Source organism: Hemitrygon akajei, chromosome 20 (genome assembly GCF_048418815.1).
Source record: "Hemitrygon akajei chromosome 20, sHemAka1.3, whole genome shotgun sequence".
NCBI classification, from domain to species: domain Eukaryota; kingdom Metazoa; phylum Chordata; class Chondrichthyes; order Myliobatiformes; family Dasyatidae; genus Hemitrygon; species Hemitrygon akajei.
The window spans coordinates 41,640,078-41,784,256 of NC_133143.1; the positions used below are offsets into that span (position 1 = coordinate 41,640,078).

At 41.0% G+C, this 144,179-nt stretch overlaps 2 protein-coding genes across 8 annotated transcripts in view; one reads left to right on the top strand and one right to left on the bottom strand.

Annotated features, from left to right (window-relative positions):
* Window positions 1–748: 748 nt before the first annotated feature.
* On the bottom strand, window positions 749–69,755 carry LOC140713755 (regulation of nuclear pre-mRNA domain-containing protein 1A-like). Of its 7 annotated transcripts, none has more exons than XR_012095725.1 (8): window positions 69,470–69,752; window positions 53,285–53,414; window positions 46,844–46,950; window positions 46,648–46,745; window positions 35,476–35,602; window positions 35,188–35,363; window positions 2,816–3,056; window positions 749–1,181 (listed from the first exon to the last, which is right to left on the bottom strand). XR_012095725.1 is itself a non-coding variant. In XM_073024239.1 (8 exons), the coding sequence occupies exons 1-7, from the start codon at window positions 69,618–69,620 to the stop codon at window positions 2,907–2,909; spliced, it is 939 nt and encodes a 312-aa protein (XP_072880340.1). In that variant the 5' UTR covers window positions 69,621–69,752; the 3' UTR covers window positions 749–1,181; window positions 2,860–2,906. The 7 variants fall into 7 exon arrangements, 6 of the variants coding, with proteins under 6 accessions (XP_072880340.1, XP_072880339.1, XP_072880342.1 ...); XM_073024239.1 differs by having other exon boundaries at window positions 2,860–3,056; XM_073024241.1 differs by lacking the exons at window positions 749–1,181; window positions 2,816–3,056 and adding exons at window positions 33,654–34,479; window positions 34,962–35,061.
* Window positions 69,756–91,537: 21,782 nt separating this feature from the next.
* Window positions 91,538–144,179, top strand: part of glb1 (galactosidase, beta 1) — a 71,260-nt gene continuing 18,618 nt past the window's right edge. Inside the window, exons 1-14 of the mRNA XM_073024243.1 lie at window positions 91,538–91,697; window positions 94,069–94,235; window positions 95,296–95,446; window positions 95,534–95,594; window positions 99,451–99,545; window positions 109,007–109,187; window positions 110,839–110,897; window positions 113,294–113,415; window positions 113,513–113,553; window positions 114,583–114,695; window positions 117,022–117,096; window positions 118,365–118,451; window positions 124,621–124,734; window positions 132,762–132,893. Of these exons, the coding sequence (XP_072880344.1) occupies window positions 91,644–91,697; window positions 94,069–94,235; window positions 95,296–95,446; window positions 95,534–95,594; window positions 99,451–99,545; window positions 109,007–109,187; window positions 110,839–110,897; window positions 113,294–113,415; window positions 113,513–113,553; window positions 114,583–114,695; window positions 117,022–117,096; window positions 118,365–118,451; window positions 124,621–124,734; window positions 132,762–132,893 (1,452 nt within the window). The 5' untranslated portion in view covers window positions 91,538–91,643. The remainder of the gene's footprint in view (window positions 91,698–94,068; window positions 94,236–95,295; window positions 95,447–95,533; window positions 95,595–99,450; window positions 99,546–109,006; window positions 109,188–110,838; window positions 110,898–113,293; window positions 113,416–113,512; window positions 113,554–114,582; window positions 114,696–117,021; window positions 117,097–118,364; window positions 118,452–124,620; window positions 124,735–132,761; window positions 132,894–144,179) is intronic.

The following is a 144,179-nucleotide window of genomic DNA, read 5'->3' on the forward strand; positions in this document are numbered from 1 at the left end:
ATGAAATGCAAGGAACACCAGAAAAATATGTCATTTACAAAGGAATTCTGAATATGGCCCTGAGGTTGGATAGGCTAGGTTCATTCTCACTGGAATGTTGGAGGCTGAGGGGTGATCTTATTAAGATGTACAAAATTAGGATGGCATTGCTAGGGTAGATAGTTAAGAGTCTTTTTCAGAACTCGGAACTGGAGGGCGCTGGTCTAAGCTAAGCAGAGAGAAATATAAGGTGAGAGTTACATTTTTCACATATTGGATGGTGCTTACCTGGGAAGAGCTGCCACAGGAGGTGGGAAAGAAGGAAGCAATTGCGATATTTGAAAGGCATATGGACATGCACTTGGATAGGAAAGGCAAAGAGTAATATGCACCTAATGCAGGCAAGTGGGATTATTGTAGATAAGCAGGGCAGTTGGCATAGATAAGGAGGGCAAAAAGGGCCCATGTCTATGCTGTATAGTTTTTACTATTTATTGAGATACAGCGCAAAATAGGCCCTTCGAGTCATGCCACCCAGCAATCCCCCGATTTAATCCTAGCCTAATCACAGGACTATTTGTGATTCTATAAAAATGCATATTGTCTAAATGGTGAGACATTAGGAACCTCTGACCCAAGACCACTCAAAAGTGACAATACAGCATTTGGGATAGTGTTGTGAAGCCCAGGACTGTGAAGTTGTGTGTTTGTCTGTGAACGTACATTCTTTACAAAGTATTGCATTAAAATCAGTCATACGTTTATAGAGTTTCACTTGTAAGATATTTTTTATTTTAAAAGTTTATTGATAGAATACTATAAATAAAATCATTTGTAGTTCTACCACTCTATAAATATTATACATTGCAGAACAGTTTGAAATGCATGGAAATGCACCAGTAAATAAATCTTAATAAAATGTGAGTGGCTATATACGCAGAGCAAGTGGCCCACCCTATCCATCGATCACTTTTGCGTTCCTCCTTCTTGCCCTGGACAAGCCATTTGGACTGTAGCAACATAGTTTCTGGAAGCTGATTTTGTTACCAAAACAATTCTTTAATGTGCTTTTGTCTCCTTTGCTGCTAGGAATTCTTCGCTCACACATTTCTTGACTGAAAGGTGCACTCACACACTTTGTTTATGCTTCCATCAGAAATATATCGCATTAGAAAAGTCTGATGTTACATTTCACAACATACCTATATTTTGAGAGATGCAAAAGAAATTCAGCTTACAAAAGATTAAAACATCATGTTTACAGGACTTGGAATAGATGTTTGTAACACAAAGTTGACAAATTTCCAAAAACTGCAATCTAAAGTGAATATATACAAATATTTTACAGATCTCTCACTTATTGAAAGGGGAAGTTTAGAGAGCAATAAAATAAACTATGAGATAAAAGCACATGGACACTGTGATGTTTGTCTGAACTTACTCTCTTCATTATTTACATAGATGCATTTTAATATATTTAAATTAGGTGGGATAATACCTAAAACAAAAAGCAGCAGGAAATTCTAATCAAGCATTTTAAGCATTCATTTATTACCACCCCACAGTATTTGATTAAGTATGGAGAGGTACTCCTGAGATTAAAATACTTGCCTCATGTATAGAGTGACCTTTTAGTCCAGAAGTGTTTCTTAAAGGCTTTAATTTCAATATCAAAATACAAATGCAGGTGAGACATTATTACACTCACCCTCACCCCATCTAAAAGCAGCCATGTGCATCATTTGAGGAACTACATTCTGGCTGTGAGATCCAACAAGGGTTTTCCCTCTCACTAACAAAACTTCAGGTATTTTTGAATAGTCTAGCCGATTAATTTACACCAAAGTTACTTAAATTCCGGCCCAGTGTCATTACACTTTACGTAAACAAAATAGAAAAATCAAACGGCTAAGAAATAAGAATATACGCACATTCACAATAATTATACTTCAGGACTCATAATATTGCATTCAAATATCACTAATCATATTTTGTTTTAATATTTTCACAAATGGTAATCACATTAAAATGCAAATAAAGCAACTTCATTACATTTCCTTAACTAAATAACTGAGAAGGAAGAAAACTAATTCTTCCTAGAGCAAACTGGCATTGTTAACCCAAACTCTGCTTCATGTACTTAATAAAGATCAGTTGTGCTGTAAATAAATAGCACAGAAGCAAAGTACACCAATTCCAACTAAACTTAGGAAGCAGCATGCGACACAAGCTGGCCCAATGTATTAAACATTAAATGGGTTTGGTGTATGGGTATCACATCCAATCCATTGAGTTTGCCCTTCACAGAAGTCCACTTTGTTGCTTTGCATTAGGTTAGCACAACCCCTACAGGGTCAGTTTTCAACTACTGGAATCCAGCAATAATTTTGTAGATGCTTAATTTCTTTCATTTGTAATGGAGCAGGGATGAAGGTTGTTTGGGTGAAGGTTAAAACGTGAGAAAATGTTCAGAAATGTAACATTACATTTGCTTAATATGCATCCCTGGACATGATGGATTTATTTTGTATGAAATAAATGATAACTACCTGGCTACAATACTTTCAGGGTATCTACATGCTAACCAGCCTATTTACGTGGTCCCTATGATCAAAATCAAAGTGAAGTATTTCAGATCTCTGTAATACTGTTGTATTTATCAATTACATTTACTCATCAAATGAACAGTCACAAATAGGCTTAATCTGTGCACAGGTCAGTTTCCTCTTGATCAAACAGTAGATCTCTATTTAATCTTTACTTTTATTCATATTTTGCTAGCATCACAACCCTGTAGACATACAAAAATATCACCGCAGCAAAATAATTTTCTGACCTTTTAAAACAAGAAAAAATATGGGGGCTCTGAAAACTGCTCACTTCTTCCTTGATGCTCTTTAAAAGTCTTTTAAACAGAAGAATCTGTATCAATCAGTTGAAAAGAGATCCCCTGCAGAGGGCAGGGGGGCCAAGCCACCTGTCACATTGGGAAGCTGAGACAGATCTGGTAGGCTTTGGATATGAGATTTAAGCTCCTTCCGCACTTGAGTCACCTTGGCCAGTTTGCGCTTGTACTCCTGTAAAACACAGAAAGTTGCAAGTGGTCATTCAATGGAAGTATTTGCATTTTGTTAGTTAGGTTGAATCTCCTGACCAAAAAGGGCCAGGGATGGAAAATAAAACATTTCGGAGCAAGTGTTCACATACCATCAAATCATCGCTGGCAATGTCTCTAGCTTGAATAAAAATTATCAACAAAAATGTTAAGTTGGCCCTAACCAACCACCAAGCTAGAGAAAATCTTGCAGTAGAGGACTGACCCTACACCCAGTAGATTAAAGAACTCACACTACATAGGATCTATCACATTGCCACGACATGCCATAGTATATGGCAGCAATGGTGACAGGAATTGTAGTCACCATTCTTTTGCTATGGATAGCATTAAGCCAAATGACCAATTACAATCTTTGCTAAAGATTAACTGCTTGCAAGGATGCTGGAAGTGCCTGCTCTTTCCTGTGCCAAAGCAACAGAATGTGTTATATTTTATTTTAATAGATTAGTTTAAAATCCCCTAAAATGTGACTCTTTCTGCAAAGTAGCACTCCTTCATAACACGTTACTTGGCCCAGATCTGTAGTAGGCCCTTCATGAACAGCATTCTTATTCAGATGCACAAGCTCTTCCACTGGCATTACCAACATCAGATCTAGGTTGCTACTGGCAACAGTAAAGGGATGCCCCCATATAGACTAATCCAAAGGCAAATAAATAGCAGTCTAATCTACATGAAATAAAAAAATTATCATAAATATTGCATTTGAGCTTGCAACCCCATATTCGAGGACATCTTTAAAAGATGGTGCCTTAAGAAGGTGGCTTCCATCATTAAAGTCTCTCACCATCTGGGACATGCCCTCTTCTCACTACTAGCAACAGGGCGGAAGTATAGGAGCCTGAAGGCTCATACCCAGCGTATCAAGAACAGCTTCTTCCCATCTGCCATTAGATTTCTGAACAGTCTATGAATACTACAACAATATTCTTCTTTTGCACTATACTTATTTTTGCGACTTTCTATATACTTTTCTATGTCTTGTTCTCCACTGCTGTCAGTCAACACACAAATTTCACGGCATATGTCAATGATAATAAACCTGATTCTGAGAGTTGAGTAGACTGTTCTGTGACCAATGAATACACCACACCAAAATAAAAGTGGTATGCATAAATGGCTCTTTCATATCAAATAAATGCTTGGGACAGTGGGAAGTGGGAAGAGAGGATCCAGAAACAAAAGTGTTTGCATTTCCTCTATCTGCTTTATGATAGGATACTTGAAGAATGGACCAGTGTTGCAGATAGAATGATACCTTTAAAAATGCTAAAATGGGAGGTGTCAGGATCATTGTAGATATACTGCATTGATGGAAGATAATTCCTAATCTGAATGCTAGTTAGCTGGAATGAGAATAAGACAAATTGCTCCCATAAAAGTATAAAATATTAAAGATTCTAGCTACAGGAGATTAAAAGTAAATTCATTAAAACTGTATGCAGCACACACAAAATGCTGGAGGAACTCAGTAGGCCAGGCAGCATCAAATGTGTGTGTGTGTGTTGCTTGGATTAATGGCATCTGCAGATTTTCTTTTCTTTGTCATTAAATCTGCATTATGCTTTCCTAATAGAGTTAAATAATCCGGTAGACCTTTGAATGAAAACTTTGCTTTCTAGACTTTCCTTTACAATCCGATCCATGAGCAAAGTGATTCCTAATTCTACTTATTAAATCATCTGTATTCTTTCTATTTTATACCATACTAATTTACTGAAAAAAAGTCCTAGTATATTATATACAGAAGTGGCTCTGTGAAGCAGGTGATATCTGGATTCCATACCAAGAAGAAAGTATATGTCTCCTAACTGGACTTCACCTATCAATATCAACTTTAAACACATCTTTTGATCATCATTTGTCTTTACTGATTAATGGAGCCTTATAGGCATTTAGGCTCCAGTTTCTAACTTACAACTTAGTTTGAAACCTAGTGTCTGTTTTCAAAACTGAAGCTAATGTGAAATTTGATGCAGCATGAAACCCCAGCATGTTGAAAAGAGGGTCCTTTGACAAAATACAATAGTGCTCATTTGGCAGAAGGTGATAAAAGAAAAAGATTTAACCAAGGTAGTTCAATTGTCTTGTTTCAGCAGACAATTGCCATTGCTTCCATTGTTACTAACATCAATACTTCACCCAGAATTTTTGTGATGCTACTAAAACTTAATGTCATAATATTCACATAGGCAGAAATAAACAAACGGCTCAGACGTGGAAGCATCTTTCTGAAATATTAAATTTTTAAGTGGTAAGGCAACTTCTTCGAAATTTCCCTACAATCCTGTTGCGTTAATAATTGATCCTACTTGTCATTTGGCATATGCATTTCTAAGAAAACTAAGTGGTTAATATTTAAATTGTAAGCTTAATATACAACCACGTTAGTAGAAATATCTGACTATTTGACAAAATCACAGACAGCAGGGAGGGCAGGAAATTAGACCTCTTTGCAGCTATTTTTCTGAGTGGAAGATGTAGACAGGTTCAGTTAATGGAGGCAGAATTTTATTTACAGATACAGGACGGTATCATGCCTTTTCAGCCCAGTGAGACTGTGCTGCCCAATTACACCCATGAGACCAATTATTAATCAGTACTTCTTTGGAATGTTTGCAGGAAATGGTGTACCCAGAGGAACCCACAGTCATGGGAAGTAGCTCTGGGACAGCTTCTTCCACCAGGCCATCAGGCTGCTTAATTCATGCTGACGCAACTGTATTTCTATGTTATATTAATTATCCTGTTGTACATAATCTTTATTATAAATTACTATAATTGCACATTTAGACAGAGACGTAACGTAAAGATTTTTACTCTTCATGTACAGTGGCATGCAAAAGTTTGGGCACCCCGGTCAAAATTTCTGTTGCTGTGAATAGCTAAGCAAGTAAAAGATGGCCTGATTTCCAAAAGGCATAAAGATGACACATTTCTTTAATATTTTAAGCAAGATTACTTTTTTATTTCCATCTTTTACAGTTTCAAAATAATAAAAAAGGGCCCGAAGCAAAAGTCTGGGCACCCTGCCTGGTCAGTACTTAGTAACACCCCCTTTGGCAAGTATCACAGCTTGTAAACGCTTTTTGTAGCCAGCTAAGAGTCATTCAATTCTTGTTTGGGGGATTTTCACCCATTCTTCCTTGCAAAAGGCTTCTAGTTCTGTGAGATTCTTGGGCCGTCTCGCATGCACTGCTCTTTTGAGGTCTATCCACAGATTTTCGATGACCAGTCAGGCGACTGTGAGGGCCATGGCAAAACCTTCAGCTTGTGCCTCTTGAGGTAGTCCATTGTGGATTTTGAGGTGTGTTTAGGATCATTATCCTGTTGTAGAAGCCATCTTTTTATCTTCAGCTTTTTTTTTTTTTACAGACGGTGTGATGTTCGCTTCCAGAATTTGCTGGTATTTAATTGAATTCATTCTTCCCTCTACGAGTGAAATGATCCCAGTGCCACTGGCACTGCCCAAAGCATGATCGATCCACCCCCATGCAGTTGGAGAGGTGTTCTTTTCATGAAATTCTGCAGCCTTCTTTCTCCAAACATACCTTTGCTCATCGCAGCCAAAAAGTTCTATTTTAACTTCATCAGTCCACAGGACTTGTTTCCAAAATGCATCAGGCTTGTTTAGATTTTCCTTTGCAGACTTCTGACACTGAATTTGGTGGTGAGGACACAGGAAAGGTTTTCTTCTGATGACTCTTCCATGAAGGTCATATTTGTGCAGGTGTTGCTGCATAGTAGAACAGTGCACCACCACCCCAGAGTCTGCTAAATCTTCCTGAAGGTCTTTTGCAGTCAAACGGGGGTTTTGATTTGCCTTTCTAGCAATCCTACGAGCAGTTCTCTTGAAAAGTTTTCTTGGTCTTCCAGACCTCAACTTGACCTCCACCGTTCCTGTTAACTGCCATTTTTTAATTACCTTACGAACTGAGGAAACGGCTACCTAAAAACATTTTGCTATCTTGTTATAGCCTTCTCCTGCTTTGTGGGCATCATTTATTTTAATTTTCAGAGTGCTAGGCAGCTGCTTAGATGAGCCCATGGCTGCTGATTGTTGGGACAAGGTTTGAAGAGTGAGGGTTTGAGGTAATTTGCATCACCTGGCCTTTCCTAATGATGACTGTGAACAAGCCATAGCCCTAACAAGCTAATTAAGGTCTGAGAACTTGGTAAAAGTTATTTGAGAGCTCAAATCTCTTGGGGTGCCAAAACTTTTGCATGGTGTCCCTTTCCTTTTTTTTCCACTCTAAAATTGTACAAAACAAAAATAATACACTCATCTTGCTTAAAATGTTGAAAAGAATGTTTCATCTTTAACTTCATGACTTTTGGAGATCTGTTCATCTTCTACTCACTTAACTATTCACAGTAACAGAAATTTTGACCAGGGGTGCCCAAACGTTTGCATGCCACTGTATATGAAAGATGCAAGTAATAAAGTAAATTCAATTCACAAATATATAAACTCCTTAGACAGCAGCAGGAATTATACATAGGTTGTTGGGACTGTAATACAATTACACTAACCCCTATGTTACTGTGCTGTCCCAAATTATTTTTATAAATTCCATTAAACATAAAGGAGAGAATAGCAAGCTTAGATCAGTCAACTGTGGTCATCAGCCTTTTATAATCTTTAGGCTCCTTGAACATGTTGTAAGGAACCTCGTACATCACCCCTCTCCCAACGTGATCAATGACTAAGATTTGATGTGCACAAGCCTTGACCATTGTGTGCAGTTTGACAGTCCTCATCAACAGTTGTTAACAACAATAAAAAAGGTATATTTTATGCTTACATGAATGCACCTTGTGCAATTGCATTAAGGTAAGCTCAAGATTATTTTGTGCAGTATACAACACTATAAGCTACAGGCAACTCTTCCCCTCCAAATTTTAAAGCCCCTATCACCTGGCCCAGATCCTTATTGATAACAGTTGATGGTCAACACTTTCTTCTAAGCAGCATGCAACTGTAGCTTAAGAGTTAGGTTTCTCATTGCCTAGTAGTTCCAATTTTGCAGAAGATGCCAAAATCAGCAAATGGTCAACTGGAGAAACATGATCAGGAGTACAGAGAAACCAATTCAGAACGTTCTCGAAAGCTCTATTTATTGTGAAACTTCCCTAGCAACCAGTGGGAATCTCTGGCTTTTATCTGTTCAATATTAAGAACATTAAGGACAGCATTAGAACCTTAAATGCCTTCACTGGAAGCACAAAATAAACTGTGTGAAAACAGTAAGTATGCACCATCTCCCATACAACTCACCTACCCAATTAAACACTTTCATTGTGCTTGTGGCCGAGTCTCTAGACCCCACCTTTGCTTCAACAACCATCTCAGGACTGAAGAAGAAGCAAATCATCCTCAATCCTAAGGAATGCCCAAGAAAGTAAGATGCAACTTTACAAAACACTAGTCAGGCCACCAGTTCTAATCACAACATTATTGGAAGGATATGGCTGCTTTAGACAGGATGCACGAGAGATTCATCACAAAATTAAGTGGATTGGAACATGATAATTATAAGGAGAGATTGGATAGCCTGCATTTCTTTTCCCTGGAGTTGAGGGGGATGAGGGGTGATCTGATAGATTTGGAATTATGACAGGCACAGATAGGGTAGGTAGCAAGATCTTTTTCCCATTGTTAAAGTATCAAAAATAAGCTTATCATGTGAGGACAGAGTTTTAAAGGGGATAAGAAGGGCAAGCTTTCTTTATGTATTAAATTTCTGCCAACTATTTCCTACCATCTTTAAAACTACATCTTCCAAAGCCCCTAGTTGCCTTTCTCTCTGCTTAAGTTGCTCTCTTAAAGTGTTCACCCCTGTTCTCTCCATGTACCCAATCTAATCCTGTTTCCTGTCTACTTATTTCCATCTAGGCTCCATTCACTCAGTTGTCACCTTTTGATATCTTCTCCACTGATATCCAATCCCAAGAAATATTACTGATTAAGGTCAATCTCTATCCTCTTTCTCCTATTTTTCCACTTTTCAGAACTCCTAGGATTTCATCCTTCCATTAACTTTGAGGCATCCTGTTCTCTGAAACCTCATTTCTTTCCCCAGCTCTCAATTTCACCATTTGCTGATTTTAGTCCCATCTTTCTTCTGGTAGCAGCCAACCATTGCTTTCTACCACTCTGTGCTGCAAATCCCAATTCCTGTTCACCATTCAACTCTACATAGGATCTCTTCCCTTCTCATCTTTTCCTTTTCCTACTTGGTATCTTTGATGGTATTCTTTCAACTCAGTCCAGCAACCTGTGACACCACAATGGTGACATTAAGGCAAAGTGTCAACTGCAGCACAATCTGGTAATGTTACAGAGCAAGGGTTCACTGGTACATCACGAATTATTCAGAGGTTTTGAGTCTGGTAGTAATCCAAACAGATTTGTCCCTGGACAGCTCTGGGAAATCCAGGACTGGCACCATTTGCCTATCATGCAGAAATTGTACATACAAATTACAATTAGGTCTTGCACTTAAGATGCATTCTAATTAACATTTTGAAACAGACCATCTTGTTTTGGAGAGCGTGTTCAGCATCTATTTTAGCATCCTAGTGAAAACTCAATCAGACAGGTCTCAGATTAAAAAAAATGATAACTTTTTTCCCCTCAGCATTTGTTTTGCAGGTGAATAGAAGACTGTTAACAGTGAGAACTTACATTAGGTAAAACAAATTTTATCTGCACGAGGCACTTCCCCCCATCATGCTGACTTCCATAAATTCAGAATAGATTTTAAGTTCCAGCAAGGTACTTTTCCCCCCAATCAAAAATCTGGCACAAAGGCAGAGAATCATAAAAAAAAACACAGGGAAACATTTAATCCAGATGCTACTAGTTTGAAGGTCCAATGTACACGACTGGAAAAAGCTGCAGAGTGTTGTAAACTCAGCTAGTTCAATCATGACACTAGCCTCCCCACTATCAAAAGGTGTTACCTCACGCAATATCCATTATGAAGGACCCTCGCCTCCCAGAACATGCCCTCTTCTCAGTGCTACCATCAAGAAGGAAGTATAGGATCCTAAAGACACACCCTCAACATTTTAGGAACAGCTTCATCCTCTCCGTCATTAGATTTCTGAATGGTCCATGAACACTGCCTAAATTTTCTCTCTTTTTGCACTGTTTATTTTGTCCACATATGATTATTACAACTTTCTATGTATCGCACCATACTACTGCTGCAGAACACCAATTTCATGACCTATGTCAGCGATAAATCTGATTCTAATTCTTCAATATTTTGATTACATGGTTCACAAGAAGCAGTTGTCTTGGAGAAAGTGATGTGTTTCTAGAATTTAGAGCCAAGTTCAATCAACTTATAAGGTGGGAAAACATGCTGTCTGACAAGATACAACACTCGAGGTGCATGTCTTGGGATCTCTTCAGAAGTACAGTGCACAGTTGAGGCATTGTGACAGCAACAAAAAACATAGTTAACTGAAAAAACCTTCAGTAAATTGGAACCAACCTTTATCTTACATTTACATAAATGAATCTTCATGTCAGTGCAATTATACTCTAAAATATATTGCCAGATAGAGTAGTTACTGGGTTTGTGAATGAATAAATTGCAAAGGTATGAAATGATTTTAAGAAGCAACCCTAATTACTTCAGACTTTGAAAAACATCTGTGCAATTAAATTTCATCACTTCAGTAGAGGCTAATCATACATTTGATAAAGCAACAAAAGCAGCACGAAATTACAGGTATATCATGTCCAAATTATTTTTCAGTAAGATTAAATATACAATTCTCAGAGCAGAGGATCATTTTGAATATCAATTTGATTATATTCTTAATGGCAAAAATACAGTAAAGGCATTCTTACATGGTGATTATGTATTGGTCAGCTTCAATGAGAGTAGAATGATTGGGTAAGTGAAATATAAAAATATCAGGAGGTGCTAAAAATACACCATAAAATTGAAAATGTTGGAAGAATATCAGCTCATCAGGCAACAGGTGTAAAAGAGTGAGAATAATTACCTGCTACTTTCCCTCATAAATTGTGATCATAATTATTTTGCTGGAATACCAACAAAATAAATTAGAAAAAATTAAACAATAAAGGGATTGGAGGGGGAGGGAAGCTCAACCCATCATGGGGTATTAGAAATTTTTAGTTTGTCTTTTAGTTCTACTATCAGGAACTGTGATTTAATCAACAATAGTATTAAATATTGTATCATAAGATTTTCAAAAGAAACATCAAAAACAATAATGCAATCAACATTATTCTGCAACAAATCTCTCTGTAATAAAATTGCATAGTGTCTGTTGATGTTAAGAAACTCACTCAAGTTACGAGTGTTTCATTGGTGAACTGTCATACTAGGGCACTATCTCAGTGCATTAAACAAGTTTCGAAAGTTTTGCAAATGGAAGTAATTTTTCACAATTTTGCAGGAATTCATACAGAGGCTGGGGATTTTTATTTCTCTTCTGTTCCTTTCATCAGTGTGGCTGGTAATTAAAACCACGGTGGAATTATAATAAATTCTGAAATTCTGAAAAATCAGCAAATTGAGCAGCATCTATGGAAAGAGAGACAATGACTGTTTCAGACTGAAGAGCCTAAAGGGTCCTTACTCTGGAATGTTAACTTGGTTTCTCATTCCGCACATGCTGAGTATTTCCAGCAACTGCAATTTTTAAACTTTTATAATTATGGTGGAGTTTTGCACTAAAAGGCATTTGGAATTCAGTCTCTTGAAGTTATGTTCCCAGGCAAGGTAAAGCAATGAGTCTTGTCACAATGATTGCCAATGTGAACAGAATTAAATAATTTTTTTCATCATTTAAAAACTTTTAATTATAACCAGAAAATGGAGTTTGCTGCAGTTAGGTAAAACAAATATACATTTACAAATAATGCTGATATCACTATTTAATTTACAACAGTAATAAACAGTAAGATTTTGCTTTTGATTAACTGAGGCATTCTGGAGACAGCGTAGCTCACAGTTCATGGTTGGAAAGCACAATTTCAAAGGAAGTTGCATACTGCAAACACTGGAGACTTTATCAAATGCTGAATGTGAGGCACAAAAGGCGAATTGAGAACCCATGCATTAGTATTTGATTTTCTGATTGGTGAATACATAATAGCATCTTCATTGTGTAAGATTCTGTACTCTCATTTGAACAATGTCTACATAAACACTTTGGATACATTTATGGTAAAATGATAGGACTAAAATCAAGTGAGCACTTTACTTCTTCACTGCTCTTTGGTAGATATCAGCTAATATATATGTATCATAAATCTCAAGCATATGCAGAGAGGATGTTCCCCATTAACATCTGTATTCATAGCCAAATGAGTTCTATAACCACACTTATGCCTTATCACCTATTTATTTTAACAAAAGTGCTGTAGAGAGAAGCTGATGCAAAGTATCCTACATTTAAGAAGTTATTACTCCACCTGCTGGGAAGATTCTAAGAGCAATGTCATCATTATGTGGGCAGTGTTAACCCATATTTAGAATCTTTCTACAGCAAATCCATCCCAAAACCAGCAATTGATACTAGGTCAATTGTTAATTTTAAATGAGAGATTGCTAGAATTTTGTTAACTAAGGGTATTTAAGGAAATTGAGAAAAGGCTGTGCAGTTTTAGTTCAACATTATCTTATGGCGAGCTGAATAGGCCTGAGAGGCTAAATGGGTTCTTCATGTTGCTATGTTTATATCAAACAACATAAGTTTTTACATAAAAGAGATTATACCTGCCTAACGTGCCATTCGATGTAGAATGTCAGAAGTAACAGGGTTTGTTCTCCTCAGCAAAGAAGATACAATATTATTCAAAATGAAGGATAAAGAGTAGATATGGCAGAAGCACTTCTACCCAAAGACAAAAGATTCTTTAAAAAAAACAACAAACAAGCCAGAGATTCAATGGGACGGATCTTAGGACGAGATCCACTGAAACCACCACCAGATGATGTCAGAACTGGACTATTCCAAGCACAGTTAAGACAACCTTGTTCAGCAGAATGCATGTGGCAAGACATTTGCACTGCATTGGTGTATTCCACAAGATGCAACACTAACATCTGTTGATTCTCCTCCTGTGGGCAATTTTCCTACTGAGGTATTAAATGAATTAACTCCCAGGAAAAAGGCAAGTACAGCTTTTTAATCTGATTAACTTATTTTAATTTTGTTTAAATCTTATTTTTTTTTGGAAAAAAAACATAATTCAATCAATTAAAAACAACATCCAGGTGATTCAATTAGTTATTTCATCAGTGCAGGTAATCATTATTCTGGAGACTCAGTTCTATGTGACGGATGGTCTCTGGGGACCTTTTCCCAAAACTAAGACAACCTTAAGGGCACTAAAGGCTAAATTAAGTTGATTCAAAAGACTAAGAACGATCCATTGGTCCTCCAGGTTGGGGGTTGGGCACAGGGCTAACAACCCAGTCCCGGAAAAAGACTTTTGTTAGGGAAACAGCAGCAGAAGGAACCAAAACTACTAGGTGTGAAGGGCTTCCAGTCATCGGTAGATACTTGTATGAATGACAGTGGTGAAAAGCCGAAAGGAAGTCACTGACAGGAAGTCAGAAATTCTGAACACCAAATGCAGGACCAAGATAGGATTTTGGAATGTGCGAACAATGTATGACATAGGAAAACATGCAGTTTTGGAATAAGTAGATGGACAGCATCAGGGAGAATGAAGACCGGTACTGTGATGGAGTAGCCATCATCCTAAAGAAAGGAGCAGAGAGAAGTTTAACAGAGTGGAAACCTGTCAATAGCAGAATCATCAAAATTAGAATGAAGGGGAAACAGATTAACACAACTATCATCCAATGCTATGCTCCAACAAACAACAGTGACGCCAAAGATGAGTTCTATAAACAATTACAAGCTGAGTTGGAAAACACACCAAGACATGATTTGAAGATTGTGATGGGAGATATGAATGCAAAGGTTGGAAATGACAATACAAACTATGACAGGGCGATGGGGACAGAAGGCTGTGGCACCATGAATAAAAATGGAGAGAGACTGCTAGAATTTTGTAGCACCTACGACCTCGTTATTGGAGGGACCCTCTTTCCACACAGAGACATTCATAAGCTGACTTGGTACTCCCCTAATGGAAGAGGCAGAAACCAGATACACCACCTGATGATAAATTACACCTGGAGACGTTCACTATTCGATGGCAGGGCAAAGAGGGGAGCTGATGTCAGCAGTGACCTCCATCTTGTGTTAGCAGTATTCAAAGTGAAACTGAGGAAAAAGTGTAATAGAAAGATGAGAAGGCAACAGTTTGATGTTGAGAGACCACAGAACCCCAAAGTGAAGAGTATTTTTGTGATGCAGCTGAAGAACAGTTTTCAGGCACTGGCAAATATTGAAGGCTATACACAGCCGGACACACACAAAGTCAACACCAAGTGGGAACATGATAAGACAACCTACCTGAAAAACAGTGAAACCTGCCTGGGAATTAAGCAAAAGAAAAGGAAGGAATGGATAACAGCGGATACATGGCAAGCTATTAAAAAAAAAAGAGAGCCCTAAAGAATCAGGTCATGGAAGCAAGATCTAATAGGCTGAAAGAAAGGTACAAATCGCAGTACCAGGAAGTGAACTAAAAAGTGAAGAGGAAGACAAGAGCAGACAAACAGGCATTCATTGAAAACCTTGCAAATCATGCAGAAGATACAGCTAATAAAGGGGAGCAAGGAAAGGTGTACAAGGTCACCAAGATAGTCTGTGGCAAGTACCGAGGTACCACTGATGCACTGATCACAGACAAGCAGGAGCAGCTTCTAACAACAGAAGCAGAACAAGAAGCTCAATGGGCAGAGCACTTCAGTGAAGTATTGAACAGACCACTGCCAACAATAGAGGCTGACATCCAAGAGGCAGAGGTTGTTCTTGACATTAGTTTTGAACCACCAACCAAAGAAGAAATCATTGCAGCCATTCGATCTCTCAGAAATGGAAAAGCCCCTGGCCAAGATAACCTCAGTGCAGAACTGTTCAAGGGAGGCCCAGAACTTGCAGCCAAAATACTCCTGCCACTCTTTATAGCCATATGGGAAAGAAAGAAGATACCAGATGACTGGTCAGAGGGAGTCATGGTGAAGAATCCAAAGAAAGGCACCGTGAGAAATTGTAGCAACTGGCGTGGTATCACACTTTTGTCAATTCCAAGCAAGATCTTGGCAAAGATCATCATTCAACATATGTCAGACGCAGTAGATCAACAACTCAAAGGAACAGACAGGATTTCAGAAAGGTAGGGGATGCACTGACCAGATATTTGCACTGCGTAACATCACGATCAGCGTACAGAATGGCAGAGACAGCTCTACATCAACTTTGTGGATTTCGAGAAAGCCTTCGATAGCATCCACAGAAATAGCCTTTGGCATATACTGCGCATGTATGGGATCCCGCAACAGGTAGTGTTTCTCATTGAGTTTTTATGCCAATTTTAAATGTAGAGTTGGAAACAGTGATTATAGCTTTGAAGTGAAGACAGGAGTGAGACAAGGATGTGTGATGTCAGCACTCCTCTTTAATGCTGCCATTGACTGGGTGATGCGGCAAACAACTGAAGATCAGACAAGAGGCATACGATGAACCCTCTTCTCAGCATTGGAAGACCTCGACTTTGCTGATGAGCTGGTTCTGGTCTCCCACACTCGTCAACACATGCATGAGAAAACATCCCGCCTCAGTGATTTTGCTCAGCAGACTGGCCTGAAGATTAGTCTGAAGAAAACGGAGGTGATGACTTTGAACATCTCAAACCCCTAAACAATCCAAGTGAATGGAGAAGACCTTTCTACAACAGAGGAGTTCACCTACCTGGGCAGCACTGTCAGACATGATAGAGGAGCAGGCAACGACATCAAGAACCGTCTAAGAAAGGCCAGAAATGCCTTCAGAATGCTCAGCAACATATGGAGGTCCCAACAGTACATCAAGACCAAGCTAAAATTGCATCAGAGCTGTGTTCTTTCTACTCTCCTCTATGGATCAGAATGCTGGAGAATGACAGGAAGCGACCTCACTAAGTTGTCAGTCTTCCACACAAAGAACCTGAGAAGAATCTTAAGAATATTCTGGCCAAACATCATCTCAAATGACGAACTACTTGCTCAATCCCATCAAGAGAGCATTGAAACCATCCTCATGAGAAGGCAATGGAGCTGGGTCAGGCATGTGCTTAGAAGGGAATCTGATAACACCACACATATAGCTCTCCAATGGACACCAGAAGGAAAGTGGAAAAGAGGAAGACCCAAGAATACCTGGCATTGAACTGTACAGGGAGAGCTGAAGACCCTTAACTACACTTGGGGTACCATTCAGAAGCTAGCCCAGAACACACAGGAGTGGAGGACCTTCGTTGCTGCCCTACATGCCACTAGGCATAATGGGCAGTAAGTAGTAGTAGACTTAAACATGATGTAAGTGAAAATAAGCAATGTTTATTCAAATCTTTCTCCAAGAGCAAGTTCCAAGTCCTTGCTTTATTGGAACTGCACAAGAATGTGTCAATGTTGATTAATCTCATCTTTTTGGAAACATCACTTAGCTTCAATTAGACATTGGCACAAATGCACTAGACAACCTCCCTACCCCCACCAGAAACCCCTATTATACTCCAATAACAAACACCTAATCAAAGCTAATGCTTCTGTACTGTACTGAAGGATTGCAGTTCTGACAGTTCACCACGTTTCAGCTGGAATGTTAAAAGCATGGACTCTCCTAAGCTGATTTAAAAAAATCCTCACAAGACTCTGAGTCTAAGTTCTTCTCGCATTTTGTTCACACGTAATCAAGTAAAATTATTATAACACATTACTTGATATTTATTTTATTATTGTTAATGGGACTTTGTAATATGTACACAATTTTATAACAGATTACATTACAAATGTAATTTGTTGACTGAAGACCCCAAAACTGGAGATATATGCAACTTAAATCAAATATGGAATTTAAAACTGAAAGGGCAGTTTTATCTAAATAGGTCATAAATTATAAATACTGGAAATCTGAAATCAAAAACAAAGTGGAGAAAAAATTCAGCAATCTTCTATCTGAAATGTCACTTCTACTTCTCTTTTCATAGCTGCTGCCTGATCTGCTGACCTAATTATGTCGCAGAGTACTACTCAGCCTATGGGATCTGAATTATTCTATACACCTTGCAAGAATGGTATTGATTAGTATCACATGAAATTCAAAAAACCTGGAGATCTGAGATAAATATAGATAAATGTTGCAAGTACTCAGCTGCTAAGGCAGCATCTGTGGAAAAAGAAACAATGAACAGTTCAAGCTAGAAAACCTTTGTTGTAAATGGAAAAGACAACTTTGGGTGTGGAGGTGCAGAAAAGATAGGACAAAAGGAATACCAAAGAAAGGGCAAGTCCAAAGCAGATTAATTATGCAGCAGTTAAGATGAGGATGATTATAGTTCTTTGCCTATGTTATGGCACTGCCGACTGCAAGCAGTACTCAAGGAGAGAAATAAACAAGCCACACGTTGGATGACTTAGAGCAAAAATTACCAGCTCTGATACATACAAAAAGTTTAAAAAAATTTGAGAGTTCAAGGTGTACCCAGAAGGCTGCAATCTGCTCAAATTGCTTAACAGCAATATCATCAGTTCTATAGTAGTTAAATTATAACAGCGTATCTGACAAAATATCACATGCAAAACTCAATTCAAAATACAGTACGATAGAAATCAGACTCATAATTAAACTTACTTTACGGATTTCACACTGTTAATCTATGGAATCCGAGTAGGAATACACTCCCACTGACTTTTTTGACAAAAAAAATGTACTAGGAGTTCCATTTCATGAATTTTGGGCAGTAGAAGTTGAGCAGCAATTACTAAAATGAATATAATTATCTATAATGTAGATAAAATTGCAGGATGGAATTAATTTCTGAAGTGTTTGGGGAGTATACGTCAGGTTTTGTTTCCAAGAGAAATTCCATTTAATGTCGCAGTATTATTTATACTCATTGGTGTTGCTACAAGAAGCTAACACTAAGTTAAATACTTAAACCTGTATTTGTCAAATGCATGACTAGTATTGTATTCTGACTCCCACAAACAGTGCAGAGTTGTACTGCAGGATCTCTTCAGAAAATGTTAGGCTATATTAACGGCACCACAATTAGGATTAAATCTCCTGTTATAGGCCATCCTTACACAAAGTTCCAATTGTACAGCCACCTATGCAAATTGAGATTTCTTCATTCTCTCTACAGTGACTCTATTTCCTATGTCAACCCCATGTTTGATGTTTTACCGAGATTTGATGTTTTACTCCATCAACATTGTCCTGCTCCACCTCAAGCTCTTTAGCTTCTCAACACCAACTTCGAACCTCATATTCATGCACAGAAAAAAACTGGACCATGGAAGGCCACAAGGAGAAACTCACATGTACTATGATTTAAAAGCAAGTCCCTCCCTGAACTTCAGCCCTTGAAAGCAAGAGTTGCTTACAAAGAGATCTTCTCTCCTTTTCAATAGTTCCACATTAACTAATTCCTTGCTTGTTCTTTTATCCGCATTCACTCATCCCCCGTCCTTGTTATCGTTGCTGTGGTAAAATCCAACCACTTTTTCACCAATGCCTGTTGTGTAATGTAACAGGCATTAAACTTATTTTTTTTAAAAGTCTATTGGTACATAATATTTCAATTGTTTCACTGAGGATTCAATATCCAAGTTGGATTTAAGACCCAAATGAGAAACTTGAGCACATAATCTCTGCCAGCATTTGCTCTGCACTATTAAAAGTTGCTACAACCAGAGTTGCTTAGCTAAATTAAATGAAGACCTTGCATCTCTTTACAGATGGGGACATAAAAACTATAACGATTCTGAAAAGCAGGGGAGTTTCCCAACTTGTCCATCATTTCATTTCTCAAATAGATTACCTGGTGATACTATATTGTGATCTTGCTTTATTCAGAATAGGTCATTTAGTTTCCTGTAATTGCTCAAAAAGCAATTTTGTATAGCTATTAAGTGTAATGAAACATCAGAAGGTTGTAAAGAATTTACATGAATGTCGTTATTTACATGATCACAACTGCCAAAGCAATTGTTATCAATGATAATTATTTAGAATCCCATTTCTTTCCCTCTCCATTCTCCTTCTTATCCTCCCAGGCACTTAATCTCTAAGAGCGTGATTGCCTACCTAACTTCTGCCCTTCAGCCTCTCCTGAACTACTGATCATCCTGATTATCTACTTCAGCCCCGTCAAGTTCCAGCAGCTACACTATCTGATATTTGCAGCCTCCATTACTCCCTCAGGAAATATTGAGCAACCCCGAAGATGCTTGTCCAATATTACTTGATGATGGGAGCGGGGTTGAGTGGAGCTATGATAAAGGAATAATGCAGAGGATGGTTTAAGGAAATGAGCAAAAGTGTGATTTTGTGTGTCCATATTTTCAGTGTCCACGTTTATGCATTTGGATGATTTGCATTTATTATCAGCTCTGATACATACAGAAAAAATGTTAAAAATGTTGGAGAACTTAAAATGTACCCAGAAGGCTGCAATCTGCTCAAATTGCTAACAGCAATATCATTAGTTCTATAGTTAAATTATTGCAGCATATCTGACAAAAATATCACAATGCAAAACTCCCCAATTCAAAATACAGTATGACAGAAATTAGACTCATAATTAAACTTATGTTATGGTTTTCACACTTTTAATCTATGGAATCTGAGCAGGAATACACTCTCACTGACCAAAATGTACTAAGAGTTCCATTTCATAAATTTTGGGCAGTAGAAGTTGAGCAGCAATTACTAAAATGAATATAAATTATCTATAAATATTGCAGGATGGAATTCATTTCTTAAGTGTTTGGGGAGTATATGTCAGGTTTTGTTTCCAAGAGAAATTCCATTTAATGTCACAGTATTATTTATACTCATAGGTGGTACTACAAGAAGCTAACACTAATTACTTAAAACTTTATTTGTCAAATGCATGACTAATATTATATTTAGACTCCCACAAACAGTGCAGAGTTGTGCTGCAGGATCTCTTAAGAAAATGTTAGGCTATATTAACGGAACCACAATTAGGATTAAATCTCTTTTCGTAAACCATTCTTACACAAAGTTCCAATTGTACAGCCACCTACGCAAACTGAGATTTCTGTATACTCTCTACAGTGACTATTTCCGATGTCAAATACATGTTTGATGTTTTACGGAAGTTTGAGGTTTGATAGTTTACTCCATCAACATTGTCCTGCTCCACCTCAAGTTCAAATACATCTTTAGCTTCTCAACACCAACTTCCAACCTCATTCATGCACAGAAAAAAATTGGACCATGGAAGGCCACAAGGAGATACTCGCATGTACAATGATTTAAAAGGAAGTCCCTCCCCGAACTTCAGCCCTTGAAAGCAAGAGCTGCTTACAAAGAGACCCTTCTCTCCTTTTCAATAGTTCCACATTAACTAATTCCTTGGTTGTTCTTTTATCCGCATTCACTCATCCTCCGTCCTTGTTATTGTTGCTGTGGTAAAATCCAACCATTTTATCACCAATGCCTGTTGTGTAATGTAACAGGCATTAAACTTATTTTTTAAAAAAAAATCTATTGGTACATTATATTTCAATTGTTTCACTGGTAGGATTCAATATCCAAGTTGGATTTAAGACCCAATTTGAGAAACTTGAGCACATAATCTCAGCCAGCATTTGCTCTGCATTATTAAAAGTTGCTACAACCAGAGATGCTCAGCTAAATTAAATGAAGACCTTGTTTTTCTTTACAGATGGGGACATAAAAACCATCATGATTCTGAAAAGCAGGGGAGTTCCCCAACTTGTCCATCATTTCATTTCTCAAACAGATTACCTGGCTATATTATATTGTTATTTTTGTGATCTTGCTTTATTCAGAATTGGTCATCGAGTTTCCTGTAATTGCTCAAAAAGCAATTTTGTATAGCTATTAAGTGTAATGAGACATCAGAGGGTTGTAAAGAATTTTCATGATCACAACTGCCAATCAAAGCAATTGTTATCAGTAATAATCATCTACAATCCAAATTTCTTTCTCTCTCCATTATCAACACTTTAAAAAAAACCCTACAAATGTCTTGGTCTCTGTGGAGCAGATGGAATATAAAGGATCTTTTCAAATTTGGCTGCTCACAGAAATCCATCACTATCCACCATCTGCTCCATAATGACAAAAATGTAATCCTCAGCACTAGCTCCAACTTTGACCCAAATACACTGCAGCCTGGAGCCAAGCAAGGATGAACTATTGCATTAACCCTTTTCACAATCTTTGTTGCTACAATATTTTACCTCCAACAGGCTTCCCACTATTGCTGAGTTAATCTATAAAGTCAGAAATAAACTGTTGCAACTTTTTTTTACCTCCAGTCTAGAACAAAGAATCATGCCAGCTTCTTTCATTGAGATACAGTATGCAGACAATACCTATCTATGTGCACATTTGGAGTCAGATTTTCAAATCATTCTCAATTTCTTCAATGAAGTATACAAAAGGATGGATCTCATACTAATCACCTAAATTGACAAGTCTTCAGCAACCTACATACATAACATTACTTCCCAGAATGTACAATCTATATGATGTTGGTCAAAAGGCTGACAACAAGGAAATCTACTAGAGCCTCTAATGTTCCAAATCTTCAAACTATGTGCCAAGATCATGGTCTTTTCACTTAAAGTGGTCCGCTGTCCTGTTTGTGTCAAAGAAATAGGCTAATTACAGCACTGATATCATACAATGGAACTGCTGCTACAAAAGCCTCTATGTTACTGGGGTGAGAGAAGCAAGTCAACACCAGGTCAACATTCCCAGCTATCCAATGAGGAGGCAACGCAAATGAATTTCAACCAGTTTTGATAGGTGGGCCACATTTTATGAATGGCTAACATCACTCTTGAAACAAACATTATTCTGTACTCTATTGTAAGCAACCTCCAGGATGACAAAGAAAATGCTTCAGTTTTAAAAAAAAGAATTAGAACTTGAATATGTAGCTTGTATTAAAGTCCCATTTGTCATTAATGAAGTATTAGCAAGATCTAGATAGGCGCTAAGCATGTCGAATCTTTATATGGTGCAAAAGAAAAACCCAATCAACCAATTCACCTGCTTCTCCTGTGCTAGTCTGAAAATCACATGCTGTTCCTCAAGAGCAATGAATCCACTAAACTGTGGCTTAAATCCAGTTATTTTTTCACTCTAAGTACTGCATAAGAATAATGGTTAGGTGTTAAGTGATGTGTTAACAATTTTCAATGTTGCAAGTGACACTAGACTCAAAGTGACATTAAACTCAAAGAGCAGTATGTGATAAGTCAATCAGTATACAAGGTATCCAAATTTATTTCAGAGAACTGAGAACTCAAATGAATTTCAATAATATTTTTAACTCAAAGAGGTTACAATACTGTGAATGCTCACCTCGTCTTTCCTATATATTTGAAGCACATCAGCTTGTCTCTTCTAAGTATTTGATTATTTAATCACCATCTCTCATTTCTTTCAATTACCACATTAGCCAGCATTAATGCATGGTGTTAATGGTGTAGAGAAGAACCCAACTGTGCAACTGGCATTTTACTTCTTCCTCTGAAAATCTAGGCAGCCACTCCCATGGAGTTCTGAGGAAGTGCTGCACTGTTGCCTATAGCTTGCTCCCCCACCCAAAGCAGAATAACAAACCAAAGTTCAAGTAGAAATAAAAGATACTACAGTACAGTTGCAAAGAGCTTAAATCCTTCATTTAGTATTTCAACATTTCTAAAATAGGTTTCCTGATCATTATCCTGATTATTAGTTGTGATGTTTCTGGCACTCAACCTGGCTTCTGCACTTCTATCATTAAAACAATAACCACAACTTTTCATGTCTATGAAACATTTTTACACATTCTGAAAGATATATGAAAAGCACCAAATATTTTTTGCTAGTCAATAAAAGCTAATAATGACTGCCTCCATTAGCTCTTGAAAAAATAGTAACCTAATATAATTGTTGGAGTGACAGGTGATCTTTCACGTAGATTATGTTTCTAATCCCAGCTGGACCAACAGGATGAACATACATGCCCTCCTTTAGGTGAAATTACAAGGAATTTGTCAATACTACTCTATAGCTATCATTCCACCCTCCCCTCCCCCCCCCCCCCCCCCCCCCATTGAGTGAATACCCCCGGCATACCCAAGTGTCAGAGATCCACCTAGAAGCCTTGGACAAAGATAGCTGTTGCTGTCGTTTTTTTAAAAAACAGAACTTAAAGGACATGTAGGAAAAAAAAATGTACTGAATTTTGAGAGAGAATTTCAAATTTCAATACCCTAACAGCACAGAGTCAAACTCTGGGTGAAGGAAATCATTTATTTGAAAATTTGAAATTCGTTTAAAAACTAATTAAGTTTTAATTAGCCAGAATTAAAACTTAAAATGCTGGATGGCGATAGAACTGCAGAGAGAAGTAATTGCTGTAACTTAAATGGACTTTATGATGCTAGAAATAGTTTTATTTGAAAGCATCTTTTCAAGGCTGATAGATGGAAAGCCAAGTCGTTGCTGAATTATGAATCATCTTACATGACCAAAGATATTGATGAGTGGTGTAGTCAGTAACAGCAGCAATTAGAATAAAAGAACATGTAATGTTTCCATCTTGCCCAAAGACGATAATGAATTTCGAAAGAGATTTTTGTTTGGGTAAAAACTATTTCACTTTGAATAGTTAAAACTTTATTTCGTACAAAAGTACACCATTGGTTCAAGCTTTTGCTCTTGAATTTCTCCGTCATGGTAAAGACTCTTCCTTGCTGCATGAGGGATCATTTAATAATCTATGACAAGGAATTAGAGAAGCTGAGAGCCATGACTCCATTTAATTCAACAACTTTTAACACATTATGAATCAAAATCTGTCTTTAGTGACAGAATGGCTTATAAAACTAAGAGGGTTAGATAGTTACACATTTCTTCATGACGAGGATGTCAAAGATGTGAGCATAGTTTCAGGTGAATAATAGGATGTTTAGGAGGGATGTGAGGGGTTTTTCCCTCACACTGCAGATGGTTGGCGCCTGAAGAGGTGGTGGAGGCAGATATTAATACTTGAGCAGCATTTAGACAAGAACCTGAATCACCAAGGCAAAGAAGGGCACAAATATAACACTGATGAGTGTAAAAACAAAAACACAAAACGCTGGCAGAACTCAGCAGGCCAGACAGCATCTATGGGAGGAGGTAGTGACGACGTTTCCGGCTGAAACCCTTCATCAGGAGTGAAGTAACATGGGATGGTTGAGGGGGGATAAGAAGTGGGGGGAGGGATGAAGTAGAGAGCTGGGGAGGGATGAAGTAGAGAGCTGGGAAGTGATAGGCTGAAGGGAAATGGACTAGGGGGAAGGTGGAGAATTATGGGAAATAAAAGAGAAAGAAAGGTAGGGCTGGGGGGAGATTATAGTGAGGGGGGGAAAAGAGAGAGAAAGAGAACCAGACTAGAATTATAGATAGGGATGGGGTAAGGGGGGGGGCAGGGGTATCAACGGAGGTCTGTGAGTTGAATGAGGTCTGATGAGTGTATGTAGATCAAATGGGCGGCATGGGTATGATGAAGAGCCTGTTTCTGTGCTGTACTTGCTATATTACTCTTAAACAAGGTGCAGCAAAACCTGCAAACTTCCAATGTATCAATGAGTCTGTTTTTTTCTAGAAAAGGAAACAAAAAGATAAGTAACAAAAAATGCAGATAGTCAGTAAAAATTGATTTTCCCAACAAACACCAGTGGTAATGGCGACACGTATTTCTTTCCAGTAGTGAATCTTGACCAGAATATTGAATCAGCAATATTAAAGCTCATATGAATAAACTGACTTTTACTTCAAGTGCTAAAGATGGCAGGATAGTACCACTATCCCATAGTACTTAAGAGACATAAATCTATTTGTAAAGCAAAATATCTAGGTGGTCATGGACAATTGATTTTAACCTGCTTTGAATTAATATACTCTGGGAAACCAGAATTAAGCTGCACTAATACTTTCTGACAGAAATTGACATTGGCACATATATGTAGAAATGCATGTGGAATTCAACATTCAAACTAATGCTATTAGAAGATGCATCGAAGCCTATCACTGAAAATTGGAAAGCTGGTATTTAAAATTATCAACATGCATTTGACAGTTTACATGTGTAATTAGAACTTTTACTGTACCAGAAGGTATAATACATGCACAAAATGAGAGATCTATACACTCAGTGGCCACTTTATTCGATACACCTGTACCTCTGCTCATTAATGCAAATGCTTAATCAGCCAACCATGTTCCAGCAAATCAATGCATAAAAGCATGCAGACTTGGTCAGGAAGCTCAGTTGTTGCTCAAACCGAATATCAGAGAGGGAAAGAAGTGTGGTCCAAGTGATTTGGACAATGAAATGATTGTTGATGCCTGATGCAGTGACCTGAGCATCTCAACAGTCTCTAGAGTTTACAGAGAATGGTGCGAAAATCAAGAAAACATCCAGTGAGCGGTAGTCCTGTAGGCGAAAATGCCTTGCTTTTGAGAGAAGACAGAAGAATGGCCAGGCTGGTTCAAGCTGACAGGAAGCTAACAGCAACTCAAGTGACTACACACTACAACAATGGTGTGCAGAACAGTGTGTTTCTGATTGCACAACACATTAAACTTTAAAGTGGATGGGCTACAGCAGCAGAAGACTATGAAGGTTTCCACTCCTGTATCAAATAGAGTAGCCACTGTGCATTATGCAAGCATAGGTGTTCAAGCTCTGTTGAACATCAAATTACTAGGCAATACGAAGTAGGAAGAACATAATCAGCAAGCGGGGCACTTAAACAGTGGTATTTTAAAGATTTTAAAAAATTGGCTAAGATGCAGTACAGAGCAAAAGTCTTAGTCACATATACATAGCTAGGGTGTCTAAGACTTTTGCATAGTACTGTAGTCATTTTATGTATTGCACTGTACTGCTGCCTTAAAAAAAATTCATGATATACATGACTGATGATAAATCTGATTCTGATATGGGTCTCTTTTGTGGACTGTCAGTGGGAAGTGGCGGGGGGGGGGAGAGAGAATCATGATTGGGAAAAGGGGAAGGAAAAAGGAAGCACCAGAGAGACATTGTGTAATGATTAATAAACCAATTGTTTGTAATCAAATGACCTTGCCTTGAGTTTCAGGGCTGGGTGTGTCTACACCCACACCATCTCTCAGACCTGGCACTCCTCCCCTGGCATTTGTCCCACGCCCCTCACCATTCCCAACATTCTTTGCTCCTGCCAGATTTACAACCTCACTCTCTTCTCCATATTGACAAATACAGTACAGTGCCGAAGTCTTAGTCATCCTAGCTATATATATGTGTCTAAAACTTTTGCACAGAACTCCCAAGTGTTGGAACAACCTTGGTATCAGAAAAGGAATTGTACAATATCATTTTGTCCAAGGTAAAAAAAATTCTAAGACTTGATTACAAACTAGTTACCTGTGCTGGTATACATTGGGCAATTGAGAAATGACGTTTCAGTCATACTCTTGCCGGAGTTGCATGGCCATCTGGTACTTGAGTTTAAATTTACAGCTGAAATCAGTTAAATTGAGTGAAGTGAATTGTTGCATAATTAGAATACTACCAAACAAGTGAAATGTGGAGATGTAAACAAAAAAAAACAAATCCAAATACTTTCCAAAGTGATGTGCTCTTTACAACCTACACCAGAAATGTTGTTGACAGTTATAAGAATAGTGTGTTTACATAATGCCTTCCATGACCACAAGATATTCAAAATCTTTAGAGCCAAGGACTCCAGGTGACATAAGAAGAGTAGATGTTGGGAATCCATAGCAACACATAAAATGCTGAAGGAACTCAGCCAGTAAGGCAACATCTATGGAGTCAAAATTTTGGGCCAAGACCCTTTATCAAGATGGGAAAGAAAGAGCAGAAGCCAAAATAAAGGTTGACGAGGGGGAGTAGGTGTGAAAGGTGAATCCAGGTGGGGGGGTGGGTAAAGTAGAAAGGTGGGGAAGGGGTTAGGAATTATTTGAGAAGCCGGCAGGTGATAAGATGCAAGAGGCAAAGGGCTGAAGGACAAGACCTTGGAGTAAGGGAAGGAGGTGAGGAAGTGGGTGGTGGGGGGGGGGGGGAGGTGTTGGTGATGGGCAAATCATGAAGGTGGAGGAGAGGAAAAAGGGGTATAGGACACTTTAGGTGTTGTCATTGTAATATTGTGGGAAATGCGGTCACATTCCCACATCGTTGTGATTATGATCAGATAATCAGTTTCAATAGCTGAATAATAAACACTGGCCAGAACACACAATTTCTCCACTCCTCTTTGAATATTGCAATGGGATAAGACCATAAGACATAGGAGCAGAATTAGGCCAGTCAGCCCATTGACTCTGCTCTGCCATTTCATCATGGCTGATCCTGGATCCCATTCAACCCTACTACATTGATTTCGCGCCAAAACTTTTGATGCCCTGACCAATCAGGAAACTACCAATTCTCACTTTAACCATACCCACTGTCTTGGCGGCAGAGCATCCCACAGATGCAATGCTCTTTGGTTTAAAAAAAATCCTCCTTACCTCTGTTCTAGAGGATTGTCCCTCATTTTTCAGGCTGTGCCCTCCAGTTCTGGGCACCCCACCATAGGAAACATCCTCTCCACATCCACACTATCTAGTCCTTTCAGCATTAGGTAGGTTTCAATGAGAGTCCCCTGCATTCTTCTAAATTTCTGTGAGTACAGGCTCAAAGCCGACAAATGCTACTCGTATGTTAACCCCTTCTTTCCCAGAATCATACCTGTGAACCTCCAATGAGAGCAGATCCTTTCTGAGATATAGGGCCCAAAACTGTTGACAATACTCCAATTGCGGCCTGACTAGTGTCTTATAAATCATAAAGCATTATCTCCTTGCTTTATATTCTACTCCCCGAGAAAAGAATGCTACATCGCATTTGCCTTTTTTTTACCAGATTCAACCTGTAAATTAATCTTCTGGGAGTCTTGCACGCGGACTCCTAAGTCCCTTTGCAACTCTGATTTTTGAATTTTCTCCCCATTTAGATAATTGTCCGCACTACTGTTCTTTTTACCAAAATGCATTATCATACATTTCCCAACACTGTATTCCATCAGCCAATTTTTTTGTCCATTCCTCCAATTTGTCTAAGTCCTTCTGCAATCACATTGTTTCCTCAGCACTACCTACCCCTCAACCTATCTTCCTATCATCTACAAACTTTTGTCACAAAGCCATCAATTCTATTATCTAAATCACTGACAAACGTGAAAAGCAGCAGTCCTAATACTGACCCCTGAGGAACACCACTAGTCACTTCTCATTGGCTGCCAAAGGCCCCTTTATCCCACTTGCTGCCCGTCTGTCAACCATTCTTCCATCCATGCCAGTATCTTTCCTATAACGCCATGGGATTTTATCTTGTTAAGCAGCCTCATGTGTGGCACCTCATCAAATGTCTTCTGAAAATCCAAGTAAATGACATTCACTGCCTCTCCTTTGTCCACCCTGCTTGTTACTTCCTTGAAGAACTAACAGATTTAACAGGCAACATTTCCTTTCACAGAAACCATGCTGACTTAGTCTTATTTTATCATTAGTCTCCAAGTACCCCAAAACCTCATCCTTAATAATGGACTTCAATTCTTTCCCAACCAGTAGGTTAGGCTAACTGGTCTATAAATTTCCTTTCTTTTTCCTTCCTCCCCCTCTTAAAAAGTGGATGATATTTACAATTTTCCAATCCTCCAGAAAAATGCCAGAATCAAATGATTCTTGGAAGATCATAACCAATGCATCTGTAATCTAGTATTAGTCCATCTGGTCCATGTGACTTATCCACCTCAAGACATTTCAATTTGCCTAGCTCTTTTTCCTTTGCAATAACAACGGCACTCACTCCTGCTCCCTGACACTCACAGAACTCAAGGAACACTGCTAGTGTCTTCCACAGTGAAGACTGATGATGCAAAGAACTTACGTTCATTTGCCATTTCTTTGTCCCCCATTACTACCTCACCAGTATCATTTTCTAGTGGTCCAATATCAACTCTCAACTCCCTTTTACTCCATATAACTGAAAAAAACTTTTAGTACCCTGCTATCTATTATTGGCTAGTTTGCCCTTATATTTAATTTCTTCCCTTCTTACGGCTTTTTTTAGTTGCCTTTCGTTGGATTTTTAAATCTTCCCACTCACTTTTGCTAATTTTATGCCCTTCCCCATAACATTTATTCTGTCCTCAACTTCCCTTGTCAGCCAGGGTTGCCTAGTCCTGTCATTTGAGAATGCTTTTGTTGGACATAACTATCTTGTGCCTTATGAACTATTCCCAGAAGCTTCAGCTACCTCTGCTCTGCTATCATCCCCGCTGCTATCTCCCTCCAATGAACCTGGGCAAGCAACTTTCTCATGCCTCTGTAATTCCCTTTACTCCATTGTGACACTGATACATTTGACTTACGCTTCTCCTTCTTAAATTGCAGTATGAATTCAATCATATTATGGTCACTGTCTCCCAAGGGTCCTTTACCTTAAGCTCCCTAATAAAATCTGGATTATGCAACACTCAACCTAAGATAGCCTTTCCCTGCATAGGCTCAAGCACAAGCTAGTCTTAAAAACCACCTTGTAGGCATCCAACAAATACGCTCTCTCGCCATCCAAAACCAATCTGATTTTCCCAAACCTCTTGCATACTGAAGTCCCCCATTACAATTGTGACATTAATGTTATTACATGCCCTCTCCAGGTCCCTTTGCAATCTCAACCCCACATCTTGGCTACTATTTGGAGGCCAACGATCTCCAATGATTTTTTATTTACTCTCGCAGTTTCTTAACTCCACCCACAAAGATTCAACAATGCCCTTTCTAAAGATGCAATTCCATCTCTTACCAACAGACCCACACCACCGCCTATGCCTTCCTGCCTGTCCTTTTGATACAAAGTATGTCCTTTGATATTAAGCTCCCAACTATGACCTTCTTTTAGCCAAAACTCAGTGATACCCACGTCATACCAACCAATCTCTAACTGCACCATGAATTCATCCTCCTTATTCTGAATACTACATGCTTTTAATTACAGCACCTTCAGTCCTGCATTCTTCACCCTTTTGAATTTTGCCTCTTTGGTACAATTTATCTCCTTGCACTGTCTGAATTTGTACCCAATCATAAGAACATAAGAAATATGAGGTGGAGTAGTCCATCTGGCCAATCGAGCCTGCTCCATCATTCTATAAGATCATGGCTGATCTGGCATGGACTCATCCCCACCTACCTGCCTTTTCCCCAAAACCTTCAATTCCCCTACTATGCAAAAATCTATCCAATCTTGACTTAAATGTATTTACTGAGGTAGCTTCCACTTTGGAAGAACAGATTCTCCATATCTTCTGCAATTTGCTTTTTCATTCAATTTAGTTTCATCAGCACACTTAGATACACTATACTCGGTCCCCTCTTCCAGATCAGTAATGTATATTGTGAACAGTTGCAGGCCCAGCACCACTCACTAGATTGCCAACCAGAGTAACACCCATGTATCTCAACTCTGTTTTCTATTAGTTAACCAATCCTCTATTCATGCTAATACATCACCCCCAACTCTATGCATCCTTATCTTATGGATAAGTCTTTTATGTAGCACCTTATTGAACGCCTTATGGAAATCCAAGTAATTAATGTCCATCTGTTCCCCTCCATCCACTGTGCTCATATTATACCCCCAAAGAACTCCAGGACCTGCTTTTGCTGAATCCATGCTGCATCTGCCTGAAGGATCCATTTCTTTCCAGAGGCCTCACTATTTCTTCTTTGATGATAGCTTCAAGCATTTTCCACAACTACAGGATGTAACTGGCCTATAGTTACCTGCCTTTTGCCTACATCTTTTTTTTTGAAAAGTGGCATGACATTCGCCATCTTCCAATCCACTGGGACTTGCCAAGAGTCCAGAGAATTTTGGTAAATTTTCCACCAAAGGTTCTACTATAACTTCTGCCATTTCTTTCAGTGCCCTGGGATGCTTTCCATTAGGACCAGGAGACTTGTCTTTTCCGTAGATGGAAAAGACAATCATTGGCTTGTCTTTCCTTACATTCATATTATACCCACCATCTTACTTATAAACTGGCTGGCTCATCCTCACATGATCATACTGGTTCCCATCCCCGCTATATTAGTTTAAACCACTCCCGACAGCTCTAGGATCTTTTACATCCTCTGAAGTTTTAAAGGATATTGGCTTTAATGCATTGTCTAAAAAGGAACACTTCATAATGTTGCATACCCAGTAATAAACTCGAGAATCAGCCTATCTAGTATAAACACATCTTATGAACTCAACCCTGTGTTTACTATACAGCAAGTCATTCTTTATAATTTTTTGAGAAGAACTATCCCTTTAGTATTTTCCAAAATCCTTTGTCAAAGGTATCAATAAATGTTGCACTACTTACAGATTTTAGATCATGGTGCCATGCTGTAAACTTGTTCATAAATCCCATGCCCTTTTGCCAATTATCTCCACTGTATGCCCTCTAGCTGATAAATTTCTTTACAGTTGCTCTAATCCCCTTCCTAGCTATGTGAAAATTTCAAACCCAAGTCAGAATCCAAGGAACATGCTACTACTATCTACTTAAAAAGTGCTGTAAAATAAAATTATCATCGTTTGGCAATGGTAATAAATTTTCAAACATGGACATGAATTTGAAGTTGAATAGTGACCATGTTTTTAAGATCTGAACTTTAAACTTCCAGAAGTATATGTTGCTGTTTCGCAGTTATTTTGCTGACTCACTGCCAGATTTACTTTCCCCAAAGGTTATGAAAAATTCAGATATGGACAAAATGTCTTCATAGCTAGGTCTTGAATTGAATCTGACATGCAGTAGTGAACTAGTTATAAGTACTATTTTGTAGAAATGAATTAAGACAATTGCTTCATCATGCCTTCAAGCTAAAACCAACTGCATGAGGAAAAAAAAAGATACAAACTACCTACCGCTGCTGTGAAACTGGAAGATAGGCAGAATTACAAATGGAACAAAAGGTGAGGAAACAACCCAAACAACACACAAAAAATGCTGGGGGAACTCAGCAGGCCAGGTAGCATCTATGGAAATGAGTAAACAGTCAACGTTTTGGGACGAGACCCTTCATAAGAACAGGAAAAAAAGCGATGAAGTAAAGAGCTGGGAAGTTGATTGGTAAAAAAGGGCTGGAGAAGGGGGAATCTGATAGAGGATGGAAGCCCATGGAAGAAAGAGAAGGGAGGAGATGGGCAGGTAATGCGATAAGGTGAGAGAAGAAACAGAAATGGGGAAATGGTGGTGGTGGTGGTGGGGGCAATTACTGGAAGTTCGAGAAATCAATGTTCATGTTATCAGGTTGGAGTTCATCCAGATGGAATACAAGGTGTTGCTCCTCCAACCTAAGTGTAGCTCCTGCACAGCAGTAGAGGATGCCATGGATTGACATGTCGGAATGGGAAGTAGAATTGAACTGGGTGGTCTGTGGGAGATCTTGCTTTTTCTGGCGGACAAAGCTTAGATGCCTGTCTAAGTGGTCTCCCAATCTACGTCGGGTCCTACTGATTTATAGGAGGCCATACTGGGTGCACCAGAAAAAGACTCACAAATGGTGTCGCCTCACCTAGGAGGACAGTTTGGGGCCCTGAATGGTAGTGAGAGAGGAGATGAAGGGGTAGTTACTCTGCTTGCAAGGATAAATACCAGGAGGGAGAGGGAAAGATGTGCTTGGTGGTAGGATCCCATTGGAGATGGCAGAAGTTACAGAGAATTGTGCTGGATGTGGAAGCTAGTGGAGTGGTAGGTGAGGACAAGAGGAACTCTATCCTTATCCCTTTGGTGCTCCTCCCCCTTCCATTTCTTTGATGGTCTTTTACCCTTTCCTATTAGATTCCCTTTTTCCAGCCCTTCATCTCTTTCACCAATCAACTTCCCATCTCTTTACTCCATCCCTACCCCTCCATTTCACCTAACACCTTGTACTTCTTCCTCCACTCTCTCCACCTTCCTGCTCTGACTTCTCATCATTTTCCCCCCATCCTGAATAATGGCCTTAGACAGAAATATCCTCTGTTTACTCTTTTACTTAGATGCTGCCTGGCCTGCTGAGTTCCTCCAGCACTTTGGGTGTATTGCTTGGATTTCCAGCAACTGCTAATTTTCTCATGTCCGGATATACCAAACTCATCAAACATATGGAATTACTTTAAGGAGAAGTGGTCATTTTTGAAATCAAAAATCAACTTTGGTGGTACTGAAAGAGGAAGAAATATTGGCCAAAACTTTGGGAAGATTCAGTTTTCTGAACAATACATGGTAATTTCAATGCTCATTTAATGGGTGGGCAACATGTTGGCTTAACATCAAACAGTAGGGACTTCCTGTATAATCAAGCGCTTACAAATACCACTGTGCATATACAGGATACAATTCTAATGCTTTAAAAGCAATAACAAAATTAACACAAAGCACTCAGGTTAAAAAAATGTTATTTTGTATCATTTCCACTGCTGCAAGGGAGTTATTAAGATTTCAGAAACTGCATCACTTGAAGAATGAAGCTACGAACAGAAATTCTTTAAGAAAGCCAATTATCTACCATGCAACCATATTTTAAGTTTGAGTTATGTTTACTTGCACTTATAGAAATTGTATAACAAGACTATTGAATGGAGATTTATACTTTTCTCTCAAGTTTATTTTCCTTCCTCTAGTCATTGATCCATTTACTGGAATATCCATTAATAGCAGTCCTCTGGCATCTCTTTCAAATGGTTACTATTCACACGAGCCTGGATGGTGGGCGTTGACAAGCCAGCTGAGTGTAGAAAAGCATCACTGCCAATCTCAATTAAGATCGCACCCGGTATCCGTGTTCAGCAGAAGTGGGGGGAAAAAAAATCAGGAAGCGGAACTTGACTGTCTGCAGGTTGCTTAACCCAGAGGTATCAAGATTGTCTGCAAGTCCCCTGTCACTGCCCTGGCTAACATTAGTCAATTGACATTAAAACTAGGAAGTTCAAGTCTTTTTGACACCTTTCAGACTTTTTCATCTTTGCCTTTGCCAATGCATGTGAACAGTCCGGGTAAAGAACTTGAAGACTCAATGAAAAACAGATTCTGCACTGAGATTTCCTACTTATATGAAGATGATCCCGACATCAATAATTTCTACATAAAACAAGGAGACAAAATGCAAATATAAACATGCAGACGAGGATAGGCCATTTAGTTCTTTAAACCTGTTTCATTTTTCTACTGGCCCATTGTTGATCTGCATCTGAATACCACTGATCTGACCTGACTCCAACCACCCCTGCAACCCCAGAATTAAAACAAAGCAGTTGCCAAAAAAACAAAAATACCTATCCAACTCATTTCCTAAGTAATTTTGCTGAATAATTGGAATATTTTGAGAAAAAAACTGACTGTGTGCAAAAATTAAGATTAAATTTAAAACCTTTCCAATGTAAAAATGTTATGGTCAAGAAAAGGTTTTCCTGACTCTTTAGGAACTAGTTTCTTGAAGGGGCACTTAGAACTACAAAGTTCACTTTCCTCTGGCTCTAACTGTTTTTGGCTTGAAGTGTGTTTATTATAACAATGGGGTCTGTTCTGAGCTATCCTGCTCAAAATGAGAACACAACACATACTGTTTCTTTGTGGTTTGTTTATTTCTTTAATCAGAAGACTCTCAAGAGACTGAAGGCCAGCAATGAATGGCATATCCACGCCCACCATCTGCAACAGAAGCTGTGGATAGTTAATAAAGTCAACTATGAAGGGTAAACACAAAATAGTAACATTTAAGTACTTACCAACGTCCTAAAAATATGAATGGTTTTAAAATAAAATAGAAAGTTAAAAGAATTTACGCACTTCCAGTTTACGCTCTTTCTCTGCTAGGATCTCGTTTTGACTACGGATGTAATCAGCCAGCATACGTGCCAACTGCTTCCGATCTTCCAGTTCTGCAGCAAGTCTGCCATTGTAGTCTGCCAAGAGCATGCAGGCTTCATCCACTGTTTTTGAAAGTCTGTCTGCAGACTCTTTGTCTAAATTAGAATCACAAATCAAATTATATTCATGAGAAACCAGAACAACTAGTCCTTCATTTAAACAATATGAAGAAAGTACATTGATATTCTTTATAATTTCTCCGCATACCTGTTATTTTGTCTAAGAGAGAAACGTCTTGAACTTCTGGTGGCAAAGATGCAATTTTCTGACGAACAGTTGCATCACCAGAGGCTGCGTTTTCCAGCTCTTGTAATGATTTAATAAGATCCTCGGTCTGATACATGAAACAAAAACAATAATGAGATAAAAAGATGGTCTTGCGAGGAATGAAGTTAATAGCTGGGAAGTTGATTGGCAAAAGGGATAGAAGACTGGAGAAGGAGGCGTATCATAGGAAGGAAGGCCTTGGAAGCAAGAAAGGGGGAGGGGAGCACCAGAGGAAGATGGAGAACAGGCAAGAAGTTATTGTGAGAGGGAAAGAGAGAAAATAAATAAATAAATAGATTGCAAATTAGGGATGGGGTAAGAAGGGGAGGAGGGGCATAAATGGAAGTTAGAGAAATCAATGTTCATGCCATCAGGTTGGAGGCTACCCAGAAGGAATATAAGGTGTTGTTTCTCCAACCTGAATATGGCTTCATCTCGACAGTAGAGGAGGCCATGGATTGACATATCAGAATGGGAATGGGATGTGGAATTAAAATATGTGGCCACTGGGAGATCCTGCTTCCTATGGCGGACAGAGCATAGGTGTTCAGCGAAATGGTCTCCCAGTCTGCGTTGGGTCTCACCAATATATAGAAGGCCACACCGGGAGCACCGAACACAGTATATCACACCAGCCGACTCACAGGTAAAGTGTCGCCTCACCTGGAAGGATTGTCTGGGGCCCTGAATGGTGGTAAGGGAGGAAGTGTAAGGGCAGGTGTAGCTCTTGTTCCACTTACAAGGATAAGTGCCAGGAGGGAGATCAGTGGGAAGGGATGTGGGGGGAACGAATGGACAAGGGAGTCACGTAGGGAGCGATCCCTGCGGAAAATCACTCAGACTGCATCTTTACAGAGCTAATGAGCACCTTTCCTAAATAATGCAAGAAAAACCGCAGTTGCTAGAATGGAACAACATACAAAGAATGCTGGATGAACTCAGTAGGTCACACATCTATGGAGGGAAATGAACAATCAAATTGTCAGATGAGACTCTTCATCAGTGCTGGAAAGAGCAAAAGCCAGAATAAAAGGATGGGGTGGGGGGGTATGGAAGGGCATGAGCTGGCAGGTGATAGGTTAATACAGGTGAGGGCTGGTAGATAGGTAAGTGGATGGTGTGGGAATGAGTTGAGAAGCTGCAGTGATAGATGGAAGAGGCAAAAGGTTGAAAAGGATGGAATCAAATTAGAGGACAGTGGACTATGGAATGAAGGAATGAGATAGAGAACAAGAAAGAGGAAGGTGTGGACTGGCAGTTTATGAGGGTAGGGAGGGGGAAGGGGTAAGGGGGCCAGAGGGATAAGGGAAAACAAGGGGCCAGGTGGCGGTGGAGTGGTTACTGGAAGTTAGAAATATTGATGTTCCCGCTGACAGGTTGGGGACCAAGACAGAATATGAGGTGCTGCCCTTTAATATGTAAATGGTCTCCAACTGGTAGTAGAGGCAGTTGTGCTCCGACATGTTAGTGTGGGAACAAGAAGTGGAATTAAAATGGCTGGCCATTGGGAGATCTTCCAAAATATTAATTCAGTGAACAAAAATAGCATGTGTCATCATTAAACTTAATTCAAACATGACACACGAGTATTTTCATTTTGTCACTGAGTGTCTCTGAATATCTGATTGTGTCAGCCAAATTAAAATTGCTCAACAATGAACCTTACAAATTGAAGACATTTACGTATCAATTAGAAATGGACAATACCCACATAATTGATGATAAAATATGATGAGACTTAATCTTTAAAATTGTAACAGGACATTTGCTAACATCAAGTTTGATTAATATTGGCAAATAATAAACAGAATATTTTATACTAAAATACTGACATTAACCTAATGTACAAAGTACAAATTGTCTTCAACACATTTTAGTGCAGATGTATATTATCCTTTATAGCTCTCTTAAGGTAATATTATAAAATCACTGTAAAGGGAATAATAGATGTATGAAAGTATTTGGAAGGTAACGTCACACATTACTCTATGATTACAAACTGCTGAACTTTACTTCCATAGCATCATCTAAATCTGAGGTATGATTAGGACTTTAGAATTCTTTCAAAAATTATTACTCTGTGGTTTTAGTCAATATTTGCCACATTTGCAAACTCACAGAAGTTGACTGCATTAATATTCATTATATTGTGATGATTGACATAATCATATTATAGGACAAAATTGATAAAGCATCAGTTGTCAAGAAATAACTTGCAGTACATCATTGGGAAATTCTGTGGCCAGGAAATGGTGCTTGATAGCATTTATCTTTGATGCCAATATTTTAATCTACTGGGGAAACTATTCAAAAAATTCAATTTTTCTCATTTTTTAAAAATCTAAAATATTTAGTGTGAAGAAAATCTAGAGATAGTCATTCCTAATTTCTAATAACCAACACTGTAAAACTGCTTTAAATATGCTATTTCACACAAAACAAATACAATTAATTTATCTGTGAATAATTAACAATATGCACTTCATTTTGAATACAGTGGTCTTCAAGGGAAGTAATTATTTAGAAAGTTCTAGTTTAAAATTTAAAAAATTTAAAATTTTAAAAAATCATGCAAATACATTACAGAATGCACCATATATGAACTAAACTATTACAGATAATACCAACCTTCTGAGACATAATACATGTGGAGCACCAAAATTAACTATAAAATTGTAGGTCAGTTAATGTTTGTCATAAATTATGCTTTTGCATGGAGTTAACCAACCACAAGAAGTTCGTAGCATGAGCTTGAAACGAGAAAGTTAGCATATTTTGGAATTTATGATTATAATCATGTCCAATTCATGATTTTTGAATATATAAACAGTGATTTTTTTTTGGTCTGAAATCGTCTTATACCACACGTTGCTACTGTCTGCTGAGGTCTGCTTCCCTGACAGGGTCACTTGAAAACCAGAACTCAAGCATGCTCTGCAAAAGCTGAAAAACAGGACCTCCAGGGTAGTAACCTGGATTGCTGCTGGTGTCACGTGCCAGTGAGGGCAAGAAATCCGATGATTTGGCTGATAAATGTGTGGCTAAAGAATGAATGCAGGGGTAAGGTTTCAGATTTCTGGATCATTGGGATCTTTTCTGGGGAAGGCATACCTCAACAAAAGAGAACAGGTTACATGTGAATCCAAGGAAGAACTATTATCCTTGACAGCAGATTTGCTAGAACTGTTGGGGAGAATTTAAACAAATTTGGCAGGGAATGGGAACTAGAGTGAATGTGCTGAGAACAGGATAGTTGAATGCAACTAGATGCAGTCTGTAATGAGACTGAGGAAGGAAAGGCAGATGATAAAACAAAACTGCAGTGGGATGAGTTAAAGTGTAACAAGGGGCCAAAATTTTTAAAAAGGTGAAGAATACAGGACTGAAGGTGTTATAGTTGAGTGCACGCAGTATACAGAATAAGTTAGAAGACCTTATAGCACAGTTGGATTGGCAGTGAAGGTGTTGTGGGCATATGTGTCATGGCGAAAGAAGATTATAGTTGTGAGTTAACATCCAAGGATATACACTGGACCAAAAGGACATGCAGGTAGACAGAGAACGTGGGGTGGCTCCATTGGTAAAAATTAAATCAAATCCTTAGAAAGAGGTGACATAGGATTGGAAGATGTAGAATCCTTGTGAGTAGAGTTAAGAAATTGCAATGGTAAAAAGACACTGATGGGAGTTATTTAAAGGTCTCCGAACAGTGGCCAGGATGTGGTCTATAAGTTACAACAGGAAACTGGAAAGGCATATAAAAAGGACAAAGTTGCGATAATCATGGGGGATTTCAACATGTACATAGACTGGGAAAAGCCAGTAATTGCTGGATCCCAAGAGAGGACATTTGTAGACTGCCTACAAGATTGCTTTTTAGAGCAGCTTGTGATTGAGCCCAATAGGGGAACAGCAATTCTGGATTGGATGTTATGTAATGACTAGATTTGATTAGTGAACTTAAGGTAAAGGAATCCTTAATAGGCAGTGATCAAATGATAGAATTCACCCTGCAGTTTGAGAAGGAGAAACTAAAATTGGATGCATCAGTATTACAGTGAAGGGGATTACAGAGGCATGAGAGAGAAGGCTGATCACAAGTTCTTTTGAAAGGAATACTAAAAAGATAACAACAGAACAGCAGTGGCTGGTGTTTCTGGGGGAATTTTGGAAGGTACAGGACAGCAACGTTCCAAAGATGAAGTAGCATTATAAAGGGAGGATGAAGCAACCATGGTTAACAAGGGAAGTCAAAGACAGCATAAAAGCCAAGAGATGGCATATAATATAGCAAAAATTAGTGGGAAGGTAGAGGACTGGGAAGCTTTTAAAAACCAACAGAAGGCAACTAAAAAGCCATAAAGACAGAAAAGATTGAATGAAGGGAAGTTAGTCAATAATATAAAAGAGGATACACAAAGTTCTTTTTCCAGATATATAAAAAGCAAGAGAGGCAAGAGTGGATATCAGACCGCTGTAAAATGATGCTGGAGAGGTAGTAATGGGGGTCAAAGAAATGGCAGACAATCTGAATAAGTATTTTGTATCAGTACTTTGGCAGAAGGAATAAAGGTATGAACAATCTTGTAAATGGAGAAAACATTAGAAAAATCAGAGGTGCAGGGGGATTTGGGAGTTTTGTTCAGGATTCCCTAAAGGTTAACTTGCAGATTGAGTTGGTGGCAAGGAATATATATGCAATATTAGCATTCATTTCAAGAAGACTAGAATACAAAAGCAAGAATGTGATGCTGAGGCTTTATAAGGCAATGGTAAGACTGGACTTGGGAATTACTGAGAGTAGTTTTGGACCCCTTATCTAAAAGATGTGCTGACATTGGAGAGGATCCAGAGAAGGTTCACGAGAATGATTCCAGGAATGAAAGGGCTAACACATGAGGAGCGTTTGATGGCTCTGGGCCTTTACTCGCTGGAGTTTTCGAAGAATGGGGGGGGGGGGGGGGGGGGGGGAGATCTCATTGAAACCTATTGAATATTCAAAGGCCTAGATTAGGAATTTCTGTCTGGGGTCCACAGACCCCCTGGCTTAATGGTATTGGTCCATGGCATATATATTAAAAAAAAGGTTGAAAGGTTCATGGCCTAGACAGAATGGATGAGGAAAGGATGGCTCCTGTAATAGTGGAGTCTAGGACCAGCGGGGAAAGGCTCAAAATTGAGGGATGTCTATTTAGAATGGAGATGAGGCAAAATATATTTGGCTAGAAGGTGATGAATCTGCAGAATTCATTGCCTCAATTGGCTGTGCAGATCAAGTCATTGGGTATATTTAAGGCGGAAGTTGATACGTAATTAACTTTTCAGGGCATCAAAGGTTACAGGGAGAAGGCAGGAGAATGGGGTTGAGACGGATAATAAATCAGCCATGATGGAACTGCAGAGCAGACTCGATGGGTCAAATGGCCTAATTCTACTCCTGTCATAGTCTTAACTCATGTCCATTTAGATCCCATAAGGCAAAGCCTAATAATAGCACTAATGGGTGTGAAGCTTCACTCCATGATGAGCTCAACAGCTTTTATGCTTGCTTTGAAAGGGAGAATAAAACCCCACGTGTGTAAACCTCCACAGCATCTCATGATCCTGAGAACTGTCTCAGAGACCAACATCAGAACATCCTTCAAGAAGTTGAACCTTTGGAAGGCGTCAGTCCCCTATCGTGTATCAGGCAGGATACTCAAAACCTGTGCCAACCAAATGGCTGGAGTATTCAAGGATATCTTTTTTAAAATTTATAGAAATACATTGTGGAATAAGCTCTTCCAGCCCTCGGAGCTACACCACCCAGCGACCACCAAAATTAATCCTAGCCGAATCACAGGGTAATTTACAACCACAAACTAACTGACCAAACGGTATGTCTTTGGATTGGGGGAGGAAACTGGAGCACCCAGATAAACCCAGACAGTCACAGGGAAAATGTACAAACTCCCCACAGGCAGCAGCAGGAAATGAACCCGGACTGTCGGTACTGTAAGAAGTGTTCAATTTCTCACTGCTGCAGCTGAAGAATGTTGAGATTCAGGTTGTACTCACAGCACTTGACAAACCCTTCTACCTCCTCTCTGCATGCCAACTCATCATTGTTATTGATGAGGCCAACTATTGTTGTACTATCAGCAAACTTGATGTGGTTTGAGCTGGATCTGGCGTGCAGTCCTAAGTCAGCAGCATGACCAAACAACGGACTGAGCACATAGTCCTGGAGGGTTGTCTGCTCCTAATAATGGAACTTGAAATGCTGCTGCCAACTTGCACTGACTGGGGTCTTTCTATCAAGGAGTCCAAGATCCAGTTACAGAGAGGGGTGTTGAATCCCAATGAGGACAATTTACCCACCAGCATCTGAAGGATGATCGTGTTAAACGCTGAGCTGAAGTTGATGTACAACATCCTGGTGTGTGAGGCATCGCTTTCTAGGTGGGACAGGATGAAGTGGAGGGCCAAAGCTTTGGCACCATCAGTGGACCGGCCTGAGAGGTAGTCTCTGGAGGCATAGCAAAGTAATGATGGTGCTAAACGGTGACTCCTTTGCTTGCATCTTCGGAAACAGCTCCATTTCCATTCAGTATCTTTATTTTTCCTTTTCAGGGTTCTCTTGAAGACCCTGACCTGGAGTTACACGCCGACTTCGGTTCTTTGTGGGAATGGGACCCGCTCTCGGGGTTTCATAACTGGCCGTTGTTTGGCATGTCTAACAGTCTGGCTTGGATTTGGAAGCCTAGGATCTCGGGGCTCTGGAGATGGGCGGATTGAGGGTCGGTGTCATGGCAGGAGACCCATGTGTCGTCGGGGAGTCAAAACATCTACTGTTGTGTGCCTGGAGACCCGAGATCTTTGAGATTTCCAGGCACAGAGCTGGGAAAAAGCGAAGTAACAGACTTTTAACATTACAAACCAGCAAGTTGTTTGTTATGCCTCTCTGCTCGCTGGGAAAACAGAGACACCTCCTTCTCCCTTAATAGGGAGAGAAAGCGCCTGCGGTATGTCGTATACCAGGTGAAAAGCTCAGTCTTTGGGGTAACTGCAAGTCTGTGCCTTTGCTATTGCTTTGTTCATGCTTGAGTGGTCGGTGGCGGTGCTGATGCTTTTTGTTGCTGGTGGGGGGAGGTGGGGATTGTTGCTTGCTGCCACTTATGTATGGGAGAGAGGGGAGCTGGGGGGGGGGACTTTGGGGTTCTAACATTTAACTGTTGTTCATTCTTTGGGGCACTCCTCAGTTTTCATGGATAGTTGTGAAGAGGAAGCATTTCAGGATGTATATTGTATACATTTCTCTGACATTAAATTGAAAGGTTCCAGTGTAGCAGGAAGGAGGGATTTTATACAATCAAAGCACTTAATGATTGCTGGGCGTTAATTATTTAGACCAGTTACCACTGCTCTTTTGAGCATTGGAATGATGTCCATTAAACCTCTGTTAGTTGGGCCGCACAAACCCTCAGCATTTGACCGGGGATTCTGTCTCACCCCACAAGCCAAAATCCTCCTTACATTAGCTGTGCCAGACAGTGTGCTGATCCTCAGGGGGCAGAGGGGGTTTTCCCTCGATGTCACGTTGTGTCAAATTGTGCATAGAAGGCATTCAGCTTATCAGGAAAGGAGGCAAGATTGTCATCAATGTGGCAAGGTGGACTTGCAATCGTGTTATGGTTTGCATACCCTGCTATCTGCATTATGTTCCTAGTTCCTGATGGTTCTTGCTGACCTTAGAGTCAGTCTATCCCCCAACCCTTAAGCAGTGCATGAACTTCTGCAGCAAGCCATGGTTTCAGGTTTACCCTGGCAGTGTTGTGTTTAATCACAGTAATCTCAACGCATTTTCTTATGCCTTCTGGCACATGCCCCAGTCTGCACTTTCAAAACAGCACTGATGTGGCAACTTTGAGTCGGGTCCTGATCTCTCAAAGAACTGGTTTGCCTCATTTAACCAATGGTCTATATGCAGGGATTAGTAAAATGGATATGTGGTCTAGTATTCGTAGTGAGGTCACCTTGAAGGCTCCATGAACATCAGTATAAACCAGATCTAATATTCTATCCTCTGGATGCAATGTTGACATGCTGGTAGAACTTTGGCAGAACTGAAGTAATCATCAACAATGATAACACCATCGAGGTAAGTCGCTTCGAGGTTGCAGATGGCATGATAGAGATGCCTGCAGCACTTTCCCAGCAGCAGATATGAATTGTAACAAGTCACAATGGCAGTGAACTCCCTTGGGGCTGCACTTCACCATTAAAGACCATCTGTGGTGTTAAGTGGGTCAGTTCTACTGAGATATTCACACACCAGTTTTTACTGACAGACACACAGACCTCCAGCGCAGGTCTTCCCAGAGGTCACAACATTCCTGCCTAGCTGAAAGAAGATTAGGCCTTCTAGCTGGATGGCCGGTTCTGGAATGCAGTTTTTCTTAAGTTTGCGAAGTTTTGGCATGCTATTTAAAACTTTGACAAACTTCTATAGATGTGTGGTGGAGAGTATATTGACTGGCTGCATTATGGCCTGCTATGGAAACACCAGTGCCCTTGAACTGAAGTAGTGAATTTGGCCCAGTCTATCACTGGTAAAGCCCTCCCCACTACTGGGCACATCTATCTGGAGTGCTGTCACAGGAAAGCAGCATCTATCAAGGACCTCCACCCTCCCACCATACAGGTTATGCTCACTTCTTGCTGCTGCCAGGTGGTACTGTAGTCTTAGAACCCACACCACCAGCCTCAGGAAAAGTTATTACCCCTTCATCATCAGGCTCTTGAACCAAAGGGAATAAGTAAACTCACTCCATCACTGAACCATCCCCATGTGGACTCACTGTGAGGACTCCATCTCAGGTTCTCAATATTTATTTGTTATTTTTTAAAATTTGCATTTTGTCTTTTGCACATTGGTTGCTTGTTCATCTTGTTGGGGGAGGTCTTTTATTGATTCTATTATGTTTCCTACATTTTCTGTGTATGTCAACAGGAAAATAAATGTCAGGGTTGTATATGATGACATACAAGTACTTTCATAATAAATTGACTTTCGACTTTGGAGCCACGTTTCTGTCAGGATGAGTGTGGAGCAGTCCTTCATCTCCTGCTGGTTCAGACACAGGTGCAGGTAATTCATTTTATTTTCACGTGATCAGATGTTAGTGAATAGAATTGTCGGGAATGTGGGCCTGCAGGGAACCGCTTTAAATCTTGCTCAAATACAGCACTTCTGTGCTCTTGCATACCGCTTCTGACATTCACTTCCCTGAGTAGCTGCAGATCAGAGCAAGAGCCTGCATCATGTGTTACACCGTAACTGCACAACATGCTCGTCATTCCGCTCACTGGCAAGATAGACTTGCAGCTTTTACAGTTCTTTATGATCAGCTGTGTTTTTCGATCATAGATGAAAAGAACAAGAAATGTCACCATTGATTGGAGCTGGAGATGCTGCTGCTACTATCAAGTAAACTGCAATAAGAATATTGCTTGGCCCCAGTCAAGAATGCCTCCAGCAACTTGCAGTGTTCTAGCCAAGACAAGCTAAAGACAAATTCAATGAACTATCTGCATTTTCCCCCACCCCCCACAAGAATTGTTACAAACTTTTCATCAATCAACCAAAAACTAGTTATCATTGTAACAGTTTTCAATAAATTGCACAAGCTCTGGATAATTTTCAAAATACATAAAAACACACCCATTGAAGAACAGATGATCATGCTTCACTACTTAAAGCAAACATCAGCAGCATGTTTGGAAATAGACTAATCAAACTATCAAAGCAAGGCTGTGATATTTAGCTCTGCTGCATTGCAGGGCTTTGGAGAACATAATAATAGCAACAGAAAGGCACATACTTGTGTTGTTGTTCAGTCGATCCTAACTATACCTCCCTTTAACTTATATCCTTTGATTCCTAAGATAGCCTGTTCCCCAGTTGATCCCAAGGCACTTTGTTCAGAAAATTGCTTCAAATGAACGACAAACTGGTTCTCAAACTACTTTTTCCAACATAATTTTCCCAGTTTTATATGAAATTTAAGGTCCATCATAATTATTGGTTCACCTTCGCTACAATTCTTATTTCTTGATTAGTTTTCTCTGTAACTGTATTTCTGCTGTTAGGAACCATATAAACTATTATAAGCAATTGATTGCTTTCTCATCCTCACTTTCTATTCAGGAACAAAACCATTCCTCATTACCACCACCACTTTGCCCCACAATTCCTCTCCCCAAACACATTTATTAACAATCACCAATTTATCATCCAAGGTCTAAGATGGGATTTCATTAACTCTCATCTCAAGTTTCCATCACAAATGCACAGAATAATATCTGTACTCCAACTTAATTGCCCTCTATCATTATGGAGTTAAAAGCACTTAATTTTGGCAGCTCGATGAAAGTACTCCTCACAGGTCCTCTCTGATGCCGTAATAATTTAAACTCTGATGCCACTTTTGGGATCCCATTTCACTAGTATTCAAAGAAGTTCCAATTTTAAACAAAAACAATTGCTTTCATTTTGATATCCTTACTCAATCCTACTGCTTTCTCTTAAATCTCTTCGGTATCTTCTCCAGTGAAAACTGATCTTTTCTGTAATGAGGTTACCAGAATTATATGCAGTACTAAGCTATGGCCTAACTACCTAGTACGGGCAAACCATTACAGAAGTAAACCCTCAAATGAAAATCTCCTAAAAAAGTTCAGTTGCCCGATAAATATTAGTTCACTTATTTAATCCAGGTACTGTTGGACACAGAATTTCCTAATGACGACCAGTAAATTATTTTATGACAAACCTCTAGTCATGACATCACAACTGGCAACCCTCTCCTGCGAGGAAGTCATCCTGCAACGATACAAAAAGCATCTTCACCAGCATCCACAGCTTACAGCGAAACAAACTCAAAACAATAAAACCTCCAAAGTAACAAATGAATTACTTCAACTTAAATTGGTCTAGTCCATTTGCAAGAATGACTGCAGCATTTAACTTGAGTTCAGATGAAACCTACTTTGAACTTTTTAAATCAGGTATCCATAACTGCACGTAATTTGTCTAATGGATATTTTATTCTTTCTTAAAATGTTTATTACCTCTGGTGGTTCTTTAGGTGTACTGTTAGAAAGATAGTCATCATCTTCTTCCTCCTGTATTTGTTCATAGGTACGTTTCTTGGCCTTTTTGTCTGTTGCTTAATAGTTAGCAAAAGAAAAATAATACTTAATAAACACCGAGTTAATAAAACACAGTTGATCTTGATGGCCAATGGTGCTATGTATTTATACGTACAAAGAATCTGCTTAAGTTGGTCAATAAAATTGTTCTCATAAACCATCCTCTCTTGCCAAATTGCTAATACTCTTTCCAAGTGCTTCTTGCAATTCTCATCAGATTCACTGTCAAGCAAGAAAAGAAATGATAAATTAGAGTAAACTTAATCCCAAGGATGCCAATCTATGTCTATTTTACCAAAATACCCTTCAACGTGCCCATTTCAAAGGATATGACCAAATTTGGAATTCAAATAGTAATAGTGCTATTTCAATTGTGGACTGTTAAAGTAGTCTGTAGACTTGGTGTTTAAATTAAGCAAATTTTTTCTTTGTTTTCATTAGAAAACAATTAAAATGTCAATGATCATTTTATTCAGAATATACAAATACAAATGACTCCCACATTGAGTGATTTTATAAAGATAATGTACAATTATGTTCATACAGAAACAAGTCACACGTTTTACACCAATATATCATGCATAGTTTACGTGGACTTTGCAATCTCTACATGAGCGAAGGTTTGCTTGGTTCTGGTTAGTAGTGAGAATGCAAAAGAGATGAGAGGAAGTTTTAGATCTGCCGGTTAGAATTGTAACTATTTATGGATATGGGTAAGTTGTACTGAGCAGACTGTTGCATTGAATGAACCTTGAAGAACCACAATTCAAAAGTATTTTACTAGCTATAAGGAACATTTGAATGTTTTGAAGCCACCGTTGTGTTATTTATTCATTTCCAGATGTAGACTCATTGCTCTACACCTTGTTGAGGGTGGGGCTGTATTTAACCACAGTACAGAAAATTGCAATCTGTTTGCTTACAATTCAAGAATGCTTTTTTCAGAAGGTACTTGCAGCATTGATGGCTCTGGCCTTTACTTACTGGAGTTTCGTAGGATGGTGTGGGGGGGGGGGGGGGCGGTGAATCTTACTGAAAGCCACCAAATATCCAAAGGCCTTGAGAGAGTGGAGATAGCCATTTCAGCAGTGGTTAACCTAGGACAGGAGGGCACAGCCTCAGAATTAAGGATGTCCCTTATAACACAGATGAGGAAAAATTTCTTTAGCCAGAGTGGTGAAGATGTGGAATTCATAGCCATAAATGGCTGAGGAGGACAAGTCACTGGGAATATGTAGAGTGGTTCTTCATTAATAAAGGCATCGAAGGTTATGTGGAAAAAGTAGTGAATGGGGTTGGGGTTGAGAGGGAATAATAATCCAGTTGTGAAGTAGACTCAATGGGCTGAGTGGCTTAATGGGCACCTATGTCTTATGGTCTTGTTCTTGCAGTGGAATAAACATACAGTTGCAAGAAAAAGTTGGTGAATTCTTTGCAATAACCTACATTAATTACTTATAAAATGTGGTCTGATCTTCATCCAAGTCACAATAATGGACAAACACAATCTGCCCAAACTAATAACACAAACAATTGTACAACTTCATCAATACTGAGTAAAGCATTTAAACAATCTTAGTCTAGGTTCAAAACATCAGGGGTAATGCCTTCTACAAAAGCTATTTGGAGTCAGGTGCTCCAATCAATGAGATGAGATTGGAGGTTTGTGTTGTAGAGGTGCCCTGCCCTATTTAAAAAAGACACACAAAATAATGTTACTGGCTATTTATGTCCACCATTTTCAGAGGACCTTAGAAGGACTGTAGAGATGCATGAAGCTGGAAAAGGCATAAAAAGCATTCCTAAAGACCAATGTGTTCATTAATCTGCAGTAGAGAAATTGTTTACAAACCGAGGAAATTTAGTGGTGTTACTACTTTCCCTAGGAGTGGGCATCTTGCAAAGATTACACCAAGAGTACAATGTGCAATGCTGAAGGAGATGGAAAAAAAGCTAAGTATAAAAGCAAAAGACCTGCAGAAATCTTTAGAACTTGAACAGAGACTTTAACATGTGCCCACTACAAGAAAAACACTGAACAAGAATGGCGTTCATGGAAGGATACCACGGAGGAAACCACTGCCCTCCAAAAAAAAAAAACCATTACTGCACCTCTCAAGTTTGCAAAAGACCACCTGGATGTTCCACAGCACTTCTGGGACAATGCTATGTTTACAGATGAGACAAAAATTGAACTATTTGGCAGAAATGCACACTGCCATGTTTGGAGAAAAAAGGCACTGCACGTCAACACCTAAACCTCATCCCAACTATGAAGCATGGTGGAAAGAGCATTATGGTTTGAGGCTGTTTTGCTGCCTCAGGACCTGGACAGCTTGCAACCGTTGAGGGAACAATGAACTCAAAATTGTATCATGACATTTTACGGGAAAAGTCAGGGTAGCAATCTGTCACCTGAAGCTTAACAGAAGTTGGATGATGCAACAAGACAATGATCTGAAATACAAGAGTAAATCAATAAAAGTTTAAAAAGATTTGTGTTTTGGAATGGCCAGTCAGACCAGACCTTAACCTAATCGAGAAGCTGCCGCATGACCTGAAGAGGGCTGTTCATGCAAGGTAAACCAGAAATATTGATCAACTGTAATAGTTTTGTATGGAGGAATGGTCTGAACTTCCTCCTCACTGTTGTGCAAATCTGACCAGCAGCTAGAGGAAACATTTGGTGGAGGTTACTGCTGCTAAAGGAGCTTCTACATACAACAAGGGTTCACATACTTGAACTGTGAATGATTAAACAATGTGTTCAATAAAGACATGAAAAGTACAATTATTGGTGTGCTGTTAGTTTAGGCAGATTGTGTTTGTCTACTATTGTGAGGAAGATCAAACCACATTTTATGAGTAATTAATGCAGAAAACCAGGTAAATGCAAAGGATTCACAAACTTCTTGTAACTGTACAATCTTATTTCTCATCAGTGCATTAAGTGTAGAGGTATAATAAGAAAGCTAGGCGTAATACCAAGACTTGGTGACAAAGGAGAGCTGGATAAGATGCCATACTGCACAACAGGAACTTGCAATATTTTATGATCAACATGACAAGTATCAAGCTTTGTACTGTAAAACTCTTAACTTAGCACACTTGGGACTAGTATTGAATTACCAGGTTTTCTTGATCAGATCTCTCAATAATGCAATGCACATTTAATTCAAAGTTTTAGATGTCACACGGGAGAATAATAAATTTTCTAGTGAACTGGAGTGTGGAAATTGGGGCCCCCAGAAGTTTCAAGGAAGTGTGGGAACTGCAGTCCTGGCTGTATTATTAGGATTTCTGAGCAACTGGAAAGCAAGATTATTAGAGCTTTACTGCAGATTTCATTAATTTAGAGGATTCCCCAGAAATAGCTTGTAACAGATATTTATTGGTAACTGGCACATGGTTCCGTTCTCTACAGACATTCTCATCAATAGCATCCACCTATCCTAGCAAGTTTAGGAAACTGCTGACTGACTAAATTGACCACCATAACTGAAATGCACAGCGTGTTCTGTGCAGCACATTTCACCAGTTTGCAATAGTTGGACCTCAAAGCTGCTAGAAGGCCCTGGCAGCCAAGTCTACAAGGAACACTGAAACTGTTCAATTGGATTCAATAAAAAGTTACACCTAATTAAAATACATTTAATGCTAAACTACCTCTCACTCTTCCATAGAGGGCAGATGCTATGTCAGGTGGCAAGCACATCTGACCCCTCAGCTTAGCCAATCATTTCTCTGCTGTTCTCTGATGAGCACAGCAAGAGGCAAAATGGGTAGATGTCCAAAATGAACTGACTTTAGTCATTGATTTCACACACTGAATAAGCTGGAAGCAAATGCCGAGGGTGGGCATGCTATTGCAGATGAGTGTAGCTGTGAAGTCTAATTGAGAGTTGGTGCCATCCCCAGGTAATGATTATATTCAGATTACACAAATGTATGCAGTTGGTTTTGTCCGTAAGTCATAAAATACACATAATTCCCTTGATATGGTAACCATTCTTCATAAATAGCATCAAAATCATCTATCACTTATTAGAAAGAACAAGTACTATAAGTGGAGAGATCAAGGAAACTGGTTCTATCATTTAAAGGAATGATTATATGCATATTTGACTTTTGAATTTAATATTATGGGAGTGAACTGGTAGTAAATTGGGTTAGGCGTTGGCTTTGCAGGAGAAGCCAGACAGTGGTAGTAGAGGGCTGCCTCTCTGACTGGAAGTCAGTAGTGTGCCCCAGAGATCAGTGCTGGATCCTGCTGTTGTTTGTCTTCTGTGTAAAGGAGGTTTCTTCTTTTTCTTTGTTACTGCATATGTTAATCAAAATGGCTTCTTGGATTTGTTAAAAGTAGGAATGCTTCTTTGTTGCGAGAGTGTGCTGGAAGCTTGCTTGGGCTAAAATTTACTGATAATGAGAATTGTATTCCTTTGTAAACCAATTGGGATTAATGTTGTTCTTTCTTCTGAGTCTGTAAGCTATTGTTGGCGGGCTTTTGGGGAGATCGGGGTGAGGGGGTGAGAGAGAGGACGTGATGCTGTAAACTGGGTGAGGAACGGACCCCAAGCAGGGGTCTGAGGCCAGGAGGTACCCTGAGGAAAGGAGACGAAGATAGATGTGCTTGGTTGACCACTTCGGGTGGTCCTGAGCTGCGAGTTGAGGATTTTGGAGGGGATTGAATGATGGCCAGAAGACTTCAGTAATTGTGCTCCAACGGTTGTGCACGATGTGGTTTGGACTTTGATAAGTTTGGCGCCTTTTCTTTATTTTCTTTTCCTTCATATATATTGTATCGTTATTAATCACTTAGTTATAAATTGTCTTTATTAATTGTAATCATTTAATCACATATGGTGTCCTGTCTGTTTTTTTGGCGAGGCGGGGACATCACACAGCATCCACACAAGCTGATTACCCAGTTTGGTGGGGCCGAAGGCTGCACCCCCTAGACGAGAACGAGCTGAGCGAGCCTGAGGTGACCCAGGGGGGTACATCTATATCAGTGATCTGGATGATAATGTGGTCAATTGGATCAGCCAATTTGCAGATGATACTTAGATTGGGATGCAGTAGACAGTGAGGAAAGTTATCATGGCTTGCAGAGAGATCTGCGCTGGAAAAAAAACAGATGGAATTTAATGCAGACAAGTGCGAGGTTTAGCAGTTTAGTAGGATCAACAAGGGTAGGTCTTACACTGTGAATGGTAGGGTACTGAGCAGTGTAGTAGAACAAAGAATTCATTGAAAGTGGCATCACAGGTAGATAAGGTTGTAAAGAAAGCTTTTGGCAAATTTGGTCCTGGTGCAGGTCAATGATTTCAACATGGACTAGATGGGCCAAAAGGCCTGTTTCTGTGCTCTACTTCTCTATGACTAAGGCATGCAAGGGATTTTCTTAAATTAGGCATTCATAACCCTGGGCTGCCTGTATGCAAAATATATGACATTCTTCTTTTATTTGACTAAAATGTTTTCTTTTGCGTTCTTCTGTATGAATTGGTGGGTCAGCTTTGGTTTGATTCCTTTGACTACTAGGAACTGAATTAACACTTACCTGGCTCTTTGCTGCTACAGCACTGGTCAAGTCTCCTTAATACTGGGCTCTCGACGTCGGATGATCTTTATGATTGGAAGCAGTGATGGGTGGATGGTGATGGAAAGAGAATGTTGTCTTTCAGGCAATTGGATTTTCTTTTGAGGTAACTTTAGATATAGAATGGTACCACTTTATATTCTTAAAACTATAACCTGAAGGAGTGGTGCATTTCTTTTGTCTCGATTAGTTCACCTTTACTGTCATTTCACTGTATTTAGTGCAGAGTTGTGTATTAGTTCAATGATCATGGCATGATTATTCATCTCCCTTAACTCTAATTCCCATGTCCCATCTTTCCTCTCTCCCAATTGGTGCATGTTCCAGTGAGGTTTAACAGTGCCAAAAAAGGCAATCAGGATTGCACTGCTCATTGGAGCTAAAAAGTGGAAGAATGATGTGAGAGGCTGAACCAAACAGCATCAATATTCCAGAATTCTACACACATACTTTGTACCCATCCAAGAGTACTATGGTTAATTAGCTGGGAAGGATATGTACTTAACAGCACAGGATGCCTTGGACAACAATGTAGTGGAACTCTAGGGTAAGAAAATAAAATAAATTTGTTTATGATTATGTACAAGTGAAAGAGCCTATACTTACCTCAAAACATTAAATAAAATGCTTTCCAATACAAGGCAAAATTCTGAACTGAAATTTAGAGTGGGCAATTGAATTTCAGCAGGCATTTCCCAAATATAACTTAGGTTATAACATTCAATTAAGATGCCCATTACTTCACAATATTTATGTTTAAAGTGCATTTGAGAGAATGAAATCACAAAAAGGTCCTTAAGAGATTACATCAGTTATTATACAAAGGGAAAAAGAGGGCAGCTCAATTCAATAAAAGCTATAAATCTTACATTTCTATTATTAAAAAAATTCCAGAATTTACAATGTAAATATGGCAAGTGTAAATCAGTCACATTTTTAATGAACACAGTGTACCTTGAAACATGTGAAAATGCATCCAACAAAACTGGCGCAAAGTCCTTGGTAAATTCTGGCCCCTTTTTCTTGCTATTCTGGATCACATCATTTGCCAGATAAAGGAAAGTCAGTTTTCTACTTGGTTTAGCTGTAGACAAAAAGAAATTGATAAAAGAATATAAGTTCTAACAATCAATTATGCTGGCTTTTTTTTGCCAGTTATCAAAATGAATCAACACTAACACAAAAGTGCACAAACTGCAACAATAATTAAACATATTCTTTTGCATTTAGTGTTTTAATCTGTTTAGAATTGTAGTGAAACAGCATACAGAGCAATAAGAGCCTGAAATAAATTTGGCTACCAGCTGGAAACCAGGGCCATTATGGTGAATGATGTTTTCCCAGAATGGAGGGAAGTATTGTCTCCTGACCCTTTCACATAGGTAGCGCTTATGAGGTCTCCCGTTGGTTGGAGTAGACCATGGATATTGCGTCCTAGTCTACATGATATAGAACCCAGAAGCAGTATGATATGGAGTGTAAGCTGTTGCCCGTGCAACAGGTGTCCCCTCTCCTCACAGCTGATGAATACAAAGGAACAGCAGAGACCGATACAATTTGCACCAGTGGCAATACAGATACCAGTCAGCACTGAACTTAGGGACTTCAGCTCCAGAATTTTCCCTCAGGGCTTCCTCCTGAAGCTTTCCTCATGAGTGGGTATACAAGGCAGTGACAGTTTGAGCTCAGAGTTTTCCTTCTCCTAGATGAGCTGCCAACCACAGCTGACAAACCCCAACTACCCAAAGCGACTGGCTTTAAACCACCATAACCTGCCTTTGTCCCTTCTATCAGTAGAGATGGTTCAGCTGGTCTTAGTAGCTAAGCCAAGTATGACTTGGTTATTATCAGAGGCTATTTGAAATGCATGCCATCAAAAGCATTTAATAGGTAGTGGGAACTTATCCCATGATCTCTCCCCAGCGATGACGACCTTAAGGAAGCACTTAGACATGCCTCAAATAAAAATCAAGAACATATTGGCATACTTGGCAATTTTTAAAAACCTATAAATTAAACTTTGAAATATAGTAGGCAGTAAGGAAATTAACAGACTAACAGCCAGACTGATGAAATGAGCAGACATATGGCAGATGGAATTTAATGGTAAAGTGTGGAGCAACACATTTGCAAAGAATGAAAGAAAAATTAACGGGTATAATTTTAAAGAGACAACAACAAAAATACCACGAGTTCACATTTACGATTTTTTGATCATGGGGGGTCAACACAAGAAATAGTGAAAAGCAGTCAGGCTCTACCATTAAGTAAGATCATGGCTGATGGTCGAGCAGAGCACAACATTCCTGCACTGTCCACATTCCTAAATATGAATCTAAACATAACTTTCAATTTCTATACTGACTATATTCAACCAGAGAAACTGTCTCATTTAGAGAACTCCAAATATTCGTTATTTGCTTAGCAAAGATATTTCTTCTCATCTGCTGAACAACAGACACTTTCTCTCGAGACACATTCTGTTTCCAAACACTTCCTCCCTGATGGACTTGGAATTAATCTACTGAACCCTTGGAGCATTGCTGATCACAACTACATCCTTCCTTTGATATGGTGACCAGGATCAGAGTCTTTTCCAGCTAGTGCTTTTTACTTAGGCCCAACAGAAATGAAACCTTAACTCTAGCATTCAAACCTTCCTGAAATAAAAAACCCAACAGTTTATCTTCCTGAATGCTTGTTCTTCCTGCTCTTCCAGTCTTTTTAAAAAAAAACAAGGTTACTCAGGTCCTTTAGGACACTAAAAGCTTTTAATTTCTCACCAAATAGGAGATACTCTGTAATTGTGCCTCAGTGATAAACTTGTATTTTTCAACATTAAATTATATCCTGCTCATAAGCCATAGAGACATCAGCTATGCACCTTTAACAATCTGGATACATTAAACTATCCTTGACCAAAAAACTGATGAAGATTATGAGTAGCTGAAACACCAGTGCTGATACCTGGAGAAGCACAGTCATGCAACCTGGACTTAAAAATTCATTTTCACTCTTGTTTCTGTTAACCAATTCCATGCCATTATATTACTCACAATCATGAATGCTCTACTTTGGCTTAATAACCTCAGCAGCATTTTATCGAGGGCCTACCAAAGTCCAGAAACACAACATCTGCTTTACACTCACCTATTCCTTTAAATACAATTTAAGTTCTCAGTCAGCACTTCCTTAATAAATAACTCTAGCATTTCCTCTACTTCTCATACGAGACCAACTAGTCAGTCACTTCTTAGTTTCTGTTCTTTGAAGTAAATATATTTATATACTTTTGCTCCTTTTTAAATAGGAGATCTGGTCTAGAACTAATTGGATTTTGAAAGATAACCATTTCCATAGCAATTTCTTTCAAAACTTTGCGTTAACCCAAGTATTTATCAACTTTCAGTGACATTTACTCCTTTATGGTAACTTTTCAATTATGTTCCATTAGCTTGTTTGCTTGTGCCTTCTTCATTCAATTTTGATGGCATTTTCCAATTTCTTTTGAATCAGTCTACAAAGGGCAACTTAAAGATTTCTGTCAATCATTTCCTCCAAGCCTTTGTAATACTTTTGTTTCTGATTATTCTCATATTCCACTTTCCTTAACATCTTGGAGCTGTTATGTTGAATTCTGGTATTTTCACAATTCTCAATGTGTGTAGTTTTTTCACACAACAGCCTTTTCCTATAATACAACATAGTTTTGTTAGTTACCATTAGTTCACTTTACTCTTGAGATTTGACATATTAAGTGCACATATGCTGGTTGTAAACTACTTATTCTTTCAACTTTAGCTACTGATTTGTTCACTGTTGTATCTTTTAATGCAATTTTCTCTATCTCCCACAGACATCATGTACTTTATACCTTAATTGTTTGCTATTACATTCCAAACCCGGGTTTCAGATGGAACTAACAAACGATCTCTTTTATGTAAATTCTTCGTAAATGATTATTCTTCCCTAAAGACCTCTAACTACCCAACAATATAAACTATACAATTATTAACATTTACACTGTACAAAAACAAATTAAAAATAACTTATCCCTTCAGCGGTTCCACCGTATTTAGACCTAGAAAATAATTTTTGTTCACTAGTAATATCTCCTTCACAATTACTCTAACCCAATTTGATCAGTATATTTGTAGATTAAAGTCTACTATTACACAAGCCTCTAATTTATATTATCATAAATTTGTGGAGAGTTGCAGTCTCTCACCAATGTTTTCTGCTCTTTGCTCATTAAGATTTCATCTGAGACTTCAATTGTCTTTATACCATTCTTTATTGGGGTACCCTTTTCCATTCAATTGCATTTTCCTGAAAAAGTCTCTCAGAATACTTACTTCCACATAATCTCTGCAATAATATTCTTGTCTATTAAGTCATCAATATCGTGGGCTTCAGATAATGAAACTTCAATTTTAATTTACTTAACTATTTAATGGCCGCATCCCTTCACTCAATTACATGGTGAAGAGTTGTAACCATTAAATAAGCAGGTAACACACAGAGAATGCTGGAGGAACTCAGCAGACTTGATGAACGGCCTCGACCCGAAACCTCAACTGCACTCTCTGCCATAGATGGTGCCTGGCCTGCTGAGTTTCTCTTGCATATTGTGTGCGTTGCTTGGATTTCTAGCATCTGCAGGTTTTCTCATTTGTAGTAGGCAGGTAGGTTAAAATCCTGCTTTTATCCATTGTCTTTACTAACTTCCTCACTTTTGTTGGTCTTCAGCCTGGAACTGATTCTCTTTCCACAGATGCTGCTTGACTCGCTGAGTTCTCTTTTCAGGATTTTGTCTTTTTCGCCATTTCCCCCTGCCCTGACTCAATTGGAGGCATTTACTATACTACATTTTTTTACTGTAGTGAAATTGGTAATGGTAACCAGGGACTATTCCAGTCATTTTCTTTACCTTCACAAATGTCCACTCAGCTTAACTCCTTAACTATTTTAGTTAAAAACTAACCTCTATACTTATTCAAACTGCTTACAGACAGATGCCAGCTTGATTAAACAAAACCTGAAACATAAAACAGTTGTTCCTAATATTGGTGCCCGTGCCCATAAGATGAATCCCTTCACTTCCATAATTGATCTTTCTTCCACACCAATCTTTGAACCATTTATTCAAATATCATGTTATTGACAATGTCAATATGTATTTGATATCAATAGCAACCAATCAACTATCAGCTGCTTTGTTTTGCTTTACATGTAAACTCACACTTGTCCGTAATTCAAACTTCACATTCAGTACACTCCATACTGTAACTACCTTAATTTGTTCTAACAATACCTAGAACTCTAACACTCAGTGCTGCTTTCCTGCATATGAAAATTACAAGGTTAAGAAAATCTCGTAATAAAACATCCAAAATTAAAGCAACCTATTCACTTGTGTCACGCTACGCAAGTTAAATCCTGGGAATTATAAACAGAGGCATTGAAACAAAAGCATATTAAGATAAAACTTTATTTAAAACAAAACTCAGTAAATTACTGAGTTAAATTCTCAACACATTTTAGGAAAAAAACATCAAGGCCTTAGAAAGCTGCAGACTAGATTAACTAAGATGGCTGAAGAAACTGAGTAACTTGGTGAGATGGGAAAAGTCAGCATTATTCGCCTCAGAGCAGAAGAACAGCTGTTCAAATTTATGAAGGGTTCTATTAAACAAGGTTAACCAGTTTTGATCATCTTCAACCAGAGGTGTGAAAGTCAAATGAATGTAACCAGCAACAAAGGATGAAACAAAAACTCAGCCTCCAGTCAAGTCTTCAATCTGAAATGGTAACTACTCTCCATATCAGCTGTCTGCCCTGCTTAGTGTTTCCATTATGTCCTCTATTTGTTACTGGTATTGAGATTATCTAGTGGAAGCTGATTCACTGGTAACTCATTTAACAGAATAACTGCAGGTACAATGAATTGAGTGGCATGTTTCAAGCTGTAGGTGGAGAAAATGATGCACCTACAGGAGTCAATGTTTCGATATAGTGACAGCATAGGAGATGTATTACTTACGTCAATTTAATGTGCACTCTGGAAAGTTAAAATTAACATGTTTGCTCAGTATGAGCAACTTCTAAGTGGTAAATACAATATAGCAATATTTGTATTTTTATTAAATATTCTTAGGAGGAATTAAACAAATTAAACTAAAATTAATTAAGTTTTGTACAAATCAAGTTATAGATTTGTAATAACAGACTGCCTTTATAATTGCTCTGAAGTTGGTTAGATTTTGCACATTTTCAGTTCATCTACAGGTTAAAAAACTTCTGCAGCACATTTCAGATGCTTATCCGTATTGCCTTTTGAGCTAATGAACAAATTAATTTCCACATTTAGAACAATTAACCTGATCTAGCATGGGTTAATTCTTTACACAATATGCAGTTCTCCATTCTGTTTCTAACATATTGAAAATAGCCCGAAGTTTAAACTTTTAGTCAAAATCTGTCCATCCTCAACAAATGCACCCTTAAGAAATCATGAGTGCATATTGTTTTTAATGTGCCTTTAATTTACAAGTTCAGTATTACAAAATGGCTCTGCAGCACTCAATTTACAGAGATTTCCTGAGGAAGTTGATGCTTCAATACATGTACACCTTTTCTAGTTATGAATTACTATGCAGCTACACCTGCAGATTAGGTACCTGGTACCAATTGCAGCCAGGTGCATGAGTGTTGGTAGCTGTTTAGGATGGATGGAGCTTGAGTGAAGGAACATCCTATTATGTCGCTATCTTGAGTCTGATAACAAAAGCTGAAATAGAATTATTTGTCATAGAATACTTAGATAGGAACTGCTTTTCATGCCACTTAAACTATAGAAAATTATCAAATTGGATCATGCACTCAGCATGTGGATATATATATATACAGTGGATTCCAGTTAATTGGGACACTTCAGGACCAGTATATTTTAGCCCAATTAGCTGAAGTTTCATGAAAATAGTTAAAACTGTATAAAAGAGAAACCACTGCTTAACTTAGTAACAGATTTATATATTTACATGAAATACATAACAAGTTGGAACACTATCAATACCTCCCCAGTACTAAAACTGTATTAGTTACTAATAGTTAGCGATGGAGGTATTTACCCAGTGTATGGGGCTGTGTACTTTTGACTGACTGTAAATGAACAAAATCAGTGCAAAAACCTAGTGCAGATAATGGACTGCCTTTGTACAATGCTTTTGATGATTGCATTTTCCAAATATTCATTGTTATTTTAACAGTCAAGACGATTTTCAATCTCTCACTGCTACAGGCAGAAGTTCCCATCTGCTTCAAAAGGGCAACAATTACCAGTGCCCAAGAAGAGCAGTGAGCTGTCTTAATGACTATTATCCAGGAGCACTCACATCTATGGAGATGAAATGCTTTGAAAGGTTGGTCATGGCTAGAATCAACTCCTCCCTCAGTAAGGACCTGAACCCACTGCAATTTGTCTATCGCCACAATAGTTCTATGGCAGACACGATCTCAATTGCTCTTCAGTAAGCCTGGACAATACAAACACCTATGTCAGGATGCTGTTCCTTGACTAGCTTTGTGTTTAACACCATCATTCCTACAGTCCTGATCGAAGAGCCATAGAACTTGGGCCTCTGTACCTCCCTCTGCAATTGGATTGGAAGACCACAATCTGTGCAGATTGGTAATAACATCACCTCCTTGCTGACGATCAACACTGGCATACCTCAGGGATGTGTGCTTAGCCCACTGCTTTACTCTCTCTCTACCCATGACTGTGTGCTAGGCATAGCTCAAATGCCATCTATAAATTTGTTAATTGTTGGGAGAATCTCAGATGGAGATGAGAGGGTGTACAGGAGTGATAACCTTTATACTCAATGTCAGTAAGACCAAAGAGCTGATTGTGGACTTCAGAAGTGGTAAGATGACACACATCAATCCTCAGAGTGATCAGAAATAGAGAGAGTGAGCAATTTCAAGTTCCTGGATGTCATTATCTCTTAAGATCTAATCTGGTCCCAGTTTCTCAAATCAGCTATAAAGGTGGCACGACAGCAGCTATATTTCATTAGGAGTTTGAGGAGATTTGGTTTGTCACCTAAAACACTTGAAAACGTCTACAGTTGTACCGTGGACAGCATTCTGACTGGCTGAATCATTGACTGGTATTGGGGGGGGGGGGGAGGGTTGTGGAAGGAACTGCACATGGTTGAAAGAAGCTACAGAAAGTTGTAAAAATTAGTCAAATCCATCTTGGGTACTAGCCTCTATATTATCCATGACATTAAGGAGCAGTGCCCCAGAAAGGTGGCATTCATTATTCAGGACCCCATCACCCAGGACATGCCCCTTCTCATTGTTACCGCCAGGAAGGAGGTACAGAAGCCTGAAGGCACCCACTCAGCAATTCCGGAACAGTTTCTTCCCCTCTGCCATCTGATTCCTAAATTGACATTGAACCCATGAACACTACCTCACTTTTTTATTATTTGTTTTTGCACCACTATTTTTAACTGTTTACTATATATTACTGTATTTTATTTATTAATTTTTAATTATAATTTATCATGTATTGCATTGTACCGCCGCTAAATTAAAAAAATTCATGACATATGCCTATGATATTAAACCTGATTCTGATTCCTTCCAATTCTTTGTAGCTCCTAACCTGAAGCAGCGAAATCATTTGACTTTCACTCTTAGTCGTTTCTGGTATCTTCAAACTTGAAAGCTTGAAACCAGTGCACAAAACAGTTCTGAGTTGTCTTCCTACTTATTTCTCGCCAAGTATCAATGACAAAAATCCCTGCTTTTTGAACACAAACACATGAAACTGAGCAAACATGAGGAAATCTACAGATGCTGGAAATTCAAACACACACAAAATGCTGGTGGAACACAGCAGGCCAGGCAGCATCTATAGGGAGAAGCGCTGTCGACGTTTCGGGCCAAGACCCTTCATCAGGACTAACTGAAAGGAGAGATACTAAGAGATTTAAAAGTAGTGGGGGGAAGGGGGAAATGGGAAATGAAAGAAGACCGGAGGGGGTGGGATGAAGCTAAGAGCTGGAAAGGTGATTGGCGAAAGTGATACAGAGCTGGAGAAGGGAAAGGATCACGGGACGGGAGGCCTCGGGAGAAAGAAAGGGGGAGGGTTCTCCCGAGGCCTCCCGTCCCGTGATCCTTTCCCTTCTCCAGCTCTGTATCACTTTCGCCAATCACCTTTCCAGCTCTTAGCTTCATCCCACCCCCTCCGGTCTTCTTTCATTTCCCATTTCCCCCTTCCCCCCACTACTTTTAAATCTCTTAGTATCTCTCCTTTCAGTTAGTCCTGATGAAGGGTCTTGGCCCGAAACGTCGACAGCGCTTCTCCCTATAGATGCTGCCTGGCCTGCTGTGTTCCACCAGCATTTTGTGTGTGTTTTTACATGAAACTGATGCTACTTCGAAATATTCACTCTAAGCATGATGTAATCTAACGACCACACAAGTTCACACGGCTGACACTAGTTAGAAACTGTTCGACAACAGCCTCCTGTCCAAATTAAGCAGCACAGTGTCCCAAATAAGCGGCTGCTCTGATTGACTGGAACACACAAATTCTTTCTTGTGTTTTCATTCAGGATGTTTAGGCATCAAGGACAGGGCTATTCTTGATAGTCAATTTCCTTTAGCTGCATAATTGTCCACCAAATTCATATCTGAATATGGTTTACAGTGGGGTTGTTCCAGATATGCTGGTTCCAATGTTTAATGCGCACATGCTACTCCATAACAGCATCCCCAGACAACAAATCATTTTTGCACATGGATGTTACTGCTCCCAATATGCCATTCTATATTCCTTAATAAGCCAGAGTTGAACTATTGCTTAGCAGTACAAGGATACCCTGGATCACAAGTCTGAGGCTGTTTGAATGCAATTCTACTAATAACTCAATGTCTTCTGTGAAATCAGTCTTGACTGTAAAATGGCACAGTATCCATGGCATCAAAATAAGACTGGGCTATCAATAATATTGAGTTAGTCAGCAGACAATCAGGCCCTATGGCCCACGTTCACGTTGACTCTCAAGTAACTATCTACACTACTACCATTTTCTAGCACCTTATTAACAGCCTTGATACTTCAATATTTTAAGTTCCATCACCTACTTGGACAGCATATTCCAAATTCAAACCACTCTCTTGGATGACAAAAAGTTCTTCTATAGATCCTTTCTAAACTTCATACTCTAAACCTGTTCTTTTTAGTTTTAAATATCTCTGCTAGGGGTAAAAGTCTCCTTCTATCCTAGCTATGCCCTTCAGATTTTTGTATACCTGAATCCAAACCACCTACTTCACTCCATGAAAAACAAATATAGCTAACCTAATATCCCCATAAAACTGTAAAACTATTCTGGACAACATACTGGTGTATCTCCTTTGCAATCTCTCCAGTACAATCATGTCATTCCTATAGTTCGGTGACTGGAACTATACACATGCTCCACATATAGTCTAACCAACATTTACAAAGTTGAACCATAACCTGCTCTTTTATTCTATGCTGTGCTAATGAAGACAATTATCCCATATCTTCTTTATCGCTACCTATGCTGCCATCTTCAGGGATCATTGGATTTGTACAGTGGTCTCTGTTCCTCAATGCTTCCCAAGAGCTTATCGTTCATTATCTTACTCCTTGAATGCTCCCAAACTCCATCTCCTCACATTTATCATAATCTGCCTTTCAAAACCATCACCAATTTTATACCACCTGCAAACTTATTATACTTCCTAAATGTATATCCAAATTATGTTTACAGCAAGCAAAGAGGGCCCCAGCACTGAATCCCATGATAATCACTGGCTTCTAATCATCAAAACTCTCCACAATCACCCTTTTCATCCTATTAACATCCAAATTTTAGATTCAATTTACCAATTTCTATGGCAAATTCCACAGGTTTTAACCTTTTTGATCAACTTCCGCATGGGACCTTGTGAACGGCCTTACACAAATCTATGAAAACTACATCACATGATCAATGACCTCTGCAGATCAAGGTGAAGGAATTTCCTCCATTTTCCACAATTCTAGACTGGCATTTATTTATTTTCCCCAGGATTCAGTTAGTGATGGTTCTGCTGTACAATTTATTGAGTATCGATGCTGCCCATATACATTGTGGTCTGTCCTTACTGTGCTCATGGCCCTTTCAAGTGGAGCTCAAAGAATAATATTGACTCATTCACTGATTTCAGAATCAAAGTTGAAGATAACCTGGTTACTTTTCTTGTAGCTGTATCTAACAATGAGTCCCACACAAGAAACTAAGGACACAGGAAGGTTGTGATGATGGTATCGTCATCAATTGTTACAGGGAGAAGACCAGTAAGTGGGCCTGAGGAGGGGAAAAATGGTTTCAGCCATGATTGAATGGCAGAGTAGACTTGATGGGCCAAAATAGCCTAATTCTGCTCCTACATCTTATGGTCTTAACAATGGAGAAAAATTGAGAACACAGGCATACATCTTTCTCTCACCACCAGCAAAGGACAAATAATTTATACAAATGAGTAAGATGTTGTTCTAAATGAGCCACCACAGTGGTGTAACTTGTATAGACAGTAGCAGAGTTCTAGGCCTGGTTTCAATTCTGATCTCAGTTGCTGTTTGTGCAAATTTGTACATTTGCACCATAACAGCATGGATTTACCCTGTGTACTCCACTTTCCTCCCACATTCTAAAGATGTCTGGGTGGTAGATTAATTGGTCACTTGAAATTGCCCCTGGTGTGTAGGTGTAGGTGTGCAGGGGAATTGATGGAAATATGAAAATAAAGGTGAGTGGGAGCTTGGAATGTAGATGGATGGCAAATGATCCCACTATGTCCATGAGCCTGTTTCTGTGTCACATGACTGACTTCTCCAAATTGCTGGATAATGTGAATTATGCAGGCGGATTATGATGTGCAGACACACATATGGATCTCAAAAGCAGGGATCGGCAGAGTTCCTCTGTCCTTGACTCCTTGGGTCCAAACAACAATTTTAAACAGCGCATCTGGATATCTGAAATAAAACCAGAAAATGCTGGAAGACTAAGCAGGGTTGACTGCACCTGTGGAAAGAGAAAGAGGGTTAAGATTCAAATTGATATACTTTCAGCAGAACTGGAAAATATTTAAGATACTTAAACTGATCAGAATAATTTTGCCATACCTTTTAACACTCTTTATCAAGTAATTGCTTTTAAATTTGATGGTTTCATGCAAGTCCAATTTCACAATGCTTGAAACACAATTGTATACTGCCATCTACACAGCCATTTAAAGTAAATGGGCAATTTAGACATGTGAATGAGTAATGCCTCACAAATTAAGAACAGGAAAAATTATTGATCATCCTTTATTATTTTATGGCAGAGAGAAAAATGGACTAGGAATGAACAATTTAAAACTAATATGTTAGAAATGCCAAATGTTAAGTTTCATGAAAACTTTTTAAACTTCAAATTGCAAAGCATGTAAGTATTCATTGCAGTCAATTTCCTGGGTTAGGCTCCTGAAAATATTTTGTAACCCAAACTGTTTGTAAGATGGAAAGGAACAAAAACATGTAGAAGAGAATCACAGAAACAGCTGTGATGGGAGAGCAGCTGCTCAGGCTGCTCAGTACTTCCAACTCTGCTCAATTTCATCCAGTCTCTGTTCATTGTGGCTCAGGATGAAGGAGCCCTATTCCTACATTTTGTGTAAACACCCATGAACTTGACTATCTGAACAGCTTCATTCTATACCGTTATATCTAAGCCATGTCTTAATATTATGCTTAGATTCAGCCATTACCATCAGTCAACGGTCAGAACTTTGTCAACGCCCAATCATAGGAACATATGAATTTGGGATAGTAGACGACACTGCCCCTCAAATTTGCTCCAACGTTTATTAAAATTGTGGCTGAATGTAAACTGATTCTGTATTCTTTCTTATCAAGAGTTTACCGTTGCCTTAAAAATGTTCACTGTTTTAACCATCTTTTGAAAAAGGGTTCCAAAGTTTCACAACTCTCAGGAGAGAAAATATTGCTCCTCAGCTGTCCTAATTGGGGAGCATTATTTTTAAAACTGACCCAGTTCTAATGTCTCATTGAGAAAAATCCAGTCAGTCTCTATTGATTGCTCTTTCAGTCAAGTGCCTTCTGTATATCCACTTTTCAGCCACCCAGATGGAAAGTCTTAATCAAAATGTTAACTGCCTGTTCCCCGTCACAGATGCTGCCAAACCAGTAGTGTTCTCCGTCAGATTTGGTTTTAATATACAACTTCTCTGCTTTTGTATTTAACTCCCACCATTAAATAACATTGGCAGTTTCCTCACGGGCTGAGCCTGCATACCAGCCTTTTGTGCCCAGATCCCTTAATAGATCCTTAATCCCTCAATAGTTCTGCACTTACATTTAGATAACATGCTATTTTCCCCAAAACAGACACATTTCCAAATTATACTCCAGATTTTTTATCTCCATGCCACTCACACAATTCATCTTTGTGGTATCCTTGCTTTCCTACCCATCTCTGTGCCATTAGCATATTTAGCAATCATTCCATGGATGTCTTCATCCATGTTGGTCATTAACATTCAGAGTGCTGAACTATTGCTTTGGATATGCAACGGAATATCTGACTGTGTATTGCAAAGTCAGAGTCTACTTAGAAAAAGAGCAGTGGACACTCCTTTTGCAAGTAAAGCTTCCACTTATGAAGTGAGTTTTCAGAAAAGCATAGCAAATTGGCTGTGTTATATACAAATATCTAACTTCACTTACGTGCCCCTATTTGGAGAGCAAATATACTACCAATCACTGCGTTCAACTGAGAATACTGTTGCAGACATTAACAAGAGTTGTATTTCAGTTGGTAGTGTGCTCACCACAGTCAGATCGTTGTGGACAGTCCCCACAATAGAAACTCAAGCAGTTAGGCTGTCCCTAATTCTGTGCTACTCCAAGTCCAAATTCTCCTTTGAAAGCTGCTCCATCAAATTGCAAAAATGTTGGGATTTTAAAGATTAACTAGCATTCTGGAACTCATAAGAGAACATCTAAGAAATTCACCCATGAGTGAAGAATTTTACTCAGTGCCTTGCAAGTTAAATTTTGATTATCCCACAGGAGGGTGACAATGGGCCCAACCCTCAATTCCACTGGGAAGCTCTTAAATTCCAATCATCTGAACTGGATGGACATCATCTTTATTTCTCTCCTCTATATCCTCATCATCACCTCTTGGTTACCCACTCAACTTGTAGCCTGAATATTACTTTACACATATTTGGAACAAGTTATGAGTAGCAATTGGAAGGTCCCAATATTCATTCTCTGTAAAATTTCAAGAGGACTTCATGAATCTTGAGGAAGAACATGCACCAGAATGCACATTTCCTCATCTTCCATTCTCCTTTTGAACTGATGTAGACAAAACCTATTCAGTTTCTTTTCAGCAACACACGCAAAATGCTGGTGGAACACAGCAGGTCAGGCAGCATCTATAGGAAGAAGCACTGTTGACGTTTCGGGCCGAGACCCTTCATCAGGACTCAGAGTCTCAGGGCCCTGACCAAAGGTCTCGGCACAAAACGTTGACAATGCTTCTCCCTATAGATGCTGCCTGACCTGCTACGTTCCACCAGCATTTTGTGTGCGTTGCTTGAATTTCCAGCATCTGCAGATTTCCTTGTGTTTCAGTTTCTTTTGCTTGGCTTTCCAGGAGTTTAATTGTGTTGCATCCGTACTATAAAATTTGGTCAGCATACAACCTGACAATTCAACTTCAATTTATGAAGTGAAAACAATCCCACCCTTTGAATGGCAATCAGAATTCAACATCTCTCAATTATCTATACAATTTGTGGAAATTTGAGAGTCTCCCAGACCATGCTTCCAGATGGTCAAAGAAATTGTTGATCCTCCAAATTCAGTTATATTTTGTTAAGTGAGAAGCATTTGGTCTGGCGATAGGGAATGACATCACCTTAAGCAATGAATCAAGTCTTAGGTTGCTTGGTAAGTGTAGTGCTGAAGAATTAATGATTTTTCTGTGACCTTTTTAAAGCAACATTATACAAGATAAGGTAATGAAATTGAAATAGTTAAAATCCCTCATAGTACTGTTTTCTTCAAAACAGATAGTCCTTGTGTCAAATGACCTCCTCCTATTGTGAGCTATTCTACAATTCTTCATTAATTTCCAATCATAATTAGCCAACCCAGAATTCTCTCACAGAACAAATGATTGCATGGATATGATCAAGACTCTGAAGATACTGCGTTCTCCACGGATGAGTGGCAAATTAGTTACTAAATTAAAACAAATCAAAGTTCTCACTGCTTCATTTTTAGTTTGCTGCCATCAATATTCATAAAACAAAGGCAAAACTACTGAACTTCTGTATACAAATGCAAATCCAGTTTGCTTCAGCTGTATCAACAAAGTGCTCTTCAACCGATACACTCAAGGATGCGTGAAGGTTAGGGAACCATACCTGAGTAAGGCTAATTAGAAAACTATTTAAACACATACATCCTACTCCACTTCCCTTGTCTTTATTCTCAGCAGACCTGCCAATTACACATCTCTAACTGGCCCCAAAATCCTTTGTTAACCCTCTTTTGTCAGACATTACCTCCTTTAAACCCACAACAGTGTCCATTTCCTTGGGGGGGGGGGGGGGGCGCGGGGCAAACTTACCCTGTCCATTCCTGCAAACTTCCTCTCTTTCAAAGCAATTTTAAGAACTCCGCCGTTCAAACTCATTCATCTTTTTTTGAACTGCTATTTGAATACCATCTGGTAAACAGCTGTCCTTGTCCCCTACTACTCCCAGCTGCCAGAATACTTGCCCCACATACAGCCACTAAGGAAAAGAAATGTGTGTTTGGAAGGCTGAAACCACTCTGAAACTTGATACAACTCCATCCCTGTTAGCCTAAATTTAAAAGCCCATCTACAACGCTGTGTTCACCTGACCACATACCTGGACTATATCCTACATCTCCATTTTCACTCATTTCCTTCCCTACCTTAAATCATCTGCAACTGAAATATTAACTTGTCTTAATTCGCTCTCAACTTAACCACTTGAACATACACTTTTCCAGACTTCCTCAATCTATCCCCCTAAACTCTACTGCTATTTAAATATTTGTTTACTGTTGTGCTTATTGACTTCTATTGAAATTAAACACCTAGCAGCTCAACATTCCTGTCCCATCTTCAATGTTCTCTAATCTCAGTCATCACTATTGAAACTCCATGAGACACAGCACAGTAACAGTAACAGACCCCTCTGAGGCTGCACCACCCAATTACACCCACGTGACCAATTAACCTACTAAACTGAATGTCTTTGAAATGTGGGAGGAAACTAGAGCACTTGGAGGTAACCAACAGTCACAGGGAGTACGTTTAAACTCCTTACAGACAGCAGCTGGAACTGGACCCTGGCTGCTTGCGCTGTAAAATGATGTGCTAACCACAACATGATCGTTAACACTTGATAAGTCTTTCCAACACTAGCCCAAGGTTCCCCAATAACTTCACCACTCGCACTTTCTTGGCCTCCAGTTATCTCCTTAGCTCATGTATTTCATATTGATCTCATGTTTAAATATGAATTTTTGTTTGTTAACATCCCTGTGAGGAACTCAGTGCATTTTGCTATGCTAATTGAGTATATAAAAGTAAGACGACTGCAAAAGGGACAAGAGAATAAAATAATGTTTTTGTATTAAAATAAGTTGCAATTTTAAAAACAGTATTAATGTCAGTTAAGCAAGTTCATCAAAATGAATTGAGGTTTTAAAATAAATGAATGAGAATGTAGTGAAGGAGGTGATCGAAGTTAACAGTTATTTTTAAACAAATAAAACCATCCGTGCCACTAATAACCACCTACTGACGTGCATGAATACAGAAAGGCACTGCCTCCATTCGCATTGGTGTAGGTGAGCTGACCAGAGCTCAGACTCAGTTAAGTCCACTACAGGCACCTGGTGGGTTGTCGGCTGTAGGTAAAGTTGCATGGAAGTACTCCAGCCCCAGGTGCCCGAGCGCAGCCCCACGCCGGGCCGGGTCGCCTCACCTTTCCTGAGCTCCCGGTGCCACACCAGCACGATGGTCTTGGAGTGCTTGCGGTGATGAATCAGCCAAAGGGACAGTGTTTGCACGCTCTGCTGCGAGTTGCTAAGCTCCGCCAGTTTCTTTTCGAGAGCAGACTCGGAGAAGGCGGACATCCTCCCGCAGGCCGCGGAGCTCGTCTGCAGCCCCTCCCCGCCGCGGAACGCAACACAAAGAAGCAGCGCCAGCAACCTGCACCGGCCAAGATGGCGGCCGCCTTCCCCCTTACGTCACCGCGCTCCCCGTCGCCCGCCGAACGTCGGCACATCTGGCTGGCGGCCGGACAACCGCCCGTCGCCGTGGCCGGCCGTGACGTCAGTCGCACGCTGAACGCTGGGGCAATGCACCGTGTCCAGCAGCGTCTGTGGAGGGAAAAGCAATCACATTTCATGGAGGAAAGAAAAATAATCCGACTTTTAAGTATATTTAAGGTGTTATTGTTCAATAGTACTCTGGTAGTTTGAGGTGTGGTATTTGTCCGCAAGTTGGAAGCTTGTTGGTGATCAGCTGTAGTCTTGCATTGAAAACCAGAACGACGAGTATTGAGGGTGGTGATGCAACTTTACTTGACGTTGACTAAGTTTGCTGTGAACTGACTGTCTTAAGATCTTAATCAAAAAATCTACAGACGCTGGAGCACAACTTTCTCTCTCTCCCCCCCCCCCCCCCACCACTTTCTGCATTCTGCAGGGATCACTCTCTACCTGACTCCCTTGTCCATTTGTCCCTCCCCACTGATCTCCCTCCTGGCACTTACCCTTGCAAGCGAAACAAGTGCTACACCTGCCTCTACACCTCATCCCTCACTACCATTCAGGGCCCCAAACAGTCCTTCCAGGTGAGGTGACACTTCACCTGTGTGTCTGTTGGGGTCATATATTGTGTCCGGTGCTCCCAGTGTGGCCTCCTGTATATCAGTGGGACCCAACGTAGACCCAACACTCTTGTCCACTAGAAAAAGTGGGATCTCCTAGTGGCCACCCATTTTAATTCCACTTCCCGTTCCCATTCCGATATGTTCATCCATAGCCTTCTCCACTGTCGTGATGAGGCCACACTCATGTTGTATTCTGTCTGGGTTATCTCCAATCTGATGGCATGAACATCGATTGTTTGAACTTCCAGAAATGATTACACCCCACCACCACTGTCACCATTCTCTATCCCTTTTTCTCTCTCACCTTATCTCCTTGCCTGCCCTTTGCCTACCTCAGGTGCTCCTCTCTTTTTTTCTTTCTTTCATGGCCTTATGTCCTCTCCTATTCTCTAGCCCCTTCTCCAGCCCTATGTCTCTTTCACTAATCAATTTCTCAGCTCTTTACTTCACCAGTCCCCCTCCCAGTTTCACCTGTCACCTCGTGTTCTGCCCTCTCCTCCCCCCCCCCCCCATGTTTTAACTCCTCATCTTTTTTTCCTCCAATCCTGTTGAAGGGTCTTGGACGGAAACGTTGACGGTACTCTTTTCCACCGATGCTGCCGGGCCTGCTGAGTTCCCCCAGCATTTTGTGTGTTGTCTAAGATCTTAGCTTCGATACCATCGTGCAGTAGACATAAAAAGGAGATGAACTTCAGAGGGTGGTGTCCTCTGGCCCTCCTGATTTTCGTTTCCTCAGCAATGTGGAGAGCAACTCGTTACTCTGTGAGAAGGCACAAGAAGGCAGCAGGAGAGCACCTAAGGATTTCCAGCTGATGCACCATCAATAACTCTGAGATGTGGGTTAAGGTAGGCTTTTATTGGCTGGAAGAAAGCACAAGCAGCAAGTGACCATCACACAACATCCTGGAGACTGAGGAAGGGTCTGTGTCTCCAATCGCCTTTATACCGGGGTCTGTGGGAGGAGCCACAGGAGCAGTCAGCAGGGGGGCGTGTCCAGACAGGTATATGTAGTTCACCACATTCACCCCCCCCCTTTGTTTTAAAAGAGAGTCCCCATGGGGTGAAGTTTCTTACAAGTATATTTACAGGTTAAGTCTATCAGGTGGTTGAATCTGTCGCTGCGATCTATGTAGCACCGGCTGTGATTGCACCGGAGACGGTGGTTGTGCTGGTTCCGGCCTGACTGGAGGTGTCAGCCCACTAGGCGTCAGTGATCCCTCATGCGTGTGCGAGGTGCCTGGTATATGCGTGTGCGAGGCGCCCGGTATGGGAGTGTCGTGAGGAGTCTGTGTAGGGCTCGGTGTGCGTGGTGCCACCTCAGGTACAGGGTTCATAGTTACCGTGGAGTGTTCGGGGTAGTGGTCTGCTGCTCCTGCAGGCGCCAGGTCGCGGACGGAGACCGTGTCCTCCCGCCCATCAGGTAAGACCACGTAGGCATACTGGGGGTTCGCATGTAAAAGGTGAACCCTCTCGACTAGCGTGGAGTATTTATTGCTCCGCGCATGTTTCCGGAGCAGCACTGGCCCTGGGGATGTCAACCAAGCCGGTAAGGTGGTCCCAGTGGCAGACTTCCTGGGAAAAGAAAAGAGACGCTCATGAGGGGTGGCATTGGTGGACATACATAACAGAGAGCGGATAGAGTGGAGTGCCTCAGGGAGGACCTCCTGCCATCGAGAGACCGGCAACCCCTTTGACTTAAGGGCTAAAAGTGTGGCCTCCCACACTGTGGCATTCTCCCTCTTAACCTGTCCATTTCCCCGGGGATTATAGCTCATGGTCCTACTAGTAGCAATGCCCCTAGCCAGCAGGTACTGGCGCAGCTCGTCACTCATAAAGGAGGACCCTCTATCACTGTGGATATAGCAGGGGTATCCGAATAGAGTGAAGAGCTGGCGCAGGGCATTTATGATGGACGTGGCAGTGATGTCAGGGCAGGGGATGGCAAAGGGGAACCGCGAGTACTCATCGATAATGTTGAGAAAGTAGACATTGCGGTCGGTGGAGGGAAAGGGGCCCTTAAAGTCAACACTCAGTCGCTCAAAGGGGCAGGTGGCCTTGATAAGTTGCGCCTTGTCAGGACGGTAGAAGTGCGGTTTGCACTCAGCGCAGATCTGGCAGTCCCTGGTCATCGTCCTGATGTCCTCAAGGGAGTAAGGCCGGTTCCGGGCTTTCACGAAATGGTAAAATCGGGTGACCCCCCAGGTGGCAAAGATCTACACGGAGGGCGTATAGCTGGTCGAGCTGTGCGCTGGCACACGCTCCCCGGGATAGGGCATCAGGGGGCTCATTGTGTAGGTGGAGAGTTCGATTTTCAACCGCAAAATTTTATCATTTTTGATTTTGCCCCGCTGTTGGTTGCTGAACATGAACGCAACCGAGCGCTGGTCGGTCAGCAAGGTGAACCTTTTGCCGGCGAGATAGTGCCTCCAGTGCCTAATAGTTTCCACTATGGCCTGGGCTTCTTTCTCCACCACGGAGTGCCGAGTTTCAGGACCTTGAAGGGTACGAGAAAAGAATGCGACTGGCCTGCCTGCCTGATTGAGGGTAGCAGCCAGCGCGAAATCGGAGGCGTCACTCTCTACTTGGAAGGGAATGGTCTCGTCCTCCGCATGCATCGTTGCTTTGGCAATGTCCCCTTTAATGCGGCTGAAGGCCGCGTGGGCCTCGGCAGAGAGGGGAAATGTGGTAGACTTGACCAGGGGGCAGGCCTTGTCTGCTTAATGAGGGACCCATTGGGCATAATAGGAAAAGAAGCCCAGACACCGTCTGAGGGCTCTGAGGGTGGTGGGAAGAGGGAGTTCCAACGGGGCGCATACGGTCGGGATCAGGGCCAATGACCCCGTTCTCCACGACATACCCAAGGATAGCGAGTCGAGTGGTTCCGAACACACATTTGTTCCTGTTATAAGTAAGGTTCAGGGCTTTGTTGGAGGTTGGTGTTGTGATCCGGCCAGTTGTGATCACAGATGGTGATGTTATCAAGGTAGGGAAATGTGGCCTTCAGTTGGCACTGGTCCACCATCCAGTCCATTTCCCTCTGGAAGACAGAGACACCATTTGTGACACCGAAGGGGACGCGCAGGAAGTGATAGAACCTGCCGCCCGCCTTGAAGGCAGTGTAGGGGCGGTCCTCCGGGTGAATGGGGAGCTGCTGGTAAGCGGATTTCAGGTCTATGGTCGAGTACACCTTGTACTGAGCTATCTGATTGACCATATCCGCGATGTGGGGTAGGGGGTACGCGTCAAGCTGCGTGAACCTATTGATGGTCTGGCTATAGTCCACGACCATCCTATTTTTCTGCCCAGTCCGAACAACAACCACCTGGGACCGCCAAGGACTTGTGCTTGGCTCAATGATCCCCTCCCTGAGCAGCCGCTGCACCTCCGACTGAATGAAGGCACTGTCCCCTGCTGTATCTCCTGCTTTTAGTTGCCACCGGTTTACAGTCGGGGGTCAGGTTGGCGAACAGCGGTGGGGGAGGGATCTTGAGGGTGGAGAGGCTGCAAGTGGTGTTAGTAGCGCAGCTGTCGGCATGTTGCTGGCTGGGATGTGTTGGTTGGTGTGTGTGTGTGTGGTCAGTAGCGGGGTATATGATGAAGTCCCACAATACTGAGGGTTCCTGACAGTGAGTGGTGGGAGGGGCCCCTCATATGCCATAGTCACACTTTTTAGGTGGCTCTGGAAGTCCAGCCCCAATAGCACAGGCGTGCACAGTTGAGGCATGACTAGTAGCGCAAAGTCCTGATATTCTGTGCCCTGAACCACCAATATCGCTACACAACTCCCCCGGATGTCTGTGGAATGCGACCCAGAAGCCATGGTGACCCTCTGGCTTACCGGCCGTGTCACGAGTCCGCAGCGTTGCACCATGTCCGGGTGAATAAAACTCTCAGTGCTGCCCGTGTCAAATAGGCAGCTAGTCCTGTGCCCCTCCACCAGGATGTCCATCATTGACCTTGCAAGCTGGTGTGGGGCGCTTTAGTCGAGGGTTACGGAGGCCAGAGTTGAACCGCCGTCTTGGTGCCCGGTAAACACCCGTGGGTCGGGGGCGGGGCGAGGTGGCGCCGACAAAGATGGGCGCCCCCATGTCTCACACGAGGCGGGCAGGCAAGATGGCGGCGACCACGATGGCGACCCCCATGCCTGGCACGCGGCGCTGCTCGACCCCGCTCGTGGTTCAGACTTACAGACCTTGGCGAAATGGCCCTTCTTTCCGCAGCTGGAGCAGGTAGCTTCTCGGGCCGGACAACGTTTTTGGGGGTGCTTTTCGAGTCCGCAGAAGTAACACTTGCGACTGGCAGCAGCTGTGGTTGGTTTCGGGGAGTTCGTGGACTGACGACTGGCAGCAGCCAAGGTCAATTCGCTCGCGGGTTGCAGGGTCTGCAGCGTCCACGGAACCGGCGGGGGATCGCGCGGCTGGACAGCGTCAGCGTTGTGCAGAGCAGCCTCCAGCGTGTCAGCCAGCTCGATCGCCGAGCATAAGGTAAGATCGGCATTTTCCAGCAGCCGCTGGCGCATGTACACTGACCTGATCCCCGTAACGAAGGCGTCTCGTACCAGGAGCTCCGCATGCTGTTCCGCCGTCAGTCCCTTGCAGTCGCAGGCCCACACGAGTGTCTGTAGGGCTCGGAGAAACTCCCCGCTCGACTTGCCGGTTCGCTGCCGCCGCGTCGCTAAGCAATGTCTTGCGTAGACGGTGTTCACTGGCCGCAGGTACTGTCTTTTGAGGGCATCCAGTGCCCATTGGTAGGTCGGCAGGTCCCTGTTAAGGGAGTAAACTTTCGGGCTGACCCTTGAAAGGAGGATTCTGTGCATTATAGCGGGCTCAGTCACGGGAATCTGTTCCAAGTATGATTGGAAGCATGTAAGCCAGAGTTCAAAGGCAAGAGCTGCTTCTGAGTCTTGAGGATCAATGTCCAATTTTTCCGGACGTAAAATGCTTTCCATGTTTTAAAACTTCCAGCCAATAAAATTGATGCACCATCAATAACTGAGACGTGGGTTAAGGTAGGCTTTTATTGGCTGGAAGAAAGCACAAGCAGCAAGTGACCATCACACAACATCCTGGAGACTGAGGAAGGGTCTGTGCCTCCAATCGCCTTTATACCGGGGTCTGTGGGAGGAGCCACGGTCTGTGGGAGGAGCCACAGGAGCAGTCAGCAGTGGGGAGCATGTCCAGACAGGTATATGTAGTTCACCACACCAGCATGAAGACATTTTGAGTTCTCGGGGGAAGAGAGAGGCCAGACTGTGCCGGCGCGTGATGTCCGCCAGTTGAGCGCGAACAGTTTAAAAAGAAGGCAGCCATATCCAGCGGGCAGCGTTGGGAGTGGGCAGTGGAGTGAGAGGCAGCGGAGTGAAAGGGCTTTTGCTCAACGGGCTTTGGCAGTAAAAGGATGAAGTGAGGCAGTTGTTGATTGCAAAAGGAGGTAGTATGTGTGTGAGGCCAGTTTTCTGTGGTCGGTGTCAGATGTGGGAGGTCCTGGAGTGTTAGGGAACTGGAGCTGCAGCTCGATGACCTTCGTCTGGTTAGGGAGAGTGAGGAGGTGATAGAGAGGAGTTACAGAGAGGTGGTCACTCTGGGGCCACGGAGGACAGAGAAATGGGTAACAGTCAGGAGAGGGAAGGGGAAGAGTCAGGTACTAGAGAGTACCCTGTGGCTGTACCCCTTGACAATAAGTACTGTTTGAGTACCTTTGGGGGGGACAGCCTACCTGGGGGAAGTGACAGTAACCGAGCCTCTGGCACAGAGTCTGGCCCTGTGGCTCAGAAGGGTAGGGAAAGGAAGAGGAAGGCAGCAGTGATAGGGGACTCTATAGTCAGGGGTTCAGACAGGCATTTCTGTGGATGCAGGAAAGAAACTCGGATGGTAGTTTGCCTTCCAGGTGCCAGGGTCCAGGATGTTTCTGATCGCGCCCAAGATATCCTGCGGTGGGAGGGAGAACAGCCAGAGGTTGTGGTACATATTGGTACCAATGACATAGCTGGGAAAAGGGAAGAGGTCCTGAAAGAAGACTACAGGGAGTTAGGAAGGAAGTTGAAAAGCAGGACCCCAAAGGTAGTAATCTCAGGATTACTACCTGTGCCATGCAACAGTGAGAATAGGAATAGAATGAGGTGGAGGATAAATGCGTGGCTGAGGGATTGGAGCAGAGGGCAGGGATTCAGATTTCTGGATCATTGGGACCTCTTTTGGGGCGGGTGTGACCTGTACAAAAAGGACGGGTTGCACTTGAATCCCAGGGGGACCAATATCCTGGCGGGCAGGTTTGATAGAGCTGTTGGGGAGGGTTTAAACTAGTTTGGCTGGGGGGTGGGAATCAGAATGTGAGTGCAGGGATTATGGTAGAAGGACAAGGTTATGTTGCTAAGAGCTCTGAGTTGATGAGGAAGGACAGGCAGGGGACAGAACATAATTGTAGCCAGTTAAAGGGGTTGAAATGTGTCTATTTCAATGCTAGGAGTATTAGGAACAAGGAGGATGAACTTAGGGCATGGATTAGTACGTGGAACTACGATGTTGTGGCCGTTACTGAAACTTGGTTGGAGTAAGGGCAGGATTGGATGATGCAGGTCCCAGGGTTCAGGTGTTTTAAAAGGAATAGGATGGGAGGTAGAAAATGGGGGGGGGAGTGGCATTGCCGGGCAGAGATAGTATCACGGCTATAGAAAGGGAGGACGCTGCAGAAGGAGTGTCCACGGAGTCAGTCTGGGTGGAAGTCAGAAATAGGAAGGGATCAATCACTGTGCTGGGAGTAGTCTATAGGCCCCCAAATAGCCCTCGGGACACGGAGGAGCAGATAAGCAAGCAGATTTTAGAATGGTGCAGGAAAAACAGGGTAGTAGTTATGGGTGATTTCAACTTCCCTCATTGATTGGCACCTCCTGAGTGCAAGGGGGATAGATGGGGCTGAATTTGTCAGTTGTGTTCAAGAAAGATTCCTGACACAGTATGTGGACGGGCCGACGTCCTGGATCTAGTTCTGGGTAATGAAGTGACAGACCTCTTGGTGGGGGAGCATTTTGGTGAGAGTGACCGCAACTCCCTTAGCTTCAGCATAGCTATGGTAAGGGATAAAATCAGATGAAATGGTAAGGTGCTTAACTGGGGAAGGGCTAACTTTGAAGGGATGAGGCAGGAACAAGCAAGAGTAAATTGGAAACAGATGTTCAAAGGGGAAACAACGGAAGTAATGTGGGAGAAGTTTAGGGACCACTTGAGCTGGGTTCAGGGTAGGTTTGTCCCACTGAGGCAAGGAAAAAATGGTAGGAAAAGGGAACCATGGCTGACGAAACATGTGAGGCAACTCGTCAAGAGGAAAAAGGAAGCATATGTTAGATATAAGAAGCAGGAAGTAGGAGGGGCTTTTGAGAAATATAGGGTAGCCAGGAAGGAGCTAAAGAAAGGACTTAGGAGAGCTCGAAGGGGGCATGAGAAGGCCTTGGCATGTAGAATTAAGGAGAACCTCAAGGCATTCTATGCGTATGTGAAGAATAGGAGGATGACGAGAACGAAGGTGGGACTGCTAAAGGATAAAGAGGGCAACATGTGCCTGGAATTGGAGGAGGTTGGGGAAGTCCTAAATGAATACTTTGCTTCAGTATCCACAAGTGAAAAGGATCTTGATCAGGATGAGGTCGAAGAAGAGCGGGCCTGTGTGCTGGACAATGTGGAGATTAAGGAAGAAGAAGTGCTAGATCTTCTTAAAAACATTAAGATTGATAAATCCCCAGGGCCGGATATGATACACCCCAGGTTGTTGTGGGAATTGAGAGAAGAGATCGCAGGAGCATTAGCTATGATCTTTGAATCCCCTTTGGCTGCAGGGGAAGTGCCGGAGGACTGGAGAATGACAAATGTAGTTCCCTTGTTTAAAAAAGGTAATAGGGAGAAACCTGGGAACTATAGACTGGTGAGTCTTATGTCAGTGGTATGCTAATTACTGGAAAGGATTCTTAAGGATAGGATCTACGAGCATTTGGAGAAGTACAGTCTACTCATGGATAGTCAACATGGCTTTGTGAAGGGAAGATCATGCCTCATGAGCCTGATTGAGTTTTTTGAAGATGTAACAAAAGAAATTGATGAGGGTAGGGCAGTGGATGTGGTCTATATGGACTTTAGCAAAGCATTTGACAAGGTCCCTCATGAGAGACTCATCCAGAAAGTCATGAGGCATGGGATAAGTGGAACCTTGGCTGTTTGGATAAAAAATTGGCTTAAAGGAAGAAAGCAGAGGGTAGTTGTGGAAGAAAAGTTTTTTGCCTGGAGGTCGGTGACTAGTGGAGTGCCGCAAGGATCTGTCCTGGGACCCCTGCTATTTGTTATTTTTATAAATGACCTGGATGTAGAGGCGAAAGGATGGGTGAGTAAGTTTGCGGATGACACGAAGATTGGAGGAGTTGTGGATGGAGCTGTAGGTTGTCCAAGGTTACAAGAGGATATAGACAGGCTGCAGAGTTGGGCAGAAAAATGGCAGATGGAGTTCAATCCGGACAAGTGTGAGGTGATGCATTTTGGAAGGACAAACCAGAAGACTGAGTACAGGATTAATGGTCAGTTACTTAAGAGTGTGGATGAACAAAGGGACCTTGGGATTCAAATCCATACGTCCCTCAAGGTCACTGCGCAGGTTGATAGGGTAGTTAAGAAGGCCTATGGGATGCTAGGCTTCATTAACGGGGATTGAGTTCAAGAGTAGAGCGGTCATGTTGCAACTCTACAAATCTCCGGTGAGACCACACTTAGAGTATTGTGTTCAATTCTGGTCACCTCATTATAGGAAGGATGTGGAAGCTATGGAGAGGGTGCAGAGGAGATTTACCAGGATGTTGCATGGTTTGGAGAACAAGTCATATGAAGCAAGGTTAGCAGAGCTGGGACTTTTCTCGTTGGAGCGTAGAAGAATGAGAGGAGACTTGATAGAGGTCTACAAGATTATCAGAGGCATAGATAAGGTGCATAGTCAGTACCTGTTTCCCAGGGCACCAATAGCAAACACCAGAGGGCATAGGTACAAAATTAAGGGAGGGAAGTTTAGGGGAGACATCGGGGTAAGTTTTTTATACAAAGGGTTGTGAGTGCCTGGAATGACTTGCCGGGGATGGTGGTGGAGGCTAAAACATTAGGGGTATTTAAGAGCCTCTTGAACAGGCACATGAATGAAAGAAAAATGGAGGGTTATGTGGTAGTGTGGGTTTAGTACTTTTTTTTAAGGATTATATGGGTCGGCACAACATGGAGGGCTGAAGGGCCTGTACTGTGCTGTAGTGTTCTATGGTTCCAAGGCAGCTGAAGCCTGTCAATATCGTTCCCTGTGGTGACTATGGGGAGTCCATCTGAGAGTACTGGTATGAATTTGTCTCCATTGTTGAAGACAGTTTGTACAGCACTATCCTAGAATGATGACAAATATGCTTCCCCTTTAATTTGAAACGTTAATTTGTGGGGTTAAATTTACAAAAATACATCAACTACAAGCCTGGATATTCAGTTAACCACATGGCAATGTCATGTGGTGATGAATATGGAACTTGGCTCAAAAAGAAGCATAACTGGACTTGAAATATTTCTGGATTAGAAGTATGTTCAGGTTGAACAGGAATAAAAAAAGGTGTAGCTGAATAGATCAAAGAGAATATTGCAAAGTGGGAGAGAGAGTTAGTCACAAGGGTAACAGATAATTAGAATCAGTTTAATATCAAGGGCATATGTTGCGAAATTTGTTGTTTTGCAGCAGCAGTACATTGCAATACTTTGTAATAAAAACTATACATTACAATAAAAGTATATACTGTACAGGGTGTCCAGAAAGGGGTAACACTTCTGGTGAAGTGGCTTGCTATGTCCATTCTGGGGCAGCTCACTCACCTTTAGTCCCCACCGGGCACTCAACACTCGCCTGTAGCTCTAAGTAGCTGTCCGCATATGGCAGGAGCCACTCCGCGATACTCTGCTTTGACAGGCAGGCTAAACCAAGAGAGGGTAGCCGTTGGGCCTCATACCCCAGTAAGGCAGGGACATTCCTGTGAAGCATGTCCTAGCATGGGAAGGGAGCTCCAGTGGACTGGGCGGATAAGATTTACTGTGAGATTCAAAGACCAAAGGAGATTCTACAACACTCTGTGGAGAGCAAAGGGCATGACAAGGCACAGAAGACATTCACTGCAGCCAAGGAAGATCCCAGTTTGTGACACTTGTTCGTACCACTGGACCCTGACTTCTGAGGTTGAGATAGTGGAACTGCCCCAGTGCAACGGCTTTTTACTTTAGAATCTCTCCCGCACAGGTCTCCTGTCATTGTCAGACATGATTGACAAACACCACCCGATATACTGTATAAAAATAAATTAAATAAGTGGTGCAAAAAGAGAGCAAAGAATGAAAAAATACTACAGAAGTGTACATGGGTTTATTGTCCATTCAGAAATATGATGGTGGAGGGGAAAAAAGCTGTTCCCGAAATGTTAAGTGTGTGACTTTAGGCTCCTGTACCTCCACCTTGATGGTAGTAATGAGAAGAGGACCCTAGGTGACAAGAGTCCTAAGATGGATGCCGCCTTTTTGAGGCATCGCTTTTGAAAGTACCCTCAATGGTGTGAGGCTAGTGCCCATGATCGAGCTAACTGAGTTTACAACTTCCTGCAGCCTTTTCTGATCCTGTGCAGTGGCCCCTTCATACTAGATGGAACCATTTAGAATGGTCTCCATGCTCCATCTGTAGAAATCTGTGTGTCTTTGGCGTCATACTAATTCTCCTTAAACTCTGAATGAAATATAGCCACTGTCAAGACTTTGTACTGCATCAATCTGTTGGGCACATGATAGATCTTCGAAGTTGTTGACACTGTGTGGTGAACTACATATACCTGTCTGGACTCGCCCCCCTGCTGACTGCTCCTGTGGCTCCTCCCACAGACCCCGGTATAAAGGCGATTGAGGCCTGAGCCCTGCCCTCAGTCTCCAGGATGTAGTATGGTGGTCAATTACTGCTTGTTCTTTCTTCCAGTCAATAAAAGCCGATATCTCGCCTCCCGTCTCAGAGAGTTATTGATGGTGCATCAATTTTATTGCCTGGAAGTTTTAAAACATGGAAAGTATTTTACATCCGGAAAAATTAGATTTGGACCCCCAAACTCCAGAAGCAGCTCTTGCCTTTGAATTCTGGCATGCATGCTTCCAATCATACTTGGAGGAGGTTCGTGCAACTGAGCCCGCTATTATGCACAGAATTCTCCTCTCGAGGGTCACCCCGAAAGTTTACTCACTTATCTGGGACCTGCCGACCTACCAAGAGGCACTGGATGCCCTCAAAAGACAGTACCTGCGGCCGGTGAACACCGTCTATGCAAGACATTGTTTAGCGACGCAGCGACAGCGACCCGACGAGACGAGCCCTGCGATTCTCCGAGCCCTACAGACACTCGTCCGAACTTGCAACTACAAAGCTCTGACGGCAGAACAACATGCGGAGCTGCTAGTACAAGACACCTTCGTTATGGGGATCAGGTCAGTGTACGTGCGCCAGCGGCTGCTGGAAAATGCCGATCTTACCTTACGCTCGGCGATCGAGACGGCCGACACGCTGGAGGCTGCTCTGCACAACGCTGACGCTGTCCAGCCGCGCGATCCCCTGCTGGTTCTGTGGACATCTCAGACCCCGCCATCCGCGAGCGAATTCACCAACGCCGCTGCCAGTCGCGGCTCCATGAACTCCCCGAACCCGACCACAGCTGCTGCCAGTCGCAAGTCCGCGCAGTGTTACTTCTGCGGACTCGAAAAGCACCCCCGAAAATGCTGCCCGGCCCGAGAAGCGACCTGCTCCAGCTGCAGGAAGAAGGGCCATTTTGCCAAGGTCTGTAAGTCTGAACAACGAGCGGGGTTGGGCAGCACTGCGTGTGAGACATGGGGGCCGCCATCTTGCCTGATCGCCTCGTGCGAGGCATGGGGGCCACCATCTTGCCTGCCCGGATGGGGGCGGCCATCTTTGTAGGCGCAAACTCGTCCCGCCCCCGACCCACCGGTGCTTACCGGGCACCAAGACGACAGTTCAACTCTGGCCTCCGTAACCCTCGACCAAAGCGCCCCACACCAGCTTGCAAGGTCAATGATGGACATCCTGGTGGAGGGGCACAGGACTAGCTGCCTGTTTGACATGAGCAGCACTGAGAGTTTTATTGACCCGGACACAGTGCAACGCTGCGGACTTGTGACACGGCCGGTAAGCCAGAGGGTCACCATGGCTTCTGGGTCGTATTCCACAGACATCCGGGTGGGTTGTGTAGCAACATTGGTGGTGCAGGGCACAGAATATCGGAACTTTGCGCTGCTGGTCATTCCTCAACTGTGCTATTGGGGCTGGACTTCCAGAGCCACCACGAAAGTGTGACTATGGTATATGACGGGCCCCTCCCACCACTCACTGTCAGGAATCCTCAGTTTTGTGGGACTTTGTCATATACCCCGCTACTGACCACACACACACACCAACCCACACATCCCACCCAGCACCATGCTGACAGCTGCGCTACTGACACCACTTGCAGTCTCTCCACCCTCAAGATCCCTCCCCCACCGCTGTTCGCCAACCTGACCCCAGACTGTAAACCTGTGGCAACTAAAAGCAGGAGGTACAGCGTGGGGGACAGGGCCTTCATTCAGTCGGAGGTGCAGCGGCTGCTCAGGGAGGGGATCATTGAGCCAAGCACAAGTCCTTGGCGGTCCCAGGTGGTTGTTGTTCGGACTGGGCAGAAAAATAGGATGGTCGTGGACTATAGCCAGACCATCAATAGGTTCACGCAGCTTGACGCGTACCCCCTACCCCACATCACGGATATGGTCAAACAGATAGCTCAGTACAAGGTGTACTCGACCATAGACCTGAAATCCGCTTACCAGCAGCTCCCCATTCGCCCGGAGGACCGCCCCTACACTGCCTTCGAGGTGGGCAGCAGATTCTATCACTTCCTGCGCATCCCCTTCAGTGTCACAAATGGTGTCTCTGTCTTCCAGAGGGAAATGGACTGGATGGTGGACCAGTGCCAACTGAAGGCCACATTTCCCTACCTTGATAACATCACCATCTGTGATCACAACTGGCCGGATCACAACACCAACCTCCAACAAAGCCCTGAACCTTACTTATAACAGGAACAAATGTGTGTTCGGAACCACTCGACTCGCTATCCTTGGGTATGTTGTGGAGAACGGGGTCATTGGCCCTTATCCCGACCGTATGTGCCCCCTGTTAGAACTCCCTCTTCCCACCACCCTCAAAGCCCTCAGACGGTGCCTGGGCTTCTTTTCCTATTACGCCCAATGGGTCCCTCATTAAGCAGACAAGGCCCGCCCCCTGGTCGTTTACCACATTTCCCCTCTCTGCCGAGGCCCGCGCGGCCTTCAGTTGCATTAAAGGGGACATTGCTAAAGCAACGATGCATGCGGTGGACGAGACTATTCCCTTCCAAGTAGAGAGTGACGCCTCCGATTTCGCGCTGGCTGCTACCCTCAATCAGGCAGGCAGGCCAGTCGCATTCTTTTCTCGTACCCTTCAAGGTCCTGAAACTCGGCACTCCGCGGTGGAGAAAGAAGCCCAGGCCATAGTGGAAGCTATTAGGCACTGGAGGCACTATCTCGCCAGCAAAGGTTCACCTTGCTGACCGACCAGCGCTCAGTTGCGTTTATGTTCAGCAACCAACATCGGGGCAAAATCAAAAATGACAAAATTTTGCGGTGGAGAATTGAACTCTCCACCTACAACTATGATATCCTGTACCGGCCTGGAAGGCTCAATGAGCCCCCTGATGCCCTATCCCGGGGAGCGTGTGCCAGCGCACAGCGCACAGGGTCAAGCGGGGGTCCGAGGCTAGGAGGTACCCCGAGGAGAGTGGATATCTCAAAGACCGGTTCTACTGGCCCCGGATGAGGGGGGATGTCGAAGAATACTGTAGGGGATGCAGTCGTTGCATCCGGAGGAAGACCCTGCCAGCGTCGGCGGCTCCACTGTCGCACTTGCAGAGTGCGGGACCTCTGGACCTGGTATGTATGGATTTTCTGTCAATTGAGCCTGACACCAGCAACACCGTGAATGTCTTAGTCATCACCGATCATTACACTCGCAATGCTCAGGCATTTCCCACTAAGGGTCAGAAGGCGACGACAGTGGCGAAGGTGTTATGGGAGAAGTATTTTGTTCATTACGGCCTTCCCAGGCGAATTCATAGTGATCAGGGGCGGGACTTTGAGAGCCGCCTTATCCATGAATTACTGACTATGCTTGGGGTTGAGAAATCCAGTACTACCCCTTATCACCCACAGGGAGATCCTCAGCCAGAGAGGTTCAACAGGACCCTGTTGGACATGCTCGGGACACTGGAGATTGGGCAGAAAAGTAAGTGGAGTCATCATATTGGACAATTGGTTCACTGTTACAATTGTACTCGCAATGATGCTACAGGGTACTCGCCCTATTATCTGATGTTCGGGCGGGAAGCGAGGTTGCCCATTGACTTGTGTTTTGGGGTTGAAGTGGGTGAATTACCCAGGAAGCCCTATCTAAAGTATGTGTCCGACATGAAGAGGGAGTTACAGAGGGCGTACGAGTTGGGCGAGGCGGGGCATGTGGAAGACCATGGGGGATGTGGAGGCGTTTGGAGTTTTGGTGTATGTGGATGATCTCTTGGTATTTGGATTTGCCTCAGGAGAATATGAAGTGAGGTCATTGCAGGAGCGGCTGAGAACTACAGATTTAAAGTGTTTTCTGGACACGTGCCAGGGCTGGCGAAGGTCGCAGCTTGTGAGTGACTGTCTCTACAGAATCAAGTTTGAAATGATGACTGAGAGACTGGAGAAAGTGATCTGGAACCATTTGGAAGACTTACAAGTTGGAGAGAACGAAGAAAGTTGTCTGACTGAGGGCAACAGCAAACTGAGAGCCTGGAGAGGGGAGTTTGCGGAGGTGAAGAAATTACAGACAAATCTCGGAAGAGGGAAGCGGAAGCTTGAAGGGAACCTGAAGATGACCATCGACAGTTCAAATGAAGTGCAAAACCTGAAAGTTGATCTGGAAGAAGTCATGAGGAAGAAAAAACTGGAGAGAAGTGCAGTGAATACTGAACTGGAGGCTGACCGATCTTTAACTGCTGCTTTTCAGGTCGGGGTGGAAGAAGCTGTTGGAGTAACTGCGTCCCAGATTGAGATGGCCGGGATGCGTGAGTCAGAACTGCTGAGCCTGTGGTGAGAGTTGCAGGGGCCAGAGAAGAAGCTGATATCTCAATTGCAGGAGGCTGAAGAGATTGCAGGAGCAGTGCAGGCCACGTGTTTCCGTTTGGAGAAGATCAAACAGCAGCTACCGATCGCAGAAATGAGGAAGAATACAGATTCGATGGATAATGTGCTGGATGTGTGGTACATGCTGCCTTTTGCTGACTTTCCCTCAATTGAGGAAAAGACCTTTGGCCCTTCTCCCACTGAGTCAGGTGTAGTGTGGAGGGTTAGCTGTGTGCAGTGTGGGGCATGAGTGAGAGGTTGAGAGAGGAGTTGGTAGCGGGCCCGAGGTATCCCCAGTTGTGTCCGAGCCTGAAGGGTTTAGGTGAGGGGGTACGGAGGTCTCAGAAGGGTTAGGGAACTCCCAGATAGTTGGCCTATGTAGCGCCCGAGGAACAGGGCGTGAGGTTTACTGTGTGGGGAGGAGATGTCACTGTTTGTGCTTGGGTTAGTGTGTTGGCAGGAAAGGTGGCGAGTTATTTAATAGTCATGAGGACATGACTTTTATTTGGTGGGGGGAGAGTGTAAAGGGGATTTCTTCTTTTTCTTTGTTACTGTGTATGTAATGAAAATGGCTTCTTTGTTTTGTTAAAAGTAGGAATGCTTTGTTGCGAGAGAGTGCTGGAAGCTTGTTTGGGTTAAAATTTACTGATAACAAGAATTGTATTCCTTTGTAAACCAATTGGGATTAATGTTGTTCTTTCTTCTGAGTCTGTAAGCTATTGTTGGCGGGCTTTTGGGGATTCGGCGCGAGGAGGTGAGAGAGAGAGGACGCGATGCTGTAAACGGGGCGAGGAACGGACCCCGGGGGGGGGGGGGGGGGGTCCGAGGCCAGGAGGTACCCCGAGGAGAGGAGACGAAGATAGATGTGCTTGGTTGACCACTTCGGGTTGTCCTGAGCTGCGAGTCGAGGAGTTCGGAGGGGATCGAATGGTGGCCAGAAGACTTCAGTAATTGAGCTCCAACGGTTGTGCACGAAGTGGTTTGGACTTTGATAAGTTTGGCGCCTTTTCTTTATTTTTTTCCTTCAAATATACTGTATCGTTATTAATCACTTAGTTATAGTAACCTTTATAAATTGTACTCATTTAATCGCATATGGTGTCCTGTTTGTTCTTTGGCGAGGCGGGGACATCACACAGCATCCACACAAGCTGATTACCCAGTTTGGCGGGGCCGAAGGCTGCTCCCACTAGACGAGAACGAGCTGAGTGAGCCTGAGGCGACCCAGGGAGTTACACCAGGGACTGCCAAGTCTGCCCTGAGTGCAAACCACACTTCTACCATCCTGAAAAGGTGCAACTTATCAAGGCCACCTGCCCCTTTGAACGACTGAGTGTTGACTTTAAGGGCCCCCTTCCCTCCACCGACCGCAATGTCTACTTTCTCAACATTATCGATGAGTACTCGCGGTTCCCCTTTGCCATCCCCTGCCCTGACACCACTGCCACGTCCGTCATAAAAGCCCTGCGCCAGCTCTTCACTCTGTTCGGATATCCCTGCTATATCCACAGTGATAGAGGGTCCTCCTTTATGAGTGACGAGCTGCGCCAGTACCTGCTGGCCAGGGGCATTGCTACTAGTAGGACCATGAGCTATAATCCCCGGGGAAATGGACAGGTGGAGAGGGAGAATGCCACAGTGTGGGAGGCCACACTTTTAGCCCTTAAGTCAAAGGGGTTGCCTGTCTCTCGATGGCAGGAGGTCCTCCCTGAGGCACTCCACTCTATCCGCTCCCTGTTATGTACGTCCACCAATGCCACCCCTCACGAGCGCCTATTCTCTTTTCCCAGGAAGTCTGCCACTGGGACCACCCTACCAGCTTGGCTGACATCCCCAGGGCCAGTGCTGCTCCGGAGACATGTGAGGAGCAATAAATACTCCCCGCTGGTTGAGAGGGTTCACCTTTTACATGCGAACCCCCAGTATGCTTACGTGGTCTTACCTGATGGGCGGGAGGACATGGTCTCTGTCTGCGACCTGGCACCCGCAGGAGCAGCAGACCACTACCCCGAACACTCCACGGTAACTATGAACCCTGTACCTGAGGTGGCACCACGCACACCGAGCCCTACACAGACTCCTCACGACACTCCTATATCGGGCGTCTTGCATGCGCATATACCAGGTGCCTCGCACACGCATGAGGGATCACTGACCCCTAGTGGGCTGACACCTCCAGTTAGGCCGGAACCAGCACAACCACCGTCTCCGGTGCAATCACCACCGGCACCCGTGCAATCACAGCCGGTGCTACGTAGATCGCAGCGACAGATTCGACCACCTGATAGTCTTAACCTGTAAATATACATAAGAAACTTTGCCCCATGAGGACTCTCTTTTAAAACAAAGAGAGGTGTGGTGAACTACATATACCTGTCTGGACATGCCCCCCTGCTGACTGCTCCTGTGGCTCCTCCCACAGACCCCGGTATAAAGGCGATTGAGGCCTGAGCCCTGCCCTCCGTCTCCAGGATGTAGTATGGTGGTCAATTACTGCTTGTTCTTTCTTCCAGTCAATAAAAGCCGATATCTCGCCTCCCGTCTCAGAGAGTTATTGATGGTGCATCACACTGCTCACTCTTTCCATTTCTGATCCCTTGATGAGGCCTGGTGTGTGTTCCCTCTACTTACTTTTCCTGAAGTCCACAATCAATTCCTTTGCCTTAATAACATTGAGTGCAAGGTTGTAGCTGCAACACCTCTCCACCAGCTGATCTATCTCACTCCTGTAGGCCTCCTCGGCATCTGAAAATTTGGCAATTCTAGTTGTGTTGTCAGCAAGTTTATAGATGCCATTTGAGCTGTGCCTAGCCACACATTTGTGGACGTAGAGAGAGCAGAGCAGTGGGCGAAGCATGAATCCCTGAGATGCATCACTGCTGATTGTCAGACGTTATTTCTGATCTGCACAGACTGTGGTCTCCTGGCGAGGAAGTCAAGGATCCAGTTGCAGAGAGAGGTACTGAGGACCAGGTTTTAGAGTTTTTAAAAATTAGAATGGATGCTATGATTCTGTTCAGTTAGAGCTAAGAAACAGAAGAGGGAATATTGCGCTGCTGTTTGTAATCTGCAGGTCACCAATGGGTGGGGCAGACATAGAAGAGCAAAACACAGCTATTATGGAGAGGTGCCAATCTGTTGAGCAGCTGTAATAGGGGACTAATTATCTCAGAGGATGAAGATACTACACCCTTCAATTTTTAGACTGGAATGTTACTGGCACAATGAGGAAGGAGCCATTGCTGGATCTGGTTCTTGGGATTGATATGGGCAAAATTAAGGATTTAGGATATTGTGATTACAACATAATTAGTAATTATGAAGAGATGGTTCAATGCTGTCAATATATCCTTGAATTCTTGGGGATGTACAGTATGAGATGAAATCACTAAGTTACTTTTCGATGGATATATGGGTGGCAGGAGTATTGCAGTAATGCATTTGGCGTGCTGCACTTATGTTTCCAAAGGGCTTGTAGTCTTAACAACAAATCTGAAGTACAAAAGGCCACGGTGAATGGTAAACAAGAGAAAATCTGCAAATTAACACACACAAAATGTTGAAGCCCAAGTCAGAAGGCCAGGCAGCAGCTATGAAAAAGAATGAACAGTTGATGTTTTGGGCTGAAACCCTTCATCATGTGCTCTTGGTCTGGAGCAAGTTGGAGCCCTTTTTAAAAAAAATCTGTGTTAGTAATTTAAACTTGGGGATGCAAGGCATACAGTGCCTATAAAGAGTATTTACCACCCCCCAAGAAGTTTTCATGTTTTATTGTTTTACAACATTGAATCACAGTGGATTTAATTTGGCTTTTTTGACACTGATCAACAGATTTTTTTTGTGTCGAAGTAAAAACAGATCTCTGCAAAGTGATCTAAATTAATTACAAATCTAAAACACAAAATAATTAATTATGTAAGTATTCATTCCCCCCCCCCTTTAATATGACACACCAATTCATCACTGGTACAGCCAATTGATTTCATTAGTCAGATAATTAGTTAAATGGAGATCTGTTTTTGGAGACCTGTTTGCAGTCAAGGTGTTTCAATTAATGGTAAACATGCACCTGTATCTGGAAGGTCCAACTGCTGGTGAGTCAGTATCCTGGCAAAAACTACACCATGAAGTCAAAAGAACACTCCATGCAACTCCATGAAAAGTTTATCGAAAAGCACAAGTCAGGAGATGGATACATGAAAATTTCCAAGTCACTAAATATCCCTTAGAGTACAGTTAAGTCAATCATCCAGAAGTGGAAAGAATATGACACCGCTGTAAATCTGCCTAGAGCAGGAAGTCCTCAAAAACTGAGTGGCCATGCAAGAAGGGGACTAGAGAGGGAGGCCACCTAGAGACCTATGACACCTGTTACAAGCTTCAGTGGCTGAGACTGAAGAGACTGCGCATACAACCACTGTTGCCTGGGTGCTTCACCAGTCACAATTTTATGGGAAATTGGCAAAGGGAAAGCTATTGTTGGAAAAAACTTCACTTGAAATCTTGGCTAGAGTTTTCCAGAATGCATGTGGGAGGCTGAAGTCAGCTGGAAGAACGGTCTGTGGTTTGATTAAACCAAAATTGAGCTTTAAGGCCATCGGACTAAATGCTATGTTTGGCGTAAGCCAAGTACCTAACATCATCAAAAATGCACCATCCCTACTGTGAATCATGGTGGTGGCTGCATCATACCGTGGGGATGCCTCACTGTAGCAGGCCCTGGAGGGCTTGTGAAAGTAGAGGGTAAAATGAATGCAGCAGAATACAGTACAGGGAAATCCTGGAGGAAAGCCTGATGCAGTCTACAAGAGAACTGTGACTTGGGAGAAGATTTCTTTTCCAGCAAGGCAATGAACTCAAGCATAAAGCCAAAGCTACACAGGAATGGCTTAAAAAGTTAATGTCCTGGAATGGCCAAGTCAGCACTGAGACCGCAATCCAATTGAGAATTTGCGGCTGGACTTGAAAAAGACTCACAATCCCCATCAAATCTGACAGAGCTCCAACTACCTGTTTCTGGCTGTACTGTACTATTCCATGAAACTTAGTAGATCAGGCAGCATCTGTAGAGAGAAGTGAGCAGCTAATGTATCTATCAGCTTTATCTGGACTGAAAGATAGAGGGGAGACTGCTATCTCCCACGGGCTAACCCATGGAGTTCTTCTAGCATTTGGCTTGTTGCTCCGGATTCCATCATCTGCAGGCTCTTTTATCTCTATATAATTCTTCATGTGTTCTATTCTATGACAATGTAATTGCATTGATGCTGCATCACCTGTCTATCGCAAGTCAGGAGGTGCCAGAAACCATTTTTATTGAAATGGACCATATCAGCATTGGCACATAGGCAAGGAGGAGACAAACTGTGGGGCTGCCAATGAAATGCCCAGTTGCCTATTGCAATAATAAGCCAAGAGGTTGGCATTCAGTTTGTTATTGTCACCTATGGCAAGATACATTGAAAAGCTTTGCTTGTATGCTACTCAGGCAGATCATGGGATCTATTCACAGATGTTGGTGGCATCCGTGATATGTTTAGCAGTGAGTGCCTATTCATAGGAACTTCCCAACTAGTGTCACCAGCTCCTGACGTTGCTAATTCAAATGGATCTTTTCATTGTGGGTAGGAAAATGGTTTAAATTAGACATAAAATAGCATATAAACATTTAACTGACGACAATTTGCAAATGATTCCATTTGATAATGGAAAGGGAAGTAGATTTTCAGCGCCACTTAGATCTTCCTCTTTAACCGAAGGTGGGGGATGGGGGGCAATGGAATAGATCGTAAAATGCGTAGAGGGGAATGACGATCGGAGACATCAAACCGAGAAACCCTCCAAGATGCAAAGACAGGATCTCCGAACGATCCGGCCGTCACTTCCTCTACCAGTCTGTGCAAGTTCAGACATAGCGAATCGCCGCAGGGTTGCCAAGTCATGTGACGACGATTGCTATTAGCGATCAGCTGATTAAAGAAAGAAGCAGGAACATGAGTTCGAGCGTGGGACTTTTGATGGCTATTAGTTTCTGTTTGTATTCACCAGTAAGTATTTCTTTTTGCATTCTGCACGAAAGTCGATGATCTGGCCGAATCAGACAGACAGTGAGATATCTTCAGACCAGCGAGAGGAATACGTATCTTTCATACTCTTTCGGAAAGCAAATTGCATCTCTCTCCCTGCAAGAAGTAATATATTACATTGTCTATTTCTGCCTCGGACAGCAAGGTCTGTCACCCTCCGAATCATGTAGCAAAATCTTTTTTTTGTCTCTATCCCTGGAGATTCCCAGCAACTTTCCTCACTGCATTAGTACGCATTTTCCATAACTGAATCAGGAAGCAAGTCATCTGAGTTATGTTAATAGACACTAAACCGGGCACCAGCTTCCCTTGTTTGCAAATTGCCTCTCCCACTGTCTGCGATAGGCATCATGTTTGTCTTGAGTAAGAGCAGAAAATGCTTTATCCGCTGGTAAGGCAGCGAACGTGGAAGGAATTAGAGGGTTTGCATTTCTGAGTCCTGAAGTTTTGAGATAAACAGACTTTGCTATCCAGAAAAAAAGGACGATCAGTGATGGGATGGAGGACATGAATAAATTGAATGATCATACAAGGTGACAAGTTGGTAAAGGGACAACTGGCAATGTAAATGAATGATACACGGGATTCTGCAGATGCTGGAAATCTTGAGAGACACACAAAATGCTGCAGGAACTCAGCAGCTTAGGTAGCAACCGTGAAGGGTATTAAACAGGCGTTTCAGGCCGATACCCTTTGGGAAATAGGACAACATTAAATAAGCATTGCTGAGAGATGAATAAGGTGCTGAAATACCTTTTATCGAAAATCACTGAATTTTCTGTTGCAGCAGCGTGTTCCCCTTTTCTCCATCAGTATGTGAGCCTCACTCATATTTTCTGTTTCAGCAGTTGGTGCTGCTTGCTGTTAGTGTCTGCTTCATTTCTTCTATTGAGCAATGCTTTAGCATTTTCACCTATCTAGTCCTTGCCATTTCGCCTGCCTCAACAATTTTAATGTCACCTCCTTCTATTTCTAATGTAGTGTACACCATTCAAAAGTTACATTTTGCATTCCTCTGAATTGTGGAGATCAAATGTTGTTACAGTGGTCATTTTTCTGAATACTTGTGTGTGGTTTGCAAGTATGGTTCTGAATATTGTTTAGTAACAACTCATCTTCTGATCACCTCTAGTTCTAAAGACAATTCACTGTTTAGAAATGTGATTTTTAAAAAATCACAGGTGTTGCTGTTTCCAGTGATTTCTCTATTGATGTCAGATATTTCAATGGCTGCTTTTGCTCATTTCTATTCCTTTGTTGCCTGAAACAAAAAAGAACAAAATACTGGCAGCACAGCATCAGTGGACCCCAACAGTCATGTCATCTGTCTTAATAAAAAAAAAACTAAGTTGGTGTCCCTTTCCATGAAGTGGATTTTAAAATTGTCCCCTAGTGTAAGGCTTTCTATCCCTGGGCTGGAATGCTTTGTCTACTTTGAAGCTTGTGCTTCATTAGATTATTGTGTGGCTGCTTTTATAGCTTTAGCCTTGGTCTGGGAGCCAGCCTATTGAGCACATGTGATTTCTGGCTATGAACTTTAAGCTACATGAATGTCCATGATGGGGGACAATTATTTAAACTTTATTTTACTTCAGGATAAATTTTGGGGAAAGGGGAGAGTAGGAGCAGAATTAGGCCACTTGGCCTACTGAGTTTGCCCCACTATTCTATCATGGCTGATTTATTATCTCTCTCAACCCCATTCTCCTGCCTTCTCTCTGTAATCTTTAACATCCTTGCTAATCAAGAACCTATCAACTTCTGCTTTAAACATACCATAGGATATAGGAGCAGAACTAGGTCATTTGGCCCATTGAGTCTGCTCCAGCATTTCATCATGGCAGATCCATTTTCCTTCTCAGCCCTGATCTCCTGCCTTCTCCCCGTGTTCCTTCATGCCCTGACAAATCATGAATCTATCAATCTCTGCCTTAAATATACCCAATGACTTGGCCCCTATGTCTGTCTGTGGCAATGAATTCCACAGATTCACCACCCTTTTAAACATTTAAAGGGGACCATTAAATTTTTTACTCAGAGGGTGATGGGCATATGAAACAAGCTTCCAAAGAAAGTGGTAGGGGTGGGTACATTTCTGACATTTAAAGGACACTTAGACGGATCCATGGATAGGAACGGTTTAGAATGAAATGGGTCAAGTGCAGGTAAATGAGACTACTTAGGTAACTTGGTCATCATGGACAAATTAGACCATCTAATATTAATCCATTTTATGTTACTAAAAAGTAACATTTTAGTAACATTACACTGTAAATAATATGATCTTGAAAAGTAGGCCCTAGAGGATTCATCTTGTCTTTATTGATTGCAGAGTTCATCAAGAACATTTCAGATTGACTATGACAAAGACTGTTTCCTGAAGGATGGTAAACATTTCCGTTATATTTCGGGAAGCCTGCACTATTCTCGCGTACCTCGATTCTACTGGAAGGACCGCCTGATGAAAATGTACATGGCAGGATTGAATGCAGTTCAAACGTGAGGAAGAAAACATTTTTTTAACATATTTGATCTTCTGTAGATGTTGGAATTATTATATCTTTGCTGTTCATTCTCAATTACTGCTTCCTATCTCTTGCCTCTGACCACTGATCTTTTAGGCAGGGCAAATTGGTTTATTATTTTCACATGTACCAAGGTACAGTGAAAAACTTGTATACTGTTTATACAGATTATTCATTACAATAGCACATTCAGGTAGTGCAAGATCAACAATAACAGAATGCTGAGTAAAATGTTACAATACAGAGTACGTGCAGTACAGGTAGAGCTGCAAGGTCACAAGGAGGTAGATTGTGAGGTCAGGAGTCCATGTTATCATACTGGGAGTCATTCACTAGTCTTATAACAGCAGAATAGAAGCTGTCCTTGAGCCTGATGGTACATGTCTTCTGGCTTTTGTATCTCCTGCCCAAATGGAGGGGGAGAAGAGAGAATATCTGGGGTGTGTAGGATCTTTGATTATGTTGGCTGCTTTACCAAGGCACCGAGAGGAGTATGCTGAGCACATGGAGGGGAAGCTGGGTTTCTGTGATATGCTGAGCTGTGTCCACAGTTCTCTAGTTTCTTGTCACGGGCAGAGCAACTGCCGTACCAAGCTGCTATGCTTTTTATGATGCATTGATAAAAACTGTTGAGGGTCAAAGGGGGTGTCTTAAATTTAACATCAAATGGTAAGACCAGTTATTGTTGTAAAGATTGCATTTTGTCTTTTAATTCAGTTCAAGCAGAAAGGGTATTTCCTTCCCGTTGTCATCTGTCAATGTTTATTTTTTTTTAACACTTTATATCCACTTATTCCTCTGTTTGGCTTCATAGTAACATAATTCATATGGGGTTAAAATCTGAGCAATCTCAGGGCTGATGCCTTATTTGGGACCTTATGCTGTTAACTTCTGTTGCTACACAGAGACCAAAAAACATTTAGATTGTAGAAGGTTATGTGTATAGTTCATAAATTAACATCAGTTGAATTAATTTACTGCAGGTGTGAGCGTGCAGATGTTAGAATGACTTTAAAAAAAATTCTGTTATGTAGCTATGTGCCATGGAATTACCATGAAATTGCACCAGGAAAATATGACTTCACTGGAGACCGAGATTTAGAAGCCTTTTTAAAGTTGGCCGATGATGTTGGCTTGTTGGTCATCTTACGAGCTGGTCCCTTTATTTGTGCAGAATGGGACATGGTAAGTGCAGTTACTTTCAATTTTGAAATCACCATTTAAATGTGTAAAGCAGTTTACTAAACATAGTGGTTTTTTTCACTTTTCTAGGGTGGTTTGCCTGCCTGGCTACTGCAGAAAGAATCAATTGTTCTCCGATCTTCAGATCCAGGTAAGGTAGCTGTGGTTGACATTCAATACCTTTCATCTTCGTCAAGGTGGGTAGTACTCCCTTGATGCTCTCAAAGCAGCTTTTATTGAAATCATGAATGGCAGAAGTGTTATTGTGACAAAGGTAAATTATCACTTTGGCTTATCATTAGCTTTTGACATTGATCATATTATTTTTATAGAGTAATATACAGGTTTCCCCCGCTATCCAAAGGTAGAGCGTTCCTAAGAAACCGCTTGTAAGCTGAAATGTCATAAAGCGAAGAAGCAATTACCATTAATTTATATGGGAAAATTTTTTGACTGTTCTCAGACCAAAAAATAACCTACCAAATCATATCAAATAACACATAAAATCTAAAATAACATGAACATACAGTAAAAGCAGGAATGATATGATAAATATTCAGCCTATATAAAGTAGAAATATTTTATGTATGGAGTAGTTTCACTTATCGAAAGTGTGAAGTCGGCGTGCTGAAATTGATTTGGAGAAAAAAACTCAGCTTGTGCAAGCCTATGCACGTACACGTATGCACCCATGACTGCCCGCATAAGGCTTCACGGTCACGGTAGTCTTTCTCGGGGTAAACACGTGTAATAGCGGGCGTCTTTTTTTCATAAAAGCGAAAATCCTCTTTGGTTAGCGAAATCAGGTACTAATGTAAGTCTTTCGTAACAGCGAGCTGTTGTAAAGCGAACGTTTGAAAAATAGGGGGTGGGGGGGTGGCACCTGTACCATGGAAACAGGCTTTTCAGCTCATGAATCAAGGAGCAGGAAGGATGGTTTGAGTGTAAATGAGCAGAAGCAGGGTGAATTCTGGCAACAATCCAGAAATAGAAGAAGGGATATTTCAGGCTGAGAACCTCCATCAAGACTGGAGTCGACGTTTTAGGTTGAGACCCTCCAACATTTTGTGTGTGTTGCTTTAGATTTCCAACATCTGCAGATTTTCTCATGTTAAAGACTTATCAGTAACAAATTGGGGGAAATTTTTGCTTTTCCAGTATTGGAGGTTGGGAAGTGATCTGACAATTTAATGACAAAAAAATAATTATGAGAATTATTGTGCAGGTTTAACTGGTAACAGCAGTGTTTGAGGAAGCCTGACCTTGAATTTAACATCTGTTCCACCAGATTGAATCTCATGTTACTACAGAGTTATACTCAGCTTTGTGAACGTTTCAGGATATGGTAGCACATTTTGGGCCAAGATTTTCTTGTTCCCTCTTTTAAGGCCTCAAACCTTAAAGGATACCAGGCACAGTCTAACTGCCAAAATATGTAATCGGCAAGAGTTCCAACCACATCAGTTTGAGGAATGACAGTCATTGTTTGCTCACAGATGAACTAGCCATTAAAAAAGCAGAAGACTTATTATCAAGGTTAATTAAAAGCCCAATCAGAATAAGCATATATATAGTCATGTAGTTGACACATCACATCTTACAATGCCCTCACTGAGAACTGTCCATTCCTTGCAATTTAAAGTGCCTTAGTGCAACCAAAGCTGCTTTTCCTTTGCTCTTTGTCTAGATGAACTCGAGATTATACAAGTAAACTATCATTCGGTACATGCCATAATCTATGATGTAGAAGCACCTGAATGATGCACAGAGGGTAGATTTGAACAAATAGGCAGGCAAAGATATGTTCATGATCTAGAAGGAGATGATATGCAGTTAAGTAAGAAGCTGAGTTAGGTTATGAATGACAGCTTAGAGATATTTTTCTAAGGACCAAGAAAAATACATAGTGGCTACTTTATTAGGTACACCTGTACACCTGCTTGTTTATGCAGATATCTAATCAGCCAATCATGACAGTGACTGAAGGTATAGAAGCATGCAGGCATGGTCAGGAGGTTCAGTTGTTTTTCAGACCTAGCATCGGAATGCAGAGGAAAGGTGATCTAGTGACTTTGACCATTAAATGATTGTTGCTGTCAAACAGGGTGGTTTGTGTAGCTGAGAAACTGCTGATCTCCTGGAATTTTCATACACAGTGGACATAGAACAGTACAGCACAGGAACAGGCCCTTCAGCCCACAATGTTGTGCCAAACCAGCTAAAAAGCAAATCAAAAACACCCAAATGCTAATTCCTCCTGCCTACACAATATCCATATCCCATCATCTTATTCACATTCATGTGCCTGTTTAAACATCTATTAAAAGCCTCAAATGTATTTATCTCTAGCTCCATACCAGGCAGCACATACCAGGCATACACCACCCTTACATCCCCTTTGAAGCAACTTCGCCCCCCCCCCCACCTGACCAGTGCATGCCCTGTGGTATTGACATTTCAACCCTGGTAAACAGATGCTTAGTGTCTACAATATCTATGCCTCTCATAATCTTATAAATCTTTATCAGATCTCCCCTCAGCTTCTGCAGCTCCAGAGAAAACACTCTAAGTTGATCCAGCCTCTCATGATAGCACATGACCTCTAAACCAGGCAGCATCCTGATAAACCTCTTCTGCACCTTCTCTAAAGCCTTAATAGTGGGGCAATGAGAACTGTATGCAATTCTCCAGATGTGACATAACCAGAGTTTTGTAAAGTTGCAACATAACCTTGACTTTTGAACTCAAAGCCTTGACTAATAAAAGCAAGCATTCCATGAGCTGCCTTACCACCATAATGACCTGTGTAGTACTTTCAAGGAGCTATGAACTTGGATCCCAAGATCTCTCTGCACAGCAGCACTTAGAGGATCTTGTCCTTGTATTTGCCTACCAAGGTGCAACACCTCACATTTATCTGGGTTAAACTCCATTTGTCATTCCTCTGCAACTGATCTATATTGTGCTCTATTCTTTGCCAGTCTTCTATACTATCCACAACTCCACCAATCTTCTTGTCATTTGCAAAGTTGCTAACCCACCCATCTACAATTTCATCCAGTTCATTTACATACATCACAAACAGCAGACGTCCCAGCACAGATCCCTGCTGAACACCACTAATTACAGACCCCCAGCTTGAGTAAGCCCCTTCAACAACTATCCTCAGCTTGAATAATTTCCTTCAACCACTACCCTTTGTCTTTTATTTGCAAGCCAGTGCTGAATCCAAACAGCCAAATCGCCATGGACCTCATGTATCTTAATCTTCTGGATTAGCTTCCCATGAGGGACTTCGTCAAATGCCTTACTAAAATCCAAGCAGTTGACATCCACAGCCCTACCTTCATCAATATCTTGCCATCTTTTCAAAAAACTCAATTAAGTTGATAAGACACAACCTGCCCCTCACAAAAACCATGCTGGCTCTCCCTAATTAGGCCATGGGTTTCCAAATGCTTATGTATCCATAGAACATACATGGCTTCTTTATACTCCTGAGGAGCTTTGTTTGATCCCAACTTCCAAAGCTTTACATAATTTTCCTTTTTCTAGTTGACTAAATTAATCACCCCTTATGAGAGAGGTCAGAGGAGAATGGCCAGACTGGTTCATGTTGACAGGAAGGTGATGGTAACTCAAATAACCTCGTGTTATAACAATGGTGTGCAGAAGAGCATTTCTGAACACACAATACATTGAACCTGAAATGGATGGGCCTCAGCAGCAGAAGACAATGAAAGTACTCCCAGTTGCCACTTTATTATGTACAGGAGATACTGAGTGAAGTGGCAACTGCATGTATATAAACCTAGATTAAAATCTAGCTTTGTGGAGATGATTGGTTGGAATCTGTTTTAGGCCACCAAGACTATTAGCCCTTAACTGGGCAAAAAATTGTTAATATTTTGAATGTGGATGCAATAATTTCAGGGGGCTATGCAACTGTGTATGGCGTCATGGGAGCAGAGGTCATTGAACAATTAATTCCATTACTCTCTTTTTAGATTATCTCAAGTATGTTGACAAATGGATGAGTGTGCTCTTGCCCAAGGTGAAAAAATTTCTGTATCAGAATAATGGACCAATCATTACTGTACAGGTATGGAGTGCTTTTTTAAAATTAAAAGTCATGATGGAACTGATTAGACTAGTTAAAGTGGTGAGGGTAATTCTGTTTATTGAATTATCTTTGATTCAACAGTCATCGAGATACAGTATCTGCCATGGAAACAGGCCCTTTGGCCCAACTCATCCAACCAACCAAGGTGCCTAGTTAAGCTAAACCTCTTTGCTGCTTTTGGGCTACACCTCCTTAAAACCTTTCCTATCCATTTGCCTGTCCTAATCTCTTCTTTAAGCATTATAAGTGTACCTGCCTCTGCGATCTTCTCTGGCAGCTTATTCTATGTACCCACCACCCTCATTGTGAAAAACTTGTTGCTCAAATCTTCTTTAAATCGCTTCCCTTGCACCCAAAACCTATGTTTCTTAGTTTCAGACAATGTACCGATGGAACACAACTATGACCATCTACTCTGTCTATACCCCTCATATCTATAAGGTCATCCTTCAGCCTCCTTCACTCCGAAGCAACAGTCCTAGCTTACAAGTCAAGCCTCCAGTCCAAGCGACATCATTGCAAAGCTTCTCTGCATCCTTTCTAGCTCAAACACATCCTTTCTATGGCAACTAGATCTGTCAGTGCTTCATATCTGACACAGCACTGTAAGGTATATTAGCACATGACCCAAATCTTTTTCCAGATGGTGGGTTTCAAGAGGATCCTTTAAAGAGGAAATGGTTAGAATGACTTCCAGAGTTAGAAACTGAAATTGCAGTTTGTTGGTTACACCTACTGGTACATGTACAATTATAAGTTCACAGCAGACACAAGGGACTGCTGATACCAGAAAGTGAAGCCAAAAATAAATTGTTGGAAGACCGCATTGGGTCTGTGAAGACAAAGGGATGATTGACATCTTGGTTTGAAATTATGCGCTCTTGGTCTTGATGCTGATTCTTGATCTGAAATGGTGACTATTCCTTTGCCTTCATCGGGCAGCAGGAAATGGAGGAATTTAGGATTAGAAAAGGCTGTAGTGATAGGGAATATGATGCCAAAATAGGAGTTGAATCCAAGGGAGTTTAACTTTGAATGTTATTGACCAAGAGCGTACATTGGAATGGTAGGCAGCCAAGAAATGTGGAACATCAGAGATAAATCTTAAATTAACAGACTCTAACTCGAGTAATGTCATACTGATGAATTCCATATGTCACATTCTCTAGAAATAATTAACATTATGCTAAAAACAAAAGGACATTAGGCACGGAGGAAGGTCATCCAGTCCATGCCTGCTCTGTCATTCATTAAGGTTCTATCTCACTTCTACATTGTGGTGTTCCTTGACTTTATCATTATCCAGATGTTTATGGATTTGTGTTATGAATGAATACAAAAAATGCCTCTTCACAGTCTTCTGGGAAAGAGAATTCCAAAAGTTTAACATCTTTATAGTAAAGAAAATTTCAACTCATTTCAGTCTTAGTCTATCCTTGTGTAAAAACAATCTGAATAGAACCATACCAAAGTCCTTTCGACAATCAGCACTATCCAATCTTATGCCGCTTAACAAATTCCCTTTTCTGTTATGTGCTTTGCTTTTCCATATTGTGTTTCATCTTCCATATTCTCACCCTGTCTTGTTGGTATCTCCTTGAAGCATCTTTACATCCACTTCCAAACACATAGTTCCCTTCAGTATTGTCATCAACCTGGAGATAAGTCATGTTGTTCTCTCAACCAGGTTGTTGATATACAGCGCCTATAAAAAGTATTCACCCCCCCCCACCATAGTTGGGACTTTATGTCTTTTATTGCATTACAACATTGAATCATGGTGGATTTAATTTGGCTTTTTTGACATCTATCAACAGAAAAAGATTCCTTTGTGCCGAAGTGAAAATAGACCTGTACGAGGTGAACTAAACTAGTTACAAATATAAAATACAGAATAATTGATTGCAAAAGTATTTTGTAGATGCACCTTTGGCAGCAAATACAGCCATTGAGTCTGCATGGATAGGTCTCTATCAGCTTTGCACATCTAGACACTGCACATGTTCCCCACTTTTCTTTACAAAACTGCTCAAGTTTTGTTGGATTGCTTGGGGATTCTGAGTGAACAGCCCTTTAAGTCCAGCCACAAATTCCCAATTGGATTGATGTCTGGACTCTGACTTGGCACATCAGGACATCAATTTTGTTGTTTTTAAGCCATTCCTGTGTGGCTTTGGCTTTATGCTTGAGGTTATTGTCTTGCTGGAAAACAAATATTTTCCCAAGTCACATTTCTCTTGCAGACTGCATCAGGTTTTCCTCCAGGATTTCCCTGAATTTTGCTGTATTCATTTTACCCTCTACCTTCACAAGCCTTTCAGGTCCCGCAGCAGTGAAACATTCCCACAGCATGATGCAGCCATCACCATGCTTCATGGTAGTGATGGTGTGTTTTTGATTATGTGCTGTGTTTGGCTTATGCCAAACATTGCATTTAGTCTGATGGTCAAAAAGCTCAATTTTAGCTTCTTCAGACCATAGAACCTTCTTCCAGCTGACTTCCGAATCGTCTACATGCCTTCTGGCAAACTCTAGCCGAGAGTTCATGAGATTTTTTCCAACAGTCGCTTTCTCTTTGCTACTCTCCCATAAAGCTGCAACTGGTGAAGTACCCAGGCAACAGTTGTTGTATGCACAGTATCTCCCATCTCAGCCACTGGAGCTTGTAAGTCCTCTAGGGTTACCGTACGTCTCTTGGTGGCCTCCCTGACTAGTCCCTTCTTGCATGGTCACTCAGTTTTTGAGGACGGCCTGCTCTAACTTGATTTACAGTTGTGCCATGTTCTTTCCGTTTCTTGACGATTAACTTAACTGTACGCTGAAGAATATTCAGTGACTTGTATCCATCTCTTGACTTGTGCTTTTTGATAACTTTTTTGCGGAGTTGCTTGGAGTGTTCTTTTGTCTTCATGGTGTAGTTTTTGCCAGGATACTGACTCACCAGCAGTTGGACCTTCCAGATGTAGGTATACTTTTACTACAGTCAATTTAAACACCTTGACTGCACATGGGTGATCTCCATTTAACTAATTATGTGACTTCTAAAACCAATTGTCTGCACCAGTGATGATTTGGTGTGTCATATTAAAGGAGGGGAGTGAATACTTGTGCAATCGATTATTTTTTGTTTTATATTTGTAATTAATTTAAATCACTTTGTGTAGATCTATTTTCACTTGACATGAAAGACTCTTTTCCTGTTGATCAGTGTCAAAAAAGCCACATTAAATCCACAGTGATTCAACATAGTAAAACAATAAATCATGAAAACTTCCAAGGGGGGCTGAATTCTTTTTATAGGCACTGTGAAAAACTGGAGCCTAAGTACTGAACTCTGCCTATTAACCAAAAAGTTTCTTTGTTTTCCTTTTGAGAACCAGTTCTAAGTCCATCAGTACACATCACACCCCAATTACACATGCTCTAATCTTATTAATCAAGGTTTCTGGGACCTTATCAGAAGCTTGTGTGACCTAATGAAAATCCACATGGTCACATGAAGAACATGCAATTCCACGTGGATAGGGCTTGAGGTCAGGATTGAGCCCGGGGCATTGGAACTGTGAGAGAGCAACTGGACTATTATTCTGCCAGTAAATGTGATGCTGTTTTCATAAGCCAATGTTGGCTCTGTGTATTTCTATTATTCTTGACAAGGTGTACACATTCCAGGATGTTCATTACTACTAATATCAGGCTAACAAACTGGTGATTCTGTTTTCCCTCTCCTTCCTTTCTTAATAAATGAGGTCAGAATTGCTGCTTCAGATCCACTGGGACAATTCCAGACGCTATAGGACTTTGGAAAATGAGGACCATAATTTAAAACCACCTTTTTCAATACTCTGGTTGCTGAGATTGATCAACTTGCAAGGTCACCAATTTGTATTCCTTTTTGACTAATACTTAGTTCCTTTAGTTGAACGAGTTAAGAGGACTCGGAATATGAGTTTCAGGGTCAACTCTACGCAATAGTTGCAAAGCAGTAAACTACAAGGCACAAAGATTTCATGGATGTATGTATGATAAGCTGAGGCAGAAGTTTATGTTCTCCCTGTGACCACATGTATTTCCTTTAGATTTCTCCCATGTTCTGAAGATGAGTTAGTTGGTGAGTTAATAATTTGTTACCTACAGTGCAAATAACCAGAATGCATTGTATTCTGAGGAAAATTGATGCTGTTGATATGATCTCTTAGCATTGTGTTATGAAGAACTAATTGAATGGAAACTGAACTTGTGCAGTGCTAATGTGCTGATTTCCCACTGTTAGTTATTTAGAAATAAATAAAATTACAAATGGTGATGATTAATTTAAAACCAAAGAGAAGAGGGAGTGAGGGAGAAAGATATACGAATAGAGAAAAGGCTTGGAGAGTCCACAAGAGGAAGCTTTATGTTATTTGAATGAAACAAGATAATCCATTGGGTATCAACTGGAAGACTGCAAGCTCCAAGCGGGACGAAGCAACAGAAACCAGGCATTGCAGATGCCAATTGCTTTGAGAATGTGGAGTTGTCAGGAGTTGGGTCAAGTGGGATCAGAGTTGTCTAGGAACTTCAGATGAGTGGGATCTGAGGTGGAGCCTATGATCGAAAGAGAAGTGAATGTTGAAGAGGTTAAATCTGAAAGTCTAGTCAGCAGTAGGTGCGATGGGCTGGAAGTAGGCAATGTTTCGGAGCTGAAGCTAATAGGCTGTATAGGGGAAATGTGATAGGGAGACTTAATTGAGAAGGACTAGCAATTTGTTGGAATGGATATGCAGAGAAGCAGTGTTTTCAGGAGGTAGTAAATCTAATGTTAGGAAAAGAAGTGATGTAGGACAGAGTGACCCCTTAAGAGCCAAGACACATGGGGAAAAGAAGATAAAAGTAAAACACTGCTAGTTATGGTCATGATTTCCAAGGTTTTCCCAAGTCAAACTTTTTATGTCAAATAAAACTGACATTGCCCACTGTTTCACTGTTCTTAACCACCTGGTGAAAAAGATGCTCATGCAATAAACCTGTTTACCTTGATCACTATATGCCTCTCAGCCTCAAGTCCCTCAGAAGTTTTAGATTCATATTTTGTGTGACTTTCTGCTCTCATCATTTCGTATTCATTACTCTCCCATAAATTCTGCCCAGTTCAACACCTTTTGTCTGTGTCATATGTAAGGGATTCATTTTTTCCCCATTTTTATGTCTTATAACAATCATTAACAATTAATCCTGTTTGTTCTGATACAGACTTTGATATTTTTCTTGCTTTTTATGTAAAAGATTTTAAATCTGCATTGTTATTTCACCTACATTCCGCATGGGTGAGTGGTGTCAAATCTGTGTAGCCCCTTTAGTCTGCGTTAGTCGAGATCTATGTTTTTAATATAGAGAGCTCCAGATTAACTTTTTTTTCAATACAGCATATTTTCTTTTATAAGGCATGTGTACCTTCCACACTCGGCGGACTTTCCTGATGCTTCCCAGTTGTCTTAAGTTTTTCCAAATTCTAAGTCAGCAATTGTTCTTAACATACATCTTTAAAAATGTCAGCAACATGGTCTTACTGTACACTTTTTTTCAGGGTTATGAAATGACCATTTTCCAGCTGCCATGTTGATTTAAAGTTCAAAATAAATTTATTATCGAAGTACATATATGTGATATACAACCCTGAAATTCATTTTCTTGTGGACATACTTAATAAATTCACAATAGAATCAAAACCATAAAGACCGCATCATTTTGGGCATTCAACCAGTGTGCATAAGAGAACAAACTGTGCAAATACAAAAATTAATAATAATAAATAAATAATAAGTAGCGAGAACATGATATGAAGAGTCCTTGAAAGTGAGTCCATAGTTTGTGCAAACATTTCAATGATGGGGCAAGTGAAGTTATGTGAAATTATTCCCTTTGGCTCAAGAACCTGATGGTTGAGGGGTAATAAATGTTCCTGAACCTGGTGTGTGAGTCCGAAGGCTCTTGTACTCTCTTCCCGGCAGCAGCAAGAGGAGAGCATGCCCTGGGTAGTGGAGGTACCTGATGATGTACGATGCTTTCCTGTGACAGTGTTTCATGTAGATGTGCTCAATGGTGGGAAAGGCTTTACTCATAATGGGCTGGGCCATATCTACTATTTTTTGTAGGATTTTCCTTTCAAGGGCATTAGTGTTTCAATACGAGGTTGTGATGCAGCCGGTCTATATACTCTCCACCACACATCTGTAGATGTTTGTCAAAGTTTCAGATACCATGCCAAATCTTCACAACTCCTAAGCATTTCAAGGCGCAGTCATGCTTCCTTTGTAATTTCACAGATCACATGCTTGAGCAATCATCATTTACAATTTGACCTTGGTAAAGTGGTTTTGTTTGCACATTTGCCCCTCCCCATTGCCAGTCTTCTGGTCTTATCTGTCTCAAGCACTGTTCCCCCCCCCAATCTTATCTGCATCTTAACTTCCCACAAATAGTTTTGTCAAATATTAATTTAGTTAACTGTGGATCTTGTGATGGTAGGATGAGGTCTCAGTTAAATATTATGAGATTGCTATTGCCTTAATAAGCAGTCTTTTACTAATCATGGGTGCTTGTGTTCCCCAAAAGGGCAGGCATAAATAACAGTTCTTGTATACGACCTGGTCACCATGAAGGCTGACGAATGTCAAATAGCGTTCATGTCAAATAATGATATCCAGCAGGGGGCGTTTGGAGATCATCCTTCGACACAATTACAGTTGAGGTGATTGTTGACCCAGAACAGAATTCAGCCAAGTGACAATAACAGAAATTGTGAATGCTGGAAATATCCAGCAGGTGAGGCTGTGTGAGTGGGCAGTGTATTAGAGTCAGCATTTCAGGTTGAGACCTTTCAAAGAACTTGACCTGCTATCTAGATACCACAGAAACAACATATTGGGGGTAGTTACCTTTGACCTTGCATTGAAGAATAAGATCCTCTCTAAACTGTACTCCATTCTGACTGGAAAATTGAATTAAAAACAATGTAAACGCTGGGAACATTCTGCAGATCGGGCAACATCCATTCAAAGAGAAATGACTCCTTTTTCAGGTCTGGAATTGATGAAATCTGACAGACATGAAATATTAACAGGCTTTCTTTCAGCAGATGCTGCCTTGCTTGCTGATATTTTTGGCCTTTTCAGTTTTTATTTCAAATTTCCAGCATCTCCAGTTCTGTGATTTGCCTTTTGTGATTGGAAATGTAGGACATAGAACAGTATAGCACTGTATGTGTCATTTGGCTCATGATGTTGTGCTGACCTTTTAACTTACTCGACAGTCAATCAAATCCTTCCCTCCTACAGGGCCTGCATTTTTTTTTCATCTGCAAGCCTATCTTAGAGTCTCTTAAATTTCCTAATCTGTTAGCCTATTCCACCATCCCCAGCTGTCATTCCAGGTACTTCCCACTCTCCGTTTTTATATATATATATACACACACACACATATATATATACATATACATATATACACACACACACACACACACACACACACACACACACACACACATTCACCCATTCAGAATTTTGATTGTGGTGGGAAGAGCTGCTTCTAAAACATTGAGTGTGTGTCTTCAGGTTCCTCTACCTTCTCTCTGATGGAAGTAATAAGAAGACAGCATATATACAAATAGTTTTAAGGAGCTTCAATGTTACCTTATGGCTCTTGAACTCAATTCCCTGATTAATTAAAGTTCAAAGTAAATTTTTTATTGAAGTACATATATTTCACCATATATAGTACTGAGGCTCATTTTCTTGTGGCCATGCTCAATAAGTCCATAATGAAATACTAACCAACTTGGGCATTCAACCAATGTGCAAAAGACAACAAACTGTGTAAGTACAGAAAGAAGAAATAATAATAAATAAATCAACAATAAATATCGAGAAAGTGACATGATGAGTCCTTGAAAGTGAGTCCATAGGTTGTAGGAACATTTCAATAATGGGGCAAGTCATTTTGAGTCATGAACTCAGCAGGATGGGCAGCATCCGTTGAAATGAGCAGTCAACGTTTTGGGCCGATACCCTTAGTCAGGACTGAAGAAGGAGGGGGTAGGAGCCCTATAAAGAAGGTGGGGGGAGGGTGGAAGGTGCCGGGTGAAAAACCAATCCGAGGAAAGGTAAGGGGTGGGGGAGGGGAAGCAGGGAGGGGATTGGCTGGAGAGGTGAAGAAGGAATGTAAGGGAAAAGCACTATGGGTAGTAGAAGAAGGCAGAATCATGAGAGAGGTGATAGGTAGCTAGAAGAGGAGGCAGAGTGGAAGTGGGATGGTGGAAGGGAGAGGGAGGGAATTACCGGAAGTCGATGTTCATACCAAGGGGCTGGAGACTACCCAGACGGTATATGAGGTGTTGAAACCGTCTGGGTTGTCTCCAGCCCCTTGGTATGAACATCTAATTCTCCGACTTCCGGTAATTCCCTCCCTCTCCCTTCCCCCATCACACTTTCACTCTGCCTCCTTTTCTAGCTGCCTATCACCTCTCTCATGATTCTGCCTTCTTCTACTACCCATAGTGCTTTTCCCTTGCATTCCTTCTTCACCTCTCCGGCCTATCCCCTCCCTGCTTCCCCTCCCCCACCCCGTGATCTTTCCTCTGATTGTTTTTTCACCTGGCACCTTCTACCCTCCCCCCACCATTATAGGGCCCCTTCTCCCTCCCTCTTCAGTCCTGACGAAGGGTCTTGGCCCGAAACGTTGACTGCTCATTTCAACGGATGCTGCCTGACCTGCTGAGTTCTTCCAGCTTGTTTGTACGTGTTGATTTGACCACAGCATCTGCAGTGTACTTTGTGTTTTCAATTTGAGTCATGTTATCCCCTTTGGTTCAAGAATCTGATCGTTGAGGTGTAATAACTGTTCCTGAACCTAGTTGTGAGAGTCCTGAGGCTCCTGTATCACCTTCCTAATGGCAACAGGCCATCACGCCGTTTGCCTTCTTAACCACCCTATCAACTTGCATGGTACTTGGAACGATTTTTGTACTTTGACTGGAAGATCCTTCTATTCCTCCACACAGCTAGGAATTTTCTATTAATCTTATTTTCTGCCTTCTAGAATGTATCTGACCTTACAATGTCTTATACTTCACGCTTTTCCAGTTTGAACTCCATCTGCTACTTCTCAGCCCAGCTCTGCATCTTATAAAATCCCCCAAGTATATTGTACTTTCTTCATTGTCATTGGGACAGAGTCCTGAAATAACACTAGGGAGTACTTTCAACAGAGATTGTGGCTGTTCAACAAGATGGCAGCCTACCAGATTCCTGAGGGCAATTAAGAGTGAACAAAGAATGCTGGGCTTGCCACCAACTTTCAAGTCTCATGAATGAATTAAAAAAAAAATGTCAACAGTATTGTGCAAAGGATGGATTTTCTGCATGGCAATGAAATTATAAGCACAAATTCTTTTGATGTTTTAGGTGGAGAATGAATATGGCAGCTACTTTGCATGCGACTACGATTACTTACGACATCTATTAAAGCTCTTTCGGAAGTATCTGGGAAATGAGATCATTTTGTTTACAACGGATGGCACAGCCAGAGAATTTGTGAAGTGTGGCACTTTGCAAGGAATGTATGCAACCGTAGATTTTGGTCCAGGTACTTTTAAGGATTTATTTCAGAAGAACTGAAATCTTTCGAGTGTTAAGGCAAAGGTTTCCATGGTGAACTCCATTGTTCCCATGTTCTGTCTGGATTTAACTTTGTTTCATGATATTCTATCTCTCACATTCCTGTTGGGATATTACAAAAGACTTTGCAATCCATGAAGTCCTTCTAACAGCATACTGTAGTTACAGAAAAAGGAAAGTTTATAACTGATCTAGCAATGTTTGGAAGAGAGAGAGCCAGTACTATCCCTGATCTGCTCATGGGTCTCAGAAATAACATTTGCACCAAGTTAAAGTAGACTTCATGGGAGGGGAGGATCGAATGTCTGATTTGAAGGAGGTCCCACCAACTTGCCCATTTCGTCAGCAGAGGCACTACAAAGCATTGGTTTTCTTTGGATGTTGCAGTTTTATCGCACATCGCAACAATGGGCTAGTGCAAATTGTTTCCAGTGTAGGTTAATGGCAAAAAGAGCCAAAGGGATAATGAGCATAAGAGAGAGAGAGAATAAATTGCTGCAAAGCACAGGAAAAGAAGGAAAGAAGAAATGGATCTGATGGGATTGCTTCCGTGGAACTGGCATGAACACAATAGGCCAAATGGCTTCATTCCATGATATAAGATCAGCCACATTGTCTGCTTTGGGCAGGAACCTGTCTGGTACTGTAGAAACACTTCCTTTACAACTAATTGTTGTCATTTGCTGAAGTAATACTAACAGTTTATATGGGTGATCTGGTAGAGCAGGCAAATTCAATATGCATTTTTGAATGTGATATAATTGTTGGAAGTCATGATTATAGTTTCAAAATATTGAGCTATGTACTGTATAGTCATCATACATCAAAGCCCAGAAATTTTCTTTTGTAGTGCTCTTAATTTAAGAACTATTTGACTGTAAATAGACGTTTCCCGGGTGAATTGCCATAATGTCCATTTGCAGGTCATTTGCTGTCACTCTTCGAGCTGGTGTCACAGTTGCACATCTTACATAATTTCCGCGTTGGTCTCACTTTCCATGCTTGGTACCCTAAAACACTATGTTTTAAATATGACTGACCAGATTAATCCATATTGTCAAACATACCAGGATGCAAAATTTTAATAACTCCATTTGGGGTTTGGGCTCTATTAATTTAAATCCTATTAATGTAACTCTCTCCTGCAGGACTACCCAAATTGGTACAGAACTCCCTAGTCACATGATCTCCCATTTGATCATTGTCATGTCAATCCCCAAGATCCCTCTGCTACGCTTGTCTCTCCATCTCAATCCTCACGAGTCCAGGTGAACTACCAAAACCTTAATGATGTGTGTCCATTCAGTAGCTGAATATTTGCACCCTCCTTACAAGCCCTGATTAGTAATTTTAATGGCTAGTAGCCACTCCTCAATCTTAAGGCAGCAGCCAGTTCTTCGATGCATTCTCGGCAAAGCCCACCCTTCCAGATCAACCTCCGTCCTGGAAGATGGATTTTGCTTTGTGAGCTCGGCAGTAGGAGAGGAAAACATGTCATTTAGTGGCAGTTTGGTTACAGGGCTCATAACCAAAGTGCCCATTAGCACACCACGCAGCTGCCGAACGATGAGCTTGTGTCTTTTCAGCCTCACTTTGTGCAATACTTGTTTTCCCAACAGGTGAAAACGTGACTGAACATTTCAGTGCTCAAAGATCTGTCGAACCCCAAGGGCCACTGGTAAGCTATAACTATTGAACATGCCTTCAGCAAGTCATATGTTTCTCCAGGACAGACAGGTGGTATAGCACCTTTCTTTGTTTTAATTTACTGAAGTCCAACAATTACAGAGGCAGCCAACCTTTATCTTTCAGTGAATAAAGTGTGGTTATGTGTCCAACGATGACAGAAGACCTGTGGGGGGGAGTTTTTAAAGTGGAAAAGCCTTGCTCTGGTACACTGGGGCAATTGCACTCTCTCGACCTCAGAAGAGTGGGTCCAGTGGTATGAACAAGTGGCACAAATGGGGGGTCTTTGTTGGTTGCAGTGGATGACAATGATGTCTTCTGTGTCTTGTCATGCCCTTCACTCTCCATGGAGTAGGGCAGTACTTCCTTTCTAGCTGTTGGATCTCATGGTAGATCTCATCTGTCCAGTCTGCTGGAGCTGACTTCACATGCTAGGACAGGCATGTCCATATCGCTGTGGGGGTATAGGCTGCCTGTGAAAGCTTGGTTACCGGGGTGTGGCTGTTGTCGCATGCAAACAGCTACTGCCTCAGATTTGAGATGACATGCCCCATCAGAGGTGCTACCTCTCCATGGCCACCACATAAACCCTGAATAAAGTGTAATAACAGAAACAGTAATACCCATGCCAATTATCTTTATACAATCTAACAATGGATTTGCCCATTATTTTACCAGATTTAGCAATATTTTGCCCTCTTGACTGGACAAACCTCCATCAGCAGGTTGATTCAGGTTGGTTCCTGGTCCCTTGGGTAAGACGGAATGAATCAGCTCTTCCATTTGTAGCAATGAAGAAAACTGGAAAGAGAGTTCAATGCTCCTTGCTGACTGATTTCCTTGACATTAATTTGCAGTTCTGTTTCTACCACTGCACTGCTGAATATCCTTACAGTCCTGGAATTTTCTGTAACACTGCATAATTTGCTCTGTTTAGGAAACTGTACCTTTCTTGTATGCTATATTAAAACATTTGGTCCAATTGCACAGTTACACAATTTACCTTTCAATGTATCAGTTACAGAAAAGTCTGCTTAATTTCTACATCAACAAAAAAATAGAGGGGACATCCTTGATTACGTTAACCTTTACCCCACAAATACTGATTAGCCTATTGATAGCTCAAACGAAAGTAATTACTTTAATGATTTTCAAATGTTTTCAGTTATTGAAGAAAATAGCTAGCTTAATGAAGACATAGGAGATGCCGATGCTGGAATCCAGAGCAAAATATGACTTGCTGCAAGAACTCAGATGGTCAGGCATCATTGTGGAAGGAAAGTGATGGTGAAGACCCTCAGATGAGATGCTGACCATCCCTCTGCATTCACAGGAGCTGCTTGAACCACTGACTGGCTCTAGCAATTTGCTTTTTTTTTGGAGGGTAGATTCATATTGATGCTTGTAGTTCTGAGCCTGTTGGTGAATGGATAAATTATTTGGTTAGATACTGTATGTTGATATGAGCATATTCAAGAATTGACATTGCTCAAGACTGACTTGGAACACATCTGTTACCTTTCTCCCATCAATAAATCAGCCTCAGGACTGAGTGCTTAAGTCTAGATTAGTGAATCTAATGCATTTTATCTTAGTGAAATCACATTTTGATATTAAAAATCTAATCCCACAAACAGTTCCCCAAGACCAGCGAGATGCAGTTTTGCCAAAAACAAATTTATCTTAAAAAGAATTTGAGGAACTTTTTGAGAAGTTAATGTATTTGACCAGAGATATTTCAGCATTTCTTCCTTTTTGTTTTGCAAAGCATTTTATAAATGGTTCCATTAATATCCTTTCCTTCATCTCTTAAGTGATGAATAGCTACTGTTTCAACACTTAAGTTTTGTGGACATCATGTGCAAATCTTTAAATTCTCTCAAAAATGCTTTTTAAAATGTTGCAAATGAGTAGTTTTGGTTATAGTTCCTTTTAGCACAGTAGAAAATTAAGAGTGTAATTTAAAGCACGATATTTCTTTTTGTTTTATTATGAAGGAATTTATTAGTGGATAACAAAGATTTTTTCCTCTGGAGAGTACAAGCATTCATCATCAACTTAAAATTATTATTTGAGACTGAATAGACAGGATAAGTGGCTGGACGTGGAGAGTTATTGGAGTGCAAAATACTTTGCCAAAGGAAATGATTAGTGTAGACACAGTTGCTTCTTTTAAGGACAAATTGGATAAATGTAACCAAGTGAGGATATAGGTCTGTGGAGAGCATGCAGTTGATTTCCACATGGTAAACTTATGATCCATTAATCTGTTGAATGATAGGATGTATTGTACTCTGATTTAATGTAATTGACAACATGCTGAAAAGCTGTTCCATTTGTTAAATAATGTTAACCAAATTTTATTGAAATGGATTACTTTTTTTTTAGGTAAACTCTGAATTTTATACAGGATGGTTGGATCACTGGGGTCAGAAACATTCTGTGATTGGAAAGGAGGCTGTTGCTCAATCATTGGATGATATTCTTGCCATTGGAGCTAATGTTAACATGTAGGTATTATTTTTGTGTTTTCTAATGTGTTTCAGATGTTCAGAAACTAAATAGTGCAATTTCATTTTGAAATCTGATGTCTATTTTTGTCTCTAGGTACTTATTTGAAGGTGGAACTAATTTTGGCTATTGGAATGGTGAGAATCTAACACCCATCTTGGCTTATTTCTGGTATCAGTAATTATTGGGATCAGTAAAGCCCAGAGGTAATCCTCACAAGAAGCTTTTCCCTATCTCCTGCTGAAATTTCAGTCAAAGTTTCACAGAAAGAAGGAAATAATGGTTTAAGTGGGAAATTAGAGGAAACCTGTCAATATTTTGGGGATCAATCTCACTGTTAGTAGAAATCTAATTAATCCTCAGTAGCTTCTCACTGAAAGTAGGAATAGTATTTTTTTTCTCTGCCTGAGCAATCAATGGTGTAGTCCAAGATATTTGGATATCTTACCTCTCACTTTTTCTTGCTCATTTTATGGAGAATAAGATTCATATGCTGATTAACAACCTTATTGGCTGTGTCAGCATCTCTCCTGGTTCTGTTACATACGTACTGTGAGTATATTCCTTGCATAGCTGTAAGCACTATGGCAGTGACCAGGCTGTCAGTTCCCAGTCATAGAAAATTGGTTCACAACCCATGTGAAGAGAGTTGTCCATTTGTTCCCAGAAAATCTAAATTTTCCTTTTGAGTATTCATGAATTGCCAAATGAATGCTTTGTCTGCTGAATCAATCATTGCCTTATTGTATTGGATGTTATTCAGTCCATAATGTTCCTGAAAATGGTTGAAGATCATTCCAACCTTAGTTATCTCTGGGTCCAGAGCACTGGGGACCGTGGCACATCAAGTGCTCACTCAGGGACCTCTTAAATATCATGAGCAATGAAATAATAAGTAATGTATTAAATTTGTGAAAACTTTCAAGTAAGTTAATCTTGTAATTTAAACAATTAGGTGTCATGCAGATCCCTTTTGGGTTTGTTTTTTGAGCTACATATTCCACAATAGCCTTTCTCTCATTGTATTACTGCTCAGCTCCTGAGGGATTCTGACCCCTAGCCTTGTGCTTTATGTTTTAACCTTAAATATTTTATGTGTTTTGACTTATCCTAAGTTGCTGTAATACTGAGGTGAGTATGGAGCATATTTTTGTTCAATTCTGTAGGAGCAAACTCTCCATATAGTCCACAGCCAACAAGCTATGATTATGATGCTCCCTTATCAGAAGCAGGAGACCCAACAGAAAAATACTTCGCCATTAGGAAAGTTATTGGCAAGGTAAGTAAAACACAATGCATTTCCAACAAGACTGTGTGTTGTACTCTCTGATGTCCAGGACTACACTCTTATGTTACTGGTTCATAGATAATTTTTTTTTAGCCGGAGAGTAGTGAATCTGTGGAATGCTCTGCCACAGACTGCAGTGCGACCCAAGCCCATGGCTATATTTAAGGCGGAAGTTGACCGTTTCCTGATCAGTCTGGGCATCAAGGGATATGGTGAGAAGGCAGGTGTATGGGGTTGAGTGGGATCCAGGATCAGCTATGTTGGAATGGTGGAGCAGACTTGATTGGTTGAATGGCTTAATTCTGCCCCTATGTCTTATGGTCTAGGATCAATTGAAGCCTTCACTTCCACGTAGCCCTCTAGTTTTCTTTCATCTATGTGCCTATCTAAGAGTGACTTAAATGTCATTAATGCATTTCCCTCTACCACCAGCCCAGGCAGTGCATTCTATGCACCTAGCACTCTCTGTAAAAAAAAAAAATCTGCCTCTGACGTCTCCCCTATACTTTCCTCTCAACACCTTCAAGTTACACCCCCTCGTATTCGCCTTTTCTGCCCTGGGGAAAAAATTGGTCCATCCACTCAACTTATTAAACCCTATCAAGTTACATCTCATCATCTTTCTCTCCAAAGTGAAAAACTCTAAGCTTGCTCAACCTACCTTCATAAAACATGCTCTTAAATCCTGACATCATCCTGGTAAATCACCTCTGCACCTTCTCTAAATCTTTCACATCCTTCCTATCATGAGGTGACCAGAACTGAACATGTATTTCAAGTTTGGTCTAAACAGTTTTACAGAGACTAATGAAGGCTAATGCACCATATGTCCTCTGTAATTGGTATGTGATAAACTACAACCCAGTTTGCCATAATTTCTAAATCACATTTTTTTGAATAAAAGATTTTGAGTAGTCTCTGGCCATTTGGCAAACATTACAAACAAAATTGTAGCCATAATTTTGTTTATTTAATATTGTACAGGTGTGGAGCTCAAATATGCCATCACAATTATTGCCCTGAAGAAAGTCAGAATTTTATATAGTTGTTGAAGTATGGAAGTGTATTGGATGTTATTCAGTCCATAATGTTCCTGTAAACTGTTAAGGATCATTCCAACCTTAGTTATCTCTGGGTCCAGAGCACTGGGATCATGGCACATCAAGTGCTCATCCAGGGACCTCTTAAACGTAGTGAGTTTTTCCCTCTACTGTTTCAGAGATAGGAGAGATCTGGATTCCATTCACTAAATAAAAAGGAACTGCTCAACTCACCACTAAATGCACTATATTATTTTATGTCTATGATCGATCTTGTATTCATCCTATTCATGCCTCTCATCATTTTACTTTAAATATTTCCAAAGCCTCCACTCTTCTTAAAGCTAACCTCAGCTAAATTTCTCTATTATATTAATATCTCCAGGCGTGGCAGTGCATCTCTTAGCTCCAGAGACTGGATTTAATCCTGACCCCGTGTCCTGTCTTTGGAGATTTTGCATGTTCTCTTCATGACTGCGTATGTTTTGTCTCAGTGTTCTAGTTTCCCCTAACATCCCAAAGAAGTGCCGGCAGGTTAATTGACAACTGTATAAATCTTTCCAGTGTAGATTAGGTTTAAGAAGGGGTAAATGGAACTAGTGGGATTTCTCTGCTAGGAGTCAACATGTACCTGATGGGCTAATTGGCCTTGTTCTGTGTCACTTTAAGATATCCTCATAAATTTCCAATGCTTTCTCTAATATATTGACTGGACAATACACACTACTCTGTTGTTTAACCAGAGTCTGTAGAGTTAGAGGCAGTGTTCCAATTTCTTTGTCTAGTGCCCGTATTTTTTGAATTGACTACACTTGCCATTTTCTGGCCTACATGATCTGTCCTTTGATATTTTCCATCAATCCCACTGCAGCTTTTATACGCTCTCTGCAAACATTTCAATCTGGCCTTTGAAATTATTAATGTCAAAATCATTGATGTGTACCTCAGAGATCAAAGAATGGAGAGCATATCCTTGAGAATGCACCGCAGAAGGCAGTTGTACCTATTTTCTGCACTCTAAACTCATCAAATTTATTATATATTCTGGAACTACTTGCTCAGTTGACCTCATAGACATCTCCTAATTGTTCATGGAAGTTGAAGCATAAATTAATTATCTTTAAGATAGTTACACCTTAAAACGCCCTTATCGTCAACATAATTTTGACCTATAAACACCATACTCAATTGGATGAAAATAATGGTAAATGTATTTGTAATCTACTTGCTAATGAGATTTAAAGCAGTCTAATCATGTTTTTGTTGTCTTTTTTTAGTACAAGAAGTTACCAGCTGGCCCTGTTTTGCCAGCAACCCCAAAATTTGCATATGGGCTAATCAAAGTTAAAAAGGTAAAAAGTATATTCTGAAGCAGCGCATGGTTAAATTCCTAGCCAGTGTTTCCTACGTCACAACATTGATAATATTTCAAAAGTAATTATTTGTAAGATGTTTGGCGTGGCTGTATGCATTTGTATAGCTCCCATCAAGATAAAAATCCTTAGATGCTTAATAGAAGGCATTGGGAAAATTAAATGTGGACCTGATCCCATAATTTGGGCTGTTGTTCCAAAGTAATATGGAGATTATGCACTGTTTAATTAATTTCCCTCAGTCATGTAAATGGGAAAGCATATCTACTTATTACTTGCTATGGTTGTAGTTTCCTTGTGCCTGATATTTCTGTGATTAAACAGGATGAGATTTATATTTCAAAATTCTCTGTTAACATGATATTGTCAGGGCGCTGGAGCAGGGATCCAATCGCAGACCCAGTACTGTGCACACAGTGATATTAATTGAATGACAAATCCCGAGGTACAAACAAAGTCGGCGTCAAAGTTCAGGCAGAGATCAAAACATCGCGAGAAATCCAAAAACCAGAATCAGGAAACAGGCAGAGTCGATATTCGGATGGACAGAGTTCAGATACGAACGTTGGAAAGGTTCAGGAAAGTTCACTGGCACAATCTGGGAACAAACAGGTGAAAACACAGGACTGAAATACACTGAGCAATAAACAGAGAGGCAGATGATAGGTGGAGCACAATGAGACGCGGGTGGCAGCAATACAGGTAATAATGAGAAACAGGTTAGAGACAGAGTACTCAGTAATACAGGGGCCAGAGTAGAGCAGGAGTGGAGACAGGAGCAGATGACAATACAACACCACAGACTGATAGCCAAGGGGAAACACACAAAAAGACAGAGTTCAACTGGAGGTACTGACAGATATTGGGGCAAATCTGCACACCATGAGCAGGAGCATGAAATTTACTGAGAACATGGTCAGTTTCTCCTAGCTGAAAGAGCAGAGTAGATGGGAATCAAGATCTTAGCAACACAGTGCAATCAAACCTGAGGCAATTATATTTGGTAAGTTTATAATTTTACAGCAAGATTAGCCTATCTCTCTCACATAAGTGACTGATAAATTGCTATCTCAGGAGGCCCACTCATTAACATTGTTTGTGTCAGATGTTCTCTTTGTAAATGTTTAAAAGTTTAGTTAATCCTGAGCAGTATTATAGCTTTGTTTTTAACTGGCTCTTTGTAACTTGTTAAGAGACAAATTTTGTCTATATAAATCACGTGATCAATGACTGTTCCTATTTTATAGTTACAGAGTGTTGTAGAATTGCTAGGCTTGCTGTCATCTGCCTCTGTGAAGTCAAAATATCCACTGACATTTGTTGAAATGAAGCAGGTAATCTTTAGTATTTTTTCCTCTCAGGTATGTTGCATTAAATATGAATCATTGCTTTATTCAGTTTGCTTGCCAATTTAAATTAAATATACAGCCCCTTAATATTGGAACATATAAGATCATATCTAATTGTGAATCCATTGAAATCACACTTTTTTTCCCAAGTCCCTCTAATCATATAACTCTCAAAATAACACATACTTTTATTTTTGAGTGCTTTTAAACAGTGGTCCCCAGCCACCGGGACGCAAAGCATGTGCTACCGGGCTGTGAGGAAACAATATGATTTGGCAATATGAAACGATATGAGTCAGCTGCAGCTGACATATCGCTTTGTTCCCACAAAGTCCAGGTTAATAAAGCAATCTTGTTTTATTCATTTAAATGCCAGTGTTATTCCAGAAACATCACATAATGATATACAATAATCCATTTATTTCATTTCAAAATTCCATATCTAAAAATTATTGGATTAACAGTTTGTGTCAACATTTAGTTCTGTTTTGCTAGTTAAAACTTTATTTCTTTACATGTAGTATGTCATAGCCAATTGAGGTTTGATCACCTTTTCTGGCTCCAAAATGATTACCCTTTTTTCTTATAACAAATTGTGGCTCAGTTCAGAAGTTCAAAGAATTAAATTGTTATTGTAGAGATGTGGTCATTTTTTTGGTAATTTTCAATGCCTCAACCATGTTTTTCTGTTAAATCAAAAATCAGATAGTTCAACAAACTCACATCAAATGACCCAAAATGCCATATGAAGTTACTCACCAACCTGCTGCACAAATCTCAGTTGTCACTGTCACCTTTTCCCTACCACACAGACACACAACCGGACTTAAAAGATTCACTCATAATTCACATTAACTAGAAAATGTCAGCCCATGGTAGAAAATAGGTCCTTTATTCTTCTGGTACTGTTCACATCTTGCTTTATCATTTAACATTGACTTGATAGAAAGATAGTCACAATGAAACCGAGTAGGTGCTTGTATGCAGATCTATTTTAACATGTTGCTTCTTTCTTTACAGAATTTTAGATAACCTCAGATAAAACTGAAAATACTATAGGAAAGTTCATTGCCATTCACATATTTTAACCTACATTATGTGGAACAAAAGTCTCTTTTCAGTTTTATTACGGCCAGATGCTCCGATGTAATGTTCAGGCTCTTATCTCCAAAATCTCCTAATTCTTCACAGTTGTCAGCAAGTACCTTTCTTTAAAAGAAAAATATGCCCTTGTTTGCCTTTGACCATTGATGTCCATTCCAAAATCGCCTCCAAGTCCTGAAGTACAGGAGTAAAAAATGCATCTTTCATACAACTTAGAAATATTGATGCACTGTAATGGGTCAGGATTCGAAATATCTGTCATCTTGTGAGGAACTTTCTGCGATCATGAGCTCATGGAACATTCTTACTATTTAAGTTGCTTCTCACAAGTGTAATTTGTTAACTCAGAAGTTTAAAAGTATACGGAACTGAAGACAGACAGCCACAATGACAAGTTTGTACAGGGTGAACAGCTTTCAGCTACGAGTAGAATTTTGATAGACATCAAACACAGACACTTGTTTAAAAAAAAACCTTCAAACGAGGAATGATTGCAGAAGCATACACCCCACGCTCCAACCAACAAACAACACTTCCTCTGCAAAAAATATTGCACCCTCCTCAGAGACATCACACCTTGGCACAAACATCTATCCTCACGTGTTCTCCAACTGCCCCACACAGTTATTGCCCGTCAATAAGGGGCATTTTATCATGTGTTTTATTTAATCTGCAAGCACATTCTCACAGCTTTAAAACTTTGTTGTTGCTCCCAATGCAGTTGATCGGATATTTTTCCTTGCAAATTTGACCATGGCTTTAACTGATTAGAACCGAAGCTCTGGAAGCTCCTCTCCAAATTTCTCTAGTATTTCTTCATTCATTTAAGGTCAATTTTTTTAAAAAAAAAACCTCAGATGCTGGAAATTTGAAACAAAAAAAGAATATGCTAGACAACTCAGACAATGTCTGTAGAAAGAGGAACAGTTTAATCTTTCTCATTTCACAGATGCCATTCTACTTGCTGAATTTTTCTGTTATTTACTGTTTTTATTCATTTAAAGCAAGCATTTTGTTGCTGCCAGACTCTGAGAGAGCCTATCCAAGTTCAGGTTCAAACTTATATGTGGGGTATAAATGCCATCAAAATCAATCTTTTGCAAAGGCAGCAGCATTCATTACAAGATGAAGACAAACATAAGTCAACATAAACTTAAAGTTAATATAAATTAACATAATTTACATGTGTGCAAAGCTAAAGTACGAAATAAACATATTGACACTAGAGCAAGATGGGAAGAGAAAAAATAAATGTAGTTGGAGACAGTGTTAAGATCTTTTCAGAGCCAGGTTCAAGAACTGGAATTTGCTTAGACCCATTTTTTCTTCAAATTCTCCCCACATTCCTCTCGACTCCTCACAATTGCCTACGTTCTAGAGACAATTTACAGTGGCCAATTAACCTACCAATTGGCATGTCTTTGAGGAAGAAATACTCTGCATTGTTTCCAAAGCTTTATTAAAGTGTGGTGTCCTGAAATGGAATTAATACTGTAGATAATTTTCAAGCAGTTTTTTCTGAATGTTAAGCATATTGGTTTAGTATTTGGTAACATGTTCTCTTTCATATCCCTATATGATAAAGGCCATGAATTTTACTTCTCTAACAAAACTCTGTTGCTTTGCTTTTATTGACTACATGGATATAATAACATATAAGTACTATCAGTGGTTAACTTTGAATTAAGAAACCTAAGTTCAAGTCTATAGTAGCACATGGGGAATTTAAGTTATGAAATTATGAAAGAAGGCTTATGTTATTAATGATCTAGTGAAAGAAATCTTCCATCTTTATCCAGTATGAATTATATGTGACCATCATGTCCACATCGTGTCGTTGATTCTTCAGTTACCTCTTCAATTGGTCAAAGGGAAATTAGAGATGGCAATGAACAGAGGTTTTGTACTGTCCTGTAATTTAGTGAATAAAAAATAATGAGTATAGTATGAGCAACTGAGAATATAAACTTAATTAAATCATTCATTTGTTCTGTGAATCTTTCTTACCAAATTCTTTGTTCTGTTCCACAAGACTAAATACATTTCCATTTAGCTTGATTATTTTAGTACCCTTCCTGACACTTTGGGATGCATTCAGTGATGTGTGTATGTGTGTATATATGTCCCCAAGATCTGTTTCTCCCTGCACTGCTTTAAAATTATATCATTTCATTAATTTTGCTCTTCTGTGTTTATAATTGGATTGCTTTATGCAAATCTGCATTAAATTTCATCTACAATGTCTGCCTGTTTCATTAGTCCATCTATCTAATGATCCAAAAACCCGCACACACATAATGCTGCATTTTACTGTGGCATCTACAGACCCTTATGTTTGCTCTGAATACCCGAAGGTAGGTTACTAATATATAATAAATAATACATTGATCCTAACACTGATTCCATCCATTCTGGCCACAACTGCTTAAATACACTCATTACTTTCTGTTCGTTAGTCAGTGTCCCATTCCATTGGAATCAATTTGGCTCACAAGATTTTTTACTCGGTATTTTGCCAGATGATTTTGAAAGCTTAAATGCTCAACTGTACGTCATTAGCTAGTACACTCTCACTTAAGCCTACAAAAGCAGCAAATAAAGAATGTAAACAACATTAAAACTTCACTGACAAAATAGATTGTTGAGATTTCAGTGAAGAACATTTGCCACATCACAAAAGCAAAACATATTGGCTGTTCTTTTTCTCTATTCAGTGATGTATTTAACTCGCCTGAATATTATACAATCATGGTTTTCACTTTGTTGGCCATAGCTGCAATCCATTAAGTATTTGCTTCTCTATGGACTTACTGAAAATCTGGTGGTATCTATCACATTGAACTCATAAAATTCATAAACACAGGAGATGCTTAAATCAAGAAAGCACACCAAAATTGCTGGAGGAACTCAGGTGGTCAAGCAGCATCTATGGAGAGAAATAAACAGTTGGCATTGAAGGGTCTCAGCCCAAAATGTTGACTGCTTATTCCTCTCCATAGATGCTGCCTGACCTGCTGAGTTCCTTCAGTATTTTTGTGTGTGGAACTCATAGAATTGATTTTAATGGTTTAGCTTTCTGATCTCCAAGCACTTCACCAGTGAACTACTGTCAACCCCTTTTTTGCTCTAATGATCTTTTTCACCCCAGCCCTTACCCCACTACAATTCCATAATCTGGTACTGAATGAGCAGAGATTTCTCCAGTATGATAATGGAAAGACTTAAGCTGTTATCACTCGCAGACTGAAATTTCCTTACCCATCAACCAGCTTCTTTCCTAATTAACCCTAACCCCAAAGCTGAACAAGCGTATTTGCAATCCTGATATTGGATTTCATCGTTAAAATGTGCCATTGCCAAAACAGCTTAGTTCTAATTCCTTAGCTACATTGTCCAAGGAACAGCCTCACCTAATGAAGCCATCACTCAAACACTTACTTCCTTTTACACATTACTATTCCCAGGGATTGCTTGTTCTTCTGTATATAAATTCAAGTTTTTCTGTCTGCATCCTGATTCACACCAAGCCCTGATCACCCATCATCCCTACGGTTAGATTCCCATGTTGATTACTGATTAAGCAGTGTGTAGTTTTTTTGTTTTCAAATCCCTTTGTGTCCTGACCCTCCTCATCTTCAACCTTGTTTAGCCTCACCATTTTCAGTTGTCTACACTCCTCCAGTATTTGCAATTCTGTCACACATTCTGACTCCTGTTGTATTTAGGTTTGTTTCAAATATTAATGTAAGGAATTTTAATGCTAAGAGTGTTCTCCAACTTAAACTTCTAAATAATAATATGTATGAAATTGAGACAGATTGCAGATACTGGAATCTATTCAACACACAAAATACTGGAGGAACTCAGCAGGTCTGGCAGTATCTACAGAGAGAAGTGGGAAGTCGATGTTTCATGTAGCGACCCTTCATTTGAACTGAAAGATAGAGGGGAGTTATCTACCATAAAATAAGTTAGAGGGAACATGTGGAGCAAGAGCTGGATTCTGGAAAAGCGGCGTAATAGGCAGATGGGTGGGGGAAGAGGAGAGTGAAAAGAACACTGGTATCTGTGAGGTGAAAGAGACAAAGGGCTGAAGATGATGGAATCTGAGGGGTGGAAGGTAGGACACACACACATAAAACGCTGGAGAAATTCAGCAGGCCAGGAAGCATTTATGGAAAAGAGTCAAACAGTCGATGTTTTGGGTTGAGCCCCTTCATCAGCACCGAAATGTTGACTTTTTACTCTTTTCCATAGATGCTGCTTGGCCTGCTGAGTTCCTCCAGAATTTTGTGTGTGTTGCTTGGATTTCCAGCATCTGCAGATTTTCTCTTGTTTATGGGAGGAAGGTGGAGCATAGAATCGAGGAAGGGAGGTGGGGAAGGCAGATAGGAATAATAAGAAAGGGGAATCAATAGCAATAGTATGCAGGTGATTGGCATATGGAGTAGGTGGAGGAAAGGAAAGAAACAAGGTGATGGGGACTTTGGTGAGTGTAGGGGTGAAGTGGGTAGAGGGGCAAGAACTTTACCAGAAGTTGGAGAACTTGGTGTTCAGTTGAATTCTCCAACTTCAAATAAATCAAATTAGTTAGTCTTGCTCTAATCTTATCTTGTATTTTTCAGTCTGAATTTCTTTCTCATAGATTATTTTAAGCAAACTTTCATTTTGAAGAACAAAATAAGCTTTAAACATCTACGTAATAATGTATCCCTTGGTTCTTTTTCTGTTCTTGAAGTGCATCAGTAAAGCTTTCCTTGATCTGTGTCTGATAGTGTTATTGAAATGACTATGGTCTAGAATGAAGATAGTGACTTGTTTGCTTTGCTCATGTAAGCAAGTACAATGTCAGTTTTGCTGATTGCAAGCTGCTCATTGGTTATTTCACTTCCCTTGCTCGCTTGCCTGGTGTGTGCTGCTTTTTGCTGGTGTCTGGCTCTTATGCAGGTCATTGCATTGCATCCAACTTCTTCTATTGGTGAAATTTCCTATATATGCTGAATTTCTGATAGCACTTCTAATCAGAATTTGTTGTTTTGTTTTTCCACAGTATTTTGGATACATGCTCTATCGAACGACTCTCCCAGTAAGTTGCAATTGGCCTACTGCACTGTCATCACCTTTGAACGGGGTTCATGACCGGGCCTACGTCATGGTGGATGGGGTAAGGTGTCCTGTTTTTTCCCCAATCGGTGTTCAGTCAGTATATAATATCTCTAGGATGTAATATTACTTTCTAGAGTTTATGAACATTACAGAATATTTTTTAAAAATTCTAGAGCAGTGTAATAGTAAATCCTGAATTTTCTTGGCGAATTCAACTGACGTGACGGGGCTGAAAGGGTTGTAGCTGGCGTATATGGGAAGTATATACAGTACTTGGAAGTTGCTGACAATAGACAGACAAATACCTTTTTTAAATTATAGCTTTCCTTGTGTCAGCCAGGCTCCAGAAATACCTCTGATGAAACTGGTGCCTATTTGGCTCCTGCAAATTTTATTTTCTGCATCCCTCAGATAATGAATATTTTAAAAAAAAGAACAAATGCAGGTCAATCAAAACAAGAGAAAATCTGCAGATGCTGGAAATCCAAGCAACACACACAGAGTGTGGGAATTCAGCAGGCCAGGTAGCATCTATGAAAAAGAGTGCAGTCGGCGTTTTGGACCGAAACCCTTCATCAAGCCTGGAGAAAAGATGAGTTAGAATAAGAAAGTGGGGGAGGGGAGGAAGAACCACAAGGTGAAAGGTGAAATTGGGAGGGGGAGGGTGGAAAGATGAAGTAAAGAGCTGGGAAGTTGGTGAAAGAGATACAAGACTGGAGAAGGGGGAAATTAATAGAGGACAGAAGACCATGGAAGAAAGAAAAGGGGGAGGAGGACCAGGGGGAGGTGATAGACAGGTACCATCCCTGTATCTTTTTCACAAATCTACTTACCAGCTCTTTACTTCACCCCTCCCCTCCCCATCTCCTGGTTTCATCTTTCACCTTGTGGTTCTTCCTCCCCTCACCCAACTTTCTTCCACTGACTCCTCATCTTTTTTTTTCCAGTCCTGATGAAGGGTCTCGGCCCAAAACATTGACTGTACTCTTTTCCATTGATGCTGCCTGGCCTGCTGAGTTCCTCCAGCATTTTGTGTGTGTTGCACAGATGTAGGTCATTTGTCTTTCATGGCTGCTCCAACATTCGATATGATCATGGATGATCAGCTATGTATCTCAATACTATATTCCCATGCTCTCCTCATACCTGTTGTTGGTCTTTATGTTTAGAAATGTGTCTGCAGCTTCCATAAATATACTCAATGACTTTACATCCACCTTCTTCTGTGAAAGGAATTCCATAGGTTCATCGCCAATTGAGTGAAGAACTTTCTCCTTGTCTCAACCCCTGACGTCTTGATACATATCCTCAGATTGTGACCACTGTTCTAAGACTTGCCCCAACCAGAGGAAAATATCCACCCCATCCTCAATCTTTTGAACAGTTTTGTGATTTAGTGAGATCTTCCTTCATTCTTCTAAACTCTAATAACTGTAGGTTTAGTTGACTCAATCCGTCTTCATATGACAGTCCTCCCCTTGCGGGAATCAGTCTGGTGAACCTTTGTAGTACTCTCTTTACAACAGTATATTTGTTCTTAAATAGCGTAGCACTATTTCAGTGCTATCGACCTGGTTTAATTCCTACCGCTCTCTGCAAGACATTTGTCTGTTCTCCCCATGACTGCGCAGATTTCTTCAGAGTGCTCTGGCTTCCTTCCACATTCCAAAGATATGCTGGTTAGTAGGTTAATTGGTGTAACTTGGCGTGTGGAGTTACTAGGCTGGAAGGGCCTGTTACTAAGCTGTATCTCTAAACAAACGAGGAAACCAAAATAGAAGACAATGTATCAGGTATATCTCGTCAAGGCCTATAATTTGTAGCAATCTGATCTTTCTCCTGCACTCGATGCCTCTATTTATTAAGGCCAACATACTATTTGGATTCCTAACTGCTTACTGAATCTGCAAGTTTGCTTTCAGTGACTGCGGTCTAAGGATACCCAGGGTCGTTATAGACCAATATTTTCATAACTAAGGCTTTTAAATTTTTTAATAATGTTCAATATCCACACACATGCGCCCAAGAGTAGCTGGTGCTTAATAAATGCACTTAATACTGATAGTGGCTTCAAATAAGACGCTGGCATTTATGTAATAGTCTTCTCATTTGATTCTGAGGATTCACTGCAGAACAACCTGATAATACTGTTCTGAGTTTTTCTGATGTTTTTGCTACAAAACCCAAATGTTTAACCATAAAGAAGGGTTAGTCTAATCATTAGCTTGTAGGTACTGAACTTGGTTGCGATCTGGAGATCATGATTCTCGAGGGTGCTTTCGGTAAGTCAGACTTGCTTAACTGATTCTTTGCTGGATATCTTTGTTAATTTTTGTGTATTACAAAAGGAAACTATTTAGGTATACCAGATTTTCCATCTTTTGAACTTAGAATGCAGACTTACTAGGTTGACAAGTTTCTGCTCATTAGGCATCTCAAATGGAAAGTGTCACTTCAATTAGGAAAAAAGATTTCCTGCCAGAAAAATGGAACAATGGATTGGGTTGGTAATATAACCTTACTTCGTTCCATTATGGAGGTAAAACAAAAAATACCAAAACCACTGTGTAGACTCATGAGCTCATGTGATTATGGAAGAGTCTGATGATGCTGACAAACATTTCTGGGTAATTGAACCTAAAATGATATTCCCACAGAATGTCTTATTTAATCAAGTCAGAAGCTTAGAGTTATCACGAAAACCTCAACAATTCCTTTGAACCTCTAATTCTGACTTAAATGACCACAATGATTTATTTAGTATTTCTGCTTTTGGTTGGCACATGGCCAAGTGGTTAAAGCATTCATCTAGTTTGAGCCTTGGCTGAGACTTGCGTGTGTGTCCTTGAGCAAGGCACTTAACCACACATTGCTTTGTGATGACACCGGTGCCAAGCTGTATGGGTTCTAATGCCCTTCCCTTGGACAACATTGGTGGCGTGGAGAAGGGAGACTTGCAGCTTGGGCAACTGCTGGTCTTCCATTTAAAAAAAACCTAGCCCGGGCTTGCGCCCTGGAAACTTTCCAAGGTGCGAATCCATAGTCTATCAAGACTAACGGAGGTCTACACTACATTTCTGCTTTCTGGTCTAAAGCCACACTGTAACTGCAGCAGGATTTCAAGGTGAGATACCAGGTCACAGAAAGAATAGGGGCAAAAACCTGATCTAAAACCTTTCCATCCTCTGGATTGCTAATGAAGACGCCAAAGCTGAGGATGATTGGAAGGCTCTGAAAACTGCCATTCACAAGGCATGCTCCAAGTCCTTTAGACTTCATTACCTATCTTTGTAATGGCTGTTTTGATGGAAAAGCATCCCACATCAACTACCTAAACAAAAGAAGAAAGCATTTTGCCACTAGTTGAAGAAATCCCTCAATCTTTTAAAATGTCTATCTGCTAAAAAGCTTATTATATAAAAACGCCAAGGAAGCAGCATACTGCAGAGATCAATTGGTCTAATTGCCTTCTTTTAGAGATGTGGATCATAGCTTTTGAATGTAAATACATTGTTTTTCTTGCTATTGTGCAACTTATTTTGCTTCCTCTTCATGATTCTTCTACTCATCGTGGTTTTAACACTTCTTTCACCATTACCAATTCCTGTTCTTGTGTAAACCTGCTTCTTCTCTTGATATCATCATATTAGCGAGTGAGTTCCCCTTGTCCGCACCCATGACTCCAGCACATTGTCCTCCATAACTTCCACTTACTCCAATGGTATCACAGCGCTAAGAATGAAATAGCCTTCAAAAGTAGTGGATACAGCCTAGTCCATCACAGCAAAAGACCTCCCCACCATTGAGCACATCTGTGTGATCAAAGGTTAATTTATCATTGAAGTAAACAACTTTGAAATTCTTCTTTTCTGGATAGCCATGAAACCAAGAAAGAAAAGAAAGGCAGCACGATCATCAACCCCCAATCCCACCTCCCCTCACTAAAGAAATAAACAAAAATGGAAAAGGCACATCGACCCCCAAATCCTTCCTCCTGCACAAAAATGGATCAGGCACATCAGACCCCAAAACCCTTCCCCACACAAAAAAAAAGAGAAAGATTGGGCAAAACCATAGAATAAAAAAGACTGAAAAAAATGTCTATGGTCCAAGTCCACATCCGAAATGCAAAAAAACTCAGGCAACGCTCTCTGGGCACAACGGTAGGCTCTCTCCTCTCCAGTGCAAAGCAATCAAAAGCCAGGCAGTCGGCACCCACTCTCCGCACTTGCCTCAATGCTTCAGTCTTTCTCATCCCTTTAATTGGTGCACGATGAAAACTTTAATCGGCAAAATGGAGTTAAACACCGGGTTGCACCCCGTCCTGCTGCCTGCACGCTACAAGGTCCGCACACGCTGCCTCTGTCTCTCGGAATTTTCTCAGATTGCACAGCGCTGAAGCACCCAACTGATCTCCAAGCTTCTGGATTGATGTTTCAACCTCCCTCATTGCTTTAATCACCGAACAATGGAAGCATGGAGCACTGTCACAGGAAAATGGCATCTATCATAAAGGACCCCCACGTCCAGGACATGCTCTCTTCTTGCTGCTGCCATTGGGAAGGATATAAAGGAGCCTTAGGACCCTCACCACCAGGTTCAGGAACAAATATTACCCCTCTACCATCAGACTTTTGAACCAGAGTTGGTAAATTCTATCAACTTCACCTTGTCCATCACTGAACTGTTCCTCCTACCTATGGACTAATTTCTAAGGACTCTTCATCTCATGTTCTCAATACTTATTACTTTTTATTATTATTTTCTTTTTTGTATTTGCAGTTTGTTGTCCTTTGTACATTGGGTGCAGTCTTTCATTGATTCTATAGTGTTTCTTATATTTACTATGAATGCCTGTAAGAAAATGTATCTCAGTGTTGTATAGTGTATGGTGACATGTATGTAGTTTGATAATAAACTTACTTTTAACTTTAAACTTCCAACTGCTTTCCCTCCCACTCTCCCTCCCCCCCGCTCCTGCTGCTCTTTGCTTTCTGTAGAGATCAGTCTCCATGTGACACCTTTGCCCACCCGTTCTTCCCCATTGATCCCCTGGCACTTATTCCTGCAAGTATACAAATTTTGCACCTGATCCTACACCTACTCCCTCATCTCATTCAGGACTGCAAATGGTCCTTTCTGGTGTGCAGACACTTCACTTGTGAGTCTGTCGGGGCCATTTGTTGTATCCAGTACATTTAGTGGGGCCTCCTCTACATCGGTGAGGCTTAACACAGACTGCAGGACCACTTCATTGAGAACCTTCACTCTGACCACTGCACAAGACAGGATCTCCTGGTGGCTACCCATTTAAATTCGCATTCCCATTCTAATTCTCATATGTCTGTCCATCTCCGCCTCCACCTCTATGATGAGGCCAACCTCAGGCTGGAGGACCGATATCTCATATTCTATCTGGATAGCTTCTGACTTGATGACATGAAGATTGACTTATCTAACTTTTGGTAATCAATCCCCCTCCCCTTTCTCCAGTTTTCATTTCCCATTTTGGTTACTTTCTTTCTCCCTGACCATTAACTTCCCCGGTTCCCCTCCTCCCCTTCTTCTTCACTCCTTTAGCTCTTTCATCTATCACCTCCCAGGTCTTTCTTCATTCTCCCCTCCTCTACTCTCTGCTGGTCTCACCTATCACCTGTAAGTGTGCTGTCATTCTGCTCCTCCCCACCTTATTTTAGCTTCTGCCCCCATATTTCCAGTCCTGATGAACGGTCTCAGCCTGAAATGTTGACTGTGTCTTCCCCTCCATGGATTCTGTTTGACCTGCTGAGCTTCTCCTGCGTTTTGTGTGTGTTGCATAAGACTTCCAGCAGCTGCAGAATCTCGTGTTCATTCTTGTTTCTATGATGTAGCAATCCAGCACCTCCATCCCATCCTGTTCAAAATGACATTAAGTCAAGAGGCAGTAGGGTGATTGTATTCTTTGACATTTTCTACACCACAATAGAAGATTGTTTATAATGTATTAGACATAACATAATCTGCACATTATTTCTTGCAGACTTTTTTCCCTAATGAATCTCTAGTCCCATATTTACAATGAACTTTATGAAACTGCTAAGGCTTCCTTCAGGCCAATGAAGGACCACTGTTCTGAATTATTTCTCCACAGGTGTGGCTGCATATGTTCAGCATTCCAGTACCTTCTGTTTTTATTTAAGATTTCTGTCATTGTTACTGCCTTGCCTTTGTGTTATCTTTGTCAGTTTGAATTTCCTGCTGTTCAATTAGTTATGTAAAAAATAAATACTTCTCTTTGTTCAAAAGACACATCAAAACCATTTCATAAAATTGGAGAGGCATGTTTGTTCAATTTACCATACATTCAGGTTAATTTGGCTGATGATTTTTCTTTGCCAAATGGAGGTTAAGGAGAAAGGAGAGAAATAAAATCAATATCTATAGTCATATGTTCACCCTTGCCTCACTAACTTGGGTTAAGTAAATGAACACACAGATCATAATTAATTCAAAACTTGCACTTTATTGTATCAACACAGTATCCATGTGAATTATGTTGGCCCTTGGCCAACAATTTAGGTTTTTGAATGCTGTACCAGGTGCTCCGCCAGAGTAAGGGATCTCCTATTGCTCAAACAATTGATCATGAGGGTCTTACTATCATTATTTTTTTCTTATGAATTCTGTGCCATTGTATATCGATTCTGCTAGTTCTAGTTTATCTGGCTAGTCTGTGTACACTTTTCATTGTTTCTGGCCTAAAGCTGCAGGTAGCATTAACACATTGCTCTTCTCCCAAAAAGGACTTGCCTTTAATGTCAATCCCTAGCTCTTCCCTGAGTTAGGCTATTTTAAACCAATTACAGCTAGCTTAAGTTTGACATTATGCTCAGGTTTCTGTTCACAGGCACAGTCTTCTTTTCCATATATCCGCCCCAATTTATTATTATGTTCACTTTCAATTGTTTTAATCCAACTAGAATTAGTTCAGAAAACAGTTGACAAAATGGTGTTTGAGGATTACAGAGTTCTTAGATGGGATGAGACCTAGTCGAATATAAACACAATGGTATTTTTAAACTTGCTCAAGTAACATGTATTTTAAAATAGAATGTAAAAATCTCAACAATACAAGTGCAAAGCAAAATACAGCCAATCCAAAATCACGACATCCTGCAGATACTGGAAATCTTGAGCAAAACACACTAAGTACTTGATGAACTCAGCAAGTCAGGCATCATCAGTGGAGGGGAATAAACAGTCAATGTTTTCAGGCTGAGACCCTTCATCAGGACTGGAGAGGAAGGGATCAGAAGCCAGAGTAAGAAGTAAGGAGTGAGGAAGGAGTACAAGCTGACAGGTGATAGGTGAGCCCACATGAGGGGAAGGTGGATGGGTGGGGAGAAGAGATGAATTCAGAAGCTGGGAAGTGATAGGTGGATGAGGTAAAGAGGTGAAGAAGGAGGAATCTAATAGGAAAACAATACAGCTGTTCTGATTAACTCCCCTTGGTTTTGAAGGAATGATTTTTACTGATAACATATCTAAACAGGTGTCAGGGTAACTTGGACAGATATGATTGGAGGTGTTGGATAATTGGACTGAGTGTTGCTCAAAATAAAAATTGGAAAGACTTCTTGTTTATGACTAGTAATTCCTCTTATTAGAAATATTTATAATGCTGTGTAAAAGCTGAAACATGGAAAGAATGATACAAATGTAAATAGCTCTGGTCATTTTGAAAGCCTGCAGGGTGCAGTTTAACTTTTTTGCCATTCTCCTAATTGCATTGAGGTTTCAGTTTGATAGGATTGAAGTGACTATATGAATCGCAAACTTACTGTTGCATGGAGATTTACTGTGAATTGTTGATGTTGGCAATTGCTTGAAGACAAACAGCCATTTTAGAGTGTCTGAAGTTGCTACCATAACAGGAATGTTTTTACAAATCCTGCAATTTGAAAACAAAACTTGATTCTGGTTTCTTGCAAATTGCTTACCCTTGATGTTCCAAATGTCACAAGTTTTTCGCTTCATAATTTTGCCTTCTGAGTTCTGTTCTTACAATGTAATTATGTTTTGTTTTATTCCATGTTTGTTCATTAGGTATTTCAAGGTATTCTGGAAAGAAATAAAGTCTACTTGATAAACATCACTGGTCAAGTTGGATCACAGCTTGATATATTAATTGAAAACATGGGTAGAATAAATTATGGCAAATACATCAATGATTTTAAGGTATGTGATATGTAATTTTCAATATTATACCTGTGGTATGCCTACTCTGGAACTTAGTGCATTGGTTATCCCCTAGCAGTATATGGATATATAGTTAGTCAAACCACACGTGTTTAAAAACTTTAAAAAGAGAATTGCAGTCTTTAGTTTATTCAAATCTTCCTCCTGTTCTGGAGATGAAGAAATATTTTATTCTTCTTTTCTTGGTATGCAGTAGCAATGGAGCTGTTTCAAAAAAAAAATCTTGTCTATTTCCTTTAAAATTCCAGTTTATTCCATGAAATCAAGAGTTCTGTGAAGCTCACAATTTTTAATGACACATCTCTAGCTAGAATGACATGTTCTGCAATTCATCCATGCTTTTTGCTAATCATGTTTGTTAAAGCAGAACTGACAGAAGAGATCTGTACATGGTTTTGTGAATATATTAGTGAGCTACACTAAAAATTCATTTAAGATGATCATTATTGCTGTAGCTCTGGCTGAAACCATGAAGATGATAGTTTATCTTGCTGGGCTCTTAATCCCCACAGATACCAGGAGAGGTACACTGATTTCTCTGGGCTGTTGTCAGGGTTTCAGTGAAAACTGGGCTGGAGGAGTGGTGGTGAATGAGAGTAGCTTATCTTTATAATTGGAAGAATCTATATTTCTCTTTGGCATTAGGAAAGGCCACCTTCAGAAGCAATGTACATCTAGGGTTGGTATGATTTGGAGTTCAACCAAACGGGAAAGTTAGGATGTTCCAATTAAGGAACATTGATTGTAACGAATGCTGTGTAAATGCTGCTTGCACACAATTACAGATTGCCAAGAAATGACAGATTGTACATCAGCATAAAATTATAAAGAAAGTATATTTACTAATTTTTCAAATTTATTAACTAACTGGAAAAGTAAAAAAAATGATAGAGGCCCACTACAGCTAAACCAGTGCAATGTGCACGTAAGCATTGGAGCTTATTTCTAGTCATTGGGTTCATCACTTTACTCACGCGTTGAACCCACACACTATGTAAAAGACACCAGCCACTGTTCAAACTTCCCTTGAAAACCATCTTGAGCAACCAGGCTAACTCAGGAGTATTGGCACTTCCTCCTTAGAACCATTTGTCTGCAAAAGCACCTCTTACAATGGGATCTCTCCTTTGAGCGGCATTCTGCACCTTGCCTCTTGCCCGGCTCTGCAGCTCCTGCCAAAGGACCCCACCCCAAACTACTGTCCTCCAGATATCTGATCCCTGCCAGCCCTCTTGAATGTTCCATGATATCCCACTGGGCAGAAAGTTACAACATTGAATAGTACAGCACAGTAGAGGCCCTTCGGCCCACAATGTTGTGTCGACCCATAAACCCTGCATCCCATATAACCCCCCCACCTTAAATTCCTCCATATACCTGTCTAGTAGTCTCTTAAGTTTCATGTATCAAGGCAATCCAGATTGGCTGACACAATATCGCTAAGTTGGACAACTTGGCTCCTTATCTTTAGCCAAAGCCAAAACATTCTTACTGGCAGGACACACTGCTTTTGCAGAAAATTGTAAAATAAAAATGGTTGTTGATTGGCATCTGTCTGTCACGACGGACAAAGGGTGATGGTGATCATTATCACCAGCCTGGGCAGAAGATATGGAGATCCTGAGATGCCCAGTTGTCAAGATCCCCCTCTTGGCCTCACCAGTGTAGTCCAAAGGAAAGCTTATGAAGCAATACGTTTGGCACCAGCTTGGCAGCAGGAGCTGCTGGAATGATTCCAGCCGTATTAGGTGCTCTGCTCCAGATTTGTTATCTGGTTTTATTCCCATAGTCGTCATCTTTCCCAAGGCTGCCCACAAGGTAATGGGGCTGCTTCCCTGTAGCTGGGGATCTGGTTCACATACCAGGGTGTGTCCATGTACTGGTGGCTCTGCGTGCCACAGGTACAGGGGCCAGACCTCCTCCCCCATACTCTGTAGTTCAGCCCGAGTCCGAAAGGAGTTCAGTTTCCGTTGTTACGAACCCCGTAACTGGGTCACTTATCAGCAAAGATAGAGAGGTCCATTGAAGTCTGATGGTACTATTTTTAACAGTATTTATTGGTAAAAATACACAAAAATAATATCAATGCAAACATACAGATACTATACGTCGTCAATACTAAATCTAAACGTGTGGGTATAATAATAATCAATAAGAAATAAGTTCTATCATTGTCTAGGGGATAATGTATTGTCCGATGGAAATATAAAAGTCACTCAGTTCATTCAGGCTGCAGCTTTTTGGTTGGAAAGAGAGACAGATTTTTGAAACTTGCCGGCTTTCCTTTATCCGATCTTGATCCGTATTCGTCCTTTAGCGAGGCCGTTCCGTGGAAGACTTGTCATCCAGGCAAGGATGGACACACACCAGCCCCCACCGGTCTCATACGTTTCTCCTGGTGCGTCTAAAGGGGTTGTTCCCCAGACCCTCTTTTATCCTTACTCACGGGGTCTCAGATGTCAATCAGGTTGGGCAATCCCTCAACCAGCCCACTCTGGTCATTCCCTGAGGGCTTCGATGAATAGCACAGTACTCAATACACAATTCCGTCTCCAAGAGACAATGGCCGTTATCCGTGGCTTTGTATCGCTGAGGCCAGGACACACATTCCAAACCCTTGTGGATTCTGCGTGTCTCTCTCTCATTTCCTGGGTCCCAGACCCGAATTAATAGCGATCTTGCGATACTCAAAAAGGAGGGGGCTACTTTGTACCCTTCGGCCCCTCAGAGTTGTGGCACATTCGTAACACCGTGTGTTGCCAGCAAGGAGGAACTGCATGAGGCTTGTTGTTGGAGAGGCTATGCACTGTCAGGAAAAGACTTGCACTCTCGGTTCTCCTTTTTGCAATGCTGCCAGCCAGCAGTGGAAGCTGAAAATGAGAGCACCAAGCACTACCCACTACACTACCACACTAGACACATAACAGCAACTATTTTGACACCTCACAGCATAGCAGTAGAAATCTTAACCAGGGTATTACAATAAATTGCTGAGCCTGTATCCAATTAACAGAAAAAAACAGAGATGAGGTAAACTGAATTTAAAACAACCTTGGACATAGAAGATAGTTTAGTTTTAGGGACATCTCTCTAGAAAGTTTTAATGTTTGGTACTTTGGAGAAGTTAGGTTTTTTTTTGGGCCTCTTGTAATGTTCTATTTATGTCAAATTCTGTAAGATTCTGGATACTTTAAGGTGAATGTAGAAGCAGTCATAGGACTTTAATCCCACTCAGCTCGATTTAAAAACATGTTAAATTGGCTAATAAAGGAACGCCTTATGAATATGTTAAATATTTGCTTGTTTGTATCATGTCAGGTCAAATCCAACTATTATTGCTCTTAAATTTGGTAAAATTTAAGCAAGTGTATTGCAATAATTGTGGGGAGAAGAAAACATGAACATGGAATTGCGTCAAAATTCACAAGTGTTGTGTAGTGAACATGAATAACTAGTTTTAGATTGGGGTTTGATTTATCAAGCCTTTCTATATTCACCTGTACACAGTGAGGGCTTGCTGTCTTCACTGCAAGCAAAAGGCCCTCTAGCACAAATTCAGAACTTCAACTTGTAAAGTTGTGTCTCATCTCGAGCATCCTCACTGGCATAGATAAGGAGATTAGAAGAAAATAAGGTAGTGTGAAAAGCAAAAAAGTGCTAATAGTGTAGATTTGATGTGAAAACAAAAAATGCTGAACATATTAGCAAACCAAGGAGTGTCTGTACAGAAAAATAGGAGATAACATTTTATCAAGACCTTTCATCAGACTTGAAAATGTAACAAAATAAATCAGTTTTAAATTGGTGAAAGATGGTGAAGGATTAATAAAACAAAGGATTGACTTTATTTTTATTCATGTTGAATATTATTCTGAGGTGATTATGTGCAGCCAATCAATAGACAGACAGGCATACTTTATTGATCCGGAGGGAAATTGGGTTTCGTTACAGTCGCACCAACCAAGAATAGTGTAGAAATATAGCAGTATAATACCATAAATAATTAAATAATATTAAGTAAATTATTCCAAGTGGAAATAAGTCCAGGACCAGCCTATTGGCTCAGGGTGTCTGACAGTCTGAGGGAGGAGTTGTAAAGTTTGATTGCCACAGGCAGGAATGATTTCCTATGACGCACAGTGTTGCATCTCGGTGGAATGAGTCTCTGGCTGAACGTACTCCTGTGCCTAACCAGTACATTATGGAGTGGATGGGAGACATTGCCCAAGATGGCATGCAACTTGGGCAGCATCCTCTTTTCAGACACCGCCGTCAGAGAGTCCAGTTCCACCCCCACAACATCACTGGCCTTACGAATGAGTTTGTTGATTCTGCTGGTGTCTGCTACCCTCAGCCTGCTGCCCCAGCACACAACAGCAAACCTGATAGCACTGGCCACCACAGACTCGTAGAACATCCTCAGCATTGTCTGGCAGATGTTAAAGATGTTAAAGGACAATAGGTGCATCACAATCCCTTTGTTTGCATTTGGGGCTCTCGCCTCTGGAATATGCACTAAAATAGCACTGATTAGCATTGCTTAACATCGATATTGATTCATTATTGCCACATACACCAAGATGAGTGAAAATCATCCCATAGACAGATGCTAAAGGAATGATGGTTATGAATAGTGAGTTCTTGGAGCATATGAGGAAGGAGGTATTTGCAGCCTTGAAGTACTGTCTTCAATGAAATGGCAGAGCAGACTCGATGGGCCGAATGGCCGACTTCTGCTCCTTTGTCTTATGGTCTACTTTTAGGTGTACAAATCCCCAGGGTTGATGGTGTAAATTTGAAATGAAAACAGAAAAAGCTGAATATATCAGCAGATCAAACAGTGTCTGTTGAGTCTGGCGGTTCAATAAGTCTGACTTCAAACAGAGGGAAGTACTGGATGGAATTCTGCTGGACAAGATCTATCATCATTTGGATAGTTGAGGCCTGATCAGGAATAGTTGGCAAGTTTTTTATTTTTGCCTGGGATGTCAAGTCAGATGAACCTTTTGGAGCTTTCAAAGAGGTAACTAAGGCAATGGGTGAAGTCTGTGTGGACATTGACAAAGTCCCACATGGTGTACTGATTTGGAAGATTAGGTTGCATGCGATTCAGAGGAGCTACTGAGATGTATTCAGAATTGACTCAATGTAGGAAGCAGTTGGTGATGGTTAAAGGTCAATTCTATAACTTGGAAGCTGTGTTATGTCCCATTCGTCAGTGTTGGGACCTCTGTTATTCATTATTTACTTAAATGATTTGGATGTAAATGTGAATGACATGATTAGCAAGTTTGTTGTTAATTCTAAATTAGGAGAGCTATTGATAGTGAAGCAGGTTGCAATAAATTGAAAAGAAATCTTGATCAACTGGGGAGATGGGCTGTGGAAAGACAAACTTAGATGAATGTGTAGTGATGCATTTTGGACATTCAAACCAGGGTGGGGCCTAGGCAGTGATTGGCATGGCACTGATGAGTGTGGTGGAGCAGAGGGATCTGGGAGTGGAGATTTGCTGTAAGTGACTACACAGGTAGACAGGATGGTGAAGAGTGTGGTTAGCATTCTGGCCTTCAGTAATAAGGCATCAAATTTAGTAATAGGGGCTTTGTGTTGCAGTTATCTAGTCATTAGTGAGATAGCATTTGGAGTATTTTTGTGTTTTGGTTGCTCTTTTATAAGGTAGACACTGTCAAGCTGGAGAAGATGCAGAAGAGATTTACAAGGATGCTGTCTGGACTAGAAGGCCACAATTAGAGGGAGGGGATGCAGTCAGGATGCTGTGGTTGGCAGGGAGGATGCTGTGGTTGGCAGGGACCAGTTGGGCTAAAGGGCCTGTTTCTGTACTATATAATTCAATAACACTACATAAGTACATTGAGGGAGTAAAATGAAAACAGAATACAGAATATAGTGTAACAGCTACAGAAAAAGTGCAATGCCGTTAAACAAATTAAATGCAAAGGCCACTTTGAGGTAGATTAGGGGACCAAAAGTTCATCTTTAGTGTGTGAGGGGTCAACCAATATATTGAAAAACAGTATTACGTAAAGAAAAGAACATGTGCAATTGGGATAACCTCAAATTATCCAGAAACATGTTATTGCCAATTGCAGATGTTACGTATTCAGGCAACAATAAATATATGTGAGTTAGGCAAGGGTTTTAATAACAAATAACACGTTTATTAAACACTGAAAACAAACCCCCCAAAAGTAAACACACACTAACGTAACCGGAAATCAGCTGCTGTGCGGCAGCTTAAACAGTTCTTAAAGCGATGCAGCTCAAACAGTTCTTAAAGCGATGTTGCAAAAACAGTTCTTTAAAGTAGTATTGCCAAAAGTCCAAAATGCTCACAGTCCATTTAAGGAGAGACTTTTTAAGACGTTTTAAATTCTCTTTCACGTCGTTTTTCTTCAGTCCCCCGAAGTCGAACTTTTCCCATGAAGAATTTTATGAAACAAAACGGCTCAAAGGCACTGACCTTTCCTTCACCGCACTATTCTCAATCCTTTCTGGAATCCCAGGGATTAACACAAGAATAGTCAACGAAATCCTTCCGAATAAGGATATAACAAGGTCGAACCTGTTTCACTGTCGAAATTCGATTCTCCTCGATCTTTAACTCCCGAACTCCGATCTTCACTCTCCACTGATTCTTAACTAGCAGTATTGTAAAGAAACTGCTGGCAATGACCTTTTAAACTTTAGGCATTAGATAAAACTTCATCTTTCAACTAAACTGCGTCATCACGTTAAATCACGCAGTGGCATGAAGTCAACATGGCAAATCCAGCCACGAACTGCCCCACCTCACAGGGAGGGGTCCTCCTTTTATACCCTGTAAAAAAAACCTGTCACATGATCTCTACTGGCGGGAAAATGACGTCACTCCACCATCACAAGACCATTACCTCAAGTCCAGTATAGCTTCAACACCAGTCACGTGACAAGGGTACCACAGTCACATGTCACGAGTACGTAACACAGATAATAATTTATGAGAAGCAAGTTACCTCTGCTCTATGCTATCTTGAACCTTGGTGTACAGGAAACAGCAGGAACATTTTTATGTCCCACCAAATGGAAAAGCAAAGATTACAGACACAGGGAGTTTGAAATGAAACCTGTTAGGTCAGACAGCATCTGTGAAAGGAGGAAAAGAATTAATGTTTCCAGTTGAAAGCATACAATTATGCAAACGTTGTAAGTGAATGACCAAGCAGCCTCACCTGATTCATCAGTGCTTTATCTCCAGAATCTCTTAGTTATGATGGAGGCCATTGACCTGAAATGTTAACTTTTTCTCATTACTGAAGTAGAGGTACTTGGCATGCTGACTTTTTCCAACATTTTTTTTATTTGAAAAAAATGAGATATTATGTTAAAACTGAGAAATTTAGTATAACTTGTCTAAATTAGGTCAGACCAACCCTTATCTGCATCTCTGATCCTTTTTTTTTCACCAAAACTTGAACATTTTGAATTTATTGTGAAAACATTGCTCATAAAATTCAGTCAGTTAATTCAAATTGGGAAACAATTACGATGTTATAGCATAGTTACTCAGTTTTTCAATGATGCAAATTTGCACACCTTGCTAGAATTGTGGCAGAGGATCAGGAGAAAATGTAGAAATTGAAGGTCCCGATACAACTCTGATGTCCCAAAGCCGGCATCCCACTTCTCCCACAGATGCTGTATGAGCCACTGAATTGCTCCAGCAGATTGTTGCTCCATGTTCCAGCATCTGCAGTCTCTTGTGACCCCATTTCGGAACTCTTCTCTGAAATTGGTATGCAGGAATATAACGTCCAGTTGATAAGGGCAGTCATGACACTAGTTGATTGGAATAGTTCCAAAAGAATAAAATTATTCTTCACCCTATCTAACGCCGGTTATTCTGTCAGAGAAATCAGATTTGAGTTGATCCTCATTTTCAGCCAGATCAGGAGATGACTGAGGAAGAGGACTAGAGAGTCTAGATTCCTCAGAACAATCCACAGTGTGTTGGAAATCATGCAGTTGAGCTGTGATTCAGTTTCTGGTAGTACCATCAAACTCCTCACCAGATATATAGGAAAAAGTCTGCCAACACGTCATGGTGAATGGAAACTGGTAGAGTTCAAAATCTAATGTAGAGAGAGAATTTGCAAACAGTTTTGATGATGACCTATTGTAAACACTGAATTAGCACATAAACTTCTCTAAATCACCTCTTGTTGTTTAGGCAGTATGTCTACGTAAACCAAGAATAAATAATATTTCCCTCAATGTGTTTTCCGTAGTGCTCAAGCTGTTTTGTTGAAATCCACCTCGTTAATATAGATACTTAATTTGCATAGAGATATGTATGGGGCAATAGGTAGGGGAGTACAAAAGTCGGTGGCATATTTTTAGGCTGAGAGGGGAAAGGTTTAAATGGGGGGGGGGGAGGGTGTGTGTGTGTGTGTGTGTGTGTGTGTGTGTGTGTGTGTGTGTGTGTGTGTGTGTGTGTGTGTGCGTGCGTGCGTGCGTGCGTGCGTGCGTGCGTGCGTGCGTGCGTGCGTGCGTGTGTGTGTGTGTGTGTGTGTGTGTGTGTAGTAAAAAGAGTGAGGGAGTGTTCATACATTCATGGACTGTTCAGAAATCTAATGGCAGAGGGAAAAGAGCTGTTCTTAAAGCATTGAGTGTGCATCCTCTAGCTCGTGTACCCTCCTTCTGTGATGGTAGTAATGAGAAGAGAGCACGTCCCAGATGGTGAGGTTCCTTACTGGTGGATGCTGCTTTCTTGAGGCACAGCCTTCTAAGGATGTTCTTCATGGTGAGGTGGAAGTGGTTGAGAGAGGCACATTAGAATCATTAAGGATTGCCTTCACCCAGGACATGCCCCCTTCTGATTGCTACCATCAGGGAGGAAGTATAGGAGCCTGAAAACACACTCAGCATTTTAGGAGCAGTTTCTTCTCCTCTGCCACCAGATTTCTGATTTGACAATGAATCCATATACACTATCTCACTTTCACCCCCTCTCTTTTGCACTACTTATTTATTTTATAGATATATACAGTGTATGTCTGTGTATGTGGGTATAGTTCTTACTGTAAATTTATATATTTTTTTTACTGTGTATTGCACTGTACTGCTGCTGCAAATCAACAAATTTCACGACATACGCCAGTGATATTAAACTTGATTCTGATCATTTAGGAAGCAGTTGGTTCGGTACATGGAGCGTTGGGGCTCAGTCAGATATTGGGACTATCTGGGTGGGTGTAGGCTGGTTGAACCATTGAGCACATCTACATGAAATGTAGCTGTAGAAAAGCAGCACCCATCTTCAAAGATTCTCACCGTCCAGGCCAAGCTCTTTTCTCGCTGTTGCCATCAGGTAGAAGGTACAAGTGGATTCACACCAGCAGGCTCAAGAAAAATTTCAACCTCGCAACCATCAGGCTCTTGCACAAAGTGGGGTAACTGCACTCATTCTGGTTCTGGTGTTCCCACAACTGATGATCTCACTTTAAGGACTCTTTATCTTGTTATTTCATGCTCTTATTATTTATTGCTATTTATTTATATTTGTATTTGCACAGTTTGTTATTCATTGATCCTGTGGGGAGGGGGGTAAGTGGAGAGAATAGTCATTGTTTTGGGTCAACACCCTGCATCGGATCCCAAATAATCCATGCTCCTCTACAATTCTATGTTCCATAGACAGACACGTGAATGTGAGGAAAATGGAAGGATATGGACATTGTGTAGGCAGAAGACATTAGTTTCGTTAGCCATTTGATTACTTAATTGGAGCAGCACAGCATTGTGGTCTGAAGGGCCTGTTCCTGTGCTATACTTGTTCTATGCTCCTTGTTCTTAATTATGAACTTCACACTACTTCGAAAAGATGCATTGAAGATCCGAAGATACCCAGGTGCCTTCACCACACAGAATTCCTTCTGTTGCTGCTTTGCTTACTTGCTTGCCAACAAATATTACATTGCAACTTTCTGCTCACGTCTACCCATTTCCTTACAATGTAAGAATAACTAATGGAATATATGCCTCTCGTATTCATTGTCTGAGCTATTGATGAGTATCTTGGAAAGCTGCTGTCTTGGTACCAGTTTCTGGCAACTGGAGTCATTCATCCCTATTCTTTGACTCTGATCTCCTACTCTTTTTCCTATGCATTTCAATAAGGTGTTTCTAATTCTAAGTGCGTTTCTTTTATGTTAACTGGCTCACTTGTGAAAATTTTATGAATGACTTGTGGAAATCAGTGTCTGAAAAAAAATAGTTTTGATTTGCTCTTTTGAATCCAATCTGACTCTCATTGATTACTGTAGATGTCGGATTATAAGCCGCTACTTTTTTCCCACATTTTGATCAGCTTTGAACTCTGCGGCCTTTACTACGGTGCGGCTAATGCATGATTTTTTTTCATGCTGCCAAAAACATTTTGCCTCGTAACAGTAGACCAATAAAATTGATGAGTAGTTCACAGAGGTCCAATGAAATTGTACGATAAATCAAGCGCACTTTCACAATTAAATTATTGTAAATCAGTCATTTGTACTCACCCTCATCAACATGGAAAACACTCGAAGAAAAGCATTGTGCTGCCTTTATGGCAGTTATTTAGTTTATAATATTTTCGCTTAGTAATTCATTTGTTAGTTAAAGTTAGAAGTGTTTTAACTATATTTGTTTTCTGTACTACATCCCGGGATGCTATGACGTCACACCCGGTTTCGCCGCGTCTTGTGGGAAAATGCCGGTTTGCGATAAACAGGAAGGCGGGGGGCGAGCGGCGGAGCGGCGGAACCAAAACGCTGCTTTTAAGTTAAAGGCGATCAATAACTTTTCCTGGTAGGCTGCAGTATATATATTTTTTACCAGTCGTTAGGAGATATTGGAATGTTGTTCAGTAAAAAAGTATACGCAACGTATATTTAAAAGTAGCCGCGTTACAGGCACGGTTCGAAAAAAAGCATTTGCAATATGTATTTGTTTATGTTACCATATGGATTTAATTAAAAGTTAAAAAATCCTCACGTGTAATATCTTTCTGTGTAAATATCTCATATTACAACGTGGGACACCTGCGGCCGAAAATCCGGTGCGGCCTAAAATCCGGTGCGGCCTGTACAAGTACAAAATTGATTTTATTTCTAAAATTAGAGCCAGCGACTTTTAATCAGGTGCGCTCTGTAGTGCGAAATCTACGGTAATCTATTTCTTTCCTTATTGTTCATTATTTTCTAGGTCCTTACTCACTCTGAAATA

Coding starts and splice junctions, on each gene's coding strand:
- LOC140713755 (XM_073024236.1), bottom strand. CDS start 69,620: ATGTCCGCCTTCTCCGAGTCTGCTCTCGAAAAGAAACTGGCGGAGCTT. Junction 46,951..53,284: donor GCATTTTCACATGTTTCAAG/GTACACTGTGTT, acceptor CTTGCTTGACAG/TGAATCTGATGAGAATTGCA. Junction 35,364..35,475: donor TCTCTTAGACAAAATAACAG/GTATGCGGAGAA, acceptor ATTCTAATTTAG/ACAAAGAGTCTGCAGACAGA.